Below are 107,782 nucleotides of genomic sequence, written 5' to 3' on the forward strand. Positions count from 1 at the left end.
TAATATTATAATATAATTAATACTGTTAAAAATATATGTCGTTATTATTTATAGACCATGATTTTTAGTTTTTTCTATTTCGAAAAATCCCAGTGTGGTCACCCACAGAAAGAGACAAAAAACAACACTGACGTCATTCAAGGTTATATTTTCTTGTGACAAGTCAATGGTCATAGTGCAATCTCCAGTGTATTAGATGTAAGCTTCTTGTTCCTATCTATCTAATGAGATGTGCTAGTTTTCAATTAAGTCATCGAAATCAGACAAAAATAATTATGTTCTTTTACATAAAATCAAAAACTAGTTGGCCAATCCGAATCAAACTTTTATGATTCGAAAGAATTCGAAGAATCACGTAAATCGGTTCAGAAACCTCGGCAAAATCGGTGTACATACATAAAAAATTTACGGGCCGAATTGATGATTTCCTCCTTATTTTTGAAGTCAGTTAAAAATTCATGGTCACCGTTTTTTTATCTACGCTCCTACCAGTTGACTTGATCACAGAGCCTAGACAATATGATTGACTTCTGTGATTTTGTTTTTGACATTTGACAAATAATTGACAGTCCTAACCGTAGACAGAGAAGTTACTCTGTCTACGGTCCTAACTTATATCTGTGTGATAAGTGTTAACTGTCCAAGCCCCAAGATAGGTATAAACAAAACTAAAATTTATGAAAAGATATCTGAAATTCTGAAAAATAGGAAACAACAATTACAAAATTACATTACATTACATTATTGGACATTGGCGGAGACATTATTGGGTGGTGCGTAGAGTAATTAATAAATAGAGGAAGAAGAATATAACAAAAAACAACATTTTAATTGCGTTCTGCGACAACTATATACAAACACAACTATAATATTGAACAAATTTGAAGCTGGAATGATTCAAATTCTAAAAATCAAATATATTTTGATAATATGAAGGAAAATGTACATAATTTATTAACAAAACAATAACCGTCTGGCGAAAACGGTCATAACCAGCAGGCCAAACTCGAGGTAATTTAGTTGCATTTATGTTTGACTAGCAGCCAACGTGAATGAGTTTTCTGTTTTTCCTTTTTAATCCTCCCGTTCCTGAGATTAACCGGTTCAAAGAGACAGTCAGGCAAAAATTATTACAAATGACTAGGTACTTTGGTATATGTACCTAACTACGGTGTATACATCCATAAGCATTTAGTAAAAATCGGTTATTACAATATCAAAATAGACACTCCAATTTTATTATTGGTATAGATTGTTTTATAAATATTAACGGGTCTTCTATCTTCTAATATATAAAAATCAATGCCACTTTTCGTTGTAATTCCATAACTCGAGAACGGCTGAACCGATTTCGATAATTCTTTTTTTATTATATTCCTTGAAGTACGAGGATGGTTCTTATGTAGAGAAAACGTTAATATGTACCACGGGCGAAGCCGGGGCGGACCGCTAGTACAATCTATTTTTAAGTGACTAAACTTTATCTCATTGCTATCAGGATCTTCATATATGTATCTACAATTTCAGAAATTATACACCCAATATTTATTTACTGTTTTTATAAGAAAATTTTAATTATGTTTTAAAGACAGTATGTGAGTATTATTTAGGTTTATTAGCATAGAAGTTAATTCTCATTTAGATCATAAACTATTCATGTGTCTATGATTCATTCATCCAATTTTTTAAATTAATATCTTCAGGTATCATCAATGGAAGACATCCCAACAGCACCATTAAAAAATTCCATTCAGAGCTTCACCTGTTGCATCTTTAAAGGAAATTCTCATGGGAATGCAGTTCATGGCTTTAAAATCTAGTCGTAATCACTCTAGCCCCAAATAGAAAATAATTTAAATTAATTACTCCATTTTGTCATGAAAGAAAGACAAACAAGCGTTGGCATTTATGATATTAACTATGGATCTACTAGTTAAAATGAGTTTAGATGTTATTGAGTTGCATTCAGTAAATGAGTTATATTATATGTGTGTTAGACCTGCATTAAGTCATAAGTGGATTCTATTGTTCAACAGTACAAGTGTGGAACCAGCCGCCATACCAAAATGACAGTAGACAAGCAGAATTACCTGACTGTGTCTGGCCCTTCTGGCCTCCTCCACTCAAGTCATAGCCCAAGCCGATCTTGATCCTCACGTCAAGGTCACACCCTTGCGTTTGTCGCTATCAGAGTGACCAACAAGAGAGAGAGATTTCCAGTACGGAAAAATGACTGTACTGTATAGATTTTCTGATGCCATTATTTTGCTCATACTGGAAATAAGTTATTAGATATCATGGTAATACCCCTGTACCATTCCTATTACCATTTTCATCAAGGGCTATAGATATATTTTCTTCTGTTATATTATTTTCAAGGATTACTTAATGTATTTGTTGTTTACATTTCATTGTACTGTTTTCCTTTCTTTCTTAAATAACTGTAACTACATTGCAAAATATAATATAACTAGACTATGCATTTCATTTGTTACACCGTGGTTACACCACATCATACATTTTTTATTTGTGTAATCACATCAATATCATGTCATTCCTCAATGTTTCCCAGTTGTTAATTATTACCTATTATATTTTTTCTAAAAAAGGGCAGGTAGGTCACCAAATGTTAAGTGGTTTCCACTGCACATAAACACTTGTAACAATGGTAGTGTTACTATTGCTTTGCCGGTCTTTTAAGGACAAATAAGCTCTTTTCTTGAAGCCTCCAATGTCGTATTTGTTCGGGAACACCGCAGGTGGTAAATGATTCTACTATTTAGTAGGAATAGTTTTAGCCTAGCTTTAGATATTCAAGACCAAGTATAGAGATTATGTCTCTCTCCCTACTTGAATAATTATTGATATCATGATATGTAACTTTTTTAGGCACGTTGAGAGTAAAATTTCAAGGTCGCGTTATGGCAAATCCTCACATCATGGAGTAAGGCGACGAATCTGGTATCTTAGAATCTGCCAAAGAAGCTTCACTTCTGACACGTGTGCTCGGCACACCCGCTCTTTTCTATTTATCAAGACTCAGTTTATTTTTATTCTCTCTACAATTTTTTTGTAGTGTATAACAATATTCCGATTCACTAGCATTTAGCATCCGTTGCTCATGCTCCTTCCGCTAAAGGCCTAAATATTATGCAACGGTCATACTCTTAACGTCTGACTCAAAAGCCTGGGGACTCAAAAGCGTACAAAACCGGCTATTCATCTACCTGCAGCAGGGACAACATTTGAATTGCACTCTTAATTGGCTGTGATGTGTATAGGCAAGCAGGGGCAATTTGAACCGGCTACTCGCGTACCTGCAGCAGGGGCAATATTGGAATTGCACCCTTAATTGCCTCCTTAATTGTGATGTGTATAGACAAGCAGGGGCAATTTTTAAACTGGCCTCTTTGGCTTTTAAATTGCTCTGTCTGCCGTGCAACCAGTATTGCCCGTGCGGCTTTAGAGAACAGCTGAAACTGCTCCAACCATCATGAAACCGAGATTGTTCCAATATTACTCCTGCGGCAGGTACGTGAGAAGCCGGCTTTAACCTTTATAAAAACGTTATTCTGTAGAACATGTGAACATAGCAAATGTTTCTATTGTTGTTGGAAGCCAGAATAGCATAATTAGTATTTACATACTTACTAAGTAAATGATTGACTGCATAATAACATATTAGAGAGATATAGGTACTGCAAATTAGAATATACACTACCCAGTACTTACATTAAATACCTATCTATATTAGTGGGTAAAAGTCATACAAATAATAGATTATGAATTATATTAACACATAGCTTATGCACAGTTTTGCCTGGGGTTTAAAGCGTTTATATTATGATCTTCGTCTTTTATAATTTCAAGACATACCTAGGTTGATTAGGTACTCGCTATACGATTGAGCGACATACTAATAGGTACTAGAAAAAACTTAAGTCTTAACGTGATATATTTTATGTTAAAAGTGGTTGAAGTAAATTGAAATTTTAAAATAATATACCTATTGGTAAAGTTAACCGAAGTATAAAATAGCCTGCAATAGCCTTGGAGTAATATCAAACAAGGGGTATTTGAAAAATCATTGCTTATGTATCGAGTGCACGCCATATAGCCGATAGCACGTAATTTATTCGCTTCGGCCTTTGTGATAAATAACATTATTAACCAGAGATTAGCCACCGAATATCGAACCAATACCGAAATTAAAGCCGAAGCAGGACACAGACAAAATGATTATAACGAAGCAAATGAACACCATTCATCATGGTACCTAATAGTAATACCAGAAATTTGGCTGTAATTTGTCCTGTAAAATAACAAAATAAGTTCTTATATTCGCCGATAGATGGCATTGTAGTAACATATTGTATGGTTGTATTATAATAATAATTAATTTAGTCTGTCATATACTTTCACAGATTTTTTTTAATGTTATTCATTTAGTAGTATCCGTATCCCACACTACTTTAAAGTGTTATATGCACGTGATATGGATCCATTGTCGCAGTCACCTATATAAATCACAGTCGCATATCAAAAATGTCAATTCATTAGATAATATTGATATTTTATAGGGGCATGCAATTTTGATTCATACAGCCTTTCAATCCCATTTCCTGGAGGCCCATTTTACCGTGAACTATTTTTGCTCAGCCTGTCTTCGCTTCTATTTTAAACCTACGTTATTGAATCGTTGATCGACTTCCATTACTCAACGCATACCTATGTAGTATTTTTGGATAAAAGCTAGTAGAGAATTTATTTCCAATTCATGTCATTGTTAATTTTTTTCCCATAATCTTCTTGCATTTCTTTTACCGCCCAGTTGCTTGGTAGAGATTGCTATTTAGTAATAAGTAATATAATTTAGCTTTTTGTAATACGACTTCTGTTTGCAAACTATGGTTTTCTCATATTAATAAATTGAGTAAAAAATGTTATGTGAAAAAATAAGCAGGTAGTGTATTGCAATACCTAGGCAATAACATAATTATTTCATAATCACTACTTTATACCGAGTAATATCAACTATGTACATAATATTATTATAAGGCAAGTCTTTAATTATGAATACGTGATATCTAATAAAATACAAATTATGTCGTGTACTAAACCGAGTTCATAATATTACCAGTAGGAAAAGAGATTTCGAATCAAAATGAGCTTTGGGAAAGTCAATAAAGCCGAGTGGGTATATTAACTTTAATTTAATTTTATTCTGAGAATCATTAAAATCTGATGGAAGTGGCTCAAAATGTTAAACAAATGGTTTTTTATGATTAAGTAATAATTGGTAGCAAAAAACAGTCCTATAATATTTTAACTAAATATTTTTACAATATTGTACCTATGATTTCTCCGGCAGCTGCAGACGAGTTTTCTATCTTCGTTTCTTTCATTCCTATTAATATTATGTAACTAATTTCAGGGACTGTAATCCCCTAAAGCTCAAATATGTAAGAATGGTGCGTCTCTTCTCCTATCCTTTCGGAATATGGCCTGGTAATATGTTGGATGAGAAAATGCCCAATTTTGTTAAATACTTCCTAAAGCACGGTCCAATACAGGCCGTTATTGTGTTCTGTGGTGAAATTAACTATTTGGTCCGTCGACATAAGGAGGTAGACTTTTTTACGATTGGAGACGTCTGTATCACTTCTTGTTTGACTGTATTAACTTTTGTGAGTATTCCGTCGTTTCTTGGTTAATTAAAGCACAGATAATATATTACTCTACTAGGTTATAGTTATATTCAGTTGATTATTGTACTTAGTATAATGCATTGATAAATAATAATTAATTCATTTTCATGTCTATTCTCACTAACTTTTTTTTAAATTTAGAATGATACTGAACACGAGACGAACTGAAACTTGTTTCGCCATTAGTATTTTGTTGTTTTCAGGAGTTAAAAAATAAAAAAATAAAATTATAGTGTGCACGCGTGTAATATAGATTACTTTTTTTTCATAATATTTATCTTTTCTAGGCTCGTGTGATTTTACCGAACTTTAAAAGTTATGGAATTATTTGGCAAAAATTTTTCAAAACATTCCATTTGAGGAATTTTAAAAATAATGGTTATAATTACAAAAATGTGAGTTAAATTGACGGATAAATCTAGAAAATACAGTTGTAGGTAATGTTAAGTAATTATAAAAATTACAGATCTGCCTCAAAATGGACACCGTGTCCCACTATTTCACGGTGCTCATGATCATTTGCACTATGATAGGAATGGTGCTCTTCAACCTATCCCCCATTTGCAACAACGTGGTGAACGGCGCATACACAAAGCGACGGGACGAGAACACCACCCTACGGTTTTCTGTCCTCTACGAGTATCCAGGCTTCAAACCAGAAGATCACTTCATAATTACCACCATTCTAAACTTCTACTTCTCCTATGCTTGTACTATATGCATCTGTGCGATCGATTTAATGCTCGTTCTAATGGTTTTTCAAATCATCGGCCATATTGAAGTATTGCGCAGGAACCTCGATGACTTCCCGCTCCCTAGAGATGTGATTATATTTGACATTGAAAGTAATAACCGACGGTTGGAGATATCCTTCGAAAGTTTTAATGCGCGCGAGAACGATTTAATACACAATCACCTCAAAGATAGTGTCAATCATCATAGATTTATTGTGAAGTAAGAATTCTATTATTTCACCCCAACATATCTAGTTTTTAAGTAAATCTACTGCTAGTGAAAAAAACCGGTATCTTAGTTCTTTGATGAAAACGAAATTTTAAGGAAACGCAAATTTCTAGTTACGTCCTACTTAAGTACCTACTAATTTTACAAATGTAACTTTTCCTCAGTTTTGTCTCTGAGATGTCATCTGTATTTGGTCCAATGATGGGTATTAATTATCTGTACCAGTTGGTAGGATGCTGTTTGTTACTCCTGGAATGTTCGCAATTGGTAAGAGGTTCTTAATTTCATCTCCGTCTCTAGAAACTTCTAAATTAACCGTATCGTATGATTTGTTGATTCTTTTACTAATAATATTTTATTGTTTATTTTAATTAACAGATATATTACCTATATTCTTAAGATTTGAAGTTGATCATGACCACATCCTAATCACAAGCTTATCACCGATCTCTTAAGAAAATCGATGAGTGAAACCATTGTATACTACATCTGCTTCATTTATTTATTGATCTCCCCATACCCCAAAAGGGGACATATAAAACACTAGCTGCGCCCCGCGGTTTCACCCGCTTGGCTCCGCTCTTGTTGGTCTTAATGGGATGATATATAGCCTATAGACTTCCTCAATAAATGTGCTATCTAACACCGAAAGAATTTTTCAAATCGGATCTCAGATACATACAAACAAACAAACTCTTCAGCTTTATAATATTAGTATAGATGTTACCGGAAATGTACCGTCATATTGGCCAACATTGCCCGCTTTTTATGAATAATTTCAATTTCTGCAAAAAAAATCTATGGCTACGTTAGTATTTTCTGTTAGTATAATATGTTTTTCTTAGATCGTGTGCATATAATGCTGTAGAAAATTTCATTATTCTTCAACATTTTAATCATTTTTTGTCTGTTTTTGAGGGCGGGTAAAGTTATCTGAGCAGCAAAAAGCAGTATCATGAAAGGTTCCCGACTTTAGTGGCTGGGCAAAGTAACCGAGGTATTTTTTCTATTTTCATACAAATCGCATTTCGCTTTTCCAAAAGCCTAGGGTTGGTACATCTCAGTAGGATGAGCATGACTTCCGATTTCTTTTACTGCAAATATTTCGTAGTAGGATTATGTTGTAGGCAATAAAAAGATAAAAAAAGCAAAACAGAATATTGTTCAGTGACTATTTAATAAAAATAAACATATTTTTACATTTCAGTTGTGCTTAAAATTCAGCAATTTAACTTTATTTACCATAGTTCTTTCCGGGAGACCAAATTAAGCTTATTTTTCCGAAATTAACCGAATAGAAGTAATATTATTAACTATCAAATTATGTGGTAATATGAAATGTGCCAACCCTAAGCATTTTTTGATGGTGGGCAATGTTGTCAAATATAGATCGCTACATTACTGGGTAATTTTGCCCACCATTGTAACTTTTGTTTAAAACATCCTTCGGTGGTAATAATAGCATTCAAACACTCTTCAAACATTATTTTATAACATGTTATGAGTAAAAATAACCTGTGTTTTAGCCATCATGCACAAACTATCACTTGAATTTCACCATTTTTTGCCCGCAAAATCACACATGATATTCGACGAGTTACAACAAGTTGCTGATTTAAGTTAGCGACACACACAATAGGCAGTGTTGTCATACATATAACCTATTTAACACCAAATACTATTAATGTTGCCAAAGTATAAAGGTATTTTTGCAATTTAAAATTTTTCTTATGAATTGATTTTTGGGCAAAGATACCCCTGTGGGCAATGTTGGCCAATATGACGGTATGTAATCCGTCATTGTATGCAATTCCTAGGAAATGTATACAATTCCTAAAATCGTGCGGAAATGTGTGAAATAAATTATTTACACATTTCCTAAATAGCTATCGGAAATGTAAAACATTTAAGATATTGATATGTCGTAGGCAAGTTGTATATAATCTGGCCATTTACAAACGGTCGGCATTTTGTAGTAACTATGCCGATAATTCGTAATTCGTATTTTTTGGTTTGGATAAGGGGGTGGGTTAGGTTAGGTTCGTGTTTTTTAAAACTACACAGAAATAGGAGCCCCACGAAGTGGGGCTCCGTCGGCTCGCGACCGTCTTTTTGTAGAATTTTGGAAAAAGACAAATTTTCGGCATATTAAAACAGCTCACCGTAATGTAATACGGCGGATTGTACAATCCGACTGCGCCAAATATACGCGAGGACAGCGGGACGAGGGGACTGATTACTTGCAAAATGAAAATTTGATTTTATAAGAATAAATATAAGTTGATTTTGTGATATTCGTTAAAAGTTAGATAGTTGATTTTTAAAATGTTAATTAGTAAGATAATAATATGAACATAATATTATTACAATTTTACGGTATGACTGTTACCCGATTGTATCAATTGTATAAACAAGTGATAACTGCGTTAAAAACAACCGACTTCAAACTATCACTTGCAAAATTTACAAATACCTACAGACAAAAATGCTCATAAAATAAAAACTACTGGGCCTATCCGAATAAAATTTTTATGGGACCAATTCGACACCATCCCGCATCGAACAAAAAAAGAATCACGTAAATCGGTTCAGAAACCTCGGAGTAATCGGTGTACATACATAAAAAAAAAAATATACCGGCCGAATTGATAACCTCCTCCTTTTTTTGAAGTCGGTTAAAAAATAACAACGTGTTTTATTACAGAAAGCATTTACTTTACACATTTCCTAATACGATATAGGAATTGTATACAATTCCTAGGAAGATTATACATTTCCTAGGATATGCATTATGCATGCATTAAATAGTTTTTTAAACAACATTTTATACATTTCCTAAATGGTATCGGAATTGTACACATTTCCTAGGAATTCTATACAATTCCTTGATTTCATACATTTCCGGTAACATAGATACAGATTGGTTTCACAGGACACGCAGGCGCTGGCTCGATTCGGACCATTGACCCTGATTTCGGTGGCACAACTCGTAGAAATATCCGTTATTTTCGAAGTTGTTGGATCCATGGTATCACATTTGATAAGTATATCTAATAATTAATTAATAAATTAAAGGAAACTTTTGATTCAATCAAATAACCAATGAAGACCAAGTGTCCGTCTGGCAAGACGCAGAAGGCTGAACAAAAACTTACCCGTCGAGAAATTGATTCGTGAAATCCAAGGAGAATGTATAAAAACTAATTTATATGCATTATTAAATTAAAGGATTCGATTATTTGTTCTAATATAAAAACACCCTATCAAATTAAATTCTCTATGTTTAATATTTATAAATCCCACTACCGTAGGTATAATATACGATATATTTAATTCCCCGAATCAACCCGGGCAAAGCCAGGACAATACTATGTTTTCAGAGTGAAAAACTAATAGACAACGTGTACAGTTTACCGTGGCAGTACATGAACATGAAGAACCAACGAACAATGTTCATTTTCTTCAGCAACGTTCAAAGGACCATGCACGTCACCTGTATGGGGGTAACCCCCATCGGGGTGCAGAGTATGGCTGCTGTAAGTATAATTCAAAGAAACGGATAAACTACATAGTACATACGTATTGTGTTTTTATTTTGTGTAAAAAATGTGTTTTTGAACTGAAACTTCTTTATCAGACTTGTTACGCGTGACATTTTTCCGTTACGCGCCATCTTTTTCTTTTCCCTACCACGCGTGATGTATTTGTGTAGGTATATTGTAAAGTTGCTTATAGTAAATTATTTTTTGAAAAAGAAGAAATGTTTTGAAAATAATTATTTCTAACAAAAAACTAAACCTTTATTTTGTTAGAACTAGACCAAATTTAAATTGGACCGTTAGGCACCAGCTTTCATATAAAAAGAAAACATCAAAATTGGTTCAACATTTTTGTGAGGCTTATTTTTAAATACTTAGGTACTTATTTTTTCACTGTACACTTTTTATTACTTCTCGAACAGATTAGTTTCATTAAATCATAATGTAGGGAAGTTGTAGTGCTACCTACTAAGCACAAATTATTAAAACTAAAAAAAAAGAACAGAATTTTTTTGAAAGCCTGTTTTGAAATTCCTACATCTGAACCTTAGCATGACCTTAGCCTTTTTATTATGAGGCAACAACAAAAGTAATTTTCTACATAGATACATAGTTAATTAGGTAATTTTATGTTTCAGATATTGAAAACCAGCTTTTCATATTTTACATTTCTCCGATCAATGGATACACAATAAAAAGAATAATTAATAGAAGAATTATGCACCGCTATTACATTATTACACTCTTTTCGCTTTTAGACAAACAATAAACGTAGTTAATAATAATATGCGTTAATTCTTTTTAACTTACCTTCACTGATTACTTAACGAGATTACTGAACATGGGTTCGAATTCTGTTTTCGGAAAATAATATAGTTACTGTATATTATACATATATTAAAGGTAGCCTACCATCCCAACCTTGTCTGTCGTTTTCCCGTTTTATAGCTGGAGATTTCATATCAACTTCAAAAACTCGATTTGTTATTATACAAATAAAACAAAAAATAAAAAAATAAATAAAATAAAATTTATTAGCAACTTCAAATATAACATTACAATATTGCTCTGCCTTCTGAACTAGGCAATTACCTGTATCTCAGAAGGCAGTGCCTTCCCTTACAAATTCCATATTACATTATATTTGGCAAGTTAACAAAATAAATTTTAGTGACTAATGATGAAAGAATACAAAGTAATAATAGGTAATCATTAATAATTAGGTACACATCGTCTACCGCATAAGTATCTGCAATAACTTGTAATACTTACTTTATAAGTCGCAATATACATAAACACAAAAAAAAAACTTAAAAAAAAAGAAATTATACAGGGTGTCCCACTGTTGGTACCTATACTAAGCTCAAAGGAGGTTATAGTTTTGCATACGTTGAGTACGTAAAAAATACTTATAAAATTCCAGACGCAGTTTTTTTTCAAATATATAGATGAATTCTTAAAACTCTTTGTGTGCACCTATAACAAGCAACCCGCCCCGCCCAGCTTTACTACGCACGTGACCTATCGTTTAAGATTATGTTTTCATAGACAAAATGCTCACAATAACGAAGCGGGATATGCCGGCTGCGTGAAGCTAGAGAAGAAAACTTGGATTTTCAGGAAAAATTTAGCAAAAATTTTTTGATGTAATTTTGTTGTTTAAGTATTTTTTACGTAATCAGTGTATGCAAAACTACAAGTCCCTTCGCGCTTAGTATACCAATAGTGGGACATCCTGTATAGTTATACAGGATGTCCCACAGAACTATACCATACCATTTGTGTGATGAAAATAGATGTTTGCTCTGTGTCTGGGTGTTAATTATCTATATAAGTATTTATTTAAAATTATAAATGTATGTTTATCAGCCATCTGCTTACCATAACACAAGCGAAAGCTTAATATGGGATCAGATCGTGCCGTGTGTGAAAATTGTCCTGAAAAATATTTATTTATTTATTTAAATAGAACTACCATATAACCATACATATAACTTTTGTTTTTGCATAGTTAGGCAAAACAAAAGTTATATGTATGGTTAAAATACTAACGACACCGACGTTGCAATGTTGCGCTGTCTAACTACAGAATACAAATGTCTAGCTACTAAACATCGGTGTAATGGTACGTATAGATGCATAGGGGTAATTTTATCCCATATTGAATCTGTGGTGCACTTCTCGGACGCGGGAAACGGCTATTGATGTGTGCCGGCCATTAAAGTTTGGCGCCAAATCTGTGAAGGGAGCTTACCAAACTTCATAATACCCAGGGCCTTTTGCCTTTTGCGAATATGAAAGATAGATAATTTGACTTGTTTATAAGCTCTTCTAATGACTATAAATATTATCTATGTATGTAATCTTCAAACAGATAAAAAAGGAAAGTAAGTATAGGTTTTATCATAGTTTTATAGACCAATTAATTATTTTATTAATATATTTAGAAACTAGACAATAATTAACTTAGTCTAATTAAGCTAAATAACTACTCCAGCGTCTCAATTACGGAAGTAGTTCATTATCGTACGTACCTTTTACAAAGAGGACAATTTTCCTCTTATGAAAAAGCAATAGGTAGATATTAAAAATAACTCTATTAGGTTCAAGGAAGATTAAAATAGATTTATTAATACCCTAGAAACAAAGGACTTACAGTATCGAACAAAAATATACCTGTATACGTACATTGGAAATATGGAAGGGTGGTTGTTCCTCCCTATGGCTGGTTTCATGTATCATACAGTTTTTACACTCGTTTGTGTGTAGATAAGTAATTGATCTGTGTTATTAGTTATTACACCGAGTCGAGACAGCAATCGTCCATTTAATTATATTAAGTACTTTTTTGTAAAATACACGGGTTCCAATATACATCGACGGGCTTTGCTTTGAAGATTTAAGCTTTCCTGGTAGGTTTAGGTATAAAGCTATTGTGATTTTGATCCGTGAAACTCGTATCACAATCCTTTTAAATTTCTGCATATTTTGTAGTAAAATTTTTTAAGTGAAGTAAATAATTTTTTTAATAGGTAATTTTTTTAATGTAATGGATTTATTTAAGAAATCTCCTGGAATTCATTTAAAATCGGTTAAGAATCGAGCCAAAATTCGTGGAACATATAGGTAACCATACAAAATATTCAGTTAAAATTTTTGTAAATAAAAGTCAATTATTTAGAAAGATATTTTATTCTTATGAAACGTATAACAATTTTTTTAAAAGTAGGTACACACAATTATTATTTAAAATAAATCCGCCTATTTGTAATGTTAGCCACATTTTATTAAAATAAAATATGTATGTACCTATAAAGCATATAAAATTATGTTCTGACTGTCTGTTGGTTCTGCGAAACTGCGGAACCGATGTGCGCCAATTGTCACTAGCGGATGTAAGTCTAGCTTACTAACGTTAAACTTTTTATTCTTTTTAACGATAGTTATCAATGATCGGACGAGCCAATTGAGGACATTTGCAGAAATAAGCAATAAAACTCGCGGAGGATATTTTTACCTGTACGTTAATTATTACATAATTTCTTGGAATGCTGTCTATTAATACATTGAGTACGTATTTGATATATATCCGCAGGTCATAGTACAGTAACCATACCAAAGTACCATCACTGGAATTATGCGTTAATTTAATTAAACTGCGTATTGATGGGAATTGTAATATCAGGTAGCTAGCACATGTATATTCCTAGTTGAGGCGATCGTCGTGTCTAAATTGTTTTGTATTTATGTATTGTTTCCAAATAAACGATTTTTATTTATTTTATTTTTATTACAGGTAACGCATTCTATAGACTAAGGAGTAAGGACTAAGCACTATTGATAATGAATGCAGCTGAAAATCAGTGCTCTAATTATTTAGCACGCTACGTTGCCTCCAAATAATCATTTTCTGTTCTTCTATGTTTGTGCCTTTCATTCTTTTCAAGTTTTCTTATATTAGATTTTACATTGTCGTTTTCCAATTTATAATTATATTTAAAGGTACGTTATTAAAGCCTGTGAAAATAATATAAATAAAATATTACCTTTAATTATTCTTATATTAGCTTCAAAAAAGAAAACTTATACCGTATACGTTTTCTATCGAAGAACAATATTAAGTGTAGAAAATGAAATGCACGGGCCATTAAAAAGCTCAACTCAATCTAAATCACTTTAATCGATAGAATTTATAATGTAACTGCACTAGGACATTTTTACAACCCTCACTCTTTAGTCTGGCATTTTAATAATTAAAAGCTAACCACGGGCCAGATATAGCAATAATTGATTGGGAATGTCTTCTGGTTAGTGTGATTAATGATATGGACATTTAAAATTTTCAGTGGAGTTTCGCTTGTTCATATACGTACCTACCTATAAGTTGCATATATTCGACTCAAACCTACATCTATACTAATATTATAAAGAGGAAAGGTTTGTCATTATGTATGTATGTATGTATGGTTTTCACGCATAAATTACTGGACCGATTTTTATGAAATTTGGCACAGCTGGGCGAAGCCGGGGCGGACCGCTAGTAAGTAATATTTTAGAAGACGTTTTGTAACCTGGAATATAATCGATGTATAATTTAAATAACTATCGCCCTAATGAGGAATACATTATGCAGGTAAATAATGTAAATAGAATGATCACCAGAAAATAGTAAATACTAATACATCGGGAAATTAGTCTTGAAAAACTTAAATAAAAAGATCGATCTTAATAAATTCATCACAACGTGATTTCATTAAAATGAATAATTAAATAAAATATACCTAATATTAATATATAATATAATATTGTTAATTTATTAAATACCACCATGGTTATAAAATAAAAATTCCTATTGCCACGTGAAAGAAAATGCAATACAATACATCTGCACAGAGCTTAATTGTCGTAGTTTTTAAGAACTTCACAAATTGTTTCTCGAACCTCGGGTGAAATGCGTAAGAAATGATTTTAAAATGTTAAAATAACGTAAATTAAAATGTCCATCACAAAATGTTTTGTTATTTGCGTTTCACTGTTTTCCCACTCCCCAGACAGATGCTTAAGGTTTCCGTTTTAAGAAATCCATGCTGCAAAAGTAACTCTGTCTGTCTGTCTGTTACTCAATCAGGCCTTAACTACTGAACCAATTTGCATGAAATTTGTTATAGAGATATTTTGATACCCGAGAAAAGACATAGGCTTCCTTTTACCCCGGGACATAGGACAGATTTTATCCCGGAAATCCCACGGGAACGAGAACTATGCGGGTTTTTCTTTGACTGCGCGGGTGAAGCCGAGGGTGGAAAGCTAGTAAGTTATAATTATACAATCTAGTAAGTTATAAGTAACAACTTATTGTACACAAGCAAAACATAATTAAAAATTGTATAAATTGTATTGAAATCAAAACAAAAAAAACAAACTAATAATATACTTATTACACCAATTAGATGAATAACATGTCTACTTAGTTACCACTTCAAAAGCAGAAAAAAAGCTTTGTTAGATTTTTTCTGCGTAATTAGACGGGCAATCGATCGAGATATTATTTATAAATACTATTTCAGACCTTTTCAAGACGCCGTCAATTAGGTATGGAAAATTTATTGAAGTGCCATGTAAAAAATAAAAATACATTTATATAAGAATTCATAAGATGATTGGAAAATTTTACTACCAAACAATAGATCACTAAGATTTTGAAACTAAGGTGAAACATTGTCTGATAATATCATCAGCAGATTAGCAGGGTCACTGAACTACAATTGGATTTGAAATTGTAGGATAAAAAAGGAAACAGAATGTTACTAAGAGCGTACAGTCTGGACTTCCAATAATCCCATTGCTCATGGAAGCTTTTAATTATAAACAAACTTTCTGCCTTTAATAATTGTGAATGTTATTGCTATTGACTGGCTGGTTGGCTTGGCTGGTAGTGGCCCTGCCTTCAAAGCCAGAAGTCGTGGGTTCGATTCCCACCCGGGGCAAATATTTGTGTGATGAACATGTGATGTTTGCTCTGTGTCTGGGTGTTAATTATCTATATAAGTATTTATTTAAAATTATATATGTATGTTTATCAGACATCTGGTTTCCATAAGAAGCGAAAGCTTAGTATGGGATCAGATCGTGCCGTGTCTAAAAAATTGTCCCGAAATATTATTTAATAATAGATTAAAAGTATATCACTATATTTAAAAACGCTGGATAGCCTTAAAGATAAACCGATTGCTAACTTGTAACTTCTAAAATTTTAAAATCATATGAAAAGGTATTTAATTCCTTCTTTCTTAAATTATTTAAAACTGAAAAACACAGAATATTGCCACATATTGATTTATTGTTCAACGTCTGTCGTTTTACAGTCATTATCCGTAAACGCCGGAAGGATTTCCATTCGTACTGCATGTTCCTTTTTTAAGGCTCGTACATTGATAGGTCCCGGGTTTCTCAACCATTGACAAGATGAGGAATTATATTATACTAAAGGTTATAGATTTTTGTCTGAATTCATTGAGACACGCCGGTAATGAAAATAAGAAAAATATCGAAAAATAATGCATTAACTTTAATATAATAATATCTATTGTAATATATCTATTGTAAATTTATATTTATAAATTTATATCTATTGTAATAACATAACATGATAGTTTAACTTTACAATAAAGTTAGGAAGTACGTTTTAATAAAGTACCTACTCTTTTACTTCTTAGTGGCTGGAACGGCGCGGCGGTGACATTTTTTGCAAAAAGAAATATTATTAGGATTGAAGAGACGAGATTGTCTCTTGCATGGCCTCCTCAGCATGGGAACCAAGCTTTCTTCCATCAATAGACTGAAAGCGCCTTATACACGGCTAAAATGGTGCATCATTTCCTTATATTATACTGTCTTTTTGAATTAATGTGTAGGAAGTAATTAATTTGAATACTAATTAATATAATAATATAATGTTAATTGATTAAAACCGGTGAACCATGTTACATATTGTGTATGAAGCTTAAACACCATGCTTTTAGCGAATGAATATTCTATTTAGTTGTAGGATGTTTATCGCTACATTGAAATGTTGCTTATTTTAATAATCGATATTACTTATTGACTCCTTTATTGTCTTCTGCTAACATTAGTAATTATAATTGATTCGTTATTAATTCAACTAGCCTTATCCGAAATGTAAATATAACATTTGTGTATAAATCCCCTATTAGAATTGGTACATTAGATTATTTATTTATATATTTTAAATCCTGTGAGAGTACAAAAGAAAAACGAAAGTTGGTAAAGTTTAAATGTATGGGCAACAACGCATTTATCGGAGATATATAATTTTAATTATAATCTATAAAAATTTATCGAATGAATTGATATTAAAACTGCTCCTTGGTATCATGGTTAGCTTGAGAGGTTCAAAGTTTGATATACGAGGAAGACAAATAAAAATTGCCTGTCTGTGTAATTATAATCACTACATAGTATAAAACAAAGTCGCTTTCTCTGTCCCTATGTCCCTGGGTATGTTTAAACCTTTAAAACTACGAAACGGATTTTTAAATAGATAGATTGATTCAAGGGGAAGGTTTTAGTATAGGTATATTTTATTATGTTTTAGTCAAAGGGGGTGAAGCCGCGGGCGGATAGCTAGTGTATCTATATGTGTCTTTATTATTAAATTTTAATTACGTCATTAGTTTTCTTGCATTCGATACGATAAAATATTAGTTATTAAAGTAGGATTCTTCAGGCCAGTTTCTGAATTGAGGATTGATTTGATATGATCATATTATACAAGAAAATAATATATTAGTCAGCATTTAAGTATAGTTTGAAACGTTCTTAACCTCAAATACTCAATTCAGAAACCGGTGGTAATCTATTGACTTCATGCTTAATCTGTCTAGTCTACAAAGTTCATAATTTGGAAGTGGTCTAATTTCACGACGATCTTCTGTCGGGGTATGTATGGAGTCTTTTTCCATGTGAGCAGCTAGCTCAATTGGCGGCAAAGCATGCTCGATTCCCAGATTAAAAATGTATTGTAATTTGGCGTACTATGCAACCAATATCTTTTCGTCAGCCTCGCCTTTACTAACGTCCCAATATCCTGGTAAGCTCACCAAAAAGCGGACGATGTATAAAATCTGTTGCATTAATGGAGGTTCTTTTTTTGTTCAAAAATAGAAAAGGCACTCTTCTGAAAAACCAGTAATATTATATTCAGGTAGGTATTTGTTACATTCGGAACTATTGCTAGAAATTTTTCGAATCGAATAAAACCCGGCTTTGTTAACATATTATATAGATTGACAATAGGCATGTTTTGTAAGCTTTTCTATTAATCTAAAAATATCCAATAATAAGTTGATGGTATGAAAGACAAATCGATTCTCAAATAACTAACAAACATTATTTAATTTTATTCTCTTTTCTCACTTAAAAATATTATCCTATGAAAAGCCTTGCCCAAAGGGCGTTGTAGTCGCGTTGCTAAAAAAATATGAACGCCTGTTATTCAAATAGGTTTATTTTCGTATAGACGACAGTGAAAATATATAAGACAAAAAAACTTGCCTATATATTCAAACAAAATTAATTTTCTTGTATTTTTTTTGCATTAAAATTTTCAGATTTCAATTAAGTATTTCCCTTTATACATTTTTTTTCAGTCTTACCAAAATAACATTATATATCTAATAATTTCGTGAATAGGACAAACAAAATTAAATTGGCACCATATACATATTTACCTAGTCTTAATGGTGAATATTTATGGTAAATAATAATGAGCTTTCCTAAGTTCGGTATTATAATTTGTCCTTAGCGCTACCGTATCACAAAGAAAAAAATACTCGAACAGAAATTAATTTAATCAGCCAATATAAAAAATACTACCTAAAGAAAATATACTTAACCTAAAAAATATCCTTGTTAGCCAAGGCAGGGAATTTTCTTTTCCATTTCTAGCAAGGGGAAACTAGGTAATTGAAGCCGTTTTGTAACATAAGCTGTTCTATAAGAAAATCGATAAATTGTACAAAAATAAGCAATTCACTTTAATAAAATATGATGCACATGTCAATTTTTACAAACTTTAGAAGTGCCAAGGCTATGTTAGAATATAAGGGCTCATATACTCTGACCGCTGATTTAATTAAGTAGAAATTGATATTACGATTGAGAAAATAATAAGGGATAACATTTATCAAATGTTGTCATAAATGTTTAATTTATTACAATATCTGTATTATCTGCGTTTTATTCCGCTAGTACATAATATGTATATGGGAGGTCAATATATCGGATCGTCTTCCACACAGGTGTGTGCACTGTGCAGGTATTAAGGTTTCTAAAAAACTAAACTTAGGTACGCTTACAGTTTTAGCTGCGGTGCTTGTCAATGTGCGTAGGTAACCGGATATTACTGTTCATCTCCCTCAATTTGAGATTGACTGGATTGAGTTTAAAAAATGTCTCATTTTATTGTCTAACAAGAATTCGGTTCGCGTTCGCTTCGCTATTTGGAGCGCCCCAAAAAAAGGTTCAATGCAAACGGAGCAATACACGTGTGCGATTTGTCTAAGGACCTCTGGCTTGACATGTTTTTCTCTTTGTCATCTTGTAATAAAATTTATAAAATCTTAAACCAATCGTATCTAATTGTTACACAATACCTAAGTAGTGACTCTCCAACCAATTATAGCATAAAAATATTATCGACTATTTTCCGCCCTATCCATCATATAATCATTGTTTGTGTAAAATACTACACAAAATAGACGGACGAATTACAATACATAATTAATAAACAACAAATCAGGTTTGCGTGTCTGGATTCGAAGTCGCGACTCCGTTAAGCCGAGTGCTAGCGCAATCGAACGTGCTGTTAGTCACAAAGTTAGCCTTACAGTTCTTTACCCCAAGTTCTGTGTAAATGTCAAACGTTAATTCTAAATTTTCAATAAATATTCCCAGATAATTATAAATTAATTAATTTTAATAATGACCTTCAGAAATTGACATTGAAAATGAATTCCCGAATTTAATATGAACAATAGGGATTCCATGTATCATTAAAAGTGTTAATTGAGTTGCATCTGGACGTATCGTACCGGAGGCTGCGTGGGCATCATATGAAATTATTTTCAATTTCCTCCCTATATAAGGCGCGCCGTCCCCGTGCTCCTCACAGTATGCGCGAAGGTTTTAAAGCACTAGGTACTTGCTGTGTTACCTGTGTAATGATAACCGGTCTATGGGTCTTGCACATTAGTTGAAACATCCGCGCCGGCTGCACCTAACGCACCGCCTCACCGCGCTCCGTGAGTTATATTCTTTTTTTTATATTTTAAATAAATTTATTATTTAAAAAAATGCGAGGGCAATGCGAGCTTAAATTATAAAATAATTTTTTGAGCGGAATATATATTTTTTCAGTGCATTTGTGAATTTTTGGGACTTATCTCAACAGCCTTTTGCGATAGTTAATTTTTAATAATAGTTTTTGTGTGGGGCTATTTTTTTGTTTTGTGTGAAATTAATAATTCTGATTTATAGATAGCTACTCTTATTAATAAATAGTGTTTTAAATATTTTTATGCTTCATTTCTGCTAGAAACAAAACTTTATAAAAGTGAATTTGATTTAATTATATTTTTTAAAGTGATTAATTAATTATAGATATTGTTTTACGCTTTTAATTTAATTATCCGTTTTCATTTTACAATTTTATATGAACTAGAACAGTTTTATATAAACGATTAGAAAATTATAGAAGCTGTTTTGCAGAGCGCAACAGGTAGATATGACATTGAGCGAGTTTTCGAATTAGATATGTTTAAATTTTATTCTACTTTAGCTTATTCTCGCATTGCCCTTTTAATTATAATAATTATTGTTAAATAAAATGATTTTACATAAAAATTTAATAATAAGTAATAAAAAACAAAAAACAGTAGGTATTTTATCAAAATTATTCTGTTTTTTGTTTCCGTTATACGTTTATTTTTTAAAATAATTAATTATTATTTAAAAACTTGTCCAGAACTTGTCCTTTTTTGAAACTTGTCCAGAAATTTCTTAATCATACATTAATTACCATCCTACATTAACCCTCTTAGATATTACTAGCGGTAGCGGTCCGCCCCGGCTTCGCCCGTGGTACTTGTTTATGTTTTGTTTCCATAAGAACCATCCTCGCACATCCAGGAATATCATAAAAAAAAAGAATTATCGAAATCGGTCCACCCGTTCACGCGTGATGCCGTGACCAAGGGAAATAGTGATTCATTTTTATACAGGATGAGTGGAAATTCGACGTGATCCATCAAAGGGGTTATACTAGAGGTCATTTGCAACAAATTAAGTCCCGTTAACCAGGGGTCAAAAATGGATGGTTATTGAGCTATGACTGATAAAATTTTCTGCCTTTTTACCAAAAACAATTAATTATGAAAAAACTACTACACTGTTAACATTCAATTGATATTTTTTTGAAAGCCGAAGAATGAGCGATCACTTTAAAAATAAAAGCTTGCACAAAACTTGCATCACCTCAAAAAGAAAAGGGTCATAGCTCAATAACCATCCATTTTTGACCCCTGGTTAACTGGACTTAATTTGTTGCAAATGACCTCTAGTATAACCCCTTTGAAGGAGGACGTCGAATTTCCAGTCACCCTGTATATAGAGATAAACATTAAAATTATTTTAATTACACTTTAACACTTTAAATTTGTCTAAAATAAATTAAAATGAGACTTATTCATATCGTATGTACATCGATCTTAGTGCCTTAGTGCTAAGAACTATTTATATGCAGACGATAGCAAACATTTCAAATACCGAAATTAATTAAAAACATGTATGTAGGTATTCTTAGCGACTGCCCATAGAAGTGAAAATTTAGAATTTTTGTATTAAAATTAGAAATTTCATAACATTGGCACGTTGGTAACGCGGACTCATAAGATTGTATCTACTCTACCAAAAAAGCTCAACGCGACTAAAGAATTTTTAACATCAAAAATATCACAATTTTTTCAAAATTTTCTTATAAAGCATCTAACGTGCACTTTTAAAAATTCATAATTTTTTAAGCCATCGAGATGAGAAGAGAGAATTTTATATAAGAAAATTTTACAATACCTATATTACAATAAAATTTCCATTAGTAATTTTGAAGACATTATAAAATGATACATTCAAACTGAATTTAAACGAGTCCTAATGAAAACGTGCAACGTACAAAGGAGAATGTATAAAATATACTGAGGTAGAGTTTAAAAAAAAATCACAGACAATACCAATTACATTAGCTCACAACGAAAAGGTGCGAATCGGAAGCACGTTTATTTTCCGAGACGTTACATTCGGAGCTTTTAAAAACAAAGAAGTTGCGGCTCTATGTCACAGCTAATCACCAGCATGTTGAGTCTATTTTGCATGCACTTCCTAAAATAAAGCCATTCTCTACCAGGAAGTTTCGAAACCTATTGTTGAGCGAAACATTTTGGCATTGATTTTTAAGATCGGATTACAGACTATTAGATTGGGCGGTGGGGAATTTTAGTGTTTTGAATAACGCATCACATCGCACCCCCTAGTCATGGGGGATGCGTCGGTTACACTGTATGCTAATTGGTGATTTACATCCTTAAAGTAATTAGTCTTTGAAATTGATTAGTTGGTGAATAGATGATTAGATTTGAGCACTATACCGGACACCGAGCTTGGTCCTTTGTCAGTCTACGTCAGAAATCAAACCCAGAAACGCATAATACCCACATACAATAATTGTACTACAGACTGTATTATCGGCCTATATATATCATCCCATATTCTTACGTAATAACAATTGTAATTATAATATCTCAAAATAACTCTCGATTAATTATGAATGTTTTACAAACTTAAATAACACTATCAATTAGGTTTATCGATGAATACTTATTTAAAATTATAAAATAATATTTAAAAAAAAATAGCTTGCAAATATATTAAGATTATATTAAATAGTAGTATTTTATATAGTTAATGTCGAAGTTCATCTCAATATAACGTTTAATATTAAATCATTGCTCGAACATTATTGCAATACAAGGGTCAAGTTCAGCCAATATTTGATTGGTACAGTAGTCGGAACCAAATAATCGATACTTAAAATCAAAGGTAATTGATAGATTCACAAAGGTAACGCATGCAAATTTTCACTGAAACATGTCCAGTTAAATCATATTTGCCTGGAAATTCTGTAATAATCACTTCAAAGAATTTCAGTTTTCAGTGGGTGGATTTGAAACGATGGTGGCGATAGCGAAAATAAAGTATCAAATTGATGTTGTAATAAACGTTATACGTAAGGATACTCGTGCGTGAAAATGTAATTATAAAATGCACGTTCCATTTTTTCCTCATTTCCTTAACTTGGAGTTATTAATAGGTAATAGTTAGTTATTAGAGAACACTTTGAAAATGTTTTAATAAAATATGAAAATTATGTAATTTCTAGTTACAAAAGTATCGTTTATGCTTATAAGTTTTCCTATTAACCTCACCACCTTCAAAAAAAGAGTGGTAATCAATTTCTATAGAATTACAGCAAGTGTGGATGGAGCGCGTTGATATCTGTTTAAAAATGAACGAGATTCTAGTTCGTTGTTCCATTTGGTTTGTATTATAAGCTAAAATTATACTTCTTATACTTTTGCCTGTGGACATTGCATTTACATTTGGACTTATTAGACATTTTTTTTGTACTGACATAATTAAAAATAGCTATGGAACTATGGAGTTTCTTGCGTTCTTCTCCATAGATACTGCTTTCCGAATCGGTGGTAAAAGTTAAAAATATGTAAAAATATGACGTTTCAAAAGTGCTTCTCGAAGAAGTCTAATTGAATATGTAGGTAAATAAATCTTTGTTTGAGTTTGTAAATAACTCAATATTTTTTTTTAATATAACTTCTTATTGTTATTTGAACGCTTACAAAGGACTCTACTAAATACTGGATATATTAAAGTAATTTCGAAAATGTATTTTACAATCAATCAACAAAGGATATATAACTTATTTATTATTTGCTGTGTTACATAATTAATGTGGGCAAAATTTTGCAAATGTTACCAATTTGTATGCAAATAATAATGATAACCTGAATTGAAATTAATGGAGCTGTACACAAAAGCATTTGTTATCCCACATTACAGGATTAATATTGTAAATATTTTATTTCACACTAGCTGCGCTCCGCGGTTTCACCCGCCTGGCTCCGCTCCTGTTTGTCTTAGCGTGATGATTTATAGCCGATGAATGGGCTAATCAAACATCGAAAGAATTTTTCAATTCGGTTCCTGAGATTAGCGTGTTCAAACAAAAAAAAAAAAAAAAACTAACTTCAGTTTCATATTATAGATAATTCAGTAAAAAAATACAACTTAAATGTTTTAATATTTACATTGAGATTCCGTAATTATTGTCCAGTATACAAATAGTCTATTTTAAAATGTCCTTTATGAAACAGTGAGAAACTTTTTTCACCGGCTTGCCTCGTGCACGCGAGATTATTTAACGAATCCGGGTGCAAACAGAAAATTAAATCCTCACTGTTGAACCATAATCTTTCGCCTACCGCGCACGACACAAACCTCAGGTTTACCAGGAATAAATATTATTACAACAGCTCTACATATAGTACTTATATCAGCTAATATGCATGAACTTGAAAAAGATTATTTTCTCGGGAAATATGGTATCGAATACAAATCTCCGATGCAGATTAACGTTTCAAGGGCGGCTGGAATCTTTGTCTGGAATTGTTATACTGTAAGAACTAATGGATAGTAAGAAAAACATTGTAGATACTAAGTAACTATGCCTGCGAGCTCTTGAGATGCTTAGAAACTTTAGTCATTTTATTTCTTTAGTTTTTAGTCACGTGATTTTAAAGATGCTTTGTAATCAATTAGCAGAATCTGTAAACACGGTAATTGCCGAGATACAGTTTCATTAAAATCTTATTGCTGTTACGATTAATGCATTTCAGTGTCCTCCACTAATGCATGCTCTTAAAGATTTGTAAACAAATGAGCTCGATTGGATTTTAAACTAAGCATTGGTTTTTATTTTATTATTTCGGTGTATTGAATTGTTGTGTTTTGTAACTTGCACTAATTATAAAATTGGTAATAAATTCATATATAGAAGATTGATCTTAAATGTTTAGGTAATATGGATACCGTAATTCAATCTGAATTTAAAATAAAATTGTTAGAGATTGATACACAGTTCCAAATTTTCAAATTGATTTGATTGTTGATTTTGCTACATAGGTACCTACATCATACCACAAAGAAATCTGCTAAAACATTGGTTTAGTAGCCGTAGTTTAGATCTAAAGATAGTCCCGACAGAAATGCCATGAGTTCAACTGGTGGTCATTATTAGGAACATGCAGTGCTAGATCCGGTCGCGAAAAACCCAAATTATAATCTATTACAAAAGAAAAAGTCTTTTAATTAATTTCCAATATAGAATAAAAAGAATAAAATAATTCTTCAATCCATTCAAATACTTATGCATGTAATACCCATTATATTGTTACTGATCTTTCCAAGAATCACGATCGTCTTCATAATATAGTTTTCTGAAATAAAATGTTTACAGAATTTTTAATGAGTATAATTCGAAACATGCGTACGAAATGCCCATTAACCTTCATATTTGTATCGTTTCAATATCACTCCATTGTACTTTAAGATGTATCGATTTACTCTCGTCTACATAAATATCACTCGTTGTCTAGTTTATTTGTAATACTTTGGCTACTAATGGCTTTAATATTTTGATCAAATTTCGGATGCACCCTCAATATAGCACCGATAGTGACAGGAGGGCATCACTAGACTTAGGGACAGGCTATCAATTAGCGAATCGGACGCCACCGCACTCGCTTAATTAGGCCTTTACCTTTTCATGCCAATCATAATTTTCACTTCAAAGCGGGTGTATTTATCTCATGTTCTGCAGGTAAATACTTGCTATAATTCCCACGGGTCCGGTTATAAAAGTCCCTGTAATTTATGCACGAGTCAGCATTTTTTTTCACGTGTCTCAAATCCTTCGCGTTTCTAGCGAGAAGCTAGCGAGTATTGTGCGAAGGGCTTTCAATACTTGCAAGTGTGCTCCGTATTACTGTTATACTTCAGGGACTTATTGATGCATATTATATTGTAAGAATGATAGATGTTGGACACGTCTTAAGTACTTAGAAATGGAAGCTCCAAGTTCAGATATATTGTTAACTTCGTGTTTATTTCATTGTAATTTGAATATTGGAATTTTGTTAATGGGTACTTATGTATTGTTAACTTTTAAGTTTTATAAAGTGCTTAGAAGTTTGTCTCGTGTTTGTTTACACGAGGAATTCAATTGTTACATCGAATCATATTTCTTAAGAAATTGTTATATTTAAACACAACAATAACTGTTTCGAATAGATAAACTGAAGGCTCTATTATTCATTTTATTGTAGGATAATATAAATATATGTAGGTATATTATTTATAGGAAGTAGTACTTGCATTAAAATTAGTTCATAAATAGTTTGCCAATAATAATTTGTGTGAGGGCAATTCTAAATAATTATCCGTGGTTTCTAAATTTATGTTAGGATTAAAAGTAACCTACTTTAGATTCTGAATAATTACGTCTGTCACTTATCCGAGACGAATAAAGGTTGAGCATTTTCTAAACTTTTGAAACTTTTACAGGCTATTTCCGAAGTTTGCCGTGGACATACATAAGACAAAAGCAGTATTTATGGTTATGGAAATATGGACCACCAGCGAAATTAATTAATATTGATAGCCAGTTTTACATCGTCTGGTAGGTAAGTTCTGTTTAGTTTATCTGTCAGTTAGATGGACAAAATGATGTACGTAACTATACATTACTAAGTTAAAAGTTATAAAATAGTTAAAAAAAATAGGATCTACTAACTTTTCACAATTTAATTCATTATTACAGATGTTTAATAGTGAGTTAAGATCTAAAATACATTTTGTAAATCATCTTTTAATCATGCCTAATCGAAGTCGTCTTAGAATTTTTTATGATTGATTAAGTAAAAGTAAGTTGAACCATGCTCTATATTTTATAAATAGTTCTTATTTGAACTAGGTTACAAATTAGGAAGTGTCAGAGCAACACCAAAACTAGGCTTCGTTATAAAATTGTTTTTATTAGCTGTTGTTATGATGAGGCTAGTGCGTGATCATTCGTTCGTTTTTATTTGTATGTGATTGTGTTTATTTTTTATAGTTTTCGCTTGAGATTTCATGATTATTAGACTTCATAAAAATCTATGTATTCGTCGTGTAGATATAATTTAGCATAATATGTATCTTTTCATATTTCATCTTTTTCATATTTCGTGAGGTTTAAAAATATCATGTAATATACGCTCGAGTAAAAATGGCAATTAATTAATTAGTTAATTGATAGACATCATTGTGAGAACTGAGATATAACTGTTGTTAATTGAAATGAAAATTTTTGGGAATCACTATTTATGTATCCATTGCTATTGTTCGTTTGTGAGAATTATTACGTCACATGAAGGGATATTTATAGAAACAATAAATTCAATTAATTGTTGCTATTATTAGCAAACCAAAATTATTTTTAATAATTATTTATCGAAATACCATTCGAAATTTGGTTCAATCAGTGCTTGTTTATGTTTATTGTATTATATTATGTTGTTGTATTATATCATGTATTATATAATGTTTGTTTGTGGTGAGCTCGTAGAATTTGAAGTGTGCATTTAGTTCGTTGTCCGTCAATTTGACGTGATTTTGTATCATTATCGTAAATTGACTAGCGAGCAGTCCATCTGTATTCTCTTGTATCGACACGTACCTAGAGATTAGGTAACCTTTTAGGGGCCACATTCTTTGATAAGCCTTGGGCTTGGAATATTTATATTTTTCGAAAGCTCTCCTGATAATTGCGTTTATCTACTCCAACTCCTCCGGTTCTGTCTACGTTACTACATAGTATAAAACATAGCCGCTTTCTCTGTCCCTATGTCCCTTTGTATGCTTAAATCTTTAAAACTACGCAACGGATTTGACGCGTTTTTTTTAATAGATAGAGTGATTCAAGAGGAAGGTTTTAGTATATAATTTATTAGGTTTTATACAAAGCGGGCGAAGCGGCGGGTGGTAAGCTAGTTAAGAATAATATACTAAACAAATTATGAATTTAATAAAGCAATTCTGCGATTAATATCTTAAAAAATGCACAATCGTTAAATCGATTACGCCATGAAAGTACATAAAATGGCATATTATATCGGCAGAGTGGACAATTTACATGAAATATTTATAAAACTGATACCTTGACCTTCGTCGTTAATCAATCATCGTGAAGTATGGACTCATTGGCTATTGTGTGTTACATTAGTGCTCCAGCATAGAATAGAAGGAAAATATGGAAAGTTTGTCATAGTAAGTAGATACTCGCATTAAATGTTAGGCTTTATGTGGCGTGGGTTACATCCTACTTACCTAGGATTTAATAATTGGCAACCCATGGATTTACTTGGTTTAAGAAATGATTTTCGATTATAAGTATTAATAGATATGCGTTTTAAAGAGCGTTCATAATTTACTGGATAATTTACTTAAAATAACACTTAGTTACATGTATGTACCTACTAAGTAAATGATTTTTTATTAATTCTTGATTCAATTGACATTTTGAATATTATGTAAGATCGATCGATCTTTAATCTTACCTTTATAAATCTGAACATTATTTGAAACTTTTTAGCTATTTTTACTTCTAATTCATTAACAATTCTCTTCAATATGAAGTAATAATGTCACTACGTATTTACAATTCCATTTATTTCTTACTTTTATTTATCATCAAATAGATTCACATTTTATGTACGAACGGACATTTTTCTACTAAAATACACTTATAAATCAATGTTCTAAGCCACAAGGCAGTCGCTATGATACAACAAGAACAATCAGTGCCACCTTCCTTATAAGAGCAACTATTAGTCGCTCACGAGCTGCCTCCATGGATAAAAGAGTTATGTAAAAATATATTTTGTTTAGTTGTTCAATGTATCTCTCTCTATATATATATACGAAGACTCTTGAACATTGTATGTCAAACGTGCTTGTACTTTTAGCCTTATAGTTTATTAATTAGCCATGGCTGGTTATTGCGATCATAATATGAATTTGCCAGTCAGTTCATTAACGTAATACGGCCCCTGCTCGGTTTATCGTTAGTAGGCAGCTATCTTGATTTTTTTGACTGGTTGTTGAAGTCGGGAAGCCTTGTCTCAAACATAAGGCGTTAACCACTGTGCCATAGAGGTGATCATGTTATTAAAGAAAATATTTTTTATGTATATAATCTGCTTGTTGTGAGTTCAATATTAATCCGATGCTATTTCGTGGAATTTGAAGAAAGAAACGAGAGGAATTGAAACGTTATTACACTATTATAACGTAAAATTCATTTTGCATACGAATTGATAGATTTCAATTCTTGTCTCCTTGATCTACAGTGGGTACCTAATAGTTTAGAGAGGTTACGTTTGTGAGTTTATAGGACCGAGTTTGTTGTTACGTCTGGATCTACTGAACCGATTTTGAAAATTCCTTGGTCATTCGAAAGGCTTCATCTTTACTGAGTTAGATAGAATATTTTAGATCTTGGGGGAATGGGCCAGGGGCTAGTCTATAATATAAAAATGAATCCCAAAATGTGTTGGTAAGCGCATAACATGAGAACGGCTGAACCGATTTCGTTAATTCTTTTTTTATTATATTCCTTGAAGTACAAGGATGGTTCTTATGTAGAAAGAAAACGTAAATATGTACCACGGGCGAAGCCGGGGCGGACTGCTAGTAGTATATAAAAACATTTCAGTTACATGAGAAAAACGTCTTATATTATTAATCTATTGGGATTTACGTATCATTATGATCTCAATTGATTATAGATGATGTTTTTGTTTATTTATCAATTCATATATGGCCACTAGGTCAATTAATTTCTACTTACGCGGTTTATTTCATTCAAATTTCATATACTTACATAACCCACCTCATAATTCCTAGAGATAAATTTATATATTTTATATCGACTTTGTTTGAGATTTATTAAAATAACTTATCGATGAAATGTAATCGATAGAGTTGTAATAAAGAACCGCAAGTATTCAATGCGAACTTGAAACCTATCCGTTTGACAAAAGAATATTAATCTATACATATCTATACATATTATAATAAATCTGTAGAAGGCTCAATTCTGTACATTGACAATATTGAAAAAAATAATACCACTGTACTGTGTTACTGGATTGACACCAAAGCCAAATATGTGATTAAATAAATTTTTGTCTGTCTGTCTGTCTGTCTGTCTTTCTTTCTGTCTGTCTGTCTGTATGTGAAGGCATCACGTAAAAACTAATGGTTCGATTTCAATGAAACTTGGTATAATTATACCTTATTATCCTGGGCATAAAAATAAATAGGATACTTTTTATCCCGAAAAAATACGTAGAAAAAAAAAAATCTTAATTTTTCCGCGCGGATGGAGTCGGGGGCGGAAGCTAGAACCTACTATAATATTATGTATTATATTGAATTAAATAATAATGAATATTTGGCTATAAGGTTGCGGTGAATCGGTAATGTTCCCTTGACACATTTATTGATATTAAGTATTTATAGTTTACTAGCTTTCCACCCGCGGCTTCGCCTGCTTTGACTAAAACCTAACAAATTATATACTAAAACCTTCATCCAGAATCACTCTATCTATAAAAAAACCGCATCAAAATCCGTTGCGTGGTTTTAAATATTTAAGCATACAAAGGGACATAGGGACAGAGAAAGCGACTTTGTTTTATACTATGTATGTAGTGATTTTCTCGTGTATGATTTAATTTAATGCGTTTTTAAAAGGTTCTTGATGCGATTTACTCATTATTTGTCTTTCTTGAGTAGGTACTACTGGGGTCCACAACGACAACTTACTGTTAAGTACTTAAATGAAACTTTGCGTTTAATTCAAATTTTATAACATTTTGTGTTTTTAAACATCTTGAATTTTAAGTTATTTCGTATAAAAATTTTACTGTAACTATCCGCCTACTGCCTAATTATTAGGCGGCCTTTTTCCGTTTTATCTTAACTTATTAAAAAATATAATGTCATGTGTGATGTTACATACAACTAAGTACATACTTCAATTTATAGTATCCTAATTTCGATCTACACAAGACACTAACAAGGAACACCTCATCAGTTAAACTTTCCCTATAGTAGGTAATACAAATTACAATTGCCTTAGACCTTTTCGTTACTCGTAATTACCTGTGGTGTAACATCCGCTACGACCTTTAAAACACGAAAAACCCATTTCAGAACGTATTGCATAGTAATATGATGATGGATTTTTCGAAAATTCTTAACTAATGAACGACTAATTTTAATTCTCGTCTCGTCCAATACGCATGCGTGAATACTAAAACGTATAAATCCTAGTAGGGTTTGATTCGCATTCCTAAACATATGGAATACTTATTTATCGAACAGCGGAGCCTTTGTACTAATAAAATTATATATTTAATTCCTAAATAAGTATGCAAATTTATTGAGATAGCTAACTTATATTAATATATTTTACACAAAATCTATCTATTTTTGCTTATCTTCCTTGATAGTTAATTTAATTTTAAATAATAACTTGTTTAAAAAGGTACGAAAAAAAAATGTAAAGTGTGTAGCTAAATATGCCCATTGCCCAGTGTACCTATGTTTTATTATCGAAGTTACATTTAAAAAGGATAGGCTCTACTTAGTAACATCCAGCCAGCTTTTCAAAAGCTTTGCCTAATTTGGGATAGGTGGCGTTATTTAAAATGTGGGATATAGTAAAAAGGAGGACTAAAAGATTCAACTTATTTATTGACAATTTAGTGAAAATTGTAAAAAACATTTAGACAATCTTTGTGGTAAAGTTACTAAAAAAAAGCATAAATATAACAATGAGTACTTTTATTTTAAGGTACAGGGATAGGCTGAAAGTTTATTTACAGCATCTTACTCCTACAGTATTTATTCCTTATGGAACGTCATTGTTCTACTCTATTTTATATTATACTAGCGGTCCGCCCCGGCTTCGCCCGTGGTACCTACATGTTTAAACTATCCTATCTCTCAAGTTGGATCGAACTGCACATGGTGTACGAATTTTATTATAATCGGTTAAGTGGTTTAGGAGTCCATTGAGGACAAACATTGTGACACGAGATTTATATATATTAGATATATACATATATTAGATAACTATAGTAGGTATAGTATTACGTTTACACGTTTATCCACCTGTTGCACACGATCTTCTATAGAGAAAACAATCCTTACATTATAATTTGATGTTAACAGTTTGTGTTATACGAAACTTTTGATAACGTCGGGTCACTAGGTATTTTATGTTTCACAAGCTTGGCTATTCTCTGTAGTTTGTAGTATTTTTTTATATTTATTATTAAAATCGACTGGACTTAGTTTGATGGATATTGAACCAGAAAGTTGATAGGTATTATAAAATGGTATTTGAACTGCTTTCATTTTTGAAAAAAAAAAAATAAGAGTGAATCATAAACAATATTTGAATTCCAATAAATAAAGTCTCTTCAAATTATAATGAATATTTATAATCCAATCCAGATCTATGTGACTGTGACTAAACCACAAATTTTGTCGTCACATAGGACTCTATAAAATAGCCTGAGACAACACATTTACAGAAGTTTTATTCCATTCCACATTAGGAGAAAAGTAAATAAAAATAGTGTTGCATACATACATAGCTAATAGTATATGCTAAGCTCGCCTGCCCTACTTGTAATGTCAATGCCTGAGTTCCTTTTGCGGACATTGCGTGATAAACAGACTTGATATTTATCAAAAACAAGCACTTAAAAATCTGAAGAAAAGGTTTTGTACAGTACATGCGAAATTACATGGAGAAATTGCAATATTTAGCAATGTAACTGTCATTATGTTAAAAAATATAAGAATTTCTTTTCTGTTTATTATAATATTTTCCAATATTGTCGATTTAATAAAAATTATTGGTTAAGCATTTTCTATCTATTTGATTTTAAATGAAACGTTTACTGATAATAAATTGTCTTCGATAGTAGGTATGTGTAATTTATTTAAATACAAACCGTAGGTAATAATTTTAATCTGTAAGGTGTTTTATAAACCATTAAAAATATATTACCTACATTCGTATCTAATTGATGAACGGTCAAAGGTTTAAGCCGCCTACAATCAGTCCAACCATAGTGAGAATAATTAATAAATCAACTTAGAACCAGCTGTTCTCGAGAAATCATTGCTATCGCGATATAATTGTATTATTATAAACATTACCTTCGCTTACCCAGATCGCTGTCGTATAACTGGATATCGAAAACAATTCAATATAAATCTAGATAACAAAATCTACTTTGAGAAGATAGGGTGTGGAGGTCGTTAGCTCTCCGTGTTTTTGGACTTGCTCGGTCTGTGTACGTCACCTTGCATGACCTTATTTAAGGCGTGAGTCACAGCAATTATGAGCGACATACATACTGGCTTGCGTTCATTGCAGCTGAGGTTTATCGGAACTAAAATAAATCATGTTTGAAATGGATTTTAAGGTGTTAAGATTTCAAATTCAAGGTAACCGATGCAAGGTTGTTCACATCGTTCACCTAGTGTCTCTTTGAACGGCTGATCCTTGTAACGCTTTTCAATAATTCCGAATCGAATGTATGAGATGAATATAAAAATATCATTTTTTATAATTCTATATACTTAGTTAATATGATATTACATTAATAGTCTTATAGACCAATACCGATTTGATTAAGAAGTTCAAAACCTTCGTTTCAGAACCGGAGCAAAGTGATACTAAAACAAAATGTTTCGGAACGAACCTGAAGTACAAATGATTGATATAGAGGAATGTTTAAAGGATGTTATTGCGGATGAGGACACAAACGTAGTGTTTGAATGTAAGATCGCTGGAGAATGTCAGATACCAGAGGACGAAATTAGTGCGACTTGGATTAAAGATGGTGAAATTTTGCACTCATCCCGTCGGATGAGAATAAGCATAGGAGGAAAATGGCACCGTCTCGAAATAAGGGGTATCACTGCGAACGACCAGGGCGTCTACATAATATTATTGCAACATTTTGGTGTCCAATCTCTATCAAAGGGCTACCTTTACGTAAAGCTCACAAAATCTCTGGCGAATGTTCCGCTGTACTTAACAGCGGCCCCTCGACACAACTTTGGTGCCGTTAGACATCTAGTACACACAAAAGTTCCAGTGGGTGGGATTATAGAATTGGAAGCCAGGTTTAAACATCAAAAGACAGAAGATTTCTTATGGTTCAAGAGTAACCGTCCTATCGTAGAAGATGAACGCACGATCATTTTAAGTGATGACAGAACGACCACTCTCTCTATTCTTAACGCACAAGTAACAGATTCAGGAATATATCTGGTGATGTATAGAACTCGGTTCGGTTACGAGTCCTCTTTTACAGACGTGATAGTTCTCGATTTAGAACCAGCTATAATACAAAGGAGTGAACTAATCCCCAGCATTGATGAACCGTTTCCACGCATAATGGAGGCTTATTGCGGCGCAGAAGTGCGAATGGTCGCAAAAGTCCATTATGACTCTAACACAGAATTCTCGTGGGGCCGCGGCCCAGAACCCCTTCTAATAAGAGCAAACATGGAGGTCCAATATTTTAATAATAGATATGTTGCATTGAAAATGTTTTGCGTTGCTATGGCTGATGGCGGTGAATACACGCTGTATGCGCGCAACAGAATCACTGGGTACACAGAATCCACTACTTGCACATTGCTCATAAATAGTAAGTATTCATTTCCGTTGATGAAATATTGAGAAAATGTTGCAAATGCTAATAATTCGCGTTTACAGAGCTACCCACCAAGAAGCTAACACCAACGAAGATACTCAAACCTTTGGATGCAGCCGTAGCTTGCGTCGGATCGTCTTTGACGTTCAAGGTTGTGTTTGAGGCAGAGGACGCTTGCTTCTGTAGTGCCGTCTGGGAAGTTGGTAAATTCAGAGTGGAGCGCACCAATCAACACTTTGACGTAAGAATACGCTAATATGAATGAATATATTTTATCGTCGGTCATACTCATTGGATGGAATATTATAACTATTAGGAGTATTTATGTGCATAATATTATGTTAAGCTAGACTTACTTTTCAGGTATACTGTAACGGCACGGAATTTTATTTATTCATCAAGAAGTTGGACCCAGACATGGCTGGTCCCATTGTGTGCGAGATCCGCAAATCGATTCCTGGCAGGAAGCCGGTCACGCTGTGCGTTTCAGCTGCAAATCTGACAATTGTACCACCCTCGGTATTGGAGGGGCTACAGAGGGACGGGTCCGATGTCGAGCCAGCTACAAACGGATTCTATAACGTTTCCAAGAAGGTTTCTATACCAATTAATGGGATGGCTATTGCGGGCGTACCTCCTGGAGATATGGTAAGCTTTTCTATGTACTTTCAGTTTCTTTATTACCTTCTTCTTGTTTATAGGTAACTACTTACTTATGTAAAATGAGGGACAGTAAATCTTTAAATCAATTAAAATAATTATAATTTATGTTGTGTAATTAATAAGTATTTTGCAACTTATTAACGCCATTGAATGCTAAAAGCGAATGAGTACATGAATGCGATTGTCGTGTTGTGTAGACTGATGATTATGAATAAAGCTTTGCGAAATTTAAATTATTACCATGCGTACCATAAATTCAAGTTGTACCATATATTGTTACTATTATTTTATCCTTACGCAGGAATCGCCAGTTGCAACTGATATGGGAGAAAAAGATTTTTGTTTGAAAATTCAATACTGCAAGTAAGTATGTTGCATAATGTATAGGAAATGCACATCAATCACCAAATTGGCAAATCTATAGGTAACTAACTACATATTATATTCACAACACTTGCTAAGCCCCCCGGCGTCGCTTGAGGTTAGACAGAAGATCGTCATTTCCGTCTATCGTAATTTCCTGTTTCCCCGAACTGTCAATCATACCAAATTACACCGAAACAGTTCAGCCGTTTCAAACTGACAGACAGACAACAGTTCCTAGGATATCAGATTTTGATCCTATTCAGGATATGATTCGGATTCTTCGTACAAAATGGATTACCTACCTCGTATTGACTTTATTTATTTTATGACTTAGTTTTCACAAACCCTTACGGGCTAAAACGCTGAAAGTATGTTTGTAAAATAATAAATTTATTCCACAACTAGGTTTCCACCCGCGGCTTCGCACGCGCAGTCAAAGAAAAATAATACATTATATATATTATTTGTTATAATAGTATAGTTCCCGTTCCCGTGGGATTTCCGGGATTGCGTCATTTTCCCAGGATAAAAGCCTATGTCCTTTCTCGGGTATCAAAATATCTCCATACCAAATTTCATGAAAATTGGTTCAGTAGTTTAGGCGTGATTGAGTAACAGACAGAGAGACAGAGTTACTTTCGCATTTATAATATTAGTATGGATTGATAATTTTACATATAAATTAATGATAACGAAGCCGAATACATCTTATAGATCATACTTATACCTTCATGATCCTATGTATTTATATAAGTATCTACACAAATTTGACAATTTTGATGAATAAAGAAAGTATTTTCAAAGTTATCCAACAGTATTCTATCTATTATTATTTATTTATCAATAATATAGATAATTGTAGCGCATTTAGTTGAGAACAGCGTAATAACCTTACAGCTAGTGATGCAATCTTTAAAATAATCTAAAACATGATACGTCAATAAAAGGATACTAATATAACACTTTATTCGAATATAAACGTTAAACACTTTTAGAAATAAAATTAAATATATATGCATAGATGCGATCGAGATATCTACTTCCTGCTAGCGGAGGCAGAGGGCATGCCAGAGGGCGCCATGTTGACTGTGGAAGAGGAGCCTCAAGCCGGTCCATCGAGTAGCAATGCCAACAACAGAATTATCCTATTCAAATGGTAATAATATAATAATATATTTTGAGCAACTAATTAACAAATAAACTTGATAGGTTTTCTTATATTTTTTGTATAAATTCAAAACAAGAAAGTATTATAGATGTGAAAATAGTATTCTTTACAAATTCTTTAAGAAAACGTTTGATAAGTACGTATTCATAAAAATATACTCGTTAACATAATATTAACTAGCAAAATATTATATTTTCAGTGAATTTCTGTAGCTATGAAAGAAAAATATTTATTATTAATTTCACCTTCAGTAAATTCGAACTCAACACGTCTATTAACTAGCAAAATATTATATTGTCAGTAAATTTCTATAGCTATGGAAGAAAAATATCTATTATTATTTTCACTTTCAATGAGTATAAGTAATATGAACTTGAAATTTTTACATCGTTAGTGAGAGATAATTGTAGCGCATTTAGTTGAGAACAGCGTAATCCCGTCTAATAGGTTCTTATATATTCCAACTCAATACTTAATTGCCATTTTTGAATATTAATTGGCACGAAAATATTATTCAATGGAATAACAACTGTTGCTTTCGGATCTTATCGGCTATTATCGTTTCGTATCGTTTTTTCGTGAGATACCTACGTTCAAACATTGGTTCAAACCAAGGTTCAAACAAATGCGTTCAACTGACAAACTTTTCGACTACGAATCTACGGGCAGCATAAGTTACGTCATAACTAAATGAATACAATATCTGCGCATCTCCTAAAATTATTCAATTCTTACTGTGAAATATATTGAGAGAATTAACTAATTGCCAAACAATATTACAGGCCACCTGTTGGGGATAAATGGTACTCCGTAAATATCGAACAAACAGAAGAAGAATTCACCGGCGCAGGAGTGTCTAGCACACCATCATTCCGCATAAAGAATCCTCCCTTGGAGAAGACCCTGAAGATACGCGTGCTTGGCGTGGCTCCCAATTCTGATCACAAAGAGTCCACTGTGGAAATATGTAAGTACATATGCATTATGCAACAAAAAATACTTAAAAACACTAGACATAATATAGCTTACAAAGAACAATCGAATCCAAATCACTTTAAAAGTATCAAAAATAGGAAGTTTTGGTAAGATATTAACAACTACGAGCCAATGAAAAAAATTAAATATAGAGTGTTTATACATAATTTACAGCTGAAATAAAAGTTGAAGAGATGACGTACCCAAGGCACGTGCGCATCCAGAAGATGGAGCTGTTTTCGCAGCAGTATCGCGAGACGGGCGATACTATTGGGCGCGGAGCTTTCGGCCAAGTGGTGCTCATCAGAAACCAAGGCAGGCAGTACTACGCTGCAAAGACTATGAGGACGATTTTGCAGAAGAGGAGGGATTCGGCTCGCAGGGAGTTTGAGCTGCTGAAGTCATTGCAACATCCCAAGCTCGTGAAGTTGTATATGGCTTACTCCACGAAGGACAACTTTGTTCTAGTGATGGATTAGTGAGTATTCAATAATTCATATTTTTATGGTTATCTAAAGCAATCCACAATATTAGAACAATGAAGGATACTTTAAAGCTTGGCAAGATTATCTATTTAAATTAAGTACCTAATAATTTGAAACAAATCATTAAATGAATCCAATTACGGAGTTATTTTATTTGATTCTGAATCTATTGTCACTCCGGTTATTAATTTATTTATCATAATTTTTCAGTCTGTGGGGCGGAGAACTCTTCGATAGATTGGTTGACGAGGAGTATATTATAGAGCTAGACGTTATTATATATGTGCGTCAAATATGCGAGGGTCTGCACTACATACATCGTCAGAAAATTGCTCACCTGGATATGAAGCCAGAGAATATCATATGCCTCAATCCAAACAGTCGCCTGATTAAAATAGCGGATTTCGGTCTCGCTCGCGCGATACACGACAGGCAAATTGTGAGAGCCATTTATGGAACCAAAGATTATGTGGCTCCTGAGATATTGAATTATGAGCCGTTGAGTCTCGCTTGCGACATGTGGAGTTTCGGCGTGATTATTTACCTCCTGTATGTATATAAACGTTCTGAAGATAACATAACCAAACATTTTTCTTACATGTATGAACTCTTGATTGACCACATTATATTATAATTTTCAGATTGTCAGGAGTGATGCCATTCCAAGGGAAAAATTGGCTCGACTACACAGCCAACATAAACAAGGCATACTACAACTTTGACGATCCAGCATTCAGGGATATATCTGAGCTAGCCAAAGATTTCGTGAATCGGCTCATTGTGCTGAACCCCGCCAAGAGAATGTCCTCCGCTGAGGCCATCAACCACGAGTGGCTGCAGGAAGAGCCTCCGCTGGGGATCGCCTACAGCCCCATGCGGCGCGCTCGCGAAAATCTGAGAGAATATCTCAGGACCTATAGGGAGAGATGGCAGGTATGGAATTCTTGAAAGAATCAGTATATACATTTATTGGAAAATAAAAAACACACACAACTTGCTTAACTTGCTTAAATAATTCATTAATCTAAGCTACTTACGTTTGTTTGATTGAACTACGCAGTACAATAAACTCTAATTCTTGTTTTAGCGAGCTGGCAATTTGATGATTGCTGCTCATCGTCTGCGCAGAATTGTGATAGAAGCTGCTCGCAATCATGATGAAGATCAGCATGATGTAAGACAGCAGGCTGAACAACAGCAGGCTGTACAGCAGCAGGCTGTACAGCAGCAAGCTGAACACCAGCAGGTTGAACAACAGCAGGCTGTACAGCAGCAAGCTGAACACCAGCAGGCTGAACAACAGCAAGCTGAACAACAGCCGGCTGAACAACAGCAGGATGAAGAAAAGCAGGAAGAAGCTCCTGAACTCGTGACTTAAGCTGGATAGCGTACTACTGAGTGGTAGTTTTATGTTTTTATTTCAAATACGGTAAGTTCAGTGATTCGAAAAAAAAATATCTTAAATAAACACTTAGAGCTAGCACGCATGATCAACTTTTGTCTCCGCAACTATTTTTGATGGGAGAGATAAAAGAACTTAGTTGATGGGAGAGACAAAATAGTTGTGGAGACAAAAGTTGCTCTTGCGCGCTAGCTCACTCAGTTTCACTTTTAATTTTTTTTAACAAATATATAATGTAACTGCTACAAGTATTATATAGTAACTGCTTCCAATCTCCATCAAATTACCATCTATTTTTCAATGTGTGCTAAATAATACAATCTACTTCTGAAATTATATACTAGTTGATATTTTCATGCTTAATCTGTAATCTTTTGTTTGTTACAGTTCCGATCAAGAGAAGAACGTTCACAATTAATCATAATATGTAGTGAAAAGTAGAATTTGTGTCTATTTATTCCAATTTGCGCATATTAAAGGATTAAGTTACTCATAATGTCATATAAGATCTTGGTGATGTTTTGACTATTATACTACGTCATGATGCAATGTGAAAAATGTGCCATGAATAATTTAAGTAAAGGTAAAATTAAAATCAGCGAGAGAGAAATCATAAGAGCATAAACTCTGAGCTCACAAATATTAGATCATCGAAAGGGCAATGTCGTAGTATATTGGTAGCTATAAAGAAATAGCGTTTTGCATTATATCCATTTTGAAATTTTACGAACATTAATCATAATATGTTATCCAAAGTTGTAGGTTTAAATTTTAGGCTATATTCCAGTTTTTCAATTAGTCAATCATGTTACTCGTAAATTTAGTATTTAATTATTTATTATTAAAATTAAGGTCTTGAAATCATGTACTCAAACAATTATATGTAAACTTTGATCTAGTTGGAGTAATGTCTTTCATTTCATGATAATAATATAATTATATGTCACTAGCTTTCCACCCGCAGCTTCGCCCGCGCAGTCAAAGAAAAACCCGCATAGTTCCCGTTCCCGTGGGATTTCTGGGATAAAACCTATCCTATTTCCCGGGTAAAAAGTAGCCTATGTCCTTTCTCGGGTATCAAAATATCTCTATACTAAATATCATGCAAATTGGTTCAGTAGTTAAGGCGTGATTGAGTAACAGACAGACAGACAGACAGAGTTACTTTCGCATTTATAATATTAGTATGGATAATAAACATTGTATTGAATAAAAATCCGAGATTTTTAAAGTTCTCCTGGGATAAACGTATATAAAGATTGATATAATAAAACGACAATAACTTGCAATACAATATATTTCACAAACCCCGGGGAGAGCTCCTCAACTATCTCTAACAAAACTATTAAACAACTCAGTTATATATATTTTATAACGGTGTATAAAACAATTACCTATCTTTGGAATCATCGACAACGTCAGTGCATGATAAATCATAAATATTTATAAAGTATTAAACATGAACAATTTAACAAACTAAGCAACGGGACATAACACGATATATTATGGACGTTCAGAAAACGAGTCGAATAAATATTTATACATTGTCTATAAATAAAACACAAATGCGAAAACAAATTTCTCACGCGCGCGGCACCTTCGGCCTGAAATAAATATGTCATGATGTAATAATTGTAGTGATTGTATCGTCAAGAGAGTCGCATCGCTAGAATTCGCCATAACAAGAAACGGGTACCCGCATTCGCATCGCAGCAAGTCAAAGCACTTACATGAAGTCCGCGGCCGACATTCATCCAATCGTCGATCAGTCTTGTCTCGAGTAGGACGGTGTTCGTCTCGTGTAGCTCATCATCCGGCGCGGGGAGGCGCTGCACGAGCGCGTTCCGCCGTAGAACTTCCTCTTGTGCGATATAACTTCCAGCCTCGCTGACGCTTCTGCCCTTCCATAGTCATTTTCGAGCGTTATCCTGTAGAGGCCGACGTCTTCGATCGTAACTTCATCGATCTGGAGTATCCTGAGCATTTCGTCCTTTTCCTTGATACTGATGCGAGAAGTCGGTGTTATGATAATGCCGTCCTTGTCCCAAGTGGCCCAAGGTGGTGGGAGACCTCCGACGGCGCATTGGAACACGACAGTTTCACCTTCTTCGACCACTTTGTTGAATGGGTAAGTGTAGAATTTGGGCGCTATCTCACGAGTGGGACTGCGGAGCCGGCGTACTTCTGGACCTGGACATAAAAGATAGACGGTTAAAACTGGACAAGAAAATATAGTAGAATTGAAATTGCACTGTGAATAGAAATAATTGACAAAATTATTTCAAATAAACTATATATTTCTACAATAATAAGAATGTACCTAATAAAACATTTATAAATTATTTTACCCGTACAATGGTACATTATCCCTTTATTTCCTAATTTGGGTTTTGTATCTTCTCCTGATTCCGAGCTTATCGGGATGTATAAATGTGTATATATAGCCTTGTGCCTGTATATCAAGTATGTAATGTCCAAAATTATAACTAAAATATATCATAATTAGTTGAAATTTTGGACAGGTTGCTTGGGTGTGTGAGACAAGTGTTTTGTGTTTGTATTATCTGTATATTGTATTATGTATCAAGTATGTCTCATGTATGTGTTTTGTGTACACTCACCAGGCGTGCGTGTATCAACCATGTGTAACTTTATGAGCCTCGACTGTGTATGTGTTTTGTGTACACTCACCAGGCGTGCGTGTATCAACCATGTGTAACTTTATGAGCCTCGACTGTGTATGTGTTTTGTGTACACTCACCAGGCGTGCGTGTATCAACCATGTGTAAGTTTGTGAGCCTCGACTGTGTATGTGAGTGTGTGCACTCACTAGGAGTGCGTGTATCAACCAAGTGTAACGATGTAGGTATGTATGTGTGTGCATATGTCTATGTGCACTCACCAGGCGTGCGCGACATGGACCTAGCGGGCGTGGTGCGCGGCGTGGAGCGCGGGGTGGATGCGGCGGAGGAGAGCGCGGGGGGGCGCTGGAGCCGCTGGCTGAGCGTGTTCGGCTCGCCCGGCGCTAGAAGGAGTAAATTAATAATTTAAATAATATGTGAAACTAGCTGTGCCTCGCTTTACACGCACTACTCTGTTCGTCCTCCTGTTAGTCTTAGCGTGATGATATACAGGGTGTAATCGTTAAGTGAACACAGGCGATTATTCCGTAACTAAATTATCATTTTTAAAAATTTATTATGGCCATTTTACTCGTTGAGATAAGTACTTTCGATATGAGTTTAAAGTTTTTTGATATTTGCAAAAGTTACGGAATAATCGCTTGTGCACACTTAACGATTACACCCTGTATAGCCTCTTCCTCGACAAATGACACCGAAAGAATCTTTCAAATCGGACCAGTGGTTCACTTTCAAACAAACAAACTCTTCACATTTATAATATTAGTATAGATTTAATGCTATAAGATGATAAAAATAAAAATTATAACAATTTTCATATCGATTTATAGACTGAAGGCTCGCATGGCGCTGTAAGAAAAAAATTCATAAAATTGGTAATGATATTTTACATAGTTCTTTTATATTGGTTTCAAAGTAATACTTACAGTATTCCCTATTATTAAGGATTCTTCTCGGTACAGGCAAATATTACAATAACTTATTCCAAATGTAAACAATACTTTTTAATTAAATGTTTTATAAAAATCAGTGAGATTAAAAAAATTATAATTCTCACCCCAGTTTAGATCTATTTTCAACTCCTACTATTTTCATAATAAAGAAAAAACTTACGATACACAACAAGGCAAGCTTTGGACGTTGCTTTTCCAAGATTATTAGACGCTTCACAAGTGTACGTGCCCTCATCTTCAGCTGCCACTTGTTTTATCTTGAGCCTTGCTGTTCCTACTTCGAATGTGGACTCGAAGTCTGGACAATCTGGTAGCACCTGGTGAAAATATGTATTTTGAATATTCATGACTTCTTAAAATAATGTGGATGAGCTAAGACAATTTGGTAGCACACGATAGAAATTTTTGTTATTTTGTATATTTATGATGTTAGTTATAAGGGGAAATAGAGTCGGGGCTTTATGAGGCTTTAACCAGGGCCGAAAAATTTTGAAACAAAAAAAATCACAGTAGGATGAAACCCATTAGAAAAGGAGGGTAATGTGATAAAAATTAAAGGAAAAATAAATTACAGACAATCCAAGTAAGGGATGTGGGAGGGGGGGAGCTTTTAAGGCTAAATTTCTTTATTGCTAATGACACTAGGACACTAAACAAAACATTTATTTATTAAATAATACTTCTTTTGGAATTCTTTTGAATCATCATTACCTACCTATTTTTAACATTTACCATGTCCATGTGGACATTATATTATACACACATGATATACATCTACTTGCTGTAAATATTGAAATATGGGATTTATGAAAAAACATCTGTTTTGGTAAAGTGGTCTCAATGAATGAATGAATAAATACCTCATTATAATGGAACCATCGTATATCTGGTTCTGGATTGCCCGAGATCCTACACTCGAACTCCACGGCGTCTCCGTCGTAGCACAGAAGATCAGTTAACTCCTTCTCGAAACGCGGTATTACTTCTACGCGCCTGGAAATTTTATAAGGTAGTGTTTATTAAAGAAATTTGAAAAATAGGATAAAGTGGAAATGAGATATGATTAGCAGCCAATTTGAGCAGGGACACGTGCTTCTAGTGAGAGTGAAAATAAATAATCTATCATTAATTTTAATGAGCTTACAAGAAGGGTTATAAAGGACAATTAATATTAATAACTCAGGCCCCGGAATCACAGACAATAGAAAATCTATTGTGTCGTGGCCCGATCGGGTCGCTCGGGGCTCAATGGGTTAAAATAGTACCTATTTGATTATACTGATTGAAAACAGAATACGAAAATGGGCCTCACAGGATAAAAAAGTGTCGACTGATAAAAATTTACATACCCGTATCTTATATTATGTGTATCATCAGTGGACCTCAGATCTGAAAAGCGTCAAAAATAAAGTGTTTTTTTCCCTTCATGCACCTAAACAGGTGCTCTGATTATATGTAACTTCATTTAGTTTAACCAAAAAATATTAAACCAAGTCTAAAAACTATTCAGATAGCTGTGATAGGTCTTAAACATAAAATCAAATTTCTTCAAAATATCAAAAGTCCTAAAACTCGAAACTCACCCTTAGCGAAAATCTGCAGCGATATAATAGCCTTTGCCTCGCCATGTACATTTCTAGCTACTACGGAGTAGGCACCAGTGTAGTCTAATTTAGCGTGAGGAATCTCAAAACGGTAGACCGGACCAGCTGCCATTTGTTTGAAGTGATTAGCATCGCGATAGTAATCCGGCTGTGAAATTAAATCGAGAACTCTTATTAGACTCTATCTTAAAACTTTGAAGTAATTGAATATAGGAATTGGACATTGGTATATAGCATGTTTTAAATAAAGGATTATTTGCTGTATCATTCAGAATACAATACATAGATCTTATGGTTATTATTTTTGATACAACAAAACAGGCTTGTCCCATTCAATATTAATTTCACAGTTACAATTATTATGATTTTATCTAATAATTTAATATTCAATTTTTATATTTGCTATGACCCATTTTAACCTACCTTCAAGAAATCACGCAACCAATACACATCAGGAGTGGGATCACCTATAACTTCACACTCTATTATAACTGTGTCTCCTTCTTGCGCTTCCGTGGACCTTGGCTTCTTCAAGAACATTGGTTCCTTTGAGTACCTGTAGCAAAAAATAGGTATTCTTACTAAACCTGAGAACGTTGGTCCAGTATTGTTTTTTAAACTAAATTAGATTTGAATGTATATAATAAAGTTCTATTAACATACTAAGAACCATAGGTATTTATAAAACCAAATACTCAATACTCACGGAACATCCGGACAAATAACAGTAGGCAATGACCTTTGATCTTGTCTTTCTCCTGTTACTATTTCCACTTTACCAGACGTAGACGCTTGTCCTACTTCATTAGACGCCGTGCAAGTATATACTCCTGCATCGCGAGGAGTGACAGATGCCAGAGCTAGTTCTATTTGTCCATCCCTGTTTAGTGTCATAACTGCCCTGCGACTTGGTCTGAGACGGACCCCTTCTCTGTACCAAGTTACTCCCACTGAGGGATACGCTTCCACTATTGCGGATATGCGAAGTTCCTCTCCTAGAATATTTATGGGGTTTAGTTGCTTGGTACACATAAAAGCACACAAAGGTTGATAACATTTGCAATGCCTAGGCCCTAGTTCGTTATAAAATAGATTTTAATGTTGTTTTTTGGATACATAAATTCCTAGTCAGCAATATGTATTAACATGTCTCTAGTCCAATTATTATTGACACTGACACTGCTGAAGTAAAAAATAGAACTCGTCCAGAAAAGAAACAAAAGATTTTTTTCCAAAGGAATGGCCTCAATCTTGATACTATAGCTCATCTTACCTTCATTCAGTCGATAAGAAGGTTCTAGACCACAGCAGAACTCCGGAGCAACGTATGCTCTAATGCCCTTATCGACAACAAGACTGCAGCGACAACTGATAGCTCCGCTGCCATTTCTAGCTAGAGCTTCATACACACCACCATCGTCCAGTGTGGTGGGAGCTATCTCCAATGTGTGAAAATGCTCATCTTGGTACTTTACTCGGCGACCTTCAATTAGATATAAAAGAGAAAGTTATTTTAAGTATGATATAAAACACAGTCCTATATTTCGTTCCACATTTTTTATGCAAAATTTAAAAATATAACAAGTGGACGTAAACAAAACTGTATAAAATTCTATGGTAGAAATTCAAGACTGTCATTAAGAACATTTATTTTGTCATCGCGTAGGTACTCAAATATTTATTGAATTATTGATGCTTTATAACTAGGTACTTAGCTAGAGATAATTGATTTGAACAGCGTGCCAAAAAGTTTATTTATGTTTGCATTTTGTTTATTGTAATATTCAATTCCTAATCTTATAATTATAGGTAATATTGTGTTTATTACAGTACAATAGCTGATAAAAAACTTACTGTCAATTACTACTTCTTGGCCGTCTTTAAACCAAGTTACAGTTGGCGTCGGACTGCCAATAACTTGGCATGTCAAACGAACTGGGTAGGTCGCTTGTACACGTCTATCTCTAAGGCGCATTGTGAACTGTGGAGGGTATTCACCTTCCGCATCTGCTGACCTTTCCCTGTAAATTATATTATGTAACATATTACTTTTTAAACATAAGAAAGAAGAAAATACTCTCCATATTATGGTTTACCTTTTAAGCTTAGCATCAGCTTCCCATATCTGTCTGTCAGTTATAACCGTCATTCTCGCATAGGTTGAAGCGCGACCGTGGACGTTAGTCGCTTCACAACTATAGCGACCCTCATCTTCAATATTTACATCTTGAATTTTTAACGAACAAATATTCCCGCTTTGCAAGCTTCGAAGTCTGCTACTTTCTTCAATCTCATGACCGTTCTTCATCCATACTATTTCTGGTGTAGGTTTTCCTTTAAAACTGCAGCTTAAATTAGCAGTTTCACCAACCAATACTTTCAGCAATCCAGGTAGGATATCGATAAACTCTGGTCTGTCACCAGATAGGCCAACTCCGACTGGGGCAGACGTCTGCACTGGTTCACCCCATCCGTATCTGTTCCTTGGAGTAACTCTGAAGTGATATTCTTCGCCTTGTTTTAAATTGAAAGCATCGAATGTGTTTCGTGGTGTGATCCCCATTTCCACCCAACGAGCTCCTCCGTCTTTGCCTAAGAGCCAAGAATCTACTCTATAGGCGAGGACTGGAGCCGCGGTATTCGGATCTGGCTTGGGCCACGCGAGGGTCAACCAATTGTTGCCACCGTCTACTGCACTCGGCTCTCCTGGTATGCGTCCGGGCACGGCTGCAAAAGAAACATAATTTATTGGCACTTCATTGACCTTAAATATGCCTGGTACGATGCCAAGACAAAACAGACATCACATAAATACGTTAGTCGAGAAATATTTTTAATAATGTAATTTATAAAAGTGTAAGACAATTTTGCATTTATTTTTATTGTACATATAATGGTTTTATGGCACCGCGAGACAGGCTGTGCCTAGTGCGGGGTCCACTGTCGTAATCTGTACTTATTTTAATAGAATTTTTGCCAAATGAGTATAATTTTTTTATCAGTGTATCTAATTAAATAAATAAATATTATAGGACAAGCTTTGGACTGCGAAAGACAACTTGATGTTCATTAATTATTTATCGAATTTAATTCACTACGTCCATATAAATCTATCCTAGTTGTCACTCATCCAACACAAAAGTGAATATCAAATGAAGTTTAGGTACGTAGTTGTGGTCAAAAGTTATATTTTTTCTTAAAATGTAATAATTTTTTTTAGTACCTAGTACTTACATTTATATTTTCGATCAGATGCAACAATTGCTTGATCATCCATGGGGTACGTCCAATCGGATATTAGGTTATCAGAAGATGCACGTTGTCTTACCTGTAATAAAATATTAGTCAGATTAGCTATTTTTGCATTTTATACTATACATAGTATGGTGTAGGTAATAGTAATGTGACTTCCTTTATTTATGAATTAGTTAACTTTCTATAATATCAAAAACATTTGGAAGGGTATTATGCCATGTTTTTACACGCTACGTTCCAAATAACATAGGACAGCCTGATAAAATACTTACAACCACTGTGATAAACGCTCTGTCACAACCATACGCATTCCTTGCGAGGACGCAGTAGGTACCCGCGTCGGATATTACAGACCTCTTTAATGTAAACTTGACATAATCATCAGAAGTCATTTTGCAAACACGTTGACTATTTGTTATGTCGCGGATTCCCTTCATGAACATTACTGAGGAATTAAAAGGGATTAGTCAATATTTGTGTTAAAACTTGGAACTTGTTTGATTTGTGATCAAAGGTCTACTTCTAAGTATGTATTTGAAGTTTAGATAATTATGAAAAAGTTACAGAGGAATTGTTTAACATATTAAAGTTGTATTTGAAGTCCAGTTATTTATTATCGTATACTCTTTGAAGTAAAGCTTATACCATCACTGATTACATTCCATCATAACGTTTAATCTTTACTTAACTTAAATTTCTGTCTAGCTTAGATTTTTATTAGGATCATTAGGATAGCCAATGTTTTAAATACCTTTGGGTCTAGGTTCTCCTTGAACTCTAAACGAAATGTTTATATCTTCCCCTATTGAAATCAGTACATCTTTTGCGGGACGACTGACTATCACAGCGGGTTTCCCTTCCACCTCACTCGGCTGAACCACTGTTATATCCGCATTCATATCCACGTTTCCATGAGTACTCCACGCTCTACACGTGTACAATCCGGAATGTTTCTCAGTCACATCAGATAAGGCTAATGTATATATTCCATGATCAACAAAAGTCTGTGCGTTCCTATAAAGCTCCGTTACACATGAGCCTTCCCGTAGCCATTCAACTCTTGTCGGTGCACCGCCTATTTCTACTTGCAAACCTATTGTACCGCCCTTCACTACTTTATAATCACTTAAAACATTTGTAAAGTGGGGTCGACGTGTGTCTGGAATGTGGCGTGACTTATCAACACTTGATAAATGCGGACTAATACGGCTTTCTTTATCTGTACAAAAATGTAAATAATTATTGTAATCGCTTTTAAAGATGATGACGTTTAATATTAAAAAAATTAAAATCTTACCAATAAACTGTACCACATGTGTTATTTGATCAGTCCACATGGAACTTTCAGCTTTGCATGTGTACGTTCCACTATCTTCCGAAGTTGGATTACTGATAGTGAGTCTACACAAGCCATCTGCTAAATAAGTGGCTTCAAACCGTGAATCAGTACCTACAGGCTGGTTATCTTTGATCCATGTTATTGTAGGAAGCGGTTGGCCTCTAATTCTGCATTCCAATACCAGTTCGTTCTCAGCAACGTGATAGATGTCTGAAAATATTATAAAATATTAAATACAATCAATATAATATATTTTGTTGTTGCTATTCGTTCCTATAAAAAATCCTTACCGCGTATTGAACGTGTAAATGTTGGTGGTATAGGTGAAGGCTCAAAACTCGGATAAACTTTCAATTTTGCAGAAGTAGTTACAGATCCGTGCTCATTTTCAACTGTACAGCTATAGTCGCCAGAATCACTTGGAATTGCATTAAGCAGTTCCATTGTGATAAGTCCATCAGCAAATTTAATTTTATATTTTTGTTTATCATCTATTGGTACTCCGTTTTTGTACCACTTCAAGACAGGTTCAGTCGAAGAAAGAACACTGCAAGTGAGTTTAACTCTTGATCCCTCCACGGCAGTTCTATTTGTCAAATGTGTTGAAAATACGGGTTTCCTCTTTAGGTCTCGTGGCGACCCAATCCTTTTTTCAGATACATTTCTCGTTTCACTCAAGGCTTTTGATTTAAACCGTAATTCGGATCTATCTTTTGTGTCCGTATTGGTGTCAGTGTCTATTATACTAGGTGATCTCAATTGATGATCTCTGACAAGACTTTGTGCTTTATAGAATACCTTCGAAGTCGAGCTATATGTATTCACTTCTGGTAATAATTTATTGGCGTCAGAATCATATGGCTTTCCCATATATGATGGCGGTCTACTGAATTCCATACTTGGATCTCCAATATTTGGATCAACGAATTGGGGCTTGTCTCTTATAAGAGGCTTGTCTATAGAAGAGGTTTGGACTTTGTCCCTTTCGTTAGATCTGTCGTATGTCGTTTTATCTACATGTTGTTTGATTTCATCCAATCGTTGGCTATGTCCACAAATCTCTCTTTCTTTTTCTTCATAAGATGATTCGGTATTATTCAAATTTACTTGAATATCTTTTTGTTCAAAAGTTTCATTTTTATCTTTATCTGATTCTATCTGCGCTTTGTTATTGTCTGTTTTTGAATCACTGATATTGTTTTGTGTCTCTATTGTTGAAGTTACTTCTTTTTGTTTAAGTTTTGATTTCTTTTGTTTCTCTTTTTTTTCTAATGATGATTTCTTTTTTTCGCTCTTAGCTTTATTTTTTCCATCATCCTTTTCTTTGCCATGGTTCTCAATTTCGGATTCCGCCCCTTCAACAGTGTCTTTACCCTTTTGTTCTTTGGCACCATTGTTTTTATCAATTGTATGTTCGATAACGCTTTCTTGTATTTCTTTTATCTCTGGTTTTTGATTAACCTTATCTAATGCCATTTTATTTTGTTTTTCTATTACCAAATCCTGATTTTCATTTTCTGTTACAATTTCATCGTTGTTTTTGCTTAAATGTTTTTGATCCTTCATAACAGAATCACTAACGAAACCCGTTTCTATCGCTTCTGATTCTACCTTCTCAGAGATATGCGCATCTTTAAGTAAATTTTCTGTTATTGTAACATCGTCATTCAATATTTTACTAGCAACAATACTTTCCTCGGCCGTTTCTGCACCTTGAGTACTATCGAGACTGTCTTTCTTAATAAAATCTTCACTATTTTCTTCATTCGTTTCGTCTTTTTTGCGTCTACCCTTTCTTTTGTCTATTGATTTTTTTTTAGTATGTTTGTTTTCGTCATCGGTCTTATGAATATCTCCACTTTGTTCTTTAATTTCTTCCTCCATCGTTTGTTTTTCGTTTGAGCTACCAGTAAATGTAATATTATCTTTATTTTCGTCGGATTCAGTTATCTGATTTTCTTTTGAATGAGATGATAACTCTTGATCTTCAGTTTTATCACTTGTCTTATAATTATTTTGAAGTTGTTGCATATCTTTTTGAGAAAGCGCATCTACAGTAATATTATCAACACAAGAATGATCTTTTTGTGACACAATTTTTGAAGGTTCACCTTCAGTTGTATGAAGTTGCTGTGCGACCAAGTCTTCGTTTCCTTTATATATTACGGTTGAAACATCACCAAGATCATCAATTTTTCCTATGTTGTCTTTTTCTTGTTGAGATTCATGATCTGTTATTGTTCCCTTTAAATGAGATAATTCTTGATCACCATTTTTATTTAAAACTTTATTACTATTATCTTGTTGATGCAAATCTTTTTGAGATTGAACATCTACAGTAGTAGTATTATTTTCTACATATGATTTAACTTTTAAATTTTCACCTTCAGATTTATGTACCTGTGATTCGGCTATGTTTACATTTTCTGTATTTGTTGTTAGTAAACCATTATCAGTTTCTTTAGGTTTTTCAGATTCATCATCTCTTAATGTGTCTTCTATATGACATAATTCTTGATCTGGAGCTTTGTTGTTTTCAATAGATGATTCAGCCTTTATACTTTCATCTTCAGATTTATGAACTGGTAATTCCGCCATGTTTACTTTTTCTTTGTTTGTTGTTGATAAACCATCATTCGTTTCTTTGGTTTTTTCAGACTTGTCTTTGTCCTGTTTCAATTGATCATCTCTTAATGTGTCTTCTATTTGAGATAATTCTTGACCTGGAGCTTTATTATTTTTAATAGATGATTCAGCCTTTATACTTTCATCTTCAGATTTATGAACTGGTAATTCCGCCATGTTTACTTTTTCTTTGTTTGTTGTTGATAAACCATCATCAGTTTCGTTGGTTTTTTCAGACTTGTCTTTGTCCTGTTTCAATTTATCATCTCTTAATGTGTCTTCTATTTGAGATAATTCCTGATCTGGAGTTTTATTGTTTTCAATAGATGATTCAGCCTTTATACTTTCATCTTCAGATTCATGAACTGGTAATTCCGCCATGTTTTCTTTTTCTTTGTTTGTTGTTGATAAACCATCATCAGTTTCGTTGGCTTTTTTAGACTTGTTTTTGTCCTGTTTCAATTTATCATCTCTTAATGTGTCTTCTACATGAGATAATTCTTGATCTGGAGCTTTATTATTTTCAATAGATAATTCAGCCTTCATACTTTCATCTTCAGATTTATGAACTTGTGATAAAACTATGTTTTCTTTTTCTTTATTTGATGTTGATAAACCATCATCAGTTTCGTTGGTTTTTTCAAACTTGTCTTTGTCCTGTTTCAATTTATCATCTCTTAATGTGTCATCTATTTGAGATAAATCTTGATCTGGAGCTTTATTGTTTTCAATAGATGATTCAGCCTTTATACTTTCATCTTCAGATTTATGACCTGGTAATTCCGCCATGTTTACTTTTTCTTTGATTGTTGTTGATAAACCATCATCAGTTTCGTTGGGATTTTCAGGTTTGTTTTTGACCTGTTTCAATTTATCATCTCTTAATGTGTCTTCTACATGAGATAATTTATCTGGAGCTTTATTATTTTCAATAGATAATTCAGCCTTTATACTTTCATCTTTGGATTTATGACCTTGTGATAAAACTATGTTTTCTTTTTCTTTATTTGTAGCAGATAAACTATCGTCAGTATCGTTTGATTTTTCAGTCTTGTCTTTTACTTGACTCATTTTATCATCAACTTTTAAACTATCATCTTTAGATTTATGAACTTGTAATTCGGCTATGTTTTCATTTTCGTTACTTGTTGCCGTTAAAATACTATCAGTATCGGTTGCTTTTTCAGCCTTGTCTGTATCTTGTTCCAATTTATCATATTTTAATGTTTTTTCTAAAGGAGATGATAGTTGATATCCAGCGTTATTATTATCATCAGATGATGCAACTTTTAAAGTTTCATCATCAGATTTTTGTACTTGTAATCTGATGTTTTCTTTATCTTTACTTTTTGAAACAGTATCAGTTTCGTCAGTTATTACTAACTTATCTTTATCTTGTTTCGATATATCAGCTTGTAACGTTTCGCCAAACGCAGATTGTGTATCTGGTGAAACTGTTTTGGGAGTAATATCACTAATATCTAGAGGGTGGTCTTTTGTGTGTGGTTCTTCTATTGAATCATTATTTTTGTCATTTACTTCACACGGTTTTTCTAAAGCATTATTAGCTTGTTCTTTTTGTGTTAATTGTTTTGTTTCTGATAACTCAGTTTGTAAAAAGATTGTTCTGTCTTTGGTATTTGTTTCTTCGTTCTTTTCCACTTGTTTTAAATCATGGTTTGTATCTTGAATTTCTGATTCAAAAGATACCTCATTTTGATTTACCTCATTTAAAATTTCATCGCTTTTCGTCTCAGCTGTAGTCTCAGTTAGAATTTTACTTGTATGTATGCCTGATATTTCAGAACAAAGTGAGCCATCATCACTTTCCTTTTCATTAGTCAATTGGGATTGAAGAGATTGTTTAAGGTTTTGATTTTCTGAATCTTCTTGAAGTATACTATGATCCAAATTAGTTTCTTCTTTTTGTTGTTCGTTTTCTTCATGTGCTAAAGAGGAGGACAAGCTACTATGTTCTTTTTTAGTATCTTCTTCATCTTTTGAATGAGTCGTAAATACCTTATTTCCTTTTTCCACATCAAGTTCCACAACGATCTCATCCTTTGTGACGCTACCTTGTTTTTCTTCGATTAAATTTGTTTCTGTTTTTTCAGTTGTATCAGTTTTATTATTTATTTCTAATTGATTTCCAAGGTTTAAATCGTTAAGAGTTTGTTCATCAGTATGATCAAACTCATCATCAGCATACTTATGATCTTGTTTATTTAAATTCATATTTATAATTGACACTTCTTCATTCTTTTGACTATTATTCAGTAATGTACTATGTTGAGTTTCATCGTCAGTAACCGAGTATTCAGTATTATCCTTAATTCTTGTATCTGCGTCTACAATTTCTTCGTTTAGAGTTACTTCCGCGCATTGCTTAGATGACATTTCTTCGACAGTTGGACTTTGAATTGGAATCAGAAGATTTTTTTCTTGCGATTCCAATGCAACTTTTAATGACTGCAAGTCATTAGAAGGCAAGTCTTCAGGTTTTTGTTCTGTCAATGTATTTATTTCGTTTTCTTGGGTTTCACAGCTATTAGTTTTAACTATTATATCTGTATACATACTTGCATCCATCTCTTCATCAACACTTTTACTATCCTTGCCTAGTAATTGGTCTGTAATCGTTTTTGCCTCATTTTTATTTTGTTCTCCCTTATCATCAACTATTACATCAGCATGTTCAATTGAAACATTATCGCCTCCATTACCAATTTCCTGTTTATCTAAATTAATCAAAGTTTTGGTTAATTCATTACTTTTGCGCACTGAACTTTCAGTTATTATATTAGTTTCATCAACAACTGTTTGTTTTATTTCGATATTCTCGTTAATTTTTTGTTGATCATTGGGTAAATTATTATTTTCCTCAATTATATGTGCTTCTTCTTCCAACACTAATTGGATCGTAGATTCGCTTGTATTATTTTGATTATTGGAAACTGATTCTAAACTTTGATTTTCAGCTGTTAATTGACTATCGCCATTTTCAGTATCTTTTTCAACAATCTCTTGCAATTCTTTATCTTCTGATTTCGGAGGAATATCATCTGCTATTTCATCTCTTGTTTCATATAAATCTAATGTTTCTATGTTTATTTCCTCCGTCTCATGATCAATTAAATCTAAAAAGGAAATCGATCTTGAACCCGCTCTTGTTTCTAATGAATCTTTTGTGATATCCAAGCATTGTGCTTTATCCATAGCTTCATCAATTAGACTATCAATAAGTGGTTCTATATTTTCTCTTAACTGTTGGTCGCCCTCAGATTCGCTTAATTGTCCTTCGTTCAGAGATCCTCTTATCAATGACTCTGCAGGCGCTTCTTTTGGTATATTTTCGACTAATCTCTCGTCTTCATTTTCTAATATTTCCAAAAGTTTCAATTTATGCTCTGTTTCCAACATAACATCATTTCCACTAACAAAGGGTGCATGTATACCATGACTAAAATGAGATTCGTAAAATTCTTTTAATCGTTTTGAAATTTCAAAAATTTGTGAAGATATTTCTTTGAAAATGGGTATTTTATCTTTAACTTCTAAAATTGATTGATTAGCTATGTTTTCTATTTTTTCGTTAACTTTTATAATAACTCCATTTATTTCATTTTTTAACGGTATTTTTAGTTCAGTTACATTACTAAGTATAATATCTGTAATAAGCATTTTCAGTTCATTGAGGACAATTTTCGTTAGCGTCGCATCACTGGGTAATCTAGCTGTTTTATCGAGATTTATGTAAAACTTCACATCTTCAAAATGATTAAGCGTCTTGCGAAGATATTTACTAACCTGAATCCAATTCTTTTTATTATCTAATTTGCTTAACTTATTAATATTTTTTATAGCATTAAGAATGTTTTCAGAAGGCTTTCCATAATTTTGATAAATATATCGTTTTTGAATACTCGTTATCGTACCCCTCATGTTTGAAATACTTGTATAAACTGAATGTACAGCAGTGACAATTGTGTCCCTTGTTGTGACATCAACGTTTTCTACTTTATTAATTTCATTCTCAATTGCAAATAATTGATTTTCAATCGTTTCTAGGTTTTGTAAAATATCAACTCCTTTATCTATTAAAGTATCTTCATCCACTGAAAAACATTGCTTTATTTCTTTTATAGTTTCTTTGATCGAGTTAAGGCCCTTAATTATATTCAAAATATCTTTTTCACCTTTTTTTGTTTCTGATACTTTATCTAATAATATGATCGTATTTTCAGTCTCACCCACACAGCCTTTTAGTATATTTTCTTCATTTATTTCAACTATCTCTCTACTTTCGTTAGCTTGTAAAACATCTTTTATTGTACAAACCAACAACTGTAATGTTGCGCTAGCTTCCATTATATGCTCTGGTGGACTATTCTCACTCACTTGAAGCTGAACACTTCTCACACTACACTCTAAATCATTTAGAGTCTCAGTGAGAGCATCGTTTACTTCGGAGTTATTTTCACTTTTAAGTTTTATCACCTCTATTTGAAATTCGTCCAGTATATTTTGTAGCACATCAACATTATCAGTTATGCTTATAGTACTTAGTTCAACGTTTTGTTTCAGGTCAGTAAGTAACATTTCCATATTCTCTATTACTTCTTCATATTTAATTGCAGTTGGTTGGAACGCTTCTGTAAAATAAAAGTAATAATTTTTTCATAACAAATAAAAAGTAATATGTATGTATGAAGTAAATCTTTATGTATATGTATGATATTTTGTATGATATAAATATGAAATATAATAAAATTGCTTACCTGCTTCGTCTAATTGTTGTTTTATTGTGTCAATTTCATGCTTACTTAAGGAAACATCTTCATTTTCTGATACTTCTAACGCATTATTTTCCTTCACATTTGTATTATCACTAACCATTTCTCGTGATATTATTGTAGGAGAAGATGCATCAGTAGTTATAATATTTTCATCTTTGAGCTTACCTTCAAGGTCATGGCTCTGTTGGTCTTCTGATAAAATTTCTTCACTGGTCATGTCTATTTTGGGTACATCATTTTTACTTATATCTTCAGATATTTCAGGATTTTTTTCCGAAACCGAGGTGCATTTCTCAAGTTTAATTTCGTGAGAGGTACTTAGATTTACGGCGCTATCTTGCTCAATACCATGTTGTATTTCTGCTGAATCGATTTCTTTATTTATCATTACCTCTACTTCATGCTGGATGGAATCTATGGTGTCTTCTGTAGGTATTTTAATAATTAAATTAGGATCTTCAGTGTTAATTGACTCCATTTCTAATTTTGCACACTCCTTATTTTCTTCTGTGGTTGTATCATTCTGTAAAATATTATCTGGTGTGGATGGCTCACATATAGGTTTAATTATATTTTTACATTGGTCATTGACAGGAGAATTGTTTAATTCTGAAATATTATTTTCTTCTGTGTCTTGTTTTTCAAATAGTTCAATATCACTCTTTGTTTCTTGTGTAACGACTTGATGGGCTTCGTTATCAATCTGTTCCATCAAACTTGTGTGGGTTAGCTGTTTATTTTCATCGTCTTTATCTACTTTTTCTGTAATTAAACATTCCTTTTCCATTACCAATGCCTCTTCAGCTACTCCTAGTACATCAGAGGTAATAGAATCGGCTGTCGTTTTCATCGCTGATAAATCGTCTAATGTAGAAATATCTTCAACTGCTTCGATTTCTTGTTGCTCTTGGACTAATAAACAACAACTTTGTAGAATTTGCGATGTTGTTGCAATATTTACCTTCTCATGTAAGGATGATAAACTCTCATATTGTGATATAACATTTTCCTGCAATATTTCTAACGTGTTGTGTAATTCTTGAAGGGGCTTTGCGAAAACACCTGCTACTTCATTCATATTTTCTACAGAATTCTTTACCGAATCCATCAATACTTGATTTAAAACGCTTATATTTTCGTTTAGTTTACGAAGTGGCTCGGCGAAAAATTGTTCTACTTCAAAATCTGACATATCAGATGTATGTGAATCACCAGCTTGAGAATTATGCTGTAATGACGCAACATTGCATTTAAGTTCTTCTAAAATGGGACCAATGCTATCAAATGCTGGAAATATTTCATTATAATGAATTGAAGCCTCTTCAAAATGAATGTTATTTATAGCAATAATTGCTTCTTCGATTTGATGAATAGCAATGTTTGCTTTACATTCTGTAGATTCAGTAGACACTTCAATGACTTTGTGATCGTCAGTAACAATTTTTGAGTCAAACGATAACATTTCTGATAATTCTGATAATTCTGTGTCGGGTTGCATTTTAATATTTTCTAAACACTCCGTAGAGTCTTTAACGACTAGGGTGTTAGGTTGTTGTTCAATCACTTGATTATTTTGTGGAACGTTTGATTCAAGTTCATTATTACGAGATTGGATTTCTTCAGTGTCAACGACTTTAGCCAAATCATCATGTTGCTTAACAGAACATTTTTGTTCTCGATTTTGTATGGAACCCGAATCAGCGTTTTCAATTAGTTTTGGTTCTTCGGCATCTATTTCTTTATTTGATAATTCTATAGGGGCCTGAGCAATCGCAATATCATTTAAATCTTCCTGTAACTGGCTAATAACTTCAATGACTTGTTTCTTCACATCTTTGTTATGGCCAGACAGGCCATCAATACTCTCAGTAGCTTGTTCTTGAATTTCGATTAATGATTTTTGTAACTGTTGTACTAAATTCTCTTGGTCTTCAGTTACAATGTGATATCCAACTTGTTCTGTAGCCGTATCAGGTATTAATTCAGAAGAAGCTATACTTTCTCGTAATTCTTGTGCAATTTTTTTTGCTTCCTTAACATCACTCACATTTATTATTGCTGAAATTTCTTCTATTATCTCAGTAATTTCTATATATTGTTCCATATGCTGTAGCAGTGCCTCTGCTTTTTCTGAAAAAAAAAAAAATTAAAATTAATATAAAACTATAATTCCATCAATAAATTTCAAGTTATAAAACTTGTTGTATACTTAAAAGCACTTGCAATTAAATGAAACAATTTTCCAATAATGGTTAAAATTCAAAATTTAAACTTGATAACTCGTTTAATATAATATTATGCACAACAGAACTTACCTTTAGGAACTTTGTGTTCAATACCCGTTTTCTTATCACTAAAGAGTTTGTTTATGCTCTCTTTTGTGTTTTCAATGACTGTAGAAACATCGCTTAGGTAAGCTAAATCATGTGTACCTTGTAGAGTCTGTACAATTTCCTGAATTAAAAATAGCTTCAAATCGATTTTCTTAGCCAACTCTTCATCTCCATAAACAAGATTTTCAGATATAACATATTCATCAATTGCCTGACAAAGTTGATTAATTGTTTGTACACTTGAGTTCAATGTCTCTGCTGGGATAGTCTGAACTTCCAGTTTGGATAATTTTATATCTTTTAATTTATTCAATTCTAAGTGCAAAGTCTCTAATGGTTGCATAAATTGACATAAAGCTTTTTGTAAAGAATCATTATCGGTTAATTTCGTTACTAACTTATTGCTTTCATCTTCAATTAATTGATTCATTAATATGGTGGAACAATCAGACAAACATTTCAATAGTATCATGTCTTTCCCTGTTCCAGTTGCAGTTTTGTAGTCTTGGTGTTTACGAATGCAAATTAACATTTTGTTTAAAATCATTTTCGTATCCTCGTTTGAAGTAGTAGCTTTCTTCATTTCCAGTAAATCCAAAAAGTTCGTTAGGCTTTTTATCAACATGTCTCCTCCCTTATCTTCTTTATAAGAGAAAGATTCCTCTTGCATTTCTTGTAAGACATTTATTTCTAAATTAATCAAGTGTGTATGGGCATTATTAAGAATATTGTAATAAGTTTGAATAACTTCATGTAATTCATTTGGACAGATCTCTATAGGATATCTTGAGAGATATTCTAACGTTTCTTCAATATTCCGTAATGGTTTTTTAAATAAAGTTTTCGACAACGAAACTAAAATTTTAATTAAAGACGTTTTTATTTTGTGCATGCTTTTTTCTGTTTGAACCAGGAAATTATCCAAACATGTTTGTGTATCTTGAGGTAAATTTAGATTGTTTTTGATGTTTTTAAATTCACGAATATCCGTTTGTAGTACAGAATGTTCATGAAGCAAACGAATTACTTTTTTCTGACTGGGAGGCTGATTAAGTAAATAACGTAAAATGGAGAAATTACTTTTACAATTTTCAAATAACGCTTCTACTTTTTTTAAATCTGATGATATTGGCGATTGTTTAATTGTGTCTTTAAAAGTTTCTATACTGATTTTTATAACATCTTCCACATCTTTCAATGAGTTTGGTTCTTTTAAAATATCACATTGTTGAAATAAATCACAATCGATATCAAAAATGTGAGTTGTATCGGTCACATATGGCTGCATGACATTCAAATTATTAGCCAATTCATTAACAATGTTAAGGATTTCATTATCCTGGTTAGTTGTTTTTAATGGTTGAACTGTATAAAATATAAGTTCATCTTGTATTTTTAAAATATCTTCGTAAAGCTTCTCTGATACCACTTTAATATTATTATAATTTTTAAAGGAGTCAGGTGTATTTGTCGCTATCAAAAAATTATCAACTGAATTTTCTAAGACTTTCAAATCATCAACAAAAATATCTTCTACTAAATTCAGTTTAGCTGGGTCTTTTATACACATTTTGTAGTCTTCACCCAATTTTTTAAGACAGTCTGTATTCATTGATACTTCTAGACCCTTATTTGGACTGTGTTCAATAAGATTTTTGAATTTAGCTAAATTGTTTTTTAAATCTGATAAACTATTCGAAACAAGTTGGATTTTATCTGGTGTTATTTGTAAAATATCTTGGTAATTCAATATATCATGGTTTTCTATTACAGACAAACAATTATCCAAAGTTTGTGATATTGTTGTTAGAGAATCTAATTTTAAATTTGATATCGAATCTTCTTGTGTATCGCATGGCAATAATGTTTGAATTTCTCGATTAAACTGAAGAATACTTTCAGGGACATTCCTGAGAGAAGCAAATTCATTCATCTCCGATAATGTTTCAAGTACCTTGATTACTTCAGAACCTTCCAATTCATCAAGGGTTTCATGAACAACATTTAATACTTTAAAAACTTCAGATTGTGGTCTTGTCTCTGAAGCTATTTCTACATTTGTTATGTTCTCTGTTGGTAGTATTAAATGGTCAGATGAAATTGATTCAGCTGTTGTTTTTATGCCAGATATATCTTCTAGTGTTGAAATTTCTTCAACAGGTTCTACATCATGTTGCTCTTGGACAATTAAGAAGCAATTTTCAAGAACTTGTGCAGTTGATGCAACATCAACATTTGCATGCAAAGATGATAAGCTCTCATATTGTGAAATAACATTCTCTTGCAATATCTGTAATGTATTATGCAATTCATGTAATGGTTCAGCAACCACAGCCGTTATCTCGCTCTTTGCTTTTGAATCTTCAGTAGTTTCTAAAAGTAACGTGTTTAAAATAGTAATATTTTCATGTAGGTCTCGTAATGGTTTACCAAATATTTCTATTTTTTCTTGTTCTGACATTTCTGATAAATGCGAGTTATGTTCTTGTTCGCTTACTCTTAAAGATGCGATACTATACTTTAGATCTTCTAATATAGGACACATACTTTCTAACACTGGATAAATAGTATTTATATTGGTTGTGGCTTCTTCTGGAACAACTTTATGTATTACAGCTATGGCTTGTTCTATTTGATGTACGGCAATAACCGCTTTGGATTCTACATGGCTCGAGTTATTAGATATATCCTTGGCACTTTCGAAATCTATTCTAACATTGTCGTCCTCAGTATATGTAATTATATTCTGTATATCATTGAAATATTGATTTACAATAAGAATTATTTCATTATTTAGATCTGCATTCAAATTATTGTTTTTAACTATATCTTCAATAATACTAAAGTTATTGCCAATACTGGCTAACGATAGAAATTTGCCTGTTTCAATATTTTTAATAGATGCATTAATTCTATTTACAGCATCACAGATTCTTACTAACGTCAAATATTTGGAGGTTTCATTACTTTCGATAACATTTTCCAACGCCTTTGTTAAATATTTGTGGAATAAAGTCATTGTACTTTGAACATTAGGTAGTAAATTTAGTGAAGGTAAACTATTTTCTAATGTTATAAGGATGTGTGCCATTTTTTGTAAGACATCTAATTTATTATCACCATGTAATATATCAAAACTGCCTATTTTATTTTCAATCTGCTCAACTTGAGCGGAAATTTCATTCAGATTTTCTTTAATTAATTGTAAATCATTTTTAAGCTCCTCTCTGTCGTCTCTCTTTTCTTTTTCCATTGATAAACTTTCAAATGAGCTTCGGAGTTTCAAAACAGAACCCATAACGGTCTCTATGATATTTGTATTATATTTATGTAATGTGGAGTTTGATTCCTCGACTGAAAGAAGTTCAATATGTTCCAAAGCTGTTTGTAAGTCTTGAATAGATGCAGACATATTAATCAAAATAACTTCAGCATTATTTATATCTATAGAATTAATAACAATACTTTTTAAAGCATTTTCAACAATATTTAATAACGAGTTTAGAGGTATTTTTAAATCGTATATCGCTTTTTGAGTATCATTTAAATGTTGAATATCAACTGACATCTCGCCTTTTTTAGGTGCTTCATCGAAAATTGATTTTGAGGCTATTGTAGATTTAGCAATTTTAATTACATTCAGGATTTCTCCAGTTGATGAAGAAATGTCGGAAACAAATTTATCGTCCATAAACGTTAAATCTTCTTCAGCTACTGCTTTAATTTTAGCAGTAAACTCAGTAATGTCTTCTTCGCATTTTTGAATTACTGATATGCAAGTGTTCTTTATAAATGTCTTATCATTCCCGACATCAACACATTTTTCAACCATTGTTAAAGATTTTTGGAAATCTTTTAAACAATCGGGAAGCTTCTTAAATAAATTATTATTTATTTCTGCTGATTCTACAATGGATTCCTTAATGGCATCAGTTATACTATGAATTTCATTTAAAGGTGTAATTAGACTATTAATAATTTCTAGACTTTTAGTTGCTATAGCTGCGGTGGACATGAGTTGAGATTTAAGAATTATATCTCTTTCTGTCACTTGTATATTGTTCATTATCCTCGACAATATTGAACTCATTAGCGTTACATCATGTTTTAACTTTTCAAGACGTTGCGGGTCTATCTTCAATTGTATAGGTTTTTCAGGCTCTGATACTCCATCCGTGGTTATGTGGAGGGTATTGTCAATGGAAACTTTTGATTCGGGTATATCTTCTGAAGGCACATTAATTCGATGTTCTTCTCTTAGCATTACTGTTTTTGTTACATCAGATGATGGTTGAGTAGCAATTTCATCATCTTGTGATGGTTTAGAAGATTTAATCTTTTCAGCGCTTCGTGCACTGGCAAAACTTGCACTCTCTGATAAAATCTGGGTGTCATCGTCTTTTTTCTCTTCAGATAACGACGGATCTTTTGACAAACTGAAATAATCATCGGCGCTTTTTTGTGAGTCAGACTTTCTTCTGGGTACTCTAGCAGGTATATCAGACTTTTCTTCTGAGAGCATTGCCATTGTTTTTTCTAAATAATCTTCACCTACTTCTTGGTCAAATGATAACTGAGCATGACCGTTTTCTTCAGCTATAGATATATCTTCTATATCTGCTTCAGTTCTCAAATCTTCTTCTGGAGCAACGAAATAGTCAGGTGATACGTCTATAATAATGGCTTCCATTAAAAGATTGCCAGATGTCGAAGTTTCTTTAACAAATCTTAAAGGAGGAAGTTCTACAACATTATGTTCCGTAACATTCTCCGAAAGCTGGTCTGCATACATTTCAACTATTTGCAATGCTTCTTCCTCGGTCAAATCAGGCGTTTCATATAACGAAACTGATACTTCTTTTCCATCAAATGAAAATGATATTTCTCCCTTATCATCCAACGTAATATCGCCGACAGGTGTATCATACATTTGTGAAGTTCTTTCTTCATGAATTGTACTGAGAGATAGATTTCGTTGTAAAGTTTGTTCTTCCACTTTCTTTTTATTTTTTGCTTTAACAGTATCCTCAAAACCTAGAAGGGATGCAGAACTGGCAGCAATTCCCATACAATTTTGAGCTTCGCAGGTATAAGTACCTAGGCAACATGTGCCATCTTGTCCTGATATTATTCTATGTATATCACCGGGCTTAAGTTCTTCGCCGTCCTTATACCACTTTAATACAGGTTGCGGAACGCCGATCACTTTACATTCTAAATTGACGGCCCCCTCATCTGATAAAATAGCTTGTAGATTTTCCAGAAACCGTGGCTTTTTGAAATGTCTGGGTATAATTAATTTTAAGAAGCACGAAGTAACACTATGTCCAAAATCGTTCATGGCAACACATTTCCACTCGGTTTGGTCCATTAGTTCTAAATTTTTTATATCTAAGTAAAATACACCTCGGTCTTCTTTACCGAGATGGCAACGAGGCGATTCGTCCACAGGTTGATCGTCTCGATACCATAATACTGTAGGTTCAGGCGGAATGGCAACTGTAAATAAAACATAAATATTTTTAAGCAATATCTACTCAAATTTCGACGGACCGAAGGACGTTTTTTAAAAAGACAAGATTTAATTTAAACGTCTTTAATATGTGCTCTCTACATCCAGAATGAAAACTTAAACTATAAACTTATCGTTAAACAAAAATGCAACGCTGCAATCTATGTTCTAAGAAATACAAAATGCATTAAGGCGATGCAGGGTGGCCGTAGTTATGCTGCGTTAACAAATACGATATCACATGCATGTACTGCGGGTTGCCCCGACATAACTCCTCCATCCTCAGTTTCAAGAAAATCTGAAGGATTTTCTTGAATACATATTTTTCTTAATTTAGACTTAATTACTACCACAATTACAATTATAATTACGATTAATACAAAAGTTATAATGTTAATCACTCCGACGGCACTATTCACTGTACTACTAAACTGGTTTTCACTATTTTCACTATTTTCAATTAAATGCCTAAGCATATTTATGTCAGTTAAATTTGCACCCTTCAGGTTAACAGGCTTCCTGTCGGTCGGGAAGTTCATCAAATTTGGTAATATAATTTTTGGTAAACTTGGGTATATAATATCAATTCCATTTACTTCATATTTCTTTAGTGTTATATCTCCGATTTTCACGTAACAGCCAGTCTCGTCTAACGTCAATAAATAGGTACCATGAAGGAATTCTTGGGTTACCTCGTTTTCACAGACCTTGGTAAGTACTGTTTCCACATTTACGTATAGTATCCATCTATTTGGCAGAACATTGTCGATTTTCACGTCATCTATGGAAATGGGAATCGGCTGACAACTGGAAACATTTGTAGATAGCCGCAAAAGATCAGCTAAACAATCGTCTTTATATAATGTTGATGTCAGTATTTCCGGGCATAGGAACCGGTCTTCATCTATTTCTTTGCATGGTTGTGAAAGTGGCATGGTTTTCAACCCCTTCACAAGGACATATGGGTATTTGGGTAGGATAAGGGAAGTCTGACCTTTTTCTTCGTTAAATATAGGTAAAGGTATTATTTTAAAATATGAATAAATGTCGTCAGTAATTAATGGAATAGTCATTACGAATTTTATTTGACTTTGTTTTACATAAGTTTGTACTTCTATTAATTGTTCAATTTTAAGAACATTATCTAAATTTACTGGAAATGGCAACTTAGAGCTAGTTTCAATGTTTTTTAATAAAAGTAATAATTCCTTAGTATCTACAACGGATTGGTGTAAAAGTTTAATTTTACTAAAAGCTACAGCAGTTTCTATTTCACTTAATCTAACGTAAAGAGACATAAAATTATGTAAGAATGCAGAATATGTATGTAGGGTAAACGCAGCTATCAACGACCCATCGAAAATCTGAAGGTATTACCGACCTATAAAAGTAATTCGAAATTTAAACGTTTCCAGAACTATTCTAGCTATAGGTAGGCAAAGTTATACACGAATTTATTACTTGAGCATCGTATACTTTAACGTTAGAGTGAGTAACTGAGCAAAAAAGAGTTAAAATGCGTAAGTTGCTGCGGGGTAGCGTGGAAGCAGGACGTGTCGTACTGTTCCGTTGTTCCTTCGGGTAAGTACTGTGAGTATCTTTTTAAGACATTTACAAACAAATGACATCTATACTTTAATTTATATTACTAAATGTCAATGTATTTAAGTGTCAACTTTTCATTTCTTACAACATTTTATTAATAAAAAGTAATTTGAAACGATAAAACTTAAAATTAAAATGGGACGGTGTTAGCTTCACCAGTTTAAGCCGCGGCAGGTATCAACGACCCGTAAGTCGGCAATGGCAGCAACGTAACTTTTTGTTTTATTTTCTTTTATGTTATTATATCACACTAACACAAGTGGTTTTATGGACCAGTTTAAATCTAAGCTATGAGTCTTCATAAAAATCTATTAGCGACTAATCTTTTTTGTCTAGTATTGTGTCTTTTAGCGTTGTCAATTTATACAAAGTTATGATATTTTCGAGGATCCCTATCGAATAGTTACAGAAGTAAATCATTGTTTTTTTTTGTTTAAACAATATGCATTTGTTCATATTTTGTATGACATTAATCAATTATAATCTATTTTATAGTCTGATGATCAAATGAATTAAAATAACCATTTTTTTATGGGTCGGTAATACAATTTAGGTTTATACTTACATACTTTAATACCGACCCATGTGGGTCGGCAATAGCAACTATAGGAAGCTATTACCGATCGAATATAGATTGTTTAGTTTCTCATCTACAAATTCAAATTCAAATTGCTTTATTTGCAGAATGTAGAATAAAGATGTTTGTATATACAGATAATATTGCTCCTTAAACATTCTGCTCGTAATTGAGCGTGCAAATATATTTTTATTACTTTTATGACATAATAGGTGCCTATTAAAAATTATATTTTTAGGTTAAATTTAAAAAATTAAAAAAAATTATATTTTTAGGTTTTTAGGTTAAATTAACATAAAACATATAATTAGGTATATTTTTTCCAGAAATATGGAGCCACGAAAGCGGCGAAAAGTATTCAGTAAAACACAACTCGCCGAAGCAATCAATCAAATAGCATAACGAAATATCCTAGAGTTTGAAATCCTTAATTTAATATATGTACATATATTAATAGTATTATGTTGATTAATTTAAAAGTTTATAATTATTTAGTTCATTACTAAAAAGTACTCATTTGTTTTATTAAAAATAACTACAATTAAAAATACGAATATATTTGCATTTTTATTTCATTTTATTAAGATCGGTAATCATCATCATCACTAGCTTCTATACATTCCATTGCTGGAAAAAGGCTTCCTCTCACATACGATCGGGAATAGCTGCATAAAAATCGTTAATAGCTTCACAGCCGTTTTTATGGGTCGGTAATAGCAACAATCGACTAAGTCACATTGTAAATTATTTTTTACAAGATAATCCTTTATTAGAATGTATTTGCTTCAATAAATACATTTTTTATACATCACACTAGCATATAAAATGAAATTATAAATCTTTAGAAGAACCAGTATACTTAAAAAATATGGTTGATTTTGAAATTGCCTTAGAGGGGTCGTTAATACCTGCGTTTACCTTATAATTTCATTAGTCCTTTGATGTAAATTTGTGTCATTTAAAAGCGAATCAATTACATTTAGCTTATTCTGGATTGCAATGAAATTGTTATTAGATATTTCAGCTACATTTAATAACGAACCCACCATCTCAGTAACGATCGTCATCTTATGTATTATAGAGTCTTGTTTAGTCTTTAATTTTTCAATAGTGTTTTCAAATTGTATAGCATCTTCGTTGTCGAGGTTACCGGTGATAATTTTTATAACTGAACCAAGTGGATTTAATAAACCACGTTTAGATCTAGAAGACGGAATTAATTGTTCAAATTTATCAATAGTATAATTCATATGATAATCTGTTTGTAATTCTGTTGTAATAAAATCAGAACCTAACGCTTTTACATCAATACAACTATGAACCTGATTTCTAAATGATAGATAACTATTTATATTAAATTCTAAATCGTCATATATTAACTTTAAATCTAAGACCTTAATAACTCTCCATGTGTCATTGCTGATGACTGCATAGCCTTCACGGAGAGGTAGTATTCCGGGGTTCCGTTTAATCTGGTGCAGTTGAAGACCCTGGTTTTGGATCACGTGGATCACCAAAATTAGTAACCTGTGGAGGACGCTTAACGTTTTTAATGGGAACTTTAGTTTCACGATTGTGCGTCGTTACTGGCACAATATTTTTATCGATTGGTCCCGTGACTATCGCTTTCTGATACCTAGCCTTATCTATAGCACGTCTCGTGTTAACTCCTTTAATGTAAACTGAATCTCCTATGTCTATGTTAAAATCATTTTCACCGCCATACTTATCCTTAATAACCTGTTTCTTATGAATAATTTTGTCTTTAAGATATTTGTTTAAAAATTTTGTACGTTTGTAGTGATCTTTTACAAATTGTTGAGTTAATTGTTCATTAAAATCTACAGCTTCATCTAGAATCAGTATGCCTTCCGTATCAAGATCGCGAGCTGAGTGAACCGTATCTGTATTTTCGCTATTATTACTAGACGCGGTCAAGGTGCTGCTTTCCGCGGTTATTGTACTACTATCAGGCGACGGAATCGAATATGGGGACCTCGGGCGTTTATTTTTAGTGATTGGCATTGTTCGGTCCGAATCAGACGAAATTGTAATCGGCGTCAGGGGTCTGTCACATGTTTCAGCCTGATCGTTACTAACTTTTACTATTTCGTCTATTACATCGGTTAAGTGTTTTTGAAGGTTTCGCTCCTTCTCGTCTACGTTAACTTTCATTGACACGTCGTCATTTTCAGTCAATGCATTAACCTTAATTCGAGACAAGGCATCCGCGTTGCTATTTTGCTTTCCGTTTTTATATAAAACATCAAAATCAAATTCGGATAAACGTAATTTCCAACGTGTAATTTTACTATTTGGTTCATCTATTGATTTAATCCAAGCTAAAGGTCGATGATCGGTGTAAATTGTAAATCTTTTTCCGTACAAATAAGGCCTAAAGTGCTTTACAGCCCAGACTATTGCTAACATTTCTTTTTCGATAGTACTATATCGAGTCTCTGCCTCATTTAATGTTCTGCTAGCGTATGCAACTGGTTTGTCACTACCGACTGAACCTTGTGATAGTACCGCACCAATTGCAAAGTTAGAAGCGTCAGTGGTAAGTATAAAAGGTTTATCGAAATCGGGAAACTGTAAAAGCGGAGCATTGGTAAGTAATTCTTTACAACGTTCAAATGCATTGATATATTCACTATTGTTAATATTAATCTTATTTTTCTTTTTCAGACATGACGTCATTGGTTGGGTGATTTTCGCGAAATCTTTTATAAACTTTCTATAATATCCGACAAGTCCGAGGAAACTTTTAATTTCCGTGCTGGTTTGCGGTAATGGGAATTTAAGTACTGCTTCAATTTTATCGTTGTTAGGCTTAAGGCCGTCCTTAGTTATGGTGTGTCCTAAATATAAGACTTCTTTGCGTAAAAATTCACACTTATCTAAAGTAACTTTAAGGTTCGTATTTCTGAGTCTATCAAATATTTTGCGCAATTTAGAAATATGTTCTTGGAGGCTGGACGAGTACACAATTATGTCATCGAGGTAAACTAAGCAGTGAATACCCTGTAGGCCGCGTAGCACGTTATCCATGGCCCTTTGAAACGTAGCCGGTGCTGTTTTGAGGCCAAACGGCATGCGTTTAAATTCGTAATGTCCGGACTGCGTGGTGAATGCTGTTTTAGGTATATCAGAAGGATTTACCTCTATCTGATGATAGCCAGATGCAAGGTCAATGGTACTGAAATACGTAGATTTGCCTAACTTATCGAACAAATCTGTAATATTTGGCAGGGGATATTTATCGTCAATTGTAATTTCATTTAAACGACGGTAGTCAATCACCATCCTAAATTTACGTTCGCCTGATGCATCTATCTTCTTAGGCACTAAGTGTACCGGAGCACTCCAAGGCGAGTGAGACTCCTGAATAACGTTATCATTTAATAATTTATCTACTTGATTCTGAATTTCCTGATTTTGGGCAAACGGGTGTCGATACGGACGAATATAAATCGGATTTTCATTGATCGTGCGTATATCATGTTTCACTTGGTTAGTAAATGAAAGAGGGATCTTGTCGCAATAGAATATATCACGATATTCATAACAGAGTTTACTAATAAGTTCGCGTTCTTCTTTATTGGTGTGTTCTAGCCGTAATTTCGATAGATTCTCTTTTAAAGCATCGTCTATTTCGCAGTTGTTTACATCACACGTGTTAACTATACATTCATCTTCGTGCAACGTAACTTGAAACGGCTCGGTAATAGAAATTTTAAAACTTTCATCGGAATAATTTTGAATAACAGTATGTGCAAAAAAGTTTTCACACTTAACTATCGCTGCTGGCATACGAACGCTTTCACGAAAAGTCTGAAAATCTAATATAGCGTCACCGTTTTGTAGGTTAGTTGGAATTGATACTCTAGTTTCTGATCGAGGTTCTAAGGTGATTTCTAACGGAGGATTATATATAATCGGTATTTTGGCGTTACATGTTTCTAAAATTTGGTGTTTCATATTAATATTTGCATCTAGTTTCTTAAGTAAATCAGATCCGATTAATCCATCGTACCTACTGTCTACATTGTATACATAAAATTTGTGGGGAAGTGTGCTTCTAAAAGTTTTTAATAACGGAATTACTATAACTTCATCATGAGTGCTTTGCGCATGGGTACTAACAACTGTGAATTGTTCATACTGTTTATGATCTCTAAAATATTCTTCCGCTTTGGCTGGACTTATAAAAGAACGGCTGCTTCCTGTATCTATGAGAAACTTTGCTTTTATTTCGGGAACTATAATATGTGGTAATTTTAAGATGCTGTCACAATAATTTAAATTAATTATTTCACCGTCTCGTCGGAGGCCGGTAACGGAAAATTTTCGTTGTTTTCATTAAAATTACTTTCAGTTACTTCCGGATCGGTATATTCGTATAACTCGTTCGCGGCTTCTTCGTTATAATCTAAGGTTGAGTTATCGTAATTTTCATAATTTGGCTCATCGCAGTAGTACAGATTATGAGTTACGTTTTGCCTCATAGGTGCCGTACGCATTGATACATCGCTATTTAAGCCGGGGTTCGGTGCCTGGGCATGTTGTATGCCAAATTTAAAACGAGGTTGGGCTGTTTGTTGATTTGGGATTCCAAATTTATAACCGGAATTTTGAAAAGGTCGCAATTGGTGGTTATTATTAGATTGTGTGCCAAATTTATAGCCTTGGGCTTGTGGTGTTTGCCTTAACTGTTGAATAAAATTTGGTCGAGGTGGTTGCATTAAATTTGGTCGAGGTTGTTGAGCGAAATTCGGTCTATAACCAATTGGCTGTTGAGGACTGCCGTATTTAAAGTTTTGATTTAAAGGCATCGTACTGAAATTAGGTTTTAATGGATTTTGGAAAGTGTTTTGAGTTATAGGTTTTGGCTTACTAGTCTTTGCGTTATATTGTTGTATAAAATTTACTTCTTCTGTAACTACGCTAAGTGCATTTTCTAAGTTTGTACAACCCCTTAATCTAACAATCCGGATCATGTCCTCCGGGAGGTTGTACAGAAAAACATTTAACGCAGTATTATTGTATATGATCATCTTCGCGGCTTTAACTCCTTCATCCGTGAGGCGGTTTACTTTTGAAAATAGGGAGCTTTTAACATTTTGTATTCTGTGGCAAAACTGTATGTAACTTTCACCTTGTTTTATTTTTAACCCTTCTAATTCTAGTGCGATACATTCTTCCGATCGCGGGTCTCCGAAATGTTGGGTAAGTATTTCCTTTAATTCAGTCCATGAAGTTATATTTTGGTAATCACTAAGCAGTGAAGCTGCCTTACCGATAAGCCTACTCGTTATGGCATGATATACATATAAGTTTTGTGCGTTATTGTTCGCATCTTGGAATGATCTTATAATGTATTCGCTTTTATTGATAAATAGGTTTAACAGTTTTTCATCTCCATCAAATTTGGGGATGATACATAGTATTTCTCTTGGTATGAGTTTAATCTCTTCCATTTTGGTTCTTTTAGTTAGTTTTAGCGATTAAAACTCTAAATATAATAAAGATAACACTATTTTTACTAATAACTAACACTTAAAATTAAACACTAAAAATTACGACTTATCACGATAATTGTAACGAACAAAATCAAATAATCGTAATGATTAGGCCGACTATTTTGGGTCGGGGATTTCGTGAAAACAGGGAATGTGAAAAACAGGAGTGAAGAGGTTTACTCACAGACTGCTCGCTCCCATGTCCTTCACTTATGATCCTGGATGCTCGTCCTTGAGGTCACAGTACGCGTTTCACTTCAGCGATTGAGTTTTACGCGTACGCGTCGCGGGAGAGTTATTTATTTGGTTCGAGGATACTCGTACAAGCACCGCACTATCACAGATCCTTTCGGCTATAGTGTTAGCTCGGCAGCAGGATATTATCGAGTATCCTACCGGCTGCGCCACTCAAATTTCGACGGACCGAAGGACGTTTTTTAAAAAGACAAGATTTAATTTAAACGTCTTTAATATGTGCTCTCTACATCCAGAATGAAAACTTAAACTATAAACTTATCGTTAAACAAAAATGCAACGCTGCAATCTATGTTCTAAGAAATACAAAATGCATTAAGGCGATGCAGGGTGGCCGTAGTTATGCTGCGTTAACAAATACGATATCACATGCATGTACTGCGGGTTGCCCCGACATAACTATCTACTTGACATAAATTAAAATTAATGATTTTTAATATTCTTTTAAGATTTTATTTTGAATAATTAATATTAGAAGTACTATATTCTGACCTACAACATTATCTATTATTTATTACGTCGTATTTGCTTATATTCACAAATTAAATTAAAGCGGTTTAGTAAAATAAAAATAAAAAGACCTTTGATTGTAAAGCGGAATGGCTCATCTATTTTCACTTCAACACTCTTTAATCCCTGTAAGAATTTAGGTGCTTGGTTCTTAGAGAACAATTGCAGTTTCTCTTCTTCGTTTAATTGATTCTGTATGTCTTCGACGGTAAGTTCTGCGGAACTGCTAGCTTGACCCATACAGTTCTTTGCTATACAACAGTAGGAGCCCAAAGAGTTGGTTCCCGTGAGTTGGTACACGTCTCCTGGTTTCAACTCTTGCCCATCTTTAAACCAACTAAGTACTGGTGTTGGAAAGCCGACGACTTTGCATTCGAACGAAACCAGACCCTCTTCTGTTAACACAGCTTGAAGATTTTCCATGAAACGCGGCTTTCTGTAGTTCTTAGGCACTGGAAATATATTTTTTTATTTAATATGCAGATACGAAATCGGATAATATGATTTGTATTTTATATCCAAATTGTAAATTTTGAGTTCAGGGAGTAAAAATTAGGAGAAAATTAAACAACACAACATTTAAAAAAACATATTTCAACAATTAATATTCACTGTTTTGTGGCATAACAAATTGGTTTCTGAAGATTACTTGCTCGAATGCAAAAACAAGTCATTAAGATGAAATATAAGACATGATGATGATGACGATGAAAATGGATAAAAATAGATCTTACCGTCCATAGTGACGTTGCAGGTGGAAATGCCTACTCTGCCCCCGGCGCTGGTTGCCACGCACTTCCACTCGCCCTCATCTGCCCATTCTGCCCCTGACACTTCTAGGAGATATCCACCCACACCGTCTTCTTGGATGTGGTACCTTTAAGTGATACATTTTTATGCTAATCTTTCATCGAATTCAAAAATTATTTTAGAATAGATTTGTTGCGATACGAACATTGACAAAAACAGCAGCAAATCAGAGATCACAAAAATTTGTAATCTTTTTATAAATGTTGTATACGCCTGTTGTATGGCTAATTCAGATTAAGAAAAAAATATTAATGTACTTATGTGAATCTGTGTGAATTGTAATTGAGTCATTATTGGTGTATCAAATAAAATAAATAAATAAATGAATAAATATTTATGTACGTATAATATTATATTAAGTGGGGTAAGTAACTACTTCTAACGAGTTGATACAGAATTTATATTGATAAAGAAATCGTTAAGCATATTTTAAATTCAAATTAGAAATATGATTATATTGATTCTTACAGATACTCACTTCATACTACCCTCAATTTTGCCCTCTTTATTGTACCACACCACGCTTCTCGGCCACGGAGGGACTACAATGTGACAGCTCAGATTTAACGGATCGCAAATCCTCACAAATTGGTCTTCTAACTCCTTCGTGAAGATCGGAGGTGGGTCTGGTGTGACACCGCTGAGAAATAATCACTACATAGTATAAAACAAAGTCGCTTTCTTTGTCCCTATGTCCCTCTGTATGCTTAAATCTTTAAAACTGCGCAACGGATTTTGATGCGGTTTTTTAATAGATAGAGTGATCTAAGAGGAAGGTTTTAGTATATAATTTATTAGGTTTTAGACCAAGCGGGCGAAGCCGCGGGCGGTAAGCTAGTAATAATTATACAGCTTACATTGAATATGATAAAAAAGCATACTGGTTCTCATTCATAAAACCTGTACTAAAATAATTAGAGACTTGCTAAATTCTTGCTTGTTTCTCACACAACAAAATCATTTCAAGGGATTTTTTTAGTTATAATTATTGTTTTATGCATCTAAATATACAGCGGATCTCAAAGTGAAAAACGACGTGTAATGTGTATCCTTCAGTGAACAGTGACAGTGAGCAGCAACTGCAGGAAAGTTCTAGAGAACATATTTAAAGTTACCATCTTGTTAAAACATTAAAAAAGTTTGTCTTAAAGGTCCCATTATTATGATTTATCTTCCTTAAACCTTAAAACTTTTAATAAAAAAAGAAAATTTACCAAAACACTTAAAGACTCAACTCACCCTGGACTCGGAGTAGATCCCTCCTTAGTACGACCAATAACATGTACTTTAGAGGAGGAATACGCTCTTCCCATACAGTTGACCGCCTCACAAGTGTATGTACCCAGGGATGTTGGATCGTCTGCGTTTGCTGTTAGCGCAAACACATCACCAGCTTTTATTTCACAGCTGTCCTGTAATATTATGGGTATACTTGAGTATAACGCTAATCACATATACATAGGGTTGCCAACTATACTGTTTTAAACAGTATTCTACTGTTTTTCACTAAATTATATTTTTTACTGTTTAACAAAAAAAAAAGTATACAAAATACGGTTTTCAGCATCAAAATGCAGACACATTGTTATGTATTACATTTAGACGCTCACAATACTGTTTGTTTTGCTAAAATACTGTTTAATAATCTTCATAGACATGAATATACTTTATTTCTTGTAAAAAAAGTTGGCAACCCTACATAAACACTAGGTACCTACATTACACTACTTATAAAATAAATAAATATTTCAGGACAATTTCTCATACACGGCACGATATTTTGATCCCATACTAAGCTTATTACAAAGTATAACTTAGTACAAACATTCGTACGATGTCATTGCAGGTGAATGACTCGGGTGAAAGTTGTTAAACAAAGACTTATAAGTTAATTGTACCGGGAATCAATAAAGAATCTATAGTTTGGTCTGTTGCTGCTTTCAAGTTTAGAGGTTAAGGGCGCCTTCACACATTACGTCGCAAGCAGTGCGGAGGCGCACTAAGACATACGTTACAGATATTATGATATTTTGGTATGTAAGTTTTTTCTTTATATACATTGTTTTTCTCACCTTAAACCACCTGAGCACGGGTGTGGGAACCCCCACGACTTTGCACTCCAGCGACACTGTTCCCTGCTCCGTCAAAATGGCGCGAAGTTCTTCAACAAACTCTGGCCGTTTGTAGGCTTTGGGAACTGAAATATGCAATCATATTATATTAATAAAGACGCGTTTTCTATTCAGGTATAGTATTTATTAATCTAGAATCCCTTGTAACGCATTATAATTTATAGTTTACTATCAATTTTGGTGGTACGCAGTGTGCAAATCAGTCAAGCTCACTGCACCGTTGCTATGCAGGCTCTGAACACAATACCCAATTTACCAGGAAGCTGAAATACGGTGAGCATTAATCTCTGTACGTCTGATATCGAATCGATAACGCATCCTACTGTTATGCTCACCTAGCGTGTGTTTTCGGGGTTCATTGTATATTCAGGTCATAATTATTCGAAATTACGGATGGAAATACGCGAAATAGAGGTTTTAAAATCTTTCGCATTTTATTTTCCTAATGGTTTTTATTCTAAAATTTATTTTATTCTTTATTCTAAAAATCGGGCCACACATTTGCAAATACATTTCTTGAAAATGTCGGTTATCTCTTCGGTTTTACCATCAGGTTTGTTTGCTCTAAAATAAAATTTCAATGGGGATTTTCTATCTTTATTTATTATAATTTTTTGTTCTTGATGTACGTAAGTACTCTCTGGATAGCAACATGGTAGCTGTTTTCTTTAACACATAATTTTTCTAGAAGACAACGATTTTAAATTGCACTAATAATTTGTCAGCTCAGCGAATTTTACGTGGTACTTCACCTAAAACATTATTTTTAATTTTACTTTGGCATTGTATCTTATCACCTAAGACGTTAAGATGCGCGGAGCAACTAGCCCGTCCGCCCAGGTTCTCCGCAGTGCAGGTCCACCGCCCCGCGTCATCAGCGCTGACTGTCGCCACGTCCGCGCACCAGAAGTTGCCGTCGCGGACCAGCGCGATCCGCTCAGCCTCCAGCAGACGACGCTCGTTGCGGTACCATGTTACCTGGGAAATTATAATGACATAGGTAATATTATGAGAACGCGTAGGGAGCTAGTAAAATGTACATCCATTATTATAAAGCTGCAGAGTTTGTTTGTTTGTTTGAACGCGCTAATCTCTTGAGCTACTGGTCCGATTCGAAAAATACGAAAAATTATCGAGGAAGGCTATAGGCTATACATTATCTCGCTAAGACCAACAGGAGCGGAGCACTAATATCTAATATCTAGAATGGAAACCTTATTTATTAAAATGCATAAAAGTTTTAAATAAAAATCCAAATTAATTTTAGTCATGTGAATTTTCATATTGTAGTATACTTGACAGCTGTCGTGTCCTACGTCGTATCTTTGTACTGAGAAAAGAAAGCGTGGGAGTTTGGACTTAGGCATCGTATAAAAGCACCAGTTTTAACTTCACAATATAATAATGGACCTACTAATTGTATTGTGAAGTTAAAAATCAATATTGCTCAACAAATTTATAAAGAACGATCGGCTGTTCAAAAATTGGCATGATCTGTACCTATTTATGTCACACGATAGTCGATACCAAGTCGATACACTGACTGTGTGACTAGTCCGTCTGGAAGTTCTATATTGTGTTTTGGCACCTCTTGTGAGATACGTATTCTATGGTATACTACATAGATCTATTTATATAAAACTAGCGGTCCGCCCCGGCTTCGCCCGTGGTACATGTTTACGTTTTCTCTACATAAGAACCATCCTCGTACTTCAAGGAATATAATAAAAAAAGAATTATCGAAATCGGTTCAGCCGTTCTCGAGTTATGGAATTACAACGAAAAGTGGCATTGATTTTTATATATTAGATAATTATTATAATAATTTAATGCTCAAAGTCATCTTCGCTTTTAGCTTCATATTTATAACGTGTTAGGTATAGATATTATTATATTAATATCTCTTCGAAAACCTCACTTTCATAAATTTTTGGATTTAAACATATTGGGCTTAATTAAAAATATATGTACGAGTATTATACATTGAGATATACATAGTATTATTATCTCAATGGTATTATAACTAGGAACTATGACCAAGTTATACCTAATGGAGTAGGCAGTGAAATAATATTATACATCTTATTTATTACTAGCTGCTCCGCGCGGTTCCACCCTCTTGGCTCCACTCCTGTTGGTCGTAGCGTGATGATATAACCTATAGCCTTCCTTGATAAATGAACTAGGTATCTAACACTGAAAGAATTCTTCAAATCGGACCAGTTCAAACAAACAAACTCTTCATCTTTATAATATTAGTACCTAGGTATAGATTTTAAATATCAACGCAAGATATTACCTATTTACTTTCATGTGTTCGTTAAATTGAAAGTGACTATTACCTGGATAATACACTATGAACTTAGAAATGTTTATATCATAAAATCCTTATAAAAACGTTGTAAATTATAAAACACTACATTACGCTGAAGTTTTAAAATAGAAAAATTATGTCACAAGAAACGCCGCGACGTACGAATTCCTTCACCGTTCAAGGTCTCTCACATTTCACATTACTCAATGAGTATATAATTAATTGTAACAAAACGTACACATTTATTATTTTTATATTACAATTTAGCAAATAACCAATAAATTATAAACAAAAAAGTAATTAAACGTTTTACGATTTGATATTTACAATGTATTAAAAATTGGCGCCAATTTTATTTTTCTTCTTTTTGACTAGGTACATGTTAGGTGGCAGGCTTCTCGCCCTTTGGGACTTTTGACATAGATTAAAAAGAAGCACTCACTGTGTATTTGCTAAAACTATTTTATACTTCTTATACACTATATCTAACCTCTTTTAATGTAAAAAGAAAATATATTGTATTTTGTGTACGTATGGTATTAAACATTTTTATTTTTTATCCTTTAAAAGTTACAAAATGTAATACATAATCAATTCAGCTAAGATCTAATTTGAGTGTCCGTGTGCGTCTATTTTCAGAACATTACTCTACGTCTATTTAAAATTACAACTTCGTGCCACAGATTACAATAACAAAATATTTTAAGCACCGTCCATAAAAGCTTCTGTCATTGGACATAAAATTATAATTTATTAGCGTTAAATAATTATAATGTAATAAAGCGTTCCTTAATTGCATTTTAACTACATATGTAAAAGTGAAATATTTATTTTTTAGTAGTAAATTATAATATATAATTTATTTTGCTTGTGTGTACAAATTAATGTTGAAAAGAAAGTCAGAATTTCAATGAATGTATTTATCGTGAATTGAATATAAGAGTGCACTGTATATACTCAAAACAGTATTTACAGATCTTAATAGTACAATATTAGACCACACATCTATTTATTTCACACAATAATCTTTGAAAGTTACAATTATCTTTGAAAAACAAACACGCAAGGGAAATAATAATTTCTTATGATAGTATAAAGTAATAATTACTCATGGGATTCTCCTGGCACTGTGACCTTCAGTAAACCGATTTCGTGCGCGGTAAAATGCAACAAAACTATTAATAATTATTCACTGAATAATGTAAAAGGAAGCGTGTAATTTCTATTTTTGTATTAGGTAAATACATATGAAGTACTTACCTATTTGGATTAATAGTATTAACATTTTTATATATTTGAAATCTCTGTTTGAAATAGAACTCCTTAAATATTACACAATCAATTTCATTCTTACATAGTAGAGTAATTTGAAAAAATAAAGTGGTCTGTCTGTCAGCCTAAACCTTGTACATATATCTACCATATAAACAGCTAATGAACATATTTCGAACTTATAATCTAATTTTTACCAATAATGACGTAATACCTTGCATTCAGTAGAGCTGACGATCTCAACAAGGAACCTAGTCCTGGTGCCAACCTTCACGGTCAGGTCCTGCAGCCGCCGCAAGAAGGTCGGCGGGTCGTCTCCCGTCGGCATTTCGTCCGGGGATACCTCCAGTGTGACCCGGGTCGAGTCCTTACCAGCAGCATTGCTTGCCTGGGAACAAGCCATGTTATTTATTTTTAATTACCAATATAATTAATTATTTACGTTCTTCTAGCTTTCCACTCACTACCGTGGGTTTCCGCCCCTTCGTCCGCCTACGCCTACTCAAAGGAAAGTTCCAGAGAAATGTTCTATTACAAAGCGATAAATATAGCCTTTACCTCGCTATAAGCTGCCTTCAAATAAAAATCATATTTGTAAATCAATCCGTTGTAACGTGAAAGAGATAAGTACAAAAAATCTAACACGCTTTCGCATTTGTAAGTAATATTAGTTAGATAAATTAATGTTTCTTGTGTGAAAAGAAAACTGTGTTTGTTTTGCTACATCGAAATAACTTCAAAGTAACCTCGTCGGAAAAGAAATATAAGAACTTTACGTAAAACATAAGAAGAAATAAATAATATCATAATTAAAAACGAATATTGGATTAATCTATATGTAATGAAAAGCAAACACGACCGAAATAATGAATTATTCCGATTTCAGATAAATGTAAACCGCAGCGATCACGTGTTGCGGTTTCAATACATTACAGTATTGAGGCTCTCAAAAGCGTGTATTATTTTTGTCCTTTCAATGTCACCAACACAGATTCCACGTGTATTCCCCGGTGGGACAATAGTTCGCTCAGTTGTGAGATACTTTGATATGCATCGCATAGTTCACTTTTCATGCAAATTTTGTATTGTAACTTCTAGTTTCGAAGAATCCTTTATACGTCTTGTAACATATTCGTATGTATTTTCAATAGCATGAAGAATGTCTGATATTTGAAAGCATAATATTAAAGTTTCCACCACGTGTAAAAGTGTAGATATAACGAATTCTACCTTCAGTATTAGATATAATATGATCAGCAAATGTTCTCAGTCTTTGCAGTATATTTTAAAAAGATTCAGTACGTCGGTATCCACTCTTCCTATTAGATGTACCATCTACCATCGAGAACATGCAAGCAATTCAATTACTGTTACAATTTACTCTCACGTGCACGGCGCATTTCAAATTTGATTTACAGCGAATAAAGAAAAACTACGTCTCTAGCACACTTCAGGAGTATTTATAATGTTTTTTCTTTATAGAATTGTAATCTAAATAATATATTTAATATTATTATATGCACGAAAATTTGGAATATGACCTATAGCTACTTGTTCTTAATTCACGTAAAAAAGATGCAGTCAGACAGATGTGGAACTGATCTGTATGTAATCTCTTCTAGAACTTCCGCTACTTTTAACCCTGGTACCACGCGATTCTGCGTGTTCCAGCTAGTTGATAATACGTTTTTTTAAATTACAGCTTCTAATGTAAAAATACTAGGTATATCTATGATTGAAAAACTAATATCCTCTGCCAGCCCATTCGTACCTACATGTATCTCTAAATAGCATTTTGGAACATCTTCAAAAGTCAATCAATGAGTCTGATATCAGTCTAGTAGATTGCCATCAAATCTTGTACACTAGGACATTACAAGATCATTACTACTAGTCGTTTTAATTATTGAGCAGTGGGTTTGATAGGGCGGAAAATTTGAGAGGCAAATATATATTCGATACCGATAATTTTTTTTTAATATCATAATATTCGTTTTACGAGTGGGTATAAGGGTATTATCGCAATTAGAATAGCGTAGGTCTCTATAGAGAACTAAATTACAGAGGCGTTGTTTTTCGAGCGAGTTAATGGAAATGTTGGTGAAATGGGATAGAAAGGTATAAAACATTCCATTTGAGAACAGAAGAAGAAATCGCCTTCCGAATAGTTAAAACTGGAAAAATCAAATTATAACAAAGATAGGTACATAATCGGTTCACCCAGTCGATTAAGTTGCTAGCTAACAAGCATTAAAATTTTTATATACATCTTCAGTTGACCTGAGAACCTCCGATTTTGAAGTCGGTAGAAAAGTACATACTTGTAGGGTGTACACGCCGCTGTCACCCGTGCGAGCAGCGGAGACGGTCAAGCGCACGCCGCCCGCGTCTACTGACGTCTTGAAGCGGTCGTCTAGTGTCGCTCCCGCACGACTCCTGTGAAAAGTATTTAGATTAGTAATAAGCATGTAAATTCATTCAATTTGTTTAAAATCATTATCCTAACTAATGTAAAAAATGCGAAAGAATACCTATGTCTGTCATTTCTTCAGGCATAAAGTGGGCATAAACCACTGAAATGATTTGGATGAAATTAGGGACAGGTATAGTTTGAGAAATGAGAAAGGATATAGGATAGGTTTTATTCAGGAAATCCTTTTAATCTTTAACTACGCGACCAAAGCCGCGGGTGAGAAGCTAGTGTTGTATAAATAAGCATTTCAAATCGTTATTTTTGTTACTTTTTTACCCTTACCTAAGCTTCTTTAACTTTCCTAATTGGGTATTAAAAAAATATGATAAAAAGCAAATGAGAAAATTGTAACATGCTAATGGCTATAATCCCTCTGACATGAACTATAATAGAATATTGTACTGACATTTATGGAAAAATTTGAGCAATAATAGAGGTACAAATAAAATCATCTTCAAACGAACACGGTTACAAATTGGAGGAAAAATCTGAAATAAATAGAAATATTTATAGAATCTCGAGAGCGTTAGATCGATAACATTCGGAGCTTGGGTTCGTCTATACTCTATTCAATAGATTCTATTAAAATATACCTATTTGTTCAGTTTATTTTTTTATATAACATATAACTTAGGTAAAGTTGATTGACTAAAAACGTTTCAATATCCTTTTTGTATCCGTATCAAAATCCGTTGAATAGTTTTAGAGAAGAATGGGGACAGACACACAGACAGAGCGAAGCGACTTTATTTTAAACTGGGTAGTGATATTTGATTATAAAAGTAATCTCGAACATTCGTAATTTAATGGATTGTGGAATTAATATGACAGATCTATCAATTACTTAGTAACGATATGAAGTTGAACAGTAGGTATTGATATCAAATTCATGTATTTCACATAAACTTTTAACACCAATAACAGTGTGCTTGTGCACAGTTCCCGAAAATCTCAATCTAAATCCGACTTAAAAACTATGATTGACGTCGCACATTTTCTATAACCGACAGTAATACGCCGCGGCCGGTAAAAATTAAAATTAACTTTGCGCAATAGACCATTGCTATATCCGTGATTTATATAGGGCGAATATTTTAAAGCTCTGTGATGTCCGTTTTTATGTTAACAAAACAATTTCCTTCCCGTTGTTACGGAGAAGCCGTTAAATGTTTCAGACTTTATGAGGGAACCGATTGTTGTGTATTTGGGTGCACGCAACTTGGCCGACGCCACGTTTGTTTGTTTCGTTTGTTACGCGGGTTTCAATCACTTTGTATAATTTAAATAAGTAATTAGAATATTATTTCATGCGATGTTAAAGGACTAGGAAATATACTTAACCATTTTAAAATATTTATTATGAATATGAATAGTCATTTTAATTAGGTACCTATACTCTATAGGCTTACATAGTATATGGCTTATAGCTCTATACTTACAACATAGTAGATAGGCTACATAATATTATCCCCGTATGTGTTTCTGCCTCCTGTTATACCTACTCAACAGGTTGTTGTTAGTGTCCATGTATTATTAATCAAATACTTATTTCTATACAGAAAATGATCATCCTTGACAGAAATATTCTGAGACAATTCATAATTTTAGTATTTCCAATTAAACCGGGAATACCAAAGAATGCATATTAGTAGCTAAACGCTAATAGTATGTAAATTTACAACTGATAATCTAAATAAGTTAATTATAAATATAAATTTTCTAATAACAATTTAATTATCTACTCAAAAACATACCAATATTATTTGCCCTGAAAAACAAGCATAATCCAACACGAAAACATCCTACATATTAAAAGCACTCACGTGTTCATATGAGGCACGAGGCAGATTTTTCATAATTGAATCGCAGATTATAATATCAGCTAGAAATTTTTAATATCGGATAGAGAGAGCTCTTGTAAACCGTGACCTTTAGGATATTACGTAGGTTCCAGCGCTCGGAGCGGGGCCCCGGGCGCGATACAAGCAATGGCTCCCGGGAGCGATCGATGAAGCCTTGCATGTGCAAAGCATTCAATATACGAACGACTTTTTTGAATTATTATAATATTTATATTGTGCTTTAATTATTTTGATGAATTTTGCGTTACTAACGCAAATATCAATTTATATATTGGTCAGTTGATCGTTGGCAATTAAGTACTAATTATTTTGGAGTAAACACAAATAGTTAGTAGAGAGATACCTTGGTATATTAATATAAATATTGGGTGTTATTAAGATTTATAGATTAGTAATCAAGATTGCCTTCCGCCAAAATTGAATTCAAAATCTATTTATATATTTATGTCTATTATTATTTTCAATGAGTACATAATTTACCTATGCCTTGACTTGTTTATTTTAGTAGTGGAAATAATTTTTAAATTGTTATTATCTTAACGAAACTTTTAACATAGTACGGCTTAATAAGCAAATACTCAAGTAATCGTATAAAAAATCATCATTTTAAATAGATAGGAATTATTTGCCTGTTTAAATTTTATCTCACAAAATACCTATGAATTTTTTTTCTAAAAATTTTTATAAACATTTTCTCTATAAACCTTTTAATATCATGAAAGCCAGTGTTTCCAATAATACTTTATTAAATCCGGATATACGATGAACGGTCGAATGCACATTGCACATCCGTCTATTGTGTTTCTATTGCATCATGTCCGTTCATAATACAAATAAAATAACAAAGTTTTCTTAGAAAAATATGTGGAGTTAAAAAAATTATGTAGGTATTAAAAAATAAACTTTAGTATTTTATTCCTGTTGTCTCAAATTTTTATATTTGTTCAAAAAATTCCGAACAGGACAATAGGAAAACTTTATTATTCGAAATGTACTTATAGGGAGTTAGGAACCATTGGAAATTGGAATATTGTTTGGTTAACCTCTGACATTGTAAGCCAAAAGTTGGCTCATATTTTAATGTCTGTTTTTAATAAATAAGGAGAATCTCAGTTCGGCCGGTATATATTATTTTTTTCTGGGCGATAGTGTTCGAAAGCTTTCTAATTTATATCCAAATGTAAGATTTTCTTGCTTGTCACTAAGTTGTTGCTTAAACAAATCTATATAAATATATAGATTTGTTTGATATAAATGAATGTTTGTCTGTATGTCCTTTATAAAATCGTAAACACTGCAGGACATTGGATCATGTGATGATCTTCAGCATGTCATGCGGGGAACGAGCTCATGCACTCATGTTGGTACGACCATTTTCGAACACCACAGGCAAAGCCGAGTGCATAGCTAGTATCGTATAAAATAATCAAGTTGTCTTTAAAATGCAAAGACTAAATAACCGTAAGGCAAAGCTCACGCCTAACCAAACATCGATTAGTCAACCTTCGATATTTCATCCCGATATCCATGTGACCTTTAACCTTTGGCAGTGAATTCTATTTTCCTGGAATAATTTTGCAGTGCAATACAATTACAGGCTACTCGGAACCGGGGAAAATTGAAATATGTCTAGTAATATTTTTCATATCCGTCGTCCGTATGTTGGCTATTTTATGCAAAACTATTTTACTGATGGATTAAATTTTAAAAGTATTATATTATTGTTATTGATTATTATTTGCACACTTCAGCAAAAAGTGAGCTGTCGATTTTTTTGGCTTAAGTTGAAACTACCGTCAATAATAAAAAAATACATATTATCAAATTAAGAAAACAAGTGCACATGAAAAGTCTCGTGACATGCATGTTTATTACTTACTAGATATTACCTGAGATTTGCTGTCAACGATAGTTTTTGATGATGATTGAACTACCTAAATCTCCAAATACCCGCCATGTTTTACCACGTCCAAGTACCACGTCCAAGTGCATATTGCTCAGCGAGTTAAGGAAACGGATGAAGGAAAAACTCTTGAATGAATGAATGGAAAATACTTTATTTCATTGAAAATACATAAATACACATAACAAAGACGACTACAAAAACAGCAAAGGGCGGCCTTATCGGTAGGTAGCGATCTCTACCAGGCAATCTCTTTCTTGTTTTTGGAAGAATATTTAAATAATATTAATTTGTTTTCGGAGACGTTTGTGGTAGACGGTAAGTAGTATGAAACTAGATGGCGTAACTTGTCCGATTTTCAATCTCTCGTCTTTTCGAGAACCTAATTAATTAATTTTTTTATGAAATATAATATTCACCAAAATTTTCCAAATTAGTTATTGTATTCATACATAACCTATGGTTTGTTAGACTGTGGTATTAGTATCTAATTATACCTAGTCAAAAAAAATCTTCACAAAATAATATTAACATAATTTGCACACTTTACTATTTTCGATTATTGTCGTCATTTTGCTCATCATCATGATCATTCTATACTCACTTGATACTTTTAATCAATAATTCAATTTGTGTCTTATTTGTATCTTCTTGAATATATTTTCATTCTTAAAACTACCAATACAGTAAAAATATTTATTATACTTTAATAAGAACTAAAACTTGCTTTAAACTAGGTCCCAATGCAGTACACGTCATGTAAAGTTAGCTAAAAATAATCGCCGCTGAGGCGCCAATGCCGTGGCCAAACCCAATTTCGTCTACCTAGTATGTTATAAATAAATGTATTGTTCGCTAATTTGTTACGAATCTTGTCTTCATTTTTTGTATTATAGCGAAAAATATTTGGTGTAATTTCTTTTAAATAGCAGCACGATGTTTTCTTTAAAATAAACTTTTCATTGTGGTACTTGCAAACAAGAAAACAATTACATAAAATCCTTATTTTATCAAAATTACCAAAAATTATTATATAATATATTGAATAAATTTGTAAAATTTTGCGTGCAGAAACAATATAAAAAAAATATGATTCGTAACTAATTACGTAATATATTAAAACCTAAAATTTCATATCATACACCTACATCGAATAAACTATCCATTTCACCCAGTTTGTATTTATACACGCAGCCTAAGGGGGCCTAATTCATTTATTTTCACCCATCCACGAGTTCTCAATCAGGGTCTAAAATTGCATTTTAAATCCTTCCCCATCCTTTCTATTCCATTAGTTACCTGCGCGAAAATCAATATTCTAATACTGTCTTTATATATTCGAGTTTTTTATTAAGTACTTAATTATTTAAGCAATTTATATAAATAATAAATAAATAAAATAAAAATAAAAAACACTTTATTGCACACGCAAAACAAAACAAAATCAAACAAAAATAATACACAAACAATGAAGCGGTACAAATAGGCGGCCTTATCGCTAAGAAGCGATATCTTCCAGGCAACCTTAGGATATAGGAAAAGTATAAATAAATAAAAAGGAAACTCCAAATGTGTTGAAGTAAGAAGGAAGCTTCCTAAGGAGAAAAAACACGAAAAAAATAAACTAATAAGTACGATGGAACATATAGGTATGAAAAGGCGGCCTTATTGCTTAAAAGCAATCTCTTCCAGGCAACCCTGAATAAGCGTGAAAATTGTGATGCTATAAATTGATCTTTTATCCCTTCTAGTAAATACTTTCGAACAAATTAAATATTAAACTTATCTACACTATAATTATCAGAAATGCCTAGATAATTATTTAAATTCAATTTATTGGAATAAATTAATCGAGAAGCTTCAATAACACCCTACACCTTGTTGTCGTCCTTGTTGCCGAATGAATAACGATAGCAATTATGGAGAAATATATCACTTAAGTACATGTTTATTTAGTTCCATATGAACGATTTCAAAGTAAACATACGCCGCCTAACTTACAAAATATTTTTATCATACAATAGCTTTCTCACATCATTATTTTTAATAACTCTAAAATATTCTTTCTCGTAGTTAGGTATTTTTCAATGGAAAAATAATAAAAGTTTCACACTAAACAACATAAAATCGCGCGCATACACAACTCTTAACCTACAGAAACTACAAAACCTAAAAATCCACATTTTAAATTCATATTTCCTTGCATATTCCTAACCTCTTTCAAACGTTACATCATAAACCTGCAACCGTATACTTACTTTAATACCTATGTACCTACGTTCTTCAAAGACCGGACTTAATGTCTTCATTAAATTCTTTCGCTTTTAAATAGTAACGTCGCGGTAATAAAGACACATAAGGTAACGAGATTCAAAGTTCGTTCAACCGCCTTCAAATAGATTTTGAACATCGCTTTTATGGGGTTGGGAAATTTACGATTATTTAGATATGTCGTTCAAGTGATATGTTTATATAGATTTAACACGACCCATTGATGTTACAGCTTGTAGAGCCGATTATTAATTGATCTGCTCTTTTACATTGATGGTATTTGACAGAAAATGAATAACATACCTAGCTTTAGTACATGTAGATGTTTATTTTATAGGCATAACTTAATAAATATGCGAACTAAAATAAATTTAATTAAAGGGTATGTTATAGTATTACGATGTAACATAGGTAATAAAGATTCAGTATGAGGATATCCATTAGTGATTAGAAGGACATGGACACGAAACAACAATGTGGTAGGATATAAACCACCTGGTGCCAGCATTCCTTTCTAAATAAATATATTATACTTAAAAAAACTTAACATCGACAACGTAAAAGACGAATAAGGAGAACTTCAGCTTTGTGATTTATTAGTGCAATCAGATCTACACGTGCATCGTTTACAAAATTCCTGTTTCTATCTTACATTTAAATTCTGCAAAAAGTCTAATTAAATAAGGCCTCGTGTCTCCATTTCACAGAAAGCTAGAAGACAACTAGAGTGCAATGTCAGGACGGAATTCATTTTATTAGTTTCTAAAGGTTAGAAACTAGTAAGTACCCTTTGGTTCTACACCCACGCGTTGAAGTTGCGAGATCCTCAAAAATTGAATTATTATAGTAAATTATATGCAGGATGAAAAGTTTTTTAATGGACTGTGGAAGAAAGTACATTAAATACATATAAGTATAATTGCCTATTTAGTAATAATAAATTTGATATATTATTATTTATTTTAAACTCGCAAGCAAAACCGGGTTATGCATATAGCATTTTAATATACTGCAACACAAAGGGGACAGTATAATTGAATGTCAAGTTCACGTCCGATCGATCTCTGTGAATGCTAAAACAATTTCATGGAAATTCAATCGAACACAGAGGATGTGCCGGTCAAAGCGAATTACATAAAGCCTTTCATAAGGCCTGCACGTGTAAAGCTGAAAATGGAGTTGGCGTTCCGAGAATCATGTAATGAGAGTGCACCTGAAAGCTTTGTTATTCAGCCTTCAGGTAGAATATTACGGAATAGCGCCTTTGTATTAGTGACTGCGTTTGCCCCGCGGCGCCGCGAGTTGTTTCCCACGCCACTTTTTGCAACCGTCAAGATTGTTGTGACCGACCAAGGTCCGAATAATTACAAAGGAGCTTAATAACAAGCGCAGTATACATTTTAAAGTTTATAATATTAGAAGAGAAGTTTACTACTAACTACTATGGATTTCATTACAGAATTGCTAATCATAACAGCGATGATTGGCAATGGTAGGATGGAAAATCGATGAATACAGCCTACCATTTCTAGGAATAAAATTGATGTATAAAAATTAATAAAATTTTGTATATACATAGTCTTTTGTAAAATCTTTTTGTAATATAATAGATCGTATCCACTATTGTTTATCATTTGACAAGCATTCCCGGAGTGACGTCCATTTCTCCAGGCTTTTGTCTTCCCACGCGCGTCTCTTAGACAACATTGTTGTAAGAACTATCCGTTAATGAGTGCTCTACTTATTATTTATTTTCCAGATAATTCTAAGACAATATTACGATGCCATTTCGTAATCAAATATAGGTACTTAAATCAAGATCGGCATCAATATTGGAAAATAGATATCTGGATTTTGGAATAATTAACATAGAAAAGCTTTTAGCTATGACCCTGCTGTGGTCGACGTGGAGGGATTCAATTATTTCTGTATCGGGGGGGGGGGGTCAAATTGAAATGTCAGGGGGCGGGTGGGATAGTCTATTTTGATGATAATAACTATGGATTCAGGGTTGAGCAAAAAATGATTGTGCCGGTGCGTCCACCATCCTGTTGTTAACCTGACGTCATTGTCAATTTTTAAATCCTAGAGTGGGCGCATATTGGCGTCATTATATAGGCTATATACTAAGGCTATATATATATATATATTGGGATACAGCAGACACAAAAAGGATTAAAGCTTTCAATAAGCTTGCTCTTATTGGATTCTATTAAGTAAAGCAATGCCACGCTACGCCTTTATTTGGTTTTTTATTGTCACTAGACGTTCACTTTTCCGGTTGCAGATGAATGAACATAAAAATGCTTTTTGTGCAGAAAATGTACAGTAACACGGTTATTTGTAAACTACGGTTCACAGAGAATGAACAATTGTAAAGTCAGTTCTTGAGATTTTGCTCAGAAGTGTCATCAAACTTGACCTGTTTTATTTTTAAATGTTCGTCGTTTCTATTCTAACATTTCGTGGTTCCCAAAAACTTGAACTAGATTATTTTTCTAGTTTAACCGGTTTTCCTTTTCCTATTAGAACTTAGTGCAGGAGGTGGCTAAGATGAGGGCGGCATTGCTTCAATTCTATCTAACGCTTTATTAGAACTAAATGCCATGTCAGCACACAACCATACCATGGTCAGTACACAATAAAATTGTGGCGTCAGATCCACAATATGAACCATTTGATCATTCGCCACATTCTCACAAAACATTGTTATAGTTGAATGAATACGATATAGACATAATAAGTTGCACGTTTGGCCTCATGTGCCGTTTGCGCAAGACTCTCAAATCATCTGGCCGTATGCCAAGGTCCGTGAGGTACACAAACAAATTCGATTTGCTATGTATTTATCTAACATGTAAGTCCCCAAATGGATTAGGCGAGTTATGCCTGTTCGAATGAGCTGGGTACCTATGCTCTCTGTACAGTGTACATACATCATAACTCAATATGAAGGTAAACCAAGGCGTTTAGAAAATTCACAATCAACAATGAGTGCAAGGAGTGCTAAAGGAATATATTTTCAAGAAGCATTAAAATATGATTTCCAAAAGTCATTTTAGTTGATTTATTTGTCAAAAAATCCAATAATATTTTGGCTCCTTACTCCACATTCTAACGGTTATGGTCATTATTTACACAATATGATTATCACTAAATCAATAAAACCCCCGTCAATATTGCATTACATTAAATGATTACTGAATTATTCGCCCCTTCGCAAGAAGTCGTATACCATGCATCCCTACGTCGTCGGCATTCCGTCTGAATGCACTAAGCTTCGAGACGCCTGTATCCGAACTTCCTAGAAGTTCGATGCTATGGCTTTCCCAGAAATACATAACATGGATTTTATCGGGATAATTTATTAAAAGATTATTCTATAGAAATAAACTTGGAACGATGTTCACTGGTAATTGCTTCGCTTGAACGCTTATCTCACAACAATAAAACAATGCGATTTATTTGTAGCAGTCTGTAGGTGTTTCATTCAATTTTATAACATAAGTTATAAATATCATGTGTTACTTTATTGTTATTGTGTGAAATATTCGTAACCATACGTATATCTATTTTGGTCACGAAAGTCTATTATTTCTTTGGCGGGATAACTAAGCCTAGAAATATTCGTATTTAAGTCACGCAATTATTTTATGTCACTGACCATCAGATGTACTGTGTACATCAGTCAAAAGTTTATATTTGTCTTCTAAATACCATACTCATCATATAGAACCTTATCCAAAACCTAATCCCCGACATCTATATAACATGGAAAATCCCTACAAAGCTACAACCTCAATCGCTACGTTCATACCAACATTCCAGCAAATTCCATGGAGGTAAATTTGTGCACACGAGCGTGCTAGCACTACATAGTTTAGCGAACGCCTGTAACAGCACCCCCAGCAAAGCCGTACACGTGACGTATCGACGCAATAAAGGCCCGCTCCTGTAAATGGATTATCTCCTAGATAACTAAATTTCGAACGCCAGCGGCAGCCTGGGGACATCCGTGCATAGTGCAATTTCCTTTGACCTTGAACTTTCAATATCACCGTGTCAAGTGCGACGAACGTGTAAACCTTTATAATACGATTTAAAATTTTTAGGCGTAGGCGATGTGTAAAATTTAAAAAAATACACAAACCTGTAGCAGGCACATTTGCATTATCTAATAACTTATTTTAAATAATGTTTCAAAAACGCAACTTTATTAAGAAATGTTTTACAAAGACTGAATCGGAGTACCTACCTATAATTAATTATTAGATATTGCTCATTGCAGTGCAGTGGTGGCACAGTGGTGAGCTCGGACCTCGGACTTCGAATCGATAAGTCCGGGGTTCAAGACCAGGCGAGCGCACAGGAAAAAAAATTGATTTTTAAATTTATCAGCGCATGTTGTAACATCACCACTGCGCGAACGGTAAAGGAAAACATCGTGAGGAAACCGACATGTCGAAAACTTTAAAAAGTTCGACGACATGTGTCGTATGCCAACATGCACTTCGCCAGCGTGGTGGATTATGGCCTGTACCCTCATAGGAGGCCGGTGTCCCAGCCGTGGGAACGTATATGGGCTGATGATGAATGAATGAAATGAATGAATTGCTCAATTGCCTTTGAGTAATTGTTAAAAACTTCGATATTAAACGTGTGTAACTGTAATTTTATTATGAACTAGCTTCCGCCCACGACTTTGTACGTGCATCCCCGTTTTTCCCCGTTCCCGCAAAAATTTCGGGAAATCCTTTCTACGTCTACGTTATGCACAATAAAAAAAAACTGGATTAAGTAACTAAATATTTTAACTAAAACTTTAAAAGGAATACACGTACTCTGTGGTCTAGGCAACTTAATTAGAAACTTTTTTAATCAATGTCTAAACTAGTAACTACCTAGGTACCTACTTTGTTGTTTTCTTCCTCAGGTCAAATTACTCAAAAGTCTGAAGAAGAACTTATTAACAATTTAAACTTAAAAGTAAATTATAAAACTGCCAACTACAGCTACATTGTTTTACAAGTAGGTTTATATCTAGGTCACGGAACAGACAAATAAGGTTTATCTGTTCCGTGATCTAGGTACAATGCGTAGAAGCAGTTTCATTCATTCAAATTTACCTACATATTTTAAATACGTAAATAATTGAGAATTTCTGTCATCCAGTTGAAGACAGTTAAAAATAATACACAAACACGTAATCACATAGCGACGTATTTGTTTTATGTACTGTATTTGTGTAATAACTTGCTACAAAATATCGTGAATCTTTTCATCGACCTACTTTAAAAAATTCAGGGTGATGTTTAAGACCGTGAAAACTATAAACAGCCTATGACATATGACATCGTTTATTTTTATTGTGTATTTGTGGACTGAAACACGGTGTGAAATTCATTCAAGGGGAGCTACTACGGTCGGGATTCGTAAAGTTATTTTTTTCAAAATAACATTGTAGGTTAGCTGTTGTGCAATAGTGAATTCTCATACTATTAGTACGGGAGCTAGCAACGTTTAAAAAAAAGTCATTTTAGTATAGTTGGGTTTTTGATATACTGTTTCTCTTGCTATTTCGGTTAGAGTCCGGGCTGTCTGGCTGGCCGCAGTGGTTGCGTTTATTAGTGCGCATCTTATCTGCACAGGAAAATATCCTTAATTTAAAGTCATTTTTTAACGCGTAATTTTTAATCTTTTGCCTTTAGATAGATCCATCAGACATAATTTTTTTATTGCAAGACGTTTTTTTCGTTGTAAAATAGGTGCCATACGCAATTTTTATTTCAATATAACTAAAATGTCATCGAAATAAGTGAAATTACATCAACATGAGTCCGCTTAAAAGGTAAGTAATAACTTTATTATTTATATTATATTATCCTTTTTAAATACTTATATTGAATAATTAGTAAACTAATATTTTTAATAGATGGTTTCATATTTATTACACTTTTGGGTATAAATATGAATTTGATGATATTTGTATTTTCTAGTGTTTGATTTTACGCGAGTATTATACATTTTGAAATTAATGACTTGGGAAAATAATACAATGAATAAATCGCGTTTAAAATCCGTTAAAAAGTCTTTAATTTCTTGATGAAATTTGGTTTTTATCAAGTTTACATTAACGTCCTATTTGAGGTTCGTTGGGAAAAAGGAGGCGATATGGTAGATTGTTGCAAAAAAACTGTAAATAGTAAAATGAATATTATATATAGTATAAGTAACACAGTGATTACTTATCCTTCACTGGGACTCATGTTGATGGAATTTCACTTATTTCGATGATATTTTAATTATATTGAAATAAAAATTGCGTCTGGCACCTATTTAACAACGAAAAAAACGTCTTGCAATAAAAAATGTATGTCTAATGGATCTATCTAAAGGCAAAAGATTAAAAATTACGCGTTAAAAAATGACTTTAAATTAAGGATATTTTCCTGTGCAGATAAGATGCGCACTAATAAACGCAACCACTGCAGCCAGCCAGACAGCCCGGACTGTAACCGAAATAGCAAGAGGAACAGCATATCAAAGAACCAACTATACTAAAATGCTCACTTGTCAACGTTGCTACCTCCTAGAATATATGGGTTTATTTTTATTATTGAAAAATATATAGACAGCTAAAGTCTACTATTATATTCTTTTGTCTTCGCAAACAAATTGATAAGTTTAATATTGAAGACTGCATGTAAACTTTAAAATATTTTTACCTATTTATTTGTATTTATTATTAGGTACCTAATAATAAACCCACCAACTACCCATTGTCCGAAATCTATTCAATATCTCCCCTTACAAACAATCGTACCTACCTGTCGGTACTTACAACAAGTGATAACTGCGTTAAAAACAACCGACTTCAAACTTGCACTTACAAAATTTACAAATACCTACAGACAAAAATGCTCATAAAATAAAAACTACTGGGCCTATTCGAATAAAATTTTTATGGGACCAATTCGACACCATACCGCATCGAACAAAAAAAGAACCACGTAAATCGGTTCAGAAACCTCGGAGTAATCGGTGTACATACATAAAAAAAAAAAAAAAATATACCGGCCGAATTGATAACCTCCTCCTTTTTTTTGAAGTCGGTTAAAAATAAAAACTACGTAAAGCGGTCAACGTTTTCTTTTACAATTTGCTTATTATATTAAAGACCCCGTTTTTTTCTAAATATCTATGAAAAATATTAAATTTATAAATAGCTTTTATAAGAAAAGAAATACTAAAACAATTTTCTATATAAGCGGATACTTCGCCCGCCCTCGTTTCCAGTTTAAGAAGAAATAATAAGCCGATTATGCACCTAGTAAAAGCAGTATTCCAGTAAAAGGAAATTCAATATTTTATAAGTGGTGCTAACGGGAGTATTAAAAGTCTATGTTTAGATTTTAATATAAACTTTCAAACAATGTCCATTAGCTTATGAAACATGATTTACGTCTCTTTTATAAAAACTTTATCTGATAAGATTTTAATAGATTAGCAATCAAATTAAAAAATTATACCTTTTTACAAAGGAACACTTTACGATATGATTGCTACGATATTGACTGGGAATACAAAGATTTCATAAAAGGTTTGATCTGTTAAAAAGTTAATGAATTGACAATCAGTACTAAAAAATTAATCCCTCCATACAAAGGGGCACTTTACGAACGTCGATAAAAATACACGAAGGATTATATTGCACTCAATATATTATTAAGTCCAATTGGGAAAATGAATTTAGTCCATTCGTTTTTATTGTTAACTAGTGGTCCGCCCCGGCTTCGCCCGTGGTACATATTCACCTTTTCTCTACATAAGAACCATCCTCGAACTTCAAGGAATATTATAAAAAAAGAATTAACGAAATCGGTTAAGCCATTCTCAAGTTATGCGCTTACCAACACATTTTGGGATTCATTTTTATATTATAGAAGATAATAATTATATTGGAAATCTGAAACTGATTTCATATTTGTTCATTTGTTGTTTGCTCAATTTGTTTTACATAAAGCTTTACTAGAGATAACAAAGTATATTAAAAATAAGAAAAAACATTCTATACGTATGTAGATTGTAGGTATGCGATTTTTAAATATGAAAAATGTAAACTAATGAATCTTTTAATAAAAAGTTCATATAACGTAGCGTGCGTTGCGATGCAAGCTTTGCTCTACCGTCTGCACTAGCTTCATTAAAATATATTGTAACGTGGAAGATGTGATAAAATATCCCGTACATTTTGTAGTTGTTTAACTACACTGTGCCAGATTCTTCAAAGTATATGATGGTGCGTTGAATTTCAGTTAATTACTGTTACTGGCTGAAGCTTAAATGTTATTTATATTAGGATTCTTAGGCTAGCTTGTTGGTGTGATAATCTGTGAGGATTTCCGTACACATATTTTGTGATTAGCGGCGCTTTACATGAATATAAAAGTTTTATGGTGTAAGGTTTAATGGTTATTTTATGTAATATATGTTAACGTATAATTACGTATTTTATAATATTTCAATTTTGCTCTAACAAAAAAATGATGTTGTTTATTATTTTTAGACTATTTCTTATATTTTTGGATTAATTTTTTTTTCAACATGGTTAATTATTATATTGTTAAGTAGAGTTTTACGTTTTCCAAATAGGTAACATCAAGATGTACAATAATATAAGCTTACAAATAATTATTAAAAAACATATATTATTAGTATGTGCACACAGTATGTTTTTAAATATTTTTAGAGTTCCCAAAGCGGTTAGCCTGATGATAAGCAAGCACCGATGACCTGCCATGAACATTGTTAGAAAGAAAATGGTTTCCAAGAGATAAGGAAAAGATTGACCACGTCAATATAGGAACGGTGAAGAAAGGGTGTAATCTACCAAAAAAGAAATGTATTCATTCAAATAAAATGAGAGAATTAGACTTGTAGCTACGCAAGTTGGTTTCAATAAACCACCGAAATTGATTCGATTACCTACAGTATTGATTGGATCTTGAACTTGAAATCTCACTTTGCAACCAATTCGGGTTTGATGTCGAGTTCTAATTGAATTATCGAAGTAGATGGAAGTTTTAGATGGACTTTAATTTCATTTTGAACTACAGCACTATCGTATGCTGTCTTAGTTTTCAATACACCAATTATTAAGTCTTCAATCGATTCGAACTCGATTGAATTAGATCTCGATACTCGCGGGAGTAAACCCTGTTCCTTACTGGTAGGAGTATTTGGTCATATTTCAAATTAATTTTTAATTCATTCGTAATTATAATATATGTATAATTGAGTAGGGGTATAAATGAGTACCTACTCTTTCAAAGTATACCTTTTTTTATAGTGAGGAAATCTTCTATACCTACAGATGGAATAAGTTTTTGTTCTTTTAGCGTTGTATGCGCATGCTTAGGTACTTCATTTGAGAATAAGTTTTGTGCATATTATAATGATTGTAAAAATAAAAGTTCTAAAAATAAATAAAGTAAAAGAACTAAGAAGGTTCATTACGTATTTTTAATTAACATTTTTTTTCAATTGTGAATAAAGAAGCGTTTAATCTCGCCTGATCTTAAGCTAATATAATATGTATATGTGGTCTAAGAAGGTACTGGTTTACGTTTGAAATATTATTATAATAAATATTAGTTCATCAAATTGTTTGATTTAAGTTTTGGTTATTAAGTATTGTCATTAAATATCACCATAGACATTTTTAAGTAAGTATATAATATGTATGAATTATTCTCTATTATACCGATCAAAAATGTAGACTGATTAGTGAGAATACTGACTTTACATAAGATTATGTAGCTATAAATTCGTCGCCTACCTACGCAACTTAAGGATTCATAAAGCAAAAACAATAGCTGTGAATACCGTAATCTATACTATAAAGCTGAAGAGTTTGTTTTTTTTGTTTGAACGCGCTAATCTCAGGAACTACTGGTTCGATTTGAAAAATTATTTCGTTGTTAGATAGCCCATTTATCGAGGAAGGGCTCTATAGCCTCATTAGACTCATATTACAAATTTAACATGAAACTTATAATGCGCGATGTGCTCCTTTATTTAAAAACAATTATTGTATTTTTTACTTTCGATAGTTATATTAATAAGTTAGATTTTTTCTAAATTTAATTCTAATTGGTAATAGGAGTAGGAATAGAAACCATAGAGTAGGAAATAATTCTATGGTTTCTATTCCTACTTCAACCTAATTATTGACAATCACAATAAAGATGAATTCCTCAACGGAATGGATTGCAAATTAGAATCTAATGTCGGCTTGCAAGCAAAATTATAGGCTATAATAATATATCATCACGCTAAGACCAACAGAAGAGGAGCAACGCGGGTGAAACAGCGGAGCGCAGTTAGTGTTTATAAACACGAAATCTAAACACTATGTTCTTAAATAATTGATAAATATAATCTAAATGTAAGATCTATTTTTGCTGTATCGGCCTAAACTCAAATTAATCATCAAATGTGTTTTTGCCAGGTCGTGTGACGCGATAGCATTTCATACAGTACTACTGTACGACGTTTGATTGTTCGAAAACCCTGCGTGCCAATTTTATTAAACTGAAATAAAATTCGAAACGTATTCAGGACGACAAACCGTTAATTCATGAAATATCTACGTTAATTATAATCTATATGAACTTAACGCGCAAACGCTGTAATAGAAAAAAGAACCAGCTAGGTAATCGATGATCGGAAACGACAGTTTTTCAATACACTATCTTAACACGTAACACAATAATTACTCCACTACACTGTCACATAAACTCCTGACCCTGTGCCGAAGTGACTCCATATGAAAAGGCACGACTCGCGAAATCACAAATACCTGGTGTATATAGAAGAGTTCGACCGCACGACGGGTTTGCCAGCTGCATCACCCTTGCAACAATTGCTGCCCATGGCGGGAGCGCATATCGTTTCGGAGTACGCGATAGTCGGCCGCGGACTGCACGAAACGAGGGATATTTTTACAGAAGCGACGCCAGCGCCGCTATTTGTTTACTGTTCAAATTTATGAGGAATTGAAGGAATCTCGCGCTTGTAAACGACCTTTCTCTACACGACTTTGTACGAACGACGGTTGTTCACTAGAAAATGAACACAAAGTAATGGAGCTTTTTCAGCTCCTAACTTGTGACAAATTTGTTTTTCGATAAGCGGGCAATAGGATGCTATTAGATCACCAACAGCAATAATACAACAGAAATAAATAATGGACTTTAGTATTGGACGTAAAAATACCTGAAAATTTCAGCTTACATAATTTAAAACTACGAAAAGTGTTGCCGCTGGAAATCATAGATGGCGCTCATACAGTTTCATAGATCACCACGAGATGTCGCATCGTTCCAAGGAGAGTCAACTAGATGGCGCTGTCTAGTACCAGAGATCGAACAGAAATTAACCTCGTATTTATTTTTGGTAAGTAAAAGGTAAACTATTACTGACATCATTTGGAATTAGCTAATAGAGAAGATCAGTTACGTCATAGTATTTCAGGGACGGCACAATGTTTCCCATACGTTTCTCGTTATGTTTCTCGTTAGACCTACATCTGCGAATATACGCGTGTTTCATTACGCCATGACATATCTACGCCGGGGAGTTAATGTTTATTTTGGAAACTTACAGAATATGAGCTTTAGGTTATTGGATGTTTGAATGAGTTTAGATTTTAAAAAGAGTAATATCATATTAAACAGAGATGTGACTAACGTTTGTGCACATTTGTTCAATTTGATCGATCGATCGAAATTGATATTTCGCAATTTTGCTTGCAAGCCGACATTAGATTCTAATTTTCAATCCATTCCGATGAGGAATTCATCTTTATTGTGATTGTCAATAATTAGGTTGAAGTAGGAATAGAAACCATATAATTATTTCATACTCTATGGTTTCTATTCCTACTCCTACTTGTATTATTTTTTGTACTACAAAAAATAATACAAGTATTACCAATTAGAATTAAATTTAGAAAAAATCTAACTTATTAATATAACTATCGAAAGTAAAAAATACAATAATTGTTTTTAAATAAAGGAGCTCATCGCGAATTATAAGATTCATGTTAAATTTGTAATATGAGTCTAATGATGTAAATCAAATATTTTTTTTAACTCTTATCGATTGATTCAATAAGTATTCAAATAAAATAATGATACGAAAACACCGACACAGTAATGCATCTTAACAAGTGCATTCCTGGTGAGATTTATTTTTAATGAAACACATTCTACGACAAGATCACGAAAGGGTATTTAAAACAATATTACAAGCTGCACCAGTGATTGTCATGTTATTTGCAAACCAAGTGTCAAGTGACTGGTCTGCTTCCTGGTCTTTATTTATACACGAAAAACAAACAACGCTAGCCGGCGCGACCGCGGCACTATGCACTTTATTCACTGAACAACTGGATCTATCGCGATCGGCACACTTTTCGGGGAATCTGAAATGTGAACATGGGCTAACAATGGACCTACCATTCGTACGTGAAGGGCGGCGTCCCCGTGGGCAGCGGCAGCGCGAGTTCGGCGGCGCTGCCCGGGGCCGCGCGGACGGTGTGGAGGCCCGTTCGGGGCAAGGCCGGGGGCTCCATGGGCTCCAGTCCTCTCGGAGCAAGCGCGCCGCACTGTATGCGCGCTTGCGCTCACGCCCGTTCACTTTCTATAAATAATACCAAAAAATGTAACACGCTTGGAGCGTATTTCGTATGCGAATATTTCGCTAATATCTTCACTGTCTCATATGTTTACCTATTGACATAGGTACACGTTTAGTTGTGTTTTACATTGTTGTTATTTAATTAATTTTAACAACTATAAAAATTACATGACATTTGTTAGAATGTTTCTACAAAAAGCTACAAATTATTTAGTTTAGTATGAGTTTAAATTATATAGAGCAAATACTATGAGACGTGTATCTGTCGAATTTTTATATTTCAATCACTATTTTCTCTGAATGGAGAGCTATTTTCAAACAATTAGGCGGCAACAGGCGTATTTTTTTGCTCTGTATGTAGAGATTACATATTGCTGAGGGCTGTTTTACTCTCTAATATTTTAGTTAGTACATACCTACACTGCACAGTAAATAATTTGTCAGTGTCGACTATGGTATGTTTAAGATTTATTTTTATTCTCTACTTAGGCAAAGCGTAAAAAGGAATAGAGTTTATATTGAGTATGTTGATGATAAAGTGGACGATGTGAGGAACTTCCGAGTCATTTTGCTTGGGTTAAGGATCGTAGCTTATTGGTTTCAGTGGGGGTTTCCGTTTTAGTCGGTAAGGATCCTGCATAACTCAGGGCTCCTTCCCCGAGGGCCGTGGCGTAGAAGATATCCCTACAAAAAAAGAAATTACCATCCATAGTTCACACCAGTCGCGGCGCCGTATCTTGCCCCTTCTAGAAAAAAATCGCAGTCTCTTTTATGCATGAGGCGAAGATGACATACGACGATTTTTGACGAACGACGAGCTACAGTAGTTATATATTATATTACTAGTGGTTCGCCCCGGCTTCGCCCGTGGTACCTACATGTTTACGTTTTTTTTCATAAAAACTATCCTATCTCTCAAGTTGGATCGAACTGCACATAGTGTGCGAATTTTATTATAATCGGTTAAGTGGTTTAGGAGTCCATTGAGGACAAACATTGTGACACGAGATTTATATATATTAAGATATATTTTTATTACAATATTTAACTTTTCCCTTCAATAATATTAATCTAGCCACTCTGGCTCTCGAGGAAGGTTTAAATTAAATAATTTATTGAAAGCGGGTTAACCCGCGGGCAGTAAGCTTATATGTCGCGTGATGCGTCGGTTTTAAAATGTAGAAGCCCTTCTCTAGCTTCGCGCAGCCGGCATATATCTACCGCTTCTCTAATGTGAGCATTTTTTCTATGAAACATAATCTTAAACGATAGCCTACGTGCTGGTGGGAAAGTTGGGTGGGTTGCTTATAATTATGGGTGTACACGTAGAGTTTTAAGAATTCATCTAAGTATTTGAAAAAAAAATGCGTCTGGAATTTTATAAGCATTTTTTACGTAATCAGCGTAACTATGCAAAACTATAACCTTTGAGCTTAGTATACCAAGAATGGGACACCCCGTATATAACTAAATTTTTAAAAAATTCTTGAGGATCCAAAGCTTGGTGGAATAGAATATTAAAACAAGTATCTAGGGGAAAAGCCTGAAGCGTAATAAAACGTAACTTGTAAACAACATTGTAAGGTAGACAGAATCGATAAGTTAGGGACATTTCACATTGTAATACATAATAAACATAATATGGTGGAATAGCGTCAGCCCACGGCTTCGCCCGCGTTTTCAAAGAAAAACCCGCATAGTTCCCATTCCCGTGGGATTTCCGGGATAAAACCTATCCTATGTGTTAATACAAGTTACTCTCTATACGTGTGCTAAATTTCGTTGTAATCGGTTCAGTAGTATTTGCGTGAAAGAGTAGCAAACATATCTACATACATGTCATACATACACAATACACATACATCCACCCTCACAAAATTTCGCACTTATAATATTAATAGGAAGAATATTATAGACATATCTTTATCATAATTTTACCGTATTATCTCGGTATGTAATATATATTTTGACGTATATTTCCATTTACTCGCAAATAAGCTCAGAAATTTTCCGAAGGAAAAATTTTCCTACGCATGTATATTGTATACCTACCTACAGAATTTAATTGGCGAATAATTGTACTGAATACTGAATCATTGTTAAGCCTCTTACTATATATTATCTTTATTTGCGATTATTTAAATTACATCTATTTTAGGCAAAATCAAGTAACTAGGTACCTAAATAAACGATTACCTAAGAGATTTTTTGTTTATTGTAGCTAGGCGGATAAAAAACGAGCGAATCAAATTCTCTCAAAAAATTCATATTTTGTAGGTAAGAAACCTATTAGTCATATTGTTTTCATATGATATATGGCAGTCTTATGTAGATAGGTACCAACTTGTTGCACAAGGGTTCAATTTCTGGGTCATGCCATGCCAAGTGCTACCCTGGAGAGGAAAGTACTAAAAATACTGGAGATGGAAAATTTTGCTGAAAGGAAACATTCCTTTATTTTTAAAAAGAAATAGAACTGCATTCAAAGATTTTCGAAAATTCACTTGCTTCGACCGGGAATCGAACTAACTAAAAATTAAAAAAAAATTAAATTAGTTATTTTATTTAAAAGCAAAATTCACTGTTTTCAGTATTTGAAGTACTTTCCCTCCAGGGCCCATAAAAAATTTCCATACTGTATACCTATATGCATATACCTACCTAACCTTTTTTATATTATACTAGCAACACGCCACCGCTTCGCATGAATATATAGGTAGTTCAGGATACATCGCCCATTTTTGCAAGTGACTACTATCAAGCTGATTTTCCGTTTGTAGCTTTATTTTGATGAGACGCCGAATAATTTCGTGTACGAAACTCTCTATTGTGGTAGCTAACAGAGATAACAAGGATAAAATTTTTTGATTTGATGGTTCTCAAATATTTATTATGCAATTTGTAGGACAATATGTCTGTTGAATTATATAAACATTAACTAAGTGAAAACAAAAAAATCAGCTTGTTAGTAATCATTTATGATGACCTCGTTATCGATACACTTTGGAAAGGGGGACTCTTTGAACCAACCATAGATTTTGTAGGACAAATATTTTTTCGAATAATTTAGGTAATTATCTTGAGATTGAACAAAAAAAAAATCAGTTAGTAATAAATATTTGAGAACCATCAAATCAAAAATTTTTATCCTTGTTATCTCTGTTAGCTACCACAATCGAGACTTTCGTACACGAAATTATTGGGCGTCTCATCAAAATAAAGCTACAAACGGAAAATTAGCTTGATAGCAGTCACTTGCAAAAATGGGCGATGTATCCTGAACTAATAATGCAGAATAGGACTAAGTCAATATATTATGCATATTAATTTATACATTCCTTCCTCTTGAATCATTATTCCTATTAAAAAGAACTGCATCTAAATCCGTTGCGTGGGTGTAAAGATCTGAGCATGCATAGTGGCAGACAGACAGTTGAAAGCGACTTTGTTTTATTGTACCTATACTAGCTGTGCACCGGATTCGCTCGTAGTACAATGTCGAAGATCGACATCGACCTTCGTGTGCTCTTGGACAATACCTACTTTGCTGAAGATCAAGAGTCAAGAGATTGCTACATGTTACAATTTACAACTACAATAGAACTTCTAATTTTTCGTAAATTTTAATTAACCTTATATTTTATTATTAAAATCAGCAAAATCTATTTTTTCTGATTTTTTTCTTCTAGTTTTTATAAAAACTTTCTAATTCGCATAACTAAGCCAAGCTTTTTCTTTCGATCGTTATATGCTTATATAGTTTTCCTTTTTATTCTTTATTGAATACTTTGTGATTCGAAACCACACTCCAGACGACTACCAGTAGTTAAGATTATTGTTGTCTCTTTCAATTAAAAATGAAATTCGCCAAAATGCAGCTATCGCCCATTAAACAACTTATAGTCTTAGATCCCACCGCGGGATTAGTGCGTTCATAGTTTGTTTGATGAAACCAAAATTCTATGTAACTATATAACTACAGGGTGGTTCTAAATTACGTTGACAAATTTCAAAATAATAAATTTCAAAAATGGGACATGCTGCGTTGCTATTGTTTTTTAATTATTATTTTCACATGTTTTGGCGCCAACTTAACGTTATTTGTGAAGAGAATAAATTTAAAATTAGTCATTTTTTACTATGTCTGCTCAACGAGGTGCAATAATATCCTTATATGAGACTGGTAAGCGGCAGTGCGAGGTAGTGCAACTTCTCGGTATCAGTCGGCAGTTAGTTTCTTCTGCTATTAAACGCTTCTATGAGCTTGGCCATCTCGGTGACCGTCTGGGAAGAGGCAGAAAAGTAACTGTGAGGACGCTTAGGATTCAACATATCGTCAAACAAAGATTGACCCGCAATTCACAAGCCGAGGTAAGAAAAATGGCTCGAGACTTAGTTGTAAGTCATTCAACGTTACAATGATTTGTTAAAAATGAGCTCAAGTTAACAGCATACGAGCTGCGAAAAGCACAGCGGTTGGATGATAACGATAAAAAAATACGCCTTGAAAGATGTCGCTTACTGAAAGCGCGCTCCGCTGGTGAAGCGTGGAAAAATATTTTTTTCACAGATGAAATTTTTTTTCAAATCGAGCAGTCTCATTACCGCCAAAACGATAGAGTTTACTCTTCTAGTCATCCTGGAGCCACAGCAATTATCCCCCATCGGCAAAAACCGGATTCAGTCCTGGTTTGGCGTGGCATTTGCTCAACAGGCAAAACTCCTCTCGTTTTCGTAAAAAAAGGTGTGAAAGTGAATCAAGAAATATACCAACGCGATATTTTGGAGAGTCTAGTTCTTCCTTGGAGCCAGCAGCACTTCGGTGACCAACCGTGGACTTTTCAACAGGACTCTGCTCCATCTCACAGGGCCTCAAATGTGCAGTAGTGATGTATGGACCATTTCCCAGAGTTCATAAGTTCCAAGGAATGGCCTCCATTTTCACCAGATTTTAATCAATTGGATTTCAGCGTATGATCAATTTAGAGGCGAGGGCCTGTGCAACTTCACACAGAAGTGTAGATGCGATGAAGGCAACACTTACTTGTGAGTAGGACAAAACATCTGAAGAGGAGTTACGGAAAATCGTCGAAAACTTCAGAAAACGTATAAGCCTTTGTATTAAAGCTAGAGGTGGTTATTTTGAAAATAAATACATATTTACATTAAAACAATACTGTATTTTTATTATTTAGTAGTCACCGTTATACTGTGTAAAAGAAAAATAAAATAAATCGTAAAATAAGTTGTCAACGTATTTCAGAGCCACCCTGTATAATTATGGACGCACGAATCATGCGGTGGGATCTTGTACTATTAATTTAAAAGCGGTAGTTTCTTATTTTTAAGGGGAGATAAGACAAAACAAGCCAATATTGTGTATTATTTATTTATTTCATCAAACTACAGTGGTAACCGACAAAAACATTAAGATGATCAATTTTGTCTAAATCTTACATAACTACGTATTTACTAGAGCTAAGGATAAATTGCCTTTTTCAATGCTTAGATAGTTTGAAGATAGTTTCTGTGATATTTGTAGTAGTTAGTGTTAGCATATATCAATGAATTACAATATATTATACATTACTAGCGGTCCGCCCCGGCTTCGCCCGTGGTACATATTAACGTTTTCTCTACATAAGAACCATCCTCGTACTTCAAGGAATATAATAAAAAAAGAATTATCGAAATCGGTTCAGCCGTTCTCGAGTTATGGAATTACAACGAAAAGTGGCATTGATTTTTATATATTAGATTAGAATTCCGATCCGGGCTGGTAAATTTTCCATCAGCTGATCTATAATGTGCCCTTGCGCAAGCGCAGAGTAAAATCCAAAGCTACAAAGCTCATTTAGAATCTTTCTAATCATTGAAAAAAGCTCGGAATAACAAAAAATACTATGAAACTCAAGTAATGACTAATAAATTCCGATTAAAGAAGGTTAAACGGCGAACGAAATGTCCTAGTACATTTAGCACAAAAAGACATTAGGTAAATACTAAATTACTATGAAAGGAGACCGATTTCTGTTGCTGTTAAACGTTAATCCAATAAAATAAGTTTTAAGTTATTGTGTCTGTACGTGTATTAAATTTAATTCAGAAACTAATCATTTTTACTATTAATCGGTATCCTTCCATATGTGTTACCGATTACTACCTTCTTAATTAACATCAATATTAACGAGTAAACTTTTAAAGCAAATTTACAGTAATAATTTAAAAGATAGTACAGTAGAACATAG

At 33.2% G+C, this 107,782-nt stretch overlaps 3 protein-coding genes across 6 annotated transcripts; 2 read left to right on the forward strand and 1 right to left on the reverse strand.

Moving 5' to 3' along the window:
* The first annotated feature begins 643 nt into the window (after nucleotides 1-643).
* On the forward strand, nucleotides 644-10,987 carry LOC123705052. 2 transcript variants are annotated; one of them, XM_045653618.1, is made up of 8 exons: nucleotides 644-1,011; nucleotides 5,435-5,687; nucleotides 5,996-6,103; nucleotides 6,175-6,662; nucleotides 6,836-6,938; nucleotides 9,604-9,699; nucleotides 10,052-10,207; nucleotides 10,849-10,987. In XM_045653618.1, the coding sequence occupies exons 2-8, from the start codon at nucleotides 5,469-5,471 to the stop codon at nucleotides 10,903-10,905; spliced, it is 1,227 nt and encodes a 408-aa protein (XP_045509574.1). In that variant the 5' UTR covers nucleotides 644-1,011; nucleotides 5,435-5,468; the 3' UTR covers nucleotides 10,906-10,987. The 2 variants fall into 2 exon arrangements, with proteins under 2 accessions (XP_045509574.1, XP_045509575.1); XM_045653619.1 differs by lacking the exon at nucleotides 5,996-6,103.
* Nucleotides 10,988-20,414: 9,427 nt separating this feature from the next.
* Nucleotides 20,415-41,158, forward strand: LOC123705051. The gene is made up of 13 exons (XM_045653617.1): nucleotides 20,415-20,532; nucleotides 26,981-27,095; nucleotides 34,202-35,202; nucleotides 35,271-35,449; nucleotides 35,572-35,856; nucleotides 36,173-36,234; nucleotides 37,259-37,393; nucleotides 38,188-38,372; nucleotides 38,555-38,858; nucleotides 39,076-39,414; nucleotides 39,507-39,798; nucleotides 39,953-40,294; nucleotides 40,655-41,158. The coding sequence occupies exons 3-12, from the start codon at nucleotides 34,230-34,232 to the stop codon at nucleotides 40,241-40,243; spliced, it is 3,045 nt and encodes a 1,014-aa protein (XP_045509573.1). The 5' UTR covers nucleotides 20,415-20,532; nucleotides 26,981-27,095; nucleotides 34,202-34,229; the 3' UTR covers nucleotides 40,244-40,294; nucleotides 40,655-41,158.
* A 388-nt stretch (nucleotides 41,159-41,546) lies between these two features.
* LOC123705188 lies at nucleotides 41,547-101,470 on the reverse strand. Of its 3 annotated transcripts, XM_045653864.1 has the most exons (28): nucleotides 101,354-101,470; nucleotides 82,645-82,759; nucleotides 80,538-80,711; nucleotides 77,535-77,715; nucleotides 76,678-76,802; nucleotides 75,845-76,017; nucleotides 75,084-75,245; nucleotides 74,530-74,672; nucleotides 73,867-74,247; nucleotides 59,797-65,313; nucleotides 57,464-59,611; nucleotides 50,351-57,337; nucleotides 50,019-50,270; nucleotides 49,473-49,940; nucleotides 48,994-49,166; nucleotides 48,701-48,794; nucleotides 47,563-48,193; nucleotides 47,321-47,487; nucleotides 46,740-46,949; nucleotides 46,173-46,461; nucleotides 45,890-46,022; nucleotides 45,446-45,614; nucleotides 45,212-45,251; nucleotides 44,723-44,855; nucleotides 44,023-44,179; nucleotides 43,170-43,292; nucleotides 41,998-42,457; nucleotides 41,547-41,871 (listed from the first exon to the last, which is right to left on the reverse strand). In XM_045653864.1, exons 1-27 carry the CDS (start codon nucleotides 101,467-101,469, stop codon nucleotides 42,033-42,035), a joined length of 19,686 nt encoding a protein of 6,561 aa, XP_045509820.1. In that variant the 5' UTR covers nucleotide 101,470; the 3' UTR covers nucleotides 41,547-41,871; nucleotides 41,998-42,032. The 3 variants fall into 3 exon arrangements, with proteins under 3 accessions (XP_045509820.1, XP_045509818.1, XP_045509821.1); XM_045653862.1 differs by having other exon boundaries at nucleotides 41,547-42,457; XM_045653865.1 differs by lacking the exon at nucleotides 101,354-101,470 and adding an exon at nucleotides 99,694-99,825 and having other exon boundaries at nucleotides 41,547-42,457.
* Between the last annotated feature and the right edge of the window lie 6,312 nt (nucleotides 101,471-107,782).

The sequence above is a fragment of the Colias croceus genome, chromosome Z, assembly GCF_905220415.1.
Source record: "Colias croceus chromosome Z, ilColCroc2.1".
Classification (NCBI taxonomy): Eukaryota; Metazoa; Arthropoda; class Insecta; order Lepidoptera; family Pieridae; genus Colias; species Colias croceus.

Coding starts and splice junctions, on each gene's coding strand:
- LOC123705052 (XM_045653618.1), top strand. CDS start 5,469: ATGGTGCGTCTCTTCTCCTATCCTTTCGGAATATGGCCTGGTAATATG. Junction 6,104..6,174: donor ATGGTTATAATTACAAAAAT/GTGAGTTAAATT, acceptor TAAAAATTACAG/ATCTGCCTCAAAATGGACAC. Junction 10,208..10,848: donor GGGTGCAGAGTATGGCTGCT/GTAAGTATAATT, acceptor TTTATGTTTCAG/ATATTGAAAACCAGCTTTTC.
- LOC123705188 (XM_045653864.1), bottom strand. CDS start 101,469: ATGGAGCCCCCGGCCTTGCCCCGAACGGGCCTCCACACCGTCCGCGCG. Junction 82,760..101,353: donor CCGCCCTTCACGTACGAATG/GTAGGTCCATTG, acceptor TACTTTTCACAG/GAGTCGTGCGGGAGCGACAC. Junction 48,194..48,700: donor ATCTGATCGAAAATATAAAT/GTAAGTACTAGG, acceptor TTTCTTTTGCAG/CCGTGCCCGGACGCATACCA.
- LOC123705051 (XM_045653617.1), top strand. CDS start 34,230: ATGTTTCGGAACGAACCTGAAGTACAAATGATTGATATAGAGGAATGT. Junction 36,235..37,258: donor TTGAAAATTCAATACTGCAA/GTAAGTATGTTG, acceptor ATATATGCATAG/ATGCGATCGAGATATCTACT. Junction 38,859..39,075: donor TTTGTTCTAGTGATGGATTA/GTGAGTATTCAA, acceptor ATAATTTTTCAG/TCTGTGGGGCGGAGAACTCT.